At 50.9% G+C, this 121,896-nt stretch overlaps 2 protein-coding genes and 1 pseudogene across 2 annotated transcripts; all 3 read left to right on the top strand.

Moving 5' to 3' along the window:
• The first annotated feature begins 335 nt into the window (after positions 1-335).
• LOC134410256 (maestro heat-like repeat family member 5) lies at positions 336-60,947 on the top strand. The gene is made up of 30 exons (XM_063143427.1): positions 336-347; positions 469-586; positions 2,740-2,894; positions 6,504-6,632; positions 11,104-11,263; positions 11,679-11,734; positions 13,131-13,238; positions 17,424-17,540; positions 25,158-25,256; positions 26,074-26,199; positions 27,928-28,050; positions 29,307-29,386; positions 29,899-30,037; positions 30,635-30,730; positions 31,106-31,210; positions 32,911-33,046; positions 37,681-37,796; positions 39,005-39,154; positions 41,570-41,727; positions 41,871-42,006; positions 43,221-43,411; positions 46,250-46,387; positions 47,015-47,132; positions 47,312-47,455; positions 51,351-51,527; positions 53,565-53,720; positions 56,077-56,199; positions 58,091-58,193; positions 60,032-60,106; positions 60,850-60,947. The coding sequence occupies exons 1-30, from the start codon at positions 336-338 to the stop codon at positions 60,945-60,947; spliced, it is 3,642 nt and encodes a 1,213-aa protein (XP_062999497.1).
• Positions 60,948-61,022: 75 nt separating this feature from the next.
• On the top strand, positions 61,023-63,120 carry LOC134410255 (docking protein 1-like; annotated as a pseudogene).
• Positions 63,121-68,863: 5,743 nt separating this feature from the next.
• On the top strand, positions 68,864-77,437 carry LOC134410254 (spatacsin-like). Its single transcript, XM_063143426.1, has 8 exons — positions 68,864-69,035; positions 72,755-72,892; positions 73,456-73,586; positions 74,218-74,325; positions 74,830-74,998; positions 75,221-75,251; positions 76,578-76,800; positions 77,118-77,437. The coding sequence occupies exons 1-8, from the start codon at positions 68,864-68,866 to the stop codon at positions 77,271-77,273; spliced, it is 1,128 nt and encodes a 375-aa protein (XP_062999496.1). The 3' UTR covers positions 77,274-77,437.
• Positions 77,438-121,896: the final 44,459 nt, after the last annotated feature.

Below are 121,896 nucleotides of genomic sequence, written 5' to 3'. Positions count from 1 at the left end.
CTAGCGTCTGGACCAGTTGGGCCTCCCAGGGGAGAGCCTTCCATAACTGGGTTGCCACAACAGAGAAGGATTTGCAATAATGACAAGAACCACAAAAGTAAAATTGTACGTAGCGGGATAGTGCCCTCCAAACCTGGCTCCCTCATTACCGGGGAAGTTTATGCTGGTCAGCCCTTGCTAGGCCATCCCTAGCACAAACATGGCTTTAGCCTGATCTTACATCTATTGCACAACTGAACAACGAGGGCTCCATAAATTAGTATTGATACCTTACTGGGTTCGCCTGCCTGCCCTGCAGTCCCACCAGCCTATTTCGGTTTCTCTTGAAAGCTACGATGACCTTTACTGTCAGTTTACAACATGGAGGATTTTGGAAACCTCTAATTCATCTTTTAGAAATGTGATCCCTTGCCAAGAAAGGCCCATTTAATGTCTCAATTTTGTTTCAGGCTCCGCTCATTCTTCAAGAGAGTCAGGCATAGGAAGAACAGGATTTGTCACCATGAAGAGGAGTGCAGCAGAAGCACAGACAGCTCCCAGCAAAAAGAAAAGGCCAAGCCTCAGAAGGAGGAGCTGGATGAAAATGGTGAGACTCTTGTGGGGACTGAGAAGAGGTCAAGGAGGCTCCGTGCTTAAAGGATCGTGGGCACAGGGCTCCCACAGGAAGAGGAAGGGAGCACCCACGTGGTTAGGCAGTGGTTCAACAGGAAGGCGGCAGGCAGTTCCTGGCCTGCGGGAGGCCTCAGCTAGCCCAAGGGCCCGGGATCCCTCTGCGAGGCAACAAGCAGGAGTCATCATTTCCCCCATTATTTATGTATTGATCTCCTGTGTGCCAATCTAGAGGTTCTCAGAGCCACTTACAATAAGAATGTCAAAAATAACAAACTCAATGAGCAGTAACAACAAAAATTAGAAGACAGCAAGCAACGTAGCCTATGAAAGCAGAATTAAAATTGTCAGGGGGGAAATAAGGCTGATACCACAACTGCACCTGGGAATTGTCTAGGAGCCGTTGCGGCTGTTTCAAGACTGGCGTATATGTGTGTTTCATACCCAGTCCCTGTCAGTAATCCAGCTGCAGCATTTGCAACCAATTAGTTCCTGCACCAAAGCAAGATTGGACCTTTGGCTGGGACCCTGCACCGCTCTGTGCTGCTCAGTGGTGCAGGCTGTGCTTGGGAGCAGGCAAAGGAAGTAGAGAGTCTAGCAGAAACGCCCGTGTCTTTTCATTATTGCAGGGTTTCCCCTGGGTTTGGGTCAAATGGATAAAGATGAGAAGTCAATTAGACTGGAATTTTGGATGTCAAGAAGTTATCTCACCACAGCAAACATGCCTCATTTTTTAGCTATCCTACTGTCAACGTGGTCTGTAGCTACCAGAAACTGCCAACACACACACACACCCTTTGGTCAAGACTATCACCCCAGAATCAATTGGGCCAGAGGCATTTGGCTCTGTCTTAATAAACACTCTGCCCAAGGCTGGGGTTCAGCCCTTGTCTACTGTGATTTTGAGTTCCCATTTCAATCTCTGCACAGAAGGTCCAGTCTCACAGGTACTGATGATGATCACTTGGACGTGTTCTACTGCTTTCAATAGGTCTAAGTTGTAACTTTTTATTCATTCATTTATTCATTCATTCAAGGTGGCAACTATCAAACCTAAAGCCAATACAAACCTCCTAGATTTTTTTATTACTAAAGAAGAGTGGTAGAATAACGCCACATTTGCAGTCGTTCAAGAGGTCCCCAAAAAAGAACCATACAAAATCACAGACATGATGCTGTCTTTGTAGCCTGTGTCTCTATACTAGGCTAAGTAGACCTTCAGCTTGTTCTGATTCAGAAAGGCAAATCTTGTGATTATAGAACGTTTATTGATTCACTCATAAAAAAATTCCAAGGTGGCTCAAAGAAACGGCAAAATTGACTATCAGTTTGCAGTCGGGTATTTGCCTTAAGGACTGGTGTCTAGTTAAATATGAGGAAGCAGAGAATAGAAGAAATGCTCAGTTTTCACACTGTGTGTGTGTGTGTGTGTGTGTGTGTGTGTAAACAGTGGGGTCCCCCCTCCCCCAAGGATCTGTGTTGGGGCCTTTGCTTTTTAACTTGTTCACAAATTATCAGGGGTAAGGGGGTGAGCAAGGGCAGGGCCAAGTCTGCAGATGACACTAAAGGAGAAACTGACCAGGAAACTGACCAGGTCATGGTGGACAAGCTCAATCAAAATGCCAGCCTGATGTGTGCAGTAGCTGTGAAGAAAGGTGGACTCCATGCTAGGGATTATTAGGAGAGGAACTGAAAATAAAACTGGCATTATCATAATGGTGCGAACATGGTCACTATGTCCTGGTCACTGCACCCCAAGAAAAATATTGTAGAGCTGGAGAAAAGTTAAAATATTTGGGGCTGTTTCATTTAGGAAAATGCAATTGAGGGGGAACATGGTAGGGGGGTGTTTAAGTATGTGCAGTGTAGAAAAGTGGGTAAGTTTTACTAGAACCCAGCAGGGTCATCCAGTGAAGCCAGATGGTGGGAGATTCTGAACAGACCAAAGGAAGGCCTTCTTCAAACAGCACATGGTTAAACTATGAGATGTCGTGATAGCCACAAATTGGGATGGCTTTAAAAGGGGACTGGACAAATTCATGGAGGAAGAGCTAAGGCTATCTCTACTCATCTTGGTGGCTACAGTATGTACCATTTGCTGACCTAAGCTCTGTTCTTCCTCTTTGGCAGAATCACAGATCTGTTTTTTCAACTTGAGGAATCTCAGAGAAGGAAATGGCCCTTCCCTGGTGCAAGAGTCCACAGACAACCTGTGTGCCTTGGCTGAGACCAAGGTGGCCGGGGTCCTGCGGGCCATCTGCAAGTACCGCCAGAGCATCCACAAGGTAGGGGCCCCCTTTGGCGCTCTTTGGGCCTCTTTCAGCTGGTTCTTTGCCTGTTTGTTTTAATGCTGCTCAAAAGTGAATTGGGGATTAGAGGGCAGACGCATGACATCTCAAACCATCTCGCTGTCTATGTTTTTCGTTCTCATCCTGACTTTCTCTTGGGCCAATTCCTATCCCATATCTAGTGGGAAGGTCCCTCAAAAAAGAGGGATGGTCAGCTTCTTTTTTGGCAACTGGGGGGCTGTGTCCATAGGGCTGCTTGGGTGCATGGTGAGGTGCTTGGCGCCACATGATGTCGTGGCCAGCACGCACCCAACCAGCGGCGTCCACCTTGGAAAACCACAGTATCACGATCACAGAGTCATTTCACTGTGTTCCTTTTAGTTGAAGCAGCTTCCATGCGCTTGCTGTGCCATGTGCCCCCGCTCGCCTGCATTAAATCCTGGGTGTGCCTCTGTAACCTGACTGTGACATGTTCAAGGGATGCAGGTGCCCCTCCCCTTATCAGTCCTTTTCCTAGCCCATTCCATTGGGAGCCTTCATTAGGCACTTCCTTATGGCTGCCTTACTTCGCTTCTCTGATGTTGTGTTACTTCGTTTCGCTTCTCTGCTGTTTAGAGTAAATAAGGTAGAAAGTTATAACTCAGTGACAGTTTGCTAGCATGGGGCGAATTTGGGGTGGAGGGTGCACTCAAGGAGTGGGGCTGCCCCTTCACCCTCCTCAGTCCTTTTTCTAGCCCATTCCATTGTTATTTAGATTCTCTGATGCTGTCCTACTTTGCTTCTCTGATGCTGTGCATTTCTGGAGGGAGCTTATATTCTTTACTTTGCTGTTACCAGCTGCGCATCTCCGGTTTATAAAAATAGAGATCTGCCGCATTAGTTCATTCCCATTCCCATTCCTACAATGTAGCAGGGGGAGCCTGGAGAGGAGTGGGCAATAAGCCTTTCTCATGGATGACTTTGGTTCTACCCCACCCCTACCCAGAAGTATGTTTTTCCAGGCTCTGCAAAACCAGGTTTTAAGGACGACTGGCTCCACCATGTAACACTAATGAAGTAGAGCCGGTTTCATCATACTAGCACATGTCCTGGGCTCAGGGTCTCACTGGAATTCATCGGCCCATGGGAGAATCCCCCTGACACACACCAGTGCATAGAGATCTGCTTGGGATGGTGTCCCTGCTGATCAGAAGAATCAGTCCAACCCCGTTTCGAGGTGTGGGACCTACCCTTGTGCACTCTTGCCAGAAGGCGTTGGTGTGCCGGAGGTCTTGTGGGGGCAAATGAAAACTTCTCTTTCCGAGGGGCTGTGGCATCCACTGCTGGTCCAATGAGCTAGAGAGGGACACCTTGATCCACCCATGAAGGACCGGGGCAGCAGAAGCGCCGAATCAGCCCCTTCCCCTCCTCAGAGCGGGGCATGCCCAGAGTGCTGCCCCGCTGCACTGGGCAAGGGTGTGGGTGCAGCAGAAGCACAAGCCCTCCCGCCACCTGAAGTGAGGAGGCACCACTGGGCACCCCCAGCGGCTGCCCCTGTGGTCACAACCCCCCTGCAGCGGCTGTCCTCCCTCCCTTTGGCTCCATGTAACCCCTCTGAGCGAGCCAAAGCGCCTGCTTCCTGGAGAGCCACGGCAGTCACTCTTGCAGCCCAAGTGGCCCTCCAGAGAGCCCGCCTGCCTGCCTGCCTGCCTGCCCACCCACCTGCCCACTGGCTCTCTCCAAGTGGGCTCTTAAAAGGAGCCAGAGGGGGGCAGGTCCCCCAGAGCAGCCACCCACCTTCTGCCTCACTTGGAGGATGCCCTGAGAGAGAAAAGGAGGGTGGGCAGCTGCTGGAGGAGCCTCACCAGCCGCGGTATTGGCCACCATGGGTGAGCAGGGCTGGCGGGGGTCTCTGGACCACCTGCTAGTGCCACCACCTCGCTCCAGTGAAGAGCAGTGGGGACCCCTCCTGGTGGGGAGGGGGAGTGCACCATGTGCTGCTCCTCCCGCTCCGCCACGTAGGGGGTCACCCTGCCTCTTGAGAGGGCTGGCCCTGTTTGGGTGGGATGCGCGCATGAGAGCGCCTGCGCACTGGCTTAGCACCATCGATTGCAGCTGGGATGGCTCTGGGTCTGCTCCTCCTCCAGGCCAGCAGAGTAGCTAAACTCAGCGCGAGGAGTTTGCTTGCATGCGGCCAATACGTGCAGCTGTTTGGGGGCGGGGGGCGAATCCATCAAAGCATCAGCTGTTACTCAAGACCATAATAACCCAGCTCCATTCTTTAAGTTCAAACTTCCATATTAGAGTAAAACCTTTCAGACCAGTAAAGGGGTGGGACTCATCCATGGCTTGCTGTGCCCAGTCCTGCAAGCCCCGAACAAGAAAAGAACCGGATATTACAAGCTAGACATAAGGTGATGCCTTATAGGCCCCTTCCGACTCTACTGTTCCTTGATTCTGTGTGCATCATTAGATTTTGCTTGATTTAAAAAACACAAAACACACCCCAAATAAATAAAAGCTGTGGGAAGAAGGAGAGCCCAGTTGGAACCATGCTAGGTGGGGCCTTCACAGTTTGACTTCATCATAGTCCTGATCTGAATCAGAGGGACAGGAGCGCTATTTGCCCTGGGAGGAAACCATCCATAAAAGGAAGCAACAGTGGTGGTATCTCTTAAGTGTTCTTAAGAGTGGGGGCAACTCCAGGCGTAAGACAGGACACAGAGGGAGAAAGGGTAGGGTCTTTTGAGGCAGCAGCAGGAGACCTTTGGACAGCTGAGGGAGAGACCTTCACAGGCATGCCTGAAAGAGAGACAGTGGGAGAGATGGTGGGGTGGGGGTTAGGCCATGCATGGCCTTGGAGGTCAGGGCAAAGGGTTTGGGCTGGATCCGGCAGCAGACAGGGAGCCTGTGTAGCGATTTAAGGAGAGGCATGTTGGCAAGATCAGTGGCCAATGGACCATGCTGAGACCATGGGGGAAAGACCAGAGGGTTAGGAAACAAGTCCTAGGAGGCAAGGTGGAAAGAACTGGGTATGTTTAGCTTGCAGGGGGGGGGGGGGAGGGTGGCAGGATAGCACGGTCTTCAAAGACCTGAATGCAGCTGGGACTCTGTTCTCTGATGCTCCGGAGGACAGAACTCGATCTAACAGGTCTAAGTTACAGGAGGGTAGATTTCGGATGAAGATTGCCTGTGTTGAACAGGGGGTTGGACTAGATGGCCACCAAGGCCCCTTTCAACTGTTATGGTTCAGTTATCTGTGATACTATGAGGTTTATGCTCACATTGGGGCTCTTTGGTTTATCCTCTGTGTGCATTGATTTGGAAATTCTTCAAATGTTTGAAAGTTGTATCATGTTGCATTTTAAGGTTTTAATATTTGCATTTTATCATGTGAACCCCCAGAGAGCTTTAGTTATTGGACAGTATAGAAATGTAATAAAATAATAATAATAATAATAATTAATAATAATAATAATAATAATAATAATAATAATAATAATAATAATAAGGCTTGTGCTCAGACCGATGCTGTACCTTCTGTGTGTCTGTGTGTCTGTGTGTCCCCACCCACAGCACTTCACATAACCCTGTTGTTTCCCTTTTGTGTTCCCTTCCATTCTGTAGATTTCTCCAAAGCATCGCTTGTGCATTAATCAGATCCTGCAAGCTGTGATCAAGTCAGCCAGTAGCATAGACTACAAACTGGCTAACGTCCTCATCAAACTGGCCGCTGAAGATATGCTGAGGACCACGGTAAGAGCCAAGATGACAAAACAGATGCCAAAAGTGGCCCTTCCAAGAAATTCCTGACATGTATGGGTGATAGCTTTCTCCTACAGAAAGTGGAGGAAGGAACTAGAGGATCGGCAATCCTTGACTTGATATTGACCAATAGGGATGACTTAGTGGATAAAGTGGCAGTTACGGGAACTCTGGGGGAAAGTGACCGCGTCATACTTGAAATCTTGATTATGAAGGAGACAAAAGTTGAGTGTAGGCATACACGTACTCTGGATTTTAGGAAAGCTGATTTTAATAAACTCAGAACTATGATAACTAAGGTCCCGTGGCAAATGAGCCTAATGAGAAAGGGAGTGCAGGATGGGTGGGAGTATCTAAAAAATGAAATTTTAAAGGCACAGTTACAAACAATTCCAACAAGGGGAAAAGATAGAAGACAACAGAGGAAACCAATGTGGCTCCACAAAAAGCTTAGAGATGACCTAAAAACAAAAAAGGATACATATAGGAAGTGGAAGGAAGGCCAGGCTACAAAAGAAGAGTACAGACAAGTGGCGCAGAAGTGCCGAAATGACATCAGGAAGGCTAAAGCTCAGAATGAGCTGAGATTAGCGAGGGATGCTAAAAGCAATAAAAAGGCTTTCTTCAGATATGTGAGTAGTAAAAGACAGAGGAAAGAAATGGTGGTTCAACTGCTTAATGAGGATGGCAAATTGATAACAGACGACAAAGAAAAGGCTGAAGTGCTCAATTCCTACTTTGCCTCTGTCTTCTCCCAAAAGCGGGTCTATGACCCCCCTGGAGAAAGTGAGGCAGAAGTTGAGGGGGCAGGATTGCAATTTGAGATTGATAAACAAATGGTCAAAGAACACCTAATTTCCTTGAATGAGTTCAAATCTCCAGGGCCCGATGAACTGCATCCTAGAGTAATGAAGGAGCCAGCGGAAGAACTCTCAGAACCTTTGTCTATTATCTTTGCAAAATCATGGAAGATGGGTGAGGTGCCGGACGACTGGAGGAGGGCTAACGTTGTCCCTATCTTCAAAAAGGGCAAAAAGGAGGAACCTGGGAACTACAGACCAGCCAGTCTGACATCCATCCCTGGGAAAATTCTGGAGCAGTTTATAAAGAAAATCTGTAAACACCTTGAAATCAATGCGGTGATCACTAGAAGCCAATATGGATTTGTCAGGAACAAGTCCTGTCAGACTAATTTGATCTCTTTTTTTGATCGGGTAACCTCCCTTGTGGACTGTGGGAATGCTGTGGATGTCATATATCTTGACTTCAGCAAAGCTTTTGACAAAGTGCCCCATGATATTCTGATTAACAAACTAGCTAAAAGCGGGCTAGATGCAACAACTATTAGGTGGGTTCACAGTTGGCTACAGAATCGGACTCAAAGAGTACTTATCAATGGAACCTTCTCAAACTGGGGAGAGGCAACGAGTGGGGTACCGCAGGGCTCAGTCCTGGGCCCAGTGCTCTTCAAAAAAATTATTAATGATTTGGACAAGGAGGTGCAGGGAACGCTTATCAAATTTGCAGATGACACCAAATTGGGTGGGATAGCTAATACCCTGGAAGACAGAAACAAACTTCAACGTGATCTTGATAGGCTAGAGTGCTGGGCTGAAAACAACAGAATGAAATTTAATAGGAACAAATGCCAAGTTCTACATTTAGGAAATAGAAACCAAAGGCAGTTACAAGATGGGGGATACTTGGCTCAGCAATACTACAAACGAGAAAGATCTTGGAATTGTTGTAGATCACAAGCTGAATATGAGCCAACAGTGCAATATGGGTGCAAGAAAGGCAAATGCTATTTTGGGCTGCATTAATAGAAGTATAGCTTCCAAATCACATGAGGTACTGGTTACTCTCTATTGCGTCCAGTTCTGGGCTCCACACTTCAAGAAGGACGCAGACAAGCTGGAGTGTGTTCAGAGGAGGGCAACCAGGATGATCAGGGGTCTGGAAACAAAGCCCTATGAAGAGAGACTGAAGGAACTGGGCATGTTTAGCCTGGAGAAGAGAAGATGGAGGGGAGACATGAGAGCACTCTTCAAATACTTAAAAGGTTGTCACACAGAGGAGGGCCAGGATCTCTTCTCGATCCTCCCAGAGTGCAGGACACGGAATAACGGGCTCAAGATAAAGGAAGCCAGATTCCAGCTGGACATCAGGAAAAACCTCCTGACTGTTAGAGCAGTACGACAATGGAATCAGTTGCCTGGTGAGGTTGTGGGCTCTCCCACACTAGAGGCCTTCAAGAGGCAGCTGGACAACCATCTGTCAGGGATGCTTTAGGGTGGATTCCTGCATTAAGCAGGGGGTTGGACTCGATGGCCTTGTAGGCCCCTTCCAACTTTGCTATTCTATGATTCTATGAAATATAGAGTGAGGCTCTTCTTCCCGCTCCATCCAACTAGCTTGTTTCCCAAACTTGAGCAGGTATATCTGAGATTCACCAGGGGGCGATCGACACCCGCGATTGGGTGCGAAAGGAGAGCAGCTTGAGGCCCTTTGCCACATCGTGGCCAGTCCACAGCCATCCAGCCACTTCCCTCTTGAGAAGCTGCATTTTCTCTGAAAGTCCTTTTACTCCAATCTTTTTACTGCAATCAATATGCTTCTAGTAAGAAGCTCCTGTATTCTGAAATCAGCATGTATTTATACAATTTTTTTGTGTAGAAGTTACCTCATAACTAATGTTATCAACTGTCCCATAAATTAGGGCTTACATCTCATTGTTGTTAAACATTCCTTTAAAAATTGGAATGTTCATATAGGTGTTTCACGTACACCTTTCTGGCTTGATGACATCAATTTTTAATTATACCTTCCAGATAATTTCCTTTACTCAAAATTTGCTAATTAAACTTCAGTCTATATTTTTTTCTAGACAAGCTTTTTGATGTGTATTCCTTACACAATATTTTTTGCTCATTAATTGATAAGCAGAAATTTTAAGTACACTTTTGACCTGGAATAATAAGACAGCCTCATACCTGTTCATTACTCAAATATCTTTTTGGCCTGAGTGATTGGCCTTTATATCAGCATTCTCTCTTTGAATACTATCCAGGTCATTTTGACCATTATTTCATGCCAGTTCCTCTAATGATGTTCTTAAAAGCCATGCTGGATCAGACCAAAGGCCTGTCTAGTCCATCATTCGGTGTGCACAGTGGCCAGCCAGGTGCCCCAGTGCGAAGCTTGCTAGGAAGACACGGGTGAATAGCACCCTCCCACTTGCATTCCCCAGAAACCTGGATGGAGAGAAATCCTGCCTCCAGTACTGGAGGTAATGTGCAGCCATCCTGACTGCAAGCCATGGATAGCCGCCTCTGCCTCCTCCTCCTCCTCCTCTTCCTCCTCCTCCATGGATTTCAAGACATGCAAGTTGGCAGGCCATCACTACAACTTGTGATAGCAACGTCCACAATTGACTTTGTGTGCTGTATGAAGAAGTTCTTCTCCAGAGGCTCATGGAGGGCATTCCGTGCCTGTGAGCTGGTGCCTCCCCCAGGAATACCCAGTCAGGGCCGGTCGTTGCTTCCTGCCCTCCCTGCCCAGTGAGACGTACAGTCATGGGGAGACGGGACTGATGGGGCTCCCCAGAGCTCAGGGCCCCTCGCTTCGACTGACCCAGAGCACCTCTGTCTTGTCTGGATGGAGTTTCAGTCATTGCTCGAGCGGGGAATCAGGCCAAAGCCACCGTGCAGAAAGGGGCAGCACCTGCCGGCCAGCCTTTCTCCAGGGACCCTCCTCCTAAGCCTGAGGTGCCGCCTTTTCCAGCCAGAGTGGGCCGACCCTTCCAAAGCGCCGCTGGGTCGCAGGCCGGCTGATAGGCTCTGTTCACTCCCAAGCAAAGCAGCGGAGCTTCTGGGGCTTCCGGGCATCAGTGCCCCCCTTCCCCCCCCCGGGCAAGTGTCTATTTTCAGTGGTGACACCAAGTTAGGGAATCCCTTTCCCAAATTCCTGCCTGGCACCTATGTTGTGCTTTTGCCTCAAAACTTTTTAAGCTTCTAATGTTAAAAAAAACAAACACCACTTTTGGTTTTTTCAAAACTTTTCTGAAGTTTTGAAATTTCTGGTGAGTTTGCTATAGTGACTGGTTATAGGCTGTGTTAGATTTTATGGCTTTCTAGTCTTCTTGGTATATTTGATAGTTTCATCTTTTATTGTAAGCCAATAAAATATGTTTTGATAATTGGGTAGCCTAAGAATGTGGTTAGGAAAGGAATAGGCTAGTGTGACTCCGCCACTCCAGCAGGGCAAGAGTCCCGTCCACTCAGAGGAGCGGCGCTGTGGCTATTGCTGTGCCACGTTCCACCCGACTCCGTTGCTCAGGAGAAGCCATTGCTGGCAAGAGCAGACACGAGAGGCGGGTGCTGCCGGTGCCGGCAGTGCGTGCAACTCTCAGATTGCTCCCAGCGTGACGCTTCTGCCTCCCCCCACCCCCCGGTTGCTGCAGGATCTTCAGGACCTGTATCAGGACGCGGCTGGTGACATCCTGGTGGCCTTGTGGAGCCACTTCCCGGCAGACGTGTTGACCAAGCTCCTGGAGGGCTTCCGAGGCCGGCTGCTCCCGTACCGTAGCATCCTCTGTGTCTTGGGGAAACTGGCAAACAAAGGTACAAACCACCATTCTCCCAGAGACCCTTGCGCTGAGTCCGCTTGTCGTGGGAACAGGGTTGATCTAATTCAAAGGGCCTCCTCTGTTTGGGATCAGGGTTGCTCCGAGGAAGCTGGGGTGGCAGGCGGGGACGGGCTGTGAAATGCCTGTGCAGCCCAGTGGGCCTGGCACAGCAGCTCAGCCAAGGGTCCACCTGCTGTATCAGCAGGCATATTTATTTTGCACAGTCCAGCGGGCACGTTGGACGTTTGAGCTCTGACTTTGTAAATCCTTGAGCCATAAGCTTGTAGAGTGCCATCAGCATTGAGCCTATGCTGGAAAGGAAGGCCCCTTCTCCACAGAGCCATCTAAGGCCACCCATAATATCTGTTGCGCACCTTGGCCCTGAACGATTCCCTTCCTCACCTGCACAGCTTTCACCGAGAGTGACACCTTCAAGATCGACGTGTGGGAGCAGAAGCTGGTGGAGGTATGGTGAGGGCTCTTCTTCCTTGGCCAGGTTCCCACTGAATCTGGCCTGGGCTTTTTCCCACCTTGGAAAAGGGGCCAGGAGTTATTAGCGGGCACAGGCGGGAGGCGGGTGCATCGCTGAGTCCTCCTGCATTGCCATGGCCAGCGAGGGCTTGCAATGGTCTCCGTCCCTCACCACAGTTCTGAGCCCATTGGAGTTTCGTGCTATGTGACTTGGGGACACCACCACCACCCGCTAAGGCGAGCAGATTCCTTTGGGCACAACTGAATGGAGGTGGCATGAGGGTGGGTGGGTGGGTGGTAGGAATAAGGGAGGCCCAGAGGGGATGTTTGCTGGGGTGGCCCCTGCTTGAAGTGCCCCCCAGCATCCTCCGGCTGAGGAGCAGCTGATGCGGGGGGGGGGGGAGCCAAGGTCTCTTCCTGCTTCCCACTCCACGTGCGCCCCACAGCCAGCCAGCCACTCCATCGGAAGTCAGCGTAGACGGCCAACCACGGAGAGGCATTCCGCTGCGTTCATCGCTTGTCCCCCGAGGCTTCCCTCCTCCATAGCGCGTGTCCCCACCCCCCACCCCCACGGGCTAGTAGGAGAGGTGTTCTTTGCTGGCAGAGATGGATGCAAGACAGGACCAAGCCACAGGTGATCGGATTTGAAGAGATCAGGCCAGGGAAGGAGATGGAATGAAGGGAAACCACCCGCCCTCAGCTTGCTGCTGCTGCTGCTGCTGCTTTAGTGGCCATGTGATGGGGAGAAGCCTAGAATCATAGAATAGCAGAGTTGGAAGGGGCCTCCAAGGCCATCGAGTCCAACGCCCTGCTCAAGGCAGGAATCCACCCTAAAGCATCCCTGACAGGTGGTTGTCCAGCCTTGTGCTCTCCTTGTGAGCTGCAGCCTTTGAGGCGTCTGAGCTGATCACTGTGGGCCGCGGGGAGGGGGACTCACTTGAAGATAGTAGCGTACTTTATGCCGAAAAAGGTATCTTGACATCTTCCTTCCTTCCTTCCTTCCTTCCTTCCTTCCTTCCTTCCTTCCTTCCCTCGGGGCAGAAGAGGCTTAGCTGCAGCAGTTGCTTTAGTGCCTGTTTTCTTCTCCCACCATTTTTGGCTGGTGACCCTAGAAAACCACTGTAGCCATCATTGGACCCAGAGTGCACAAGACCTTTATCTGCCCCAGCGAGAGGAAGGAAAGATGCGTGTGGAAACGACGCCTTGGGCGTAGGAGATGTCTGCCATAAGAACATCCCCACCTGTGAGCCCCGTTTTGTGGCCTCGGCCCACGCTTGGGGCATTCGTCCCTTGCTGGGCGCCACCACCTCCGGAGGCCAACTGCTGAGCTGGACGAGCCTCAGCCGGACCCAGCAAGCGGTTGGCCTGATTTCCCCACTTCTTCCTGACAGTTTGTGGAGCGGCTCTTGATCGATGTCACGGATAAGGCTTGCTTTCAGGAACTCCATCAGGAGCTAGTGAAAGGGGACACAAAATGCGACAGCCAAAGCCCTGAAAAGGTGAGTAGCTGCATCTAGCGTTCTGCTCTCTGGGCCCCAGGAGGAGGGCCCGCCGGCTGCCAGCCACGATGTTTGTGGGAGATGTGGCTCTCTGCCTTCCGTGATGTCAGCAAGGTTTGGCGGGGGTAACCACGGTCAGTTCTGTGCTGGCTACCCTTAGAGAAGGTATCGCATGGAGGTTCTCAAGTCCACCACCACCACAAGTCCTAGCGTAGCCTCACTAGACAATGCCAGGACTGAGGCCCAGAATTTGGCCATTTGGTGGGTACCTCCAGGGCTCAACATGTTTCAACCCTGGACGCTGCTTTAGCATCAGTTTTCAGCCTGGGGATTGTATTATTATAATCAGAGTAATAACAGCAGTAGAAGGACTAAGATATTGTGTGTGAAGAATGCTGGTCCCTTGCTGACACTCTAAAGGATTCGTGGTGTGTGTGTTTTCCTCAGGAAAGTGAAACTGGAAGTATTGCCATGCTTTTTGTCAGTAGTAGTTAGGCCTTCCCTCTCAGTCAGTTGCATCAGCAGAAAATTGTGCTCTGTTTGTTCATCTCAATTTGGTATAAAATAAGAGAATAAAAAGAAAATCTCTAGTCCTTATTTGCAGAGAAGCTGTTCTGGTGGGATCTGGTCTGCAACACCCTTGATCACTGAGAAGCCCCAGCTAGTCCCCACACACCGGGGCGGGGAGGCGGGGAATTGTAGACAAGATTATCTGCTTCTAGTTTGAAAATATATTTTGGACTTGAGAAGAAAATAGTGAATAATCTCTCATAGAAACATAGAATAGTAGAGCCAGAAGGGGCCTATAAGGCCATCGAGTCCAACCCACTGCTCAGTGCAGGAATCCACACTAAAGCATCTCTGACAGACGGCTGTCCAGCTGCCTCTTGAATGCCTCTAGAGTGGGAGAGCCCACAACCTCCCTAGGTCACTGGTTCCATTGTGGTACTGCTCTAACAGTATGGAGGTTTTTCCTGGTGTTCAGCCAGAATCTGGCTTCCTGTAACTTCAGTCCATTATTCTGTGTCCTGCACTCTGGGAGGATCGAGAAGAGATCCTGCCCTTCCTCTGTGTGACAACCTTTCAAGTATTGGAAGAGTGCTCTCATGTCTCCCCTCAGTCTTCTCTCCTCCAGGCTAAACCTGCCCAGTTCTTTCAGTCTCTCCACATAGGGCTTTGTTTCCAGACCCCTGATCATTATCGTTGCCCTCCTCTGAACCCCCTCCAGCTTATCTGCATCCTTCTTGAAGTGTGGTGTCCAGAACTGGATGCAATACTCAAGATGAGGCCTAATCAGTGCTGAATAGAGGGGAACCAGTACCTCGCGCAATTTGGAAGCTATATGTCTATGAATGCAGCCCAAACTAGCATTTGCTTTTTTTGCAGCCACATCACACTGTTGGCTCATATTCAGTTTGTGATCTACAACAATTCCAAGGGTGTTAGCTATCCCATCCAATTTTATGTCATCTGCAGATTTGATAAACATTTCCTGCACCTCCTCGTCCAAGTCATTAATAACAATGTTGAAGAGCACTGATCACAGGACTGAGCCCTGTGGTACCCCGCTCATTACCTCCCCCCAGTTTGAAAAAGTGCCATTGATAAGCACTCTTTGTGTCCAATTCTGTAGCCAACTGTGGATCCACCTAATAGTTCTTCCATCTAGCCCACTTTTAGCTAGTTTGCTAATCAGAATGTCATGTGGTACTTTGTCAAAAGCTTTGCTGAAGTCAAGATATATTATGTCTACAGCATTCCCATAGTCCACAAGGATGTGATCAGATTGGTTTGGCAGGATTTGTTATTGGCAAGTCCATGGTGGCTTCTAGTAATCAATGCATTGTTTTATAAACTGCTCCAAAAATGTCCCAGGGATGGATGTCAGACTGACTGAGCTGCATTTGCCAGGTTCCTCCTTTTTGCCCTTTTTGAAGGTATGGACAACATTAACCCTCCTTCCATCATCCAGCACTTCACCCGTCTTCCATGATTTCACAAAGACAATAGTCAGTGGTTCTGAGGGTTCTTCTGCCAGTTCTTTTATTACTCTAGGATGCCATTCATTGGGACCTGGAGATCTGAACTCATTCAAAGAAATTAGGTGTTCCGTGACCATTTGTTTATCAGTCTCAAGCTTCAATCTTGCCCCTTCAGCTTGTACATTTTTGCCCGGGGGGCGGGGTCATAGATCTGCTTTTGGGAGAAAACTGAACCAAGGTAGGAATTGAGCACTTTGGATTTTTCTTTGTCATCTGTTATCAATTTGCCATCCTTGTTGAGTAGCTGAACCACCATGTCTTTCCTGTCTTTTACTATGCCCGTTCCTGAAGAAAGATTTTTTGTTGCTTTTAGCATCCCTCGCTAGCCTCGGCTGATTCGCAGCTTTAGCCTTCCTATTCCATTGCTTCCTTCCCTTGAACCCAAAAAGGAGACTAAGTTATAGACTTGAACTGTGGTGATACCTCTTACTCTAGCTCTGGGTGTCAAAGGTCCATGTTCTCCTCTGATTGTGTTAGTGACATCTTTTAAGGAATAAAGAGGCCGGGCTCCCTTAGTACCCCTGTGGGATGATGTGTGACATGATTGTGGACTGACGCTTTTGGAACAGCTAACAAGATCATTCTTAAAAGAGCCGGGCAATTGAAGAACAAAGCGCCCCTAAAGGCAGAGAGAGGGCCAGGAGCCCTTGGAGCCCTTGGAGACCAAAGCCTCCAGCTACAGTGACTTGAGAGTCCGTGTCCTTTTGCGCTGGGGCCCACTCATATCCATCCAGGAGGTGCCACTGCCCTTTAACTCTGAGGAGAGTCCCTCAGCCTCGTCTAGTGAATAGGGAGACCAGGGGAGCCATTCCCAACTGGCTCCTTGTGTCAAAGCGGAGGTGCTGCCCGTAGTGAGCTGGAGCATCCAGAAAGGCTTTCTTGGCATGTCGATTCATCCTGCCAGTTGCTCCCAGTCAGGGCTGCTGGGGTAGTTGGGTTTCCACTTTAGCTGCAGGACTGGAATCCACTGCCAGTCCCAGCTGGCACCAGTGGTGCTGCTCCTGATCCAGTTGCCTGCTCCATCTTGTGCCTCCAAGAGCCGACAGCAGGAGCAGCAGGACACCTTCATGCTCTCTGACCGGGTGTCTGGGCATTGCCCAGCTAAAGGTGCAAGGTGGCAGGTGGAGGTCCAAGATGAACATGCCCGGTTCTTTCAGTCTCTCTTCATAGGGCTTTGTTTCCAGACCCCTGATCATCCTAGTTGCCCTCCTCTGAACACGCTCCAGAAGGATGCAGACAAGCTGGAGCGTGTTCAGAGGAGGGCAACCAGGATGATCAGAGGTCTGGAAACAAAGCCCTATGAAGAGAGACTGAAAGAACTGGGCATGTTTAGCCTGGAGAAGAGAAGATGGAGGGGAGACATGAGAGCACTCTTCAAATACTTAAAAGGTGGTCACACAGAGGAGGGCCAGGATCTCTTCTCGATCCTCCCAGAGTGCAGGACACGGAATAACGGGCTCAAGATAAAGGAAGCCAGATTCCAGCTGGACATCAGGAAAAACCTCCTAACTGTTAGAGCAGTACGACAATGGAACCAGTTACCTAGGGTGGTGGTGGGCTCTCCCACACTAGAGGCCTTCAAGAGGCAGCTGGACAAGCATCTGTCAGGGATGCTTTAGGGTGGATTCCTGCATTGAGCAGGGGGTTGGACTCGATGGCCTTGTAGGCCCCTTCCAACTCTGCTATTTTATGATTCTATGAATACACAGAGAGAGAATAGTCTCAGAGGCTACAAATGAATTTATTGCTGAAAAGACCAATAATAATAATAATAATAATAATAATAATAATAATAATAATAATAATAATTCTTACCCACCTCTCTGTTTGGATTGAGGCAGGGAACAACAATAAGTATAAAATACATAAAACTGAATTAAAAACAAAGTATACATTACTAAAACAGTCTAAAAACATCCTAAAATTCCACTGGATAGGCTTGCCGGAATAGATCAGTCTTTATAGCTTTCTTAAATGCTAAAAGACTGTTAAGTTGATGAGTCTTCTCCGGCAGGCCATTCCACAGTCTGGGAGCAACAGAAGAGAAGGTCCTCCAGGTAAGGTCCTCTGATGTGTTTCAACCTCTAGTTTTTTTATATCCAGGTGCCTGATCTGGTCCTCCTCCTCCTTCTTCCTCCTACAGATCTTCCTCTACCAGTACTATGGAGCCATCCTGCGTACCTCAGATGACTCTCAGTTAGTCCAAGAGCAACTCTGCAGTATCCTGTCCCTGTCCCACCGAGGACCTTTGGAAGCAATGGTGAGATGGTGATGATGCCGGTGACAATGACACACCTGCTCTTCTCCTGGGAAAGAGAATGGGGCCCTATTGGTAGACAGAGCCTCACACCTCCAGCCTATTCCAGACCTGGAACAAGTGAGACAAAATAGCCCAGGGTGTTGCGAGGTGGAGTGTGGGAGAGAACCTTCAGGTGGGGCAAGCCCACAGGAGGGGACCTCCCACCATCAGGGTTCTCCTCCTGGGACAAAGGAGCCTCTTCTCAGCGTCGTTGTCCTACTTTGGCTGTAGCAAGCTCTAAATGCAGTGGCGTCAGCAAACAGGCCTACAGATGATCGGCTGAGGGGGTTCAGATTACAACAGCTGTGGTCTAAATCCAGGCAGCGGTCAGAACACAGGCAGGCAGTTAGACGAGAGGATCAGGCGACAACAGGAGTGGCCACCATAACAGGCAAGAGGTCAAACGCAGTGAATCAGTCTGGTACATTACACAGTCCAGAACCAGGGTCATTAGGCAGTCCAAAAGGTCCAGAAACTGAGCATCAATCACAGGCAAGGTTCAGGAGGCAAAGTACACAGTAGAGGCAGGATGGACCAGGTTGTTCCAACGTTGGCTGGGTTTTCAGTGAAGGCTCTCAAACCCCAGACCTGCTGGACTCCACCCAGAGCTCAGCTGTAGCAATCAGAGCTTCCTATCCAGAGGCCTACGAGCCTGTTGCTTGCGGGGACAACACTCCTGGGGGTCAGGGGTTTTCTCAGCCTCTGCCTCAAAGACAGGCTCCCTTTCTCCTGACAGGGATGTCTCTGCAACCACCTCTCCCAAAGGCTCAGGTTCCTCTGGGTCTGGTGGCAGTCCCTCGTCTGGGCGGGGGGGGGGGGGCGTAGCAGTTGTGTGCATTTCCACTTCATACAGAATATGAATAGGGGAAAGGCTTTTGCCAAGTAGTGCCAGAGAAAAGCTTGAATGCCCATGCACAAAGTAGGTTTCATTGCTGGGGTGGGGGGATAAATTCGCCCTTGCTTCTGCTTTGGAAATCCCATGACTCTCTTGCGTCATCCTTCCCCTGATTTATTTATTTATTGTTTACTTATTTAAAACAGTAAGATCCCACCCTATATCATTAAGATCTCAGAGCGGCGTACAGATAAAAGCATACAGTATAAAACTATAAATATGTACAGTTAAAAACAAATTAAACCATGAACCAAGTTAAAACAATATATAATTTAAAAGCAGTAAAAGCAGTTAAAACAGTTAAAACAATGTGCCATCTTTGTGAGTTTAACCATCAAAGGCTTTGTTAAAAAGCCATGTTTTCACTTGGCGCCGGAATAAAATCAGTGTTGGCGCCAGTCGGGCCTCCAAGGGGAGGGCATTCCACAGTGGGGGTGCCACCACAGAGAAAGCCCTCTCCCGTGTCCCATCATAGCATATATGTTGCATTGGTGGGATGCGGAGAAGGGCTTCTCCAACAGATCTCAGGTCAGGCAGGCATATATAAGGAGAGGTGCTCTCTCAAGTATCGAGTCCCAAGCCGTTTAGGGCTTTAAACGTCATTACCAACACCTTGAATTCCGACCAGAAGCGTATAGGCAGCCAGTGCAGTTCCTTTAAGACCAGTGTTATGTGGTCTCTGTAAGATGTACCCGCCAGCAGTCTAGCTGCTGCACTAGCTGCAACTTCCTCATCATCTTCAAGGGCAGCCCTATGTAGAGTGCATTGCAATAGTCTAATCGGGAAGTTACCAGTGCATGCAATACTGTGGCTAGGTTGTCCCTGTTTAGGAAAGGCCGTAGCTGGCGGATCAGCCGAAGCTGACCCCAAGTACTCCATGCCACAGAGTCCACCTGGGCCTCCAGTGACAATGATGGGTCTAGGAGTACTCCCAAGCTACGTACCTGCTCCTTCAGAAGGAGCGCCACCTCCTCCAGAACAGGTCACTTACCCAATTCCCAGACTCGGGAACCACCAATCCACAGAGCTTCCGTCTTATCAGGATTCAGCTTCAGTTTATTGGCCCTCATCCAGCCCATTACAGCCTCCAGGCACTGGTCCAGCACCTTCACAGCCCCAGCTGACTCCAACGACAAGGAGAAGTAGAGCTGAGCATCATCAGCATACTGATGGCACCCAACCCCCAAACCCCTAATGACCTCACCCAACGGCTTCATATAGAACAGCATGGGGGATAGAATAGAACCCTGTGGTACCCCACAGCTTAATTGCCATACGGTGGAACAGGAATCCCCCAATACCACTCTCTGGGATCGGTCCCACAAGTAGGAGCAGAACCACTGTAACACAGTGCCTCCTACTCCCATCTCGCAGAGCCGATCCAGTAAGATACCATGATCAATGGTATCAAAAGCCGCCGAGAGATCCAGGAAGATCAACAGGGTAGGACCCACCCTTTCATCTGGAGTAGGTTGTCAGTCAGAACCTCCAAGGCTGTTTCAGTGCCGTGCCCTGGCCTGAAACCAGACTGAGAAGGGTCCAGATAATCCGTTTCTTCCAAGAACGTCTGAAGTTGCCCGGCCGCCACCTGCTCAAGCACCTTGCCCAAAAAGGGGATATTAGCGATGGGGCGGTAGTTCTCACATACCTCTGGGAGGGCCTCTTCAGGAGATGGCGCACTGCAGCCTCTTTCAAGGCAGCAGGCACCACTCCCTGACAGAGGGAGGCATTTACCACCCCCTGGACCTACCCAACCAATCCACCTCTGCTAGATAGAATTAGCCAGGATGGGCAAGGGTCAAGCTTACATGGGGTGGGACGGACTGATTCAAGTGTCTTGTCAACAAATGGAACTGATCCAAAAAAACATGATTAAACGGGGCACTGTACACCTCCCCAGGCTCTGCGATAACTGTGGCATCAACTTCTGAGTGAGCACGAGCAATTTTCTCCTCGAAGTGCCTAGCAAATTTATTACAGCAGGTTCCCAAGGGTTCCCAATCCTGGTTTCCCAGAGCCCCAGCCTCCTCCCAACAGGCTCTTCACCACCTGGAATAATTCTGCTGGGTGGCATTTTGAGGATCAGATTGAGAAGGCAGAGTAAGATTCTTTTGCCCTCCTCACTGCCGCGTAATAGGCACAACAACGGAGAGTCTTTGCTGATCTTCTGTCGTACTCCCTCCGAGACCTACGCCACCTGCACTCTAGCTGTCGTCCAGCCTGTTCCATTGCCCGTAGATCTTCTGTAAACCCAGGGGAATTACGGGCTCCACAGCACAGGAGTGGGTGCTTGGGAGCGATTGCATCGTTGGCCTGTCCCATCTCACCATTCCATCGTGAGACCAAGGCCTCGGCCGAATTGCCAGCCCTATCAGCTGGAAAATCCCCCAGAGCATTCAGGAACCCTTCAGATTCCATCAGTCTCTGGGGGCAGACCGTCTTAATGGGTCCCCCGCCCCTGCAGGGAGGATCTGCTGCCGGCAAACCAAATTTCACAAGGGAATGATCTGTCCCATCTGTGTGCCCCCAAGGGCCGGGTCCCAGAGCGGACAGAAAGGGGCTGGAGGACAAGAGGCTTTTGGACACACGCCTACTCTCCAGACTCCTGACAAATTTATTTATCTTCCCCGCTCCCCAATCGCTTACCTCTCTCAGCTCACCAGGGGCAGGATTAAACCGTCCCCTCTGCATCAATGGTCTTGGATCAGAAAGCGTGGGAAGCCCCACCTTCCAAGTGTTTGGGGGCTGAGGGTGCCCTGGGAGGATCGAGCGACGGACTTCCAGGGAGTACCGGACAGTTCAGCCATTGCCTGGAAAGAAAACAGCCAGGCTGATCTCTTAGATACGAGAGGGGATTCCGCACTTAACCCCACCCCCTTCGTCCCTCCCCCCCCCCCCATGTGCACAAGTCAGTATTGCTCCTGGTAAAAACCAGCAGTAGCACTTTTCTCACTTGAGAATACACCGGATTGAATGGGAAGGGGGAGCAGGTGTTCATGTTTTGCCTGCATCATGAAGGGGCCGCTGCAGCCACCACCACTGCTCTCCCCCCCCGCCCCCGCAACCCTGGCCCCACTGCCCATCTGCTTAGGCATCCCTGAGACATGGAGCTGAGCACAGCTGGGCTCCACCATGTACTAGTGAAACACCAGTAGGATGCACCTCCCAAGAGCAAAAAGGAGACGGGGCAATAGGTCAAAGGAGGAAACACTCCCACCCGATCCTCGTCCCTAGCAATGTCAACACCGCACCGCTCAACACCCGCCTACACGAAGTGGGACGTAGCGCGATGGCAGGAATAACACAGGGAGGCGATGGCAGTTTCATTGCGTGACCACAAGAATACCGCATTTTCCTCATTCCCAAATAATACCAGGAAAAGGGGGAGGAGGAGTGAGACAGCAGCTGCATGGCAATGACAGCGTGTAAAGCATGCCGGAAAAGCCATGAACCACAATGGCCATGGGTGGGGTGAGGTGGGGGGAAACCGGTAAGAAGGAGCCTGAAGATATTCCACCATTTCCCAGTTTGCTCCAACTCCTTGGTGGGAGGAAGTGCAAGAGCTCCTGGCGAGTTTCTGACCAGGCCATTAGCAAGAACTGGCTTATTCCCCCTCATAGAATCATAGAATAGTAAGAGTTGGAAGGGGCCTACAAGGCCATCGAGTCCAATCCCCCACTCAGTGCAGGAATCCACCCTGAAGCACCCCTGACAGAGGGTTGTCCAGCTGCCTCTGGAAGGCCTCTAGTGTGGAAGAGCCCACCACCTCCCTAGGTCACTGGCTCCATTGTCGTACTGCTCTAACACTCAGGAAGTTTTTCCTGATCTCCAGCTGGAATCTGGCTTCCTGTAATTTGAGCCCGTGATTCCGTGCCCTGCACTCTGGGGGGATCGAGAAGAGATCCTGGCCCTCCTCTGTGTGACAACTGCTCAAGTATTTGAAGAGTTCTATCATGTCTCCCCTCAGTCTTCTCTTCTCCAGGCTAAACATTTTTGTGAACCGCCCAGAGAGCTCCAGCTATTGGGCGGTATAGAAATGTAATAAATAAATAAATAAACAGGCCCCGTTGTTTCAGTCTCTCTTCATAGGGCTTTGTTTCCAGACCCCTGATCATCCTGGTTGCCTTCCTCGCATCCTGGTAGCCCTTCCATGGCTGCAAGGAAAGGCTAAAGCCCCTCCACTCTTTTCTTGCCCTAGTTCTGAGTAGGTTAATAAAATACTGAGTCAAGGGACATAAATATAAAGAATTAAAATGGCATAATATTAAAAAGTGCAAATGTTAAAAACATTGTAACGGGGATATATTGTGACACAATATACAGATAAAATACTGTAGTAATTGTCATTTGTGTCTGACATTACTACAGTATTTAGCATTACAGCATATAGGTTTTATGTACTTAAGTTTTTATCTGTATATTAATAAAATAAATAGAACCATAATATAAAATCTCTAAAAACTACAAATAGGCCAAATGTGTGTCGACTCCCATCTTTGTCAGTGGCTTACAAGAAGTTCTGTGGCCTAAACTCTCATTGGAAAACCTTTCATTGGCAGGCCAAGTGAATCCATCCATGTGTCTTGAACATGGATATGGGCTCTCCCACACTGGAGGCCTTCAGGAGGCAGCTGGACCACCATCTGTCAGGGATGCTTTCGGGTGGATTCCTGCCTTGAGCAGGGGGTGGGACTCGATGGCCTTGTGGGGCCCTTCCGACTCTGCTATTCTATGATTCTATGAAATGTTCTTTATGGGTAAGCAGGTGCTTGATAATATAAGGCATCTCTAAAAGAGCGATTTTTAGCACGCTTGTGGCTGGCCATTTATTGATTGATTGCATTTCTATACCACCCAATAGCCGAAGCTTCCTGGTAGGTTCACACATATTAAAACCATTCAAAGTATAAAACAAACAGAATAAAAACATGATATAAAATACAATATAAAACCACAGCCAAGATAAAATCAGCAGCAGTGCAGAAATACAAATTTATCACACAAATTTAAAACAGCAAAATTAAAATTAAATTTATAGCCTGTTAAAATGCTGAGAGAATGAAAAGGTCTTCACCTGGTGTCCAAAAGAGTATAGTGTAGGTGCCAGGTGAACCTCCTTAGGGAGCTCATTCCATAGCCGGGGTGCCACAGCAGAGAAGGCCCTTCTCCTGGTATCCACTCCTGGTGTCTCACTTCCGTTGGCAGAGGCTCATGGAGAAGGACCCCTGAGGATGACCTTAGGGTACGGGCAAGTACATTCATGGGAGTTTGTGGGTCGATTACATAACATTAACACCAGCCAGGATGTCTCCCGCCATTTCACCCTTATCCCGTTTTCAAAAAGATCGGACATAAACTGGAATAAACACCTTAACGGTGTGAAATCGACAGTGTGTAAAGCCGGTGTTGTGCTATGAACTTGTCAAAGAAGGCCTTTCTATGTTTGCAATTGGAGGGAGAAGAGGGTAAAATGCCCCCCTGCAATAAAGGGAGGCAGCTCTGATCCCCCCACCCCACCAAGAGCACCCCTTTAAGTCCAGTGGGGTTTACTCCCAAGTAAGTCTGCCAAGGGTTGCAGATTAACAGCACTCTCATATCTACTCAGATGCAAGTCCTGGCTTTGCTGGGGTCTGTGAGGAAATGGCACGAGTTCAGTGATGAAAACAAGACACCCACACAACCCACACACACACATGCCAGGGAGGGAGGCGCTCCCTCGATTCAAACCACTGTCTGCCCTATAAAGGTCCCATCCTAATAGCACAAAGAACCCCAAACAAAAACCCACGGCAAGGATATGGGTTTCTGTGTTGGGGTGGGGGAGGTTGCTTAAGGTCGAGACACTCATAGGGATTTGAATAAGTTAGCAAACGCTGAACAGCCGAGAGGGCAAGTGAAAGCATTCCCTCCTCTTCCGCCACCCTGAAGCTGCTTAAAGCCCCCACCCCACCCCACCCCACCCCCGGCCATTGGAGCTCACAAGAGAAAGGGCTGTAGGGATGTGGGGCGGAAGGAGGGAAGAGGGGAGCGTGGGGCGTGCCTGGAGTTCAGGAAAAGTGTGTCTGAAGCGTCCTTAAGAAACAGCTTCCAGAGGGTCCCTTGGTTTGCTTACAGCAAAGTGCTGTGGTGCCTAAAAGGCCGCCCCGTGCCCTCATGCCAGAACCTTCTGTGGGCCAGAGCACCATGGTTCGATGTGCAGAGCGGTCAGCGCAGTGGCCAGGCCTACGTGCGCACGGATGGGGACAGGGAGGCCTCTGGCACTCAGGCCCTTTTGCCCACCAAGCACCTGGCTGAGACCAAGGCGGCCCTCTGGTCCAGGAATGCTGGCGCCAGGATACACATCTTAGTCTAGGAGGGGCTCCGAGGCTCTTTGTGGCCTTTAAGGGACTTGCCTGAGAATTATGTCCTCAAAGGACCATGGGTTTAACAGAGACTTTTGGTGCATCGGGGCAGCGGACAGCCCTTTGCTGCTCCAGAGTGCTGTGTTCACTGCAGTGCCTTGAGTGCTCCTGGCATATCCGTGAGAGACATGGTTCTGCCCAAGGAAGAGGCTCTGTGAACCCCAAGGGCAAGGATATCCCTGCCCAGGCACAGGGTGGGCCCACCGCAGCGACTCGGCCTCGTGGGCAGAGAGCTGGACGGCTGCTGCCATCGTGCCATTTCCACTTGCTGCTCCCTCCCAGGGCATCGCTTCCGCTGTGGGCTTGGCTGCATCCCGCCACCCCGATGAGGTTTTAAAGACACTGGAGAACTTCAACAAGAATGGGTCACAAGCCAGCCAGGTATCATTTCAGAAATGCAATTCATTATTTGTGTGTGTCAGCAGGTGTGGGGGCGATCCTGGGCTTGCCTTTCCCCCCTTTTTTAAAACGTTTCATCAGAACCAACATTTTGCTGAAGTTGAAAGTCCTTTCTTTCAGGAAGTTATTTTCTTCCCCCACACCATCATTGTTCAAAATGACCTCTCCTTATCTGATGTTTCATTTCCATAATTTCACTGTGGAGGAAAAGTGCAAAGGACTATTAATGTGTATATTGCGCCCATTAGTACCAAGTAATTTGTTCTCTAAGAGTAGTAATAATAATAATAATAATAATAATAATAATAATAATAATAATAACAACAACAACAACAACAACACCCCAGCAGTATGCTGCTGAAAAGGGCCTGAAGGGAACGGCAGAGAAGGAAAGCGGTGTGGGGCTGGGGCGTCCAAAGGCCCCCGCCTTGGGCAAAGTGAAGGAAGGCTCAGGCCTGCCGCACTGGGGGGTGGGGTGGGGCTCTGCTGCCCTCCCCTCCCCGATTCCGTGAGGATGGTGTGTGGACGCCTCATGAAGACTGAGGGAGCGGAGTGTGGGGATTCCACACTTGGTGGCCTGGGCCTTGCGCCGGCGTGTCTTTGGGGCAGGGGGGCGGAGGGGACACCCCTCTTCTGCCTGAGCCTGGCAGTCCTCTGGGGTGACTCCCAAAGGGCTTTTCAGGCTGCTTCGAATGCCTTTTACCCTGGCTTGCCCTCCTGCCCTCCACGCGCATGGGCCCTCCTGTGACTCTGGGCAGGCTCTGAGGAGGCGACGCTGTGCTCTGCCCTTCCCCTCCAGCACTGCAAGTCGACCACGCTGCTGCTGTGCTACGGACGTGTGGCCCTGGGCATGAAGGAGGAGCTGCTCCCTCGGGTCGAACTCCTCCTGACCAAAATGATGGAGCACTTCGCCATCGACCCCTTGGTACGGTGAAGACGTTTGCCTTTGCACGGGGTGGTCAGGCGGGGGCGGGGGCGGGTCTGCCTCGCGCACCAACTGTCTCTTGTCGCCCTCCTCCTTGGAGCTGAAATGGGCTGCTGGGGAAGTTTGTGGGGGTTTTGCTAGCCAGTTCAGTCTGGAGCAGGAGAGAAACGGCTCAGCGTGCAGCAGCTGCTGTGCCAGAGATGACTTCCACTGGCCCTCGGTTGCCTGGGCACCAGCGTGGGCTGGCAGCCTCCTTCCAGCTCCTTCCAGTCTGCAGGGATGCTCACCACCATGAGTCAATTAGGTGTCAGCCGCAATTGTGGCCCCTCACTGCTTGCTCCAGACTCCAAAGCATTTAAATGAACGTGGGTGTGGGTGTGGGTGTGTTGTGAGGGTGCTAAGCTGGCGTTTTCTGGTTCCCTCTTCCTTCTACGGGGCTTTTAGGGTTCTCAGCCAACAGTTTTTGTGTGGGTGTCATTAAATCAATGCTGAAGCAAGAGGCGAGAACTTGTGTGTGCCACCCCAGGCAGCACTTCATAAGAGGCGTCCTCTCCCCGGTGTGAGCAGCGGGGGCATCTCTCTCTCTCCCCCCCCTCTCTCTCTCTCTCTTTCTCTCTCTCTCTGGGGCCCTTGCCACCTCCATTTGAAAGAAGTGTCGGGGCGCACTGCTGAGAGCAAGCCCCGGGGGTCACAGGCCAATAGGGAGGTCCGCAGGCAGAAGCCGCCCCTTCTCCCAGTGATTTGCTGTCACTGCTTCTCCAGAGTTACTGTTCCAGTGGCAGAGAGGGCAAAGGGGAGCATTCGGGGGAGGGCACGTCAAAGCCCCCCTGTTTCCCAGAACCAGGATGCTGGCCCTGGAGCTATCCTTTCCCGCTCATTGGGAGAAACAAACCACATTGATGTATTATGTAACATGGCTTGAGAAGGCCATAAAAAGGGAGGGACAGAGGGAGAGGAGGGGCGGAACTGCACAGGGCTGCCCACCACCTGCCCCATTGGTGTCAGCCTGCAGGGGTTTTGGAGGGATCCATTCATGGCCCAGCTTTTCCTTCCACACCCCCATATTGTGTTTTTTTTGGGGGGGGGGTTAAAAAAGATCTGCTGCCCAGAAGTCACCTTTGTAGCTGATGAAAGGTCTGAATGGTCAATATAAATGCCGCAGCCCTAGAACTTCATATACAAGAAATCATCATAGAATCATAGAATAGTAGAGTTGGAAGGGGTCCTATAAGGCCATCGAGTTCAACCCCTGCTCAATGCAGGAATCCACCCTAAAGCATCCCTGACAGAGGGTTGTCCAGCTGCCTCCTGAAGGCCTCCAGTGTGGGAGAGCCCACAACTTCCCTAGGCCATTGGTTCCACTGTTGTACTACTCTTATGGTCAGGAAGTTTTTCCTGATGTCCAGCTGGAATCTGGCTTCCTGTAACTTGAGCCCGTTATTCCGTGTCCTACACTCTGGGATGATTGAGAAGAAATCCTGGCCCTCCTCTGTGTGACAACCTTTCAAGTATTTGAAGAGTGCTCTCATGTCTCGCCTCAACCTTCTCTTCTCCAGGCTAAACCTGCCCAGTTCTTTCAGTCTCTCCTCATAGGGCTTTGTTTCCAAACCCCTGATCATCCTCGACATTGCCCTCCCTTTGGGGTAGATTATGCCTATGAAGCCATATGAAAGGATGTGGCTTTGTTTGTTCATGGGGATCTGTTTTCTGCCCTCGGACTGCATTTAGGACATAAACCTGAAGAAAACCTTTTTGATTGCTGTGCTGATGTTCCTCGAGGCCGTTGCTGCAACAGGTAAAGCACAAGGCCTCCGTCTGCACAAGAAAACGGCACTGGTGGAATGCCTGATCGTAAGTATGCTCCGCTCACTTTCTGTGGAAGCACAATAGTTGCTAGTGAACCTGAGCCCCACCTCTGCTGGCCAGCTGCCCCCAAGGAGCCTCCTGCTGCACGAATAGAGAGGTTGGACCCAGCGGCTGGTGCCTCTTCTGGCCCCTAGAGCCATCCCTCCTCTCCATTTGGCCAGCAAGGGCTGTACCCGGTGCCTGGCCCTTTTGCCAGAGCCCTCAAGGCCTGCCGCTTGGGTTCACACGACATGGGAAGCCATGGCACGCCAGGGGCCCGCAGGCCCTGTGCAAAAAGGGTGCCCTCAGGTCCTGGGCATGTCGTGGACAGCTCCTGCAGGTCAATGAAGCCACCCTGAGCTGTCATGACCTGTGAACAGCACTGGGGAGGGGTTTGTAGGCCCACTCCTAGGCCCTCTGTCTATGGAATGCCCCCCGCCCTAGCGGGACCCCACGGTCACCTTCAATGTGTACATTTAGGTGCCAGGATAAGACCTTCCTCTTCCTATTTATAATTAATCTGTTGCTCTAATTCTTGGTTTTACTGTTGACTCCTCAACGTTCTTAAAAAATATTTTAATATTGTAGCATTTTGTTGCTTTTTTGTGGGTGTTGATTTAGTTGTTGTTGTTGTTGTTGTTGTTGTTTGGTTTTATGATTGTGAACTGTCCCAAGGACTTTGGCCAGTTGGAAATTATACAAATCTAATTAATGACTAAATTAATTTACAAATCACAAAAATGAAAGCCAAGATTTTCAGCTATAATTTGTTACTCTCATTTTAGATTGGAGTGTGTGTGTGTGCGTGTGTGTGTGTGTGTGTGTGTGTGTGTGTGTGTGTGTGTGTGAGAGAGAGAGAGAGAGAGAGAGAGAGAGAGAGAGAGAGAGAGAGCACTCCACCAGAAGCAAAGCATCTCTAAAAGCCAGGAGCAGCAGCCTCTTCAGTCGCGAACGCCGCAAAAGCAAGATCCCATGCGCCACCCAGTGGCTGCTGTCTTGGGTCTTGACCTGGCCCACAAGCGCATGCAGATAAATAGATGGGGGTGTTGGGAAGGAGCTTGGCCTCAGTAGGGAGGCCAGGGTCACATCAGAGGAATCTGGGCTGTTGGTGGAGAGATCGTCCATGTGGGAGGTTCTTCCGGTTGCAGCTCAGTTGTTGGTGAAAACACCTGCCTGTTCTCATCAGATCCCTAGATACCTCTAAAGGGGAGTTGGTGTCGCCTGTTCAACATTCATACTGTGTCTCTGTAATGACCTCCCAGGTGCTGATTGAAAGAGAACCTGTCCACACACTGGCCAGCACAGTGCGTCAGGATGCTATGTACATCGCGAAAGAACTCAGGTAGTGGACAGGAACAGCATTTCAAATGTCGGGCGGGAGGGGAGATTCGCAGCGAGGCTCGAGGGTCACCCTTAGTAGAAATATGTCAGAAGAGCAATGGCTCCCAGTCCTTTGGGGGCCCAGTTCAAGGTGGAAGGCATAGAAAGGCTCCAAGGGCCCTGGCGTGCTCCTGAGGCATGGCAGGTAAGCCCAATGACAGCTGGACGGCCCCCTGCTGCCCACCCCTGCCATAGGGTCTTGTGTGCTGGCTTGAGCGAGGTGACCTGGGACCTTCTTGTGCTCTGCCCCGGAGCGGGGGCAGCCTGGGGGGCGTTGCATTTCCTCCCCAGCCATCCTCCTTTACTTCCTTGGCAGTAGCGAATCTGGGCAAAGCAGCCCTTTTGCCTTCATGAGAGATTGTGCGACTGACAGCTCCTCTGAGCCGGAGGATGAGGCCAAAATCCCTTGGGCGCTGACAGGGTTCCATCCCTTCTTGCTGCAACTAAACTTCGTGTGTGTTCCTCTTCCATCAGCAAGCTGAAGCCTCTCCTGGAGGCAGAGAAGAAATCCCAGCTGCTCTGCGTCTCCTTCGTGAGCGTGTTTGGCCTTCCCCCCCTGGACAGCCTAGAAGGGCAAACGTACGGAAACGAGCCGGCAGTGGATGATGTCAAAGTGAGCCCTTGTCTGCTGCACACCTACCAACGCTCATAGAATCATAGAATAGTAGAGTTGGAAGGGGCCTCTAAGGCCATCGAGTCCAACCCCCTGCTCAGTGCAGGAGACTCACTGCTGTGGTGGTCCGTTCTGATGACAGTTTCAGGATGAAAATCAGTGCAGAAATTAAATTCCGCATTTGAAGGGCCTGCCTTGCTCTGGAGTGGCAGCGGAGGTGTGGCTGGGTGGTGCCTGGTGGAAGGTGACCTGTGGTTGGTCGCCTTCCACCAGGAAGAGGGCAGGGGCGGCTACAGTCCCCAGGCGGCCGCCCAGAACCCCATGCTCCCTCCTCAGCTTTGGGATTACCCGACGCCACGCCAGGGAAGGAAGGCGCAGGGTTTCAAAGAGGCGCAGCACCAACCCAGCGCTGTAAAGACACCCCCTTGGAGACCTCTTTGGGGGTTAGTCCAGGGCCAGAGACGACCCAGACCCATTCAGGGGATGGGCCGGGCTGTGGCAGCACCCGGTGCGTCTTGTCCACCTTGCCTGGCTCAGCCCTTCCCTCCTCCCAGCAGGACGTGTGGGGCTCACACCTGCTGCTTCCTTGTGCTTCAGGGCCTCTACCACCAGACCATGAGCAGCTTTGAGGAGATGCTGCAAGACCTGCTGCTGGAGAACCCACGCCCAAGTGAGCTGCAGCGCCTGATGGAGGTAGGCGGGGGGGCCAGGGCGCCCAGCATGGCCCTTTGCACCCTCCTCACGGGGGGGGGGATGCTGGTGCCAGAGCCTCCACTTTGGCCTTAGAGGGGCAAGGAGGCTGGGGAAATGCCGGACGGGCCCACTGGGCTGCCTTTGTTCGGCCACACTGGCTGGAAACCCTCTGGGACAGGAATTTCGCCACCCTGGCCTCACTGGTCCAAACCTGCTCTTCTGTTGATGCTGCTTCTGAGCCTGCCTACAAGTGAGACAATGGAGACTTCCAACTGTCAGTAGTCACGTGGGGGTCGTTTTTCAGCTCATCTTGATCTTCCTGTGGCCCAGACAAGGTTAGGAACACATTCTCTGTGTCTGCCCTTCGTTTGATAGCTCATGGAACCATGGATGACCTCAAAATCAGATCATGTGCGTGAGAGGGCGGTGGAGACAGCAATGAAGCTCTTGAAATTTGTAGCTGGGCGTTTCCACTTTGATGTGAGTAGCCGTTGCGCTCGGGAGGCCAGTGTACTCATGACCAGAGCGGGGGCTCTTTTCCTCAAGGCGGCGCCCGGGCTGCAACCACGGTCTGCCCAAAGGAACCCAGGAATTGCCCTGCTGGATCAGGCCCGGCATTCCGTGTCCAGCCAGGAGCCTCCGCGAGCTCCCAGGTAGGAGGGCACCTGGATATCGGAACAGCGTTATGTGTGAATACGGAGGCTCCCCGTCCGCCTCTCTCCAGACTGCTGGAATATGTGGCTTTCTGGCTCCTCTCCATAGAAGGCAAGCAGGGTGGGGGTGGGGGACACTGCCACGACACAGGCTCTGAACACCAAGCCTGGCCGCAGCTACTCCCTGCTCCAGCCAAGCCCCACTGCTTGATACGCCTGAGGCGAGGGATAAAAAACCCCTTCCTCCAAACTATGTGGAGAAAGGGGTTAAATGGAGAAGGATTTCAATATGTAAAATAAAAGACTGTGAGTTATATGTGCTGAGGTGAATTATTGTCAGAGTGGGTGCTAAATGTGTAAACTTCAGATGATAAATGCCAAACAGACACGTGGGATTTTTGTGGTAGTTAAAAACAAAACAATCAAAATTTATTTTCAAAAGTTCACAAGCTTTGTTTCAAATAAAACATTTAAACCCCTTTTTGAAACCTTTCATCCAATCCTTTCACTCATTCACATACACGCTTTCCTTTCTCTCACACAATCACTCTTGAGCTTTCTTTATTATCTGTATTGATTAATATACATCAACTATGTGCACACCACACTCCAGAGACACCACTCTCTACCCTGAACCTCCAATTTCCCAGAACTTAAGTACTCTAAACAAAGAGAGCACTAAAGACTCTAAGAGGACCTAAAAAGTCTCCCGCAATCCGCTCCGTCCTTCCCTTATATATCCCTCCTCCCCCTCCCCAGACATCCTAACTCCGCCCACTCAGGCCAACGTTCTAAACTCACCACAGACTTACAAACTGCAGACATACATTTGGCAACTGACTTGTGGGGTGTAACGCCACAGACACTTTCCCAGCCTAGGAGCTCTTAAGAAGCAGGAGACCCAAATGAGGTTGTGCATCTGTAACACCAGCATTGTGGCTCCTTTCTGTGTAACCTAAGGATAATGGCCCACATGCTGCCATGCTGAGGGTCTGGCACGGCTGCCTGACTGCCGGCTTTGGGCTGTGTGTCCAGTAGCCCAAAGAGCCCCAAAGAGCCAGGGTGGAGAAGCAGAGCACTTTCCTCATGACTGGGGCAATGAGTTGCCCTCTGGGGACGTGGGTGTTCCTGGCGAGACACCCCCACATACACTTGCCCAGTGCTTCAGCTGAATTCATGGAGGCTCCTTTGGACAGTGGTGGGGAAACGGTTCCTCCTCTAAGTTGGCACACCTGGGATGCTTTGGCAGGACACCTGCGGGCGCCTCCTGCTCCACCCAACAGCCTGGCAAGCTGGTCTGATCATCTCCAGAGTCGCCTGTGTTGGTGGCACCACAGCGTGTGACAGTCGCTCCCTGGGTGTCCCAATTGCCACAAAGGAGAGAGTTGGGGGCTCATCAGATGAGTGTTTTATTGCCTGCTCGCTGCTGCCCACTCATGGTTTTTCGTGTGTTCTTTAGGTGGGGGCTGGCTGGAACACCCACCCCCTGGTGGGGCTCAGCTAATGCTTTCCCTTTCTTTTCATCAGCTGTCTCGGGACTTCAGCAAGCTGGCCCACCTGACTGCTGTTCTGATAGCTCTGTGCAATGATCCGGTGCAGCGCATTAGTGCTTTTGCAGTGCAAGGAGTCAGCTGCCTCTATGAGATCTTGTTGCGCCGGAAGGGTAAGGCCCAGGAGGCGAGAATTCAGCAGCCTGTGCTCCTTTGTCAGGGGAGATCGCTCAGCACAGCGTGGGAAGGGGCGGGCAGGCAGGCACCCTGGTCTGCCCTGAGGTCGCTGACATCCTGCCCCTTGTCCCAGGGTTAATCCAGGCCACTTGTTATTATCATGAGGGACAATGAAAATGGCTAATAGGGAGGTCTTGGGGGATCAGAAACGTCCAGGCAAAATATATGAAAATGCTATGCAATGTGTCACGGCACAGCTAAGAGGGCTTGGTTGGGTAGAGCGTCTGTGGCAAATGCAGGTGCTGCTCTGTGGCCAAACTCACTCCCAGAGAACAGCTGGTAACTAGGAATTGCCCAGTACTTGATTGATTGATTGATTGATTGATTGATTGGGGCTGCCCTCCTATACAGCTTTACCTGGAAGTACATTCCGTGGAACTCAGTGGGACTTACTTCAGTGTAGACATTTACACAGGATTATTATTATTTATGTATTTATATAGCACCAACAATGTACTTGGTGCTGTACAAAATATACAAATAAAACAGCGATGCCTTGCCTAGAGGCTTACAACCTAAAATCACATTAAAACATATGAAGGGGAAAGGGTTTCACAAAACAGAAATAAGAGAATAATCATAGTAATAAGAACAGTAAATCAAGCTAAAATACCAAAAGCTATGGAAAACAAATGAGTTTTCAAACGCGTTTTAAAATCTACAATGGAACTCGTAGTACGTAGTTGCTCTGGAAGAGCATTCCAAGCAAACGGGGCGGCCAGAGAGAACGGGCGAAGCCGGGCAAGAGAGAGAGAGACCCTTGGGCGGGGGAGCAACGTAACATTTGAAGAACGGAGGGTACGAGGGGGATGGTAGAGTGAAATGAGAGAGGAAAGATAAGAAGGTGCAAGGCCAAGACACGCTTTGAATGTCAGCAAAAGAAGCTTGCACTGAATTCTATATGGGATCAGAAGCCAATGAAGAGATTTCAACAAAGGAGAAACATGGTCAAAACAACGAGCCAAGAAAATAATCTTGGCTGCAGAATGGCGAAGAGAGACCAAAGAGGAGAGATGAGCATAAGGAAGACCAGTCAAAAGAAGATGACAAAAGTCCAAAGGGGAGATAACCAAAGCATGGACAAGGGTCTTAGCAGAAGATTCAGATGAGACCGGACGGATCCTAGCAATGTTATATTGGAAAAAACAGCAGGACTTGGCTACAGCCTCGATATGTGAGGAGAAAGAAAGTGAAGAATCAAATATGAAGCCAAGACTACGAGCTTCTTCCACTGGATAAAGTGTGACATTATTAACAGTAACAAAGAATGAAGAGCGAGGGGACAGTTTGGGAGGGAAGACAAGCAAAACTGTTTTTGACGTGTTTAGTTTGTACATTTAAGGCATTTATATACCACCCTTCAAAATATGTATCCCAGGGCAGTTTACAATGCATTGGTCACATTCTGGCTAGACATCAAGAAAAACGTCCTGACTGTTAGAGCAGTACGGCAATGGAACCAATGACCTAGAGAGGTCATGTGCTCTCCCACACTAGAGGCAGTCAAGAGGCAGCTGGACAGCCATCAGTCAGGGATGCTTTAGGGTGGATTCCTGCACTGAGCGGGGGGTTGGATTTGATAGTCTTATAGGCCCCTTCCAACTCTACTATTCTATGTTTCTATGATTTATTTCCCTATACATAGCCCTTTGACTGATGCACAATCTGATGCACAGTGGCTATATACTAATGCCCAGAGTATGGAAAACAAACAGCACAAACTTGAACTTATACATGAAGGCAAATACATGAAGGCAAATACGACTTGATAGGTATAACTGAAACTTGGTGGGATGACACCCATGACTGGAATGTAGCAATTGAGGAATATAACTTGTTCAAAAAGAACAGAAAAAATAGAAAGGGAGGTGAGTTGCACTATATGTTGAAAAATACCTATCGCTGCACAGAAATACAGGCAGCTGAGCCTGGGAGCCCCATTGAGAGCATCTGGATTAAGATTAATGGGGCAAGGAATAAAAAGAACATGATGCAGTCTACCGCTGACCACCCAATCAAGGAGAACAGGAGGATGAAACTTTTGAGAAACAAATTGCCAGTGTTTCAAAGAAGTCTGATGTATAGTGATGGGGGACTTCAATTACCTTGATATCTGTTGGAAGACAAATTCTGCCAAAAGTGGCTCCTGCAAGAAATTCCTGATGTGCGTGGCTGATAATTTTCTCCAACAGAAAGTGGAGGAAGGAACTAGAGGATTGTCTATCTGACTTGATATTGACTAATAGGGAGGACTTAAGTGGATAGAGTGGCAGTTAGGGGAACTCTGGGGGAAAGTGACCACAGCATACTTAAGTTCTTGATTTTAAAGGAAACAAAAGCTTAGTGTAGCCATACACGTACTCTAGATTTTAGGAAATGTGATTTTAATAAACTCATAACTATTATAAGTGACCCTAATGAGAAAAGGAGTCCACGATGGGTGGGAGTTTTGGCTCCACAAAAAGCTTAGAGATGACATGAAAACAAAAAAGGACACATATAGGAAGTGGAAGGAAGGCCAGGCTACAAAAGAAGAGTACAGACAGGTAGCACAGAAGTGTTGGATTGGCATCAGGAAGGCTAAAGCTGAGAATGAGCTGAGATTAGCGAGGGATGCTAAAATCAACAAAAAAGCTTTCTTCAGATACATGCATAGTAAAAGACAGGAAAGAAATGTTGGTTCAGCTACTCAGTGAGGATGGCAAATTGAGTGCTCAATTCCTACTTTGGCTCAGTCTTTTCCCAAAAGGAGGTCTATGACCCTGGCCTGGAAAAAGTGAAGTACAAGCTGAAGGGGCAGGATTGCAGTTTGAGATTGATAAACAAATGGTCAAGGAACACCTAATCAGGGCCCAATGAACTACATCCTAGAGTAATGAAGGAGCTAGTGAAAGAACTCTCAGAACCACTGCCTATGATCTTTACGAAGTCATGGAAGATGGCTGATTTTTGTGAACCGCCCAGAGAGCTTCGGCTATTGGGCGGTATAAAAATGTAATAAATAAATAAATAAATAAATAAATAAATAAAAAGTGCCGGATGACTGGAGGAGGGATAACATTGTCCCTATCTTCAAAAAGGGCAAAAACGAGGAACCTGGGAACTGCAGACCAGGCAGTATGACCGTAATCTCCTAACTGCTTGGCTGGACCCAGGGCCCGCCTTAATGCCACACTCATTGACTGAGCAGGGCTGTCCATCATCCCACTGGCAGAGTGGCTACCCTGCCTGTTTGGTGTGGAGAAAGTTAACTACTATTAAAGCTCAAGCTTTGAACTTTTTCAAAGTATCAAAATTTTCTGCATGTCTACACTGCTCAAGCTTCAGTTTAAAACAAAAATGAGCAAGTTTTGTGTGGTAGAGCTCAAGTAAGAAGCCTTACACTACTGGATAGATAGATAGATAGATAGATAGATAGATAGATAGATAGATAGATAGATAGATATGCTCTGGGATAAGGTTTTCGGCTACTTGTCTGATGACCCACCTGGCCTCATTATGTAGCTACTTGTATTATGGGGCCCTCTTTAACACTGCTAAGTGAAAGTCGTAACTATAAATGGAACATCTGCACCTCTTGATCTGGATTCCTTTCTTATCAGTAAAGGGTGCTCATGATCAAACTCTGCTTAGGGGTCAGAAGGCCAAGCTGTGTTGCATGAGGCATTGGGATCTCATTTTTATTTCCGGAATACTCTTGGAAGCATTTGATTATAGAATTTCCTAATTGAGAAGCAGGGGTAAGATGGTGCAAATTTGAAAGGTCTGCCTAATCTGCTTCACCTGTAAATTTTATTTGAATGCCTATTAGAAATAGGTGTCCTTGAAACCAACTCAGCTCTCCGCTGCTGAGGATCCTGGCCCTGCCCTGCCCGGGTTGCCTCCCGCCCACCCAACCCACTTGTGTATTTCTGCAAAATCCTCCTTGCGGGCCTTCCTCGAGCCCTCCACCCTACTCCGCTCCAGCCGTGGCGTCTCGCTGAATCTGGTCCTCTCCTCCTGCCTCTCCAGAGGCCCCCGTCCTGCCCTGCTCTTGCTGGGATGAGGCCTCCGCTCTCCCCTCTGCCGCTTCCCACGCCCCCCTCCCTGCTGCCTCCTTTACAAGCCCTCCCTCTCCTTTGCCTCCTCCTGCTCCGCCCTTCCCGTCTCTTGCCTCCTCCTCCGGTCCTTCTGCTCCTGGCCCCTCGCCGGCCAGCCATCAGCGTCCCCTAAGAACATCAGAAGAGCCCTGAGGCTGGATCAGACCAAGGGTCCATCTCGTCCAGCGCTCTGGGCACACAGCAGCTGACCAGCTGGCGACCAGGAATCCGCAAGCAGCACACGGCGCAACAGACCCTCCCAACCATGTCCCCCAGCGACTGGTGTCCATAGGCTTCCCCTGACGGCCCACAGATCCCTCACCACCCCGCTTCAGGCCCGGCCGCCTCGTCACGGTCCTACAGAGGTCCTGGTGCTGTGCACAGCTCTCTGCTGCTGCTGCTGCTGTTACGGTGGTGGAACAAGGCCCCCTTCCTCCCCCACCCCCGTTATTGCCCACTGGGGTCTAGCAGCTGCTCTGTTTTTGCCTCAGGGCTGAAGAAGAGCAAGCAGAAGAGGAGGAAGTGGCCGATGCAGAGGAGCTTCAAGGCCCAGGAAGAGGAGTGGTGCTCCCTCTTGGTGCTGGACAGCAGCTGGCAGATGGCAATGGTACTGTGGCTGCCTTGCAGATAGGCAGAGTTGCAAAATGCTGAACCTCAGTGGGCTCAGCTCTGGCCTCACGGCCTCATTCCACCCCTGGCAGGATGGGGAGCACACTTGCGTGTTTGGGCTGGGGTGGGACAGTTCTGACATCATCATTATTATTTATTTATTTATTTATTTATTTATTTATTTATTTATATAGCACCAACAACGTACTTGGTGCTGTACAAAATATACAAATAAAACAGCAAATAAATCAGGGAACAAGTGCCTTCAGCATCCCGTTCCAGGGGTCCCCTCCCTCAGCAAGTCCCCCAGCTGTGAGTGGTAGCGTGGGGCAAGGACCTATGGGTCTCTGCAGGGGAGGGGGGACCTGCACGACACAGGGGGGATTGGACTCGCACGCACGCACACACACTTCCCTTCATCTGTGACATCAGGAGGGCACCATGGTGGCAGCAGAGAGGCAGCCCTACCATCAACCAACCGACAGGGAAGATGTTGGGCAGGACTCCAGAGCTGCTTCCTGAAGGTAGTGGAGAGGGCTGCGTGCCCTGCCTGCCTGCCACGCCAGCCAGCCCCTGCAAACCGGCCCACAGGCTGCCATGGTGGAGCGGAAGCTGCAGCAGTGGCGTCAAAGCCACGTGGGCAACACGTCGGGGGGCTTGCACCCAGAGCAACACAGGAGCATGTGGCCCAGCAGTGCTGGGAGAGAGGCAGATGAGCAAGCAGAATTCATTCCCCAGGGAATTTCCCAGCCTGGAGCGGCCAGTTCCGCCCAGGTGGCCTCAGGGCGGAGGAGCCCTGCAGCTGCGGGCCTCTGCCCCATGCGTTGCAGGCGTATCTCTGTAGAACGGCCCCTCTCCTAGCACTGGGGGAAGTTTGGAATGGCAGCGGCAGAGCCTGGCGAGGGGATCCCTGGGATGCCTGCCTCGGCCGTCGCGTGATGGCCGCGTTCCTGGAACGCCACAGCTCCTCCACAGGGCAGCTGAGGAGCAGCCTCTGTACTCGGGCAGACAGCGTGCCCACCTTGCCGGGTCTGGCCTGCTCTGCGGGGCAGCAGGGTCTCCCTGGGCTCTAGGGCAGAGAAGGGGCCTCCTCCTCAGCCACCCCCCAGATCCTCTTCCCTGGAGATGCTGCTGGGGACTGGCCGTCGGCCACTGAGCTACAGGCCAGCGGGGCCTGGCTTGGCCAAACCGCCTCTCTCTTTGCAGCATTGTGGCGACCAGGCCTTCTCCGCCCAGCTGACCAACCTGCTGCTCTCTGTTCTGGATAGCCTGAGGGACTCCGACGCAGAGCAGCTGAAGGCCGCCGAAGAGGTGCTCAACGCGATCCTGCAGAACCATGCCATGAAGGTAGAAAGGGTGAGAGGCCCCTTCAGCCGCTTTTTTCCTGCGTGTTAAAAGACCCCCACTCCGGATGTAGCTTCCTTTGCAAATGCCAGGTACAAATGCTTCAGACACCAGGCTCCGAATGTCCTGGTCAGTGATCACTTGCTGGAAAGATTCACAGGGAGGACAATGGCCTCCGCACCCCTGAGCAGGGGGCAAACGATGAGGCTTGGCCAGGGTAATCTCGGAATGAGTATCGTGGGCTATGCACATGCATAGACACAGAGAGACAAATGCCGGGTTTATATACGAGAGACCTCCACGGTTTGGCAAAGGTGTCGTCTCCCGGGCCACAAGTTTTCTCGCAGCTTCACGATGGGCCGGTCTTGTCGTGAAAGGTCTTCCATGGGAGCAAACTCCAGAATGACGCAAGGAAGGAGGCTGGGAAGCAGGCGCTGCCGCCGCCGCCACCGCTAGGTTTGTGGTGCCGCTGGTCTCCTTCCAGGCAGGCTCACGGCTGACCTCGTTGTGGCCTCCTGTGACTCCTGCTCAAGGAGCTGCATCGCAGATTCTTCTCTTGTTCCCCATCAACTGGATGGCCAAGGAGGTGTCGGGAGTAGAAAATGGATCAGTCGAGAGAGGGCGGATGTTTGGGACACAGCACGCCATCCCAATGCAGCAGGGGCAGCCAAGCCGCGGCCTGAGCCAGCGGCCTGATCAGGGAGCAGAGCAAGGGGAAGGCGACCTCTGCCCATGCCCTGGCTGCTCAAGAGTAGGACGCGCACCCACCCACTGCCGACGAAAGCCTGGGCCCACACAGATCGGGGCAGGCGGTTGCTTCCTCCGGCCTCTGCAGCCGTTTATTTATTTTATTCATTACATTTTTATACCGCCCAATAGCCAAAGCTCTCTGGGCGGTTCACAAGAATTAAAACCACAACAAAACAACCAACAGGTTAAAAGCACAATTACAAAATACAGTATAAAAAGCACAACCAGGATAAAACCACACAGCAAAATTGATATAAGATTAAAATACAGAGTTAAAACAGTAAGATTTAAATTTAGGTTAAAATTAAGTATTAAAATATTGAGAGAATAAAAAGGTCTTCAGCTGGCGACGAAAGCAGTACAGTGTAGGCGCCAGGCGGACCTCTCTGGGGAGCTCATTCCACAACCGGGGTGCCACAGCGGAGAAAGCCCTCTTTCTAGTAGCCACCTGCCTCACTTCCTTTGGCAGGGGCTCACGGAGAAGGGCCCCTGTAGATGATCTTAAGGTCCGGGCAGGTACATATGGGAGGAGGCGTTCCTTCAAATAACCAGGCCCCAAACCGTTTAGGGCTTTGAATGTCAATACCAGCACTTTAAATCGGGACTGGCAGCCAATGAAGCTGGAAAAGGACTGGCGTAATGTGATCTCACCGGCCAGTCCCTGTTAGTAAACGGGCTGCCCTGTTTTGTACCAGCTGAAGCTTCCGGACCATTTTCAAAGGCAGCCCCAGGTATAACACATTGCAGTAATCCAAGCTAGAGGTTATCAGCGCCTGGATCACTGTAGCTAGGCTATCTCTGTCCAGATAAGGGTGTAGTAGGTACATCAGCCTGAGCTGATAAAAGGTGCTCTTTGCCACTGAGTTCACCTGTGCCTTCTAAAGGATCCGCTGCCGGCCTGGCAGTTCCAGCTGCAAGGGATGTGCTGGGTGAAGGCCCGGCGTGGCCGTGGCTCCGGGCCTCCCCCGTGCCTGCCCCCCCCCCCCGTGGCCCATGGGGCTGATTTCCCAGTGCCCTGTTGGAGGCTGAGGCAGCACCGCACAGGGGGCTCGATCGCTCTTTGTTATGGGTGAAGAGGCCCCTTTTGGGCCAGGCTGGCCGGCAGGTGGAGCCACATCAGCCTCTGGAGCTCCGGCACAGGGGCCCTTTGGGGTGTGCCGTTCGCCAGCCTACGGTCTGTTACTCATCGTAGTTGCTTGATTCTACTTAATCGACAGAAGAGATCCGTGCCCCCTTTTTTGCTCTAAAAGCCCACCCACCCAGAGGCAGCTTACAACAATAACATATCGAGATCAGGAGAAAGAGCATTCAAAGCCAAAACGAAAGAGACAACGAAACAGTAGAAACGAACTACAGGCCAGATGTGCCAACTCCCCCCTTTCCCCAGAGGCACAGCAGTCCCAGGGCAGAAGCGCCTCACGGCCTGGAGGTGGAGGTGCTTCCGGGCCTGGAAGCCTGACCAGTTCCGCACCAGGCGGGTGGCCCAGCAGGAACAGACCGGCATTTCGCAGCCACCACCTCCTGCTCCCCTCACCGCCCTGGGAGAGCAGGCTGCGCTCAGCAGTCCCCACCAGACTGTGTGGGGAGGGGCCGGTGGGGCAGCCCCGGTAGCCCCGGCAGAGCTCAGGCTCAGCGACCCAGCGTCAAGGCAGCCTTCGGCTCTTTTCTTTTGTTCAGGTGCAAGACATCGTGGGAGCCATCTACATGTGCCTGCAGCTGCGCCAGGCCTCGTATTGGACTCGGAAAGTGGTGCTGAGGACATTAGCCTTCCTGATCCCGTATCACATGGAGGAAGTCCTGCGAAGCTGCCTCTCTTTTTCAATACCCGTGAACAGGTAGGGGCCTGGTGGGCTGCCCTGCGGAGCCACGCTCAGCCTCTCCTTGGAGGGGCCGCATCCTGCCGGACTGAAGGCCGAGGGAAGGCCACTGACGGATTTCTCTCCCCCCACCCCACCCACCGCCCTTGCTGGTTTCACAGGCACGCTAGTGAGCTCTGGGCAGCAATAGCCTCAACGCCCCCTGTGGCCGGGCAAATCCTGCAGCTGTTGCTGAAGAACCTCCAGGTCAAGGATCCTTCGGAGGGGGATGAAGCCAGCGCCACCATGTCTCTGGCTGTAAGTCACTGGGCACCGCTCATGGAGGCCTGCCTGCCTTTCCAGCTGCACTTTTTGCGGCTGGCAGGACACTGTGGTGCTCTGAGATAAGCTTGGGTGGGGATTTCATGGCTCCCCTGCCTGGGCTGCACTGGGCCCACCGTGCCGGTCCCCTCTGCCGCCCCTTCCCCTGCCCCACCCCCTCAAGGCCAGCCATGCAACCGTCCCACCTCATCCCAGCACACCTGGGGACCAGGAAAATCCCCTCCGCACAGAGGATGGGGCTTCAGAGAGTTGGCCGAGCCACATTGGATGTGCGTCTAACGGTTTAATTTAAAATTAGTTTCAGGCTGCCTTTAGGTGTGGAGCCCTCCTAAAGAGGGTTTTCAAAAATAGTACAAAAGCAGCCATGACTAATAAAACTGGCAGCCCAAAATGAAGGACAAGGAGAACAAGTGATCACGGGATGAAGGATAATGCTGAAGATGGAGAGGTGGTGGTGGTGGGGGGGGAGAGACAAGGGGTTTCAAAAAACAAACAGAGATTACGGCAATTGTAAACACGCAAACCTCCATTCTCACAGCACCCCGCGCCCCCAACCAGCAGCCCAAGGTGAGGCTCTGCTACATTACATGCTAGATTAGCCTCTTTGGGCTTCGAAAGATGGGCTTTTTAGTTTCTTGTGGTTTGGTTTTTTAAACTCCTGCCTCCGACGGCTGTGTTTAGCTTTGGAATCCTTGTCATTACTTTAGGTTTGCTGGACTTTTACGTGTGCTCTGCTATTTTTTTATCATCTTTATTCTATTTACCTTGTTTTAAATTGTTTTAAGAGGCATTTAAGAAATTCAGTAAAGAAATAGCCATACGTTACATACATGCTTGCTCCAGGGGAGGCACAATGCCAAGTGGAGGAACACCCCTCCAGGGCATTCAGGAGTGATTCTCAAGAAAGCGTCCTCAGAAAGAGGGTGTCCGTGGGCCCCAGCCACTCACGCCCAGGCCTCCTTCGGCCCAATGGCGTCCCCCCCCCACTCCTAAGGAAGGCCGAAAGAGCAGCTGTGTGCTGGGACCTCTTTCGAATACTGACTTTAAGTGTGGGTGACGGGCAGGCTGGGAGAGTGGAAGTGGGTGGGTGGGTGAGGGGGAGTGCACCTGTGTGGGCGGGAGGCGGTGGCCGAGTGAGGAGCTTCCCACTGAGACTGGCCTCTCGCGTGTCCCCTCCTCTTTCTTGCCAGGCAATGAACGTCATCTACGAGACCTTCTGCATTCCCGGGTACTGCGCAGCCCTGGCAGAGATGCACCTTCAGCTATTCATCCCTTTGCTCAAGCAGGTCCTTTACGTGATGCAGCTCAACTTGCCAGAGGCCTTAAAAGCCAGGCAGGAAGTCATCCTGAGAGAAAACCCTGAGGCACTCAGCTTCAAGAGGTACCTGGCAGGATGTATGTGAGCAGGCTGGCTGTCTCGACACAGGGATCCGCAGGCACAGCCTCCCTGACAGGCCTCTGGCGGAACCCCTCCCGCCAAACCCCCACCTGCCAAGGCAGCCTGTGCCCTGTCCGGCACCTCTTGTGGTCAGGACGCTTCTCGGAAGGGTTTGCCCAAATCTGCCTCCCTGCAGTTTCCACCCATCAGCTTGAGTCCTGCCCAGAGAGCAATTGTGCTCTCTGCTCCGCGTGACGTTCTCTTTCTCTCCCCTTTCTCTTCTCTTCTCTGGGCTAAACATACCCAGCTCTTCCAAATACTCCTCACAGGATCTGGGTTCCAGAGCACCACCAGCACCCATCCTGATTGCCCTCCTAGGAATGTGCATTTTTGCTGAGGGCCTTAAGATGTAGCACAAGGTTTGGGTTCTTTAGCTTAGAAAAAACGGCGAGGAACAGGGAGACATGGTCGAGCTACACAAAGCTATTCCTGGCAAGGAGGACATGTTTTTCTCCCTTTCTCCTGACACTAGAACCCAGCAGAGTCCCATGAAGAGGACTGGTAGGAAATTCGGATCAAAGGAAGGGCTTCTTCACAGAGTGCAGAGTTCCAGTGTGGTATTTGTTGCCCCAATATGCAGTGATGGCCACCAACGGGGGTGGCTTTAATAGGGGAACAGACCAACAAGGACAATGAGGCTGTCTGTGGCTAGTAGTCCTGATGGCTAAAGATTACCTCCTGCATTGAAGGTAGCACTCTTCACACAGAAGAGGATCAGGACTTGACCTCTGCTGCCCAGGAGAGCCATGACTAGGTCCCCTGGGGGCAAATTCCAGGCAGGTTGAGTTGGGATGAACAGCAGGAGAAAACGCCTTGGCAGGAAGTGCCCTTCAGCACTGGGGTCTGCTCCCTGGAGGGCCAGTGGTGGGACGGGGCTACAAGCCCCCCTCCCTCTCTGCCGTTGTTCTGCTGTCCCTTTTGACGCTCCCACCCTAAACATGTTTTATCCTTTGTAAGTCCCACTGATTGTAATTGTGTTAACCATCAAGGATGCATGCTTAGGGCTGCAGCCTTGTTTTAATCCATGATTCAATTACAATCCTATGTGAAAAGTTGCTTCATTTCAAGTCAACCACAGCAGTGCGTGGGGTGGGGGTGGGGGTGGGGGTGGGGGTGGAGAGCGGGGACAGCGAGCTCTATGACAGCAGAGGCCCTGGCTTGTCTTCTCTGTCACTTGCTTAAGTGCCCCCCTGCCAGCCCCACCCCCCGGAAAATACTCTTGATGAGAGAGGAGGACAGACTATTTTGTATCGATTCTATGGAGACTTGCAGAGCAAATCCTAGAACCGGATTACTTTCCAGGCATCATAAGAGGACCCAACGTCGGCACCAGTCCCAGCCCGCAACAGCATGAATGCACAGAGGTGTCTGTTTGGTCATATGCAGGACCGGCGCTGCCATAGAGGCAACTCAGGCGGCGGCCTAGAGCACCAAGCAAATGAGGGTGCCGAACGGGAGCTGCTCTCCTAGAGCAGCTTCCGGGCGCGTTGTTCCAAAGCCGCCGCCCCGGCCGCCCGCCAACCCCAGCGTCCTGGCTTCAAAGCCAGCGCCCGGCCGGAAGCCGCTCCTGGCTTCGAAGCCAGGATGCTGGGGTTGGGGGTGGAGGCTTCAGAACGGCGCACCAGGAAGCCACTTCCAGGTGCGCCGCTTCGAAGCCTCCGCCCCACCCCCCAACCCCAGCATCCTGGCTTCAAAGCTGGGAGCGGGCGCTGGACGGAGGCTTCAGAATGGCGCGCCAGGAAGCCACTTCCAGGTGCGCCGCTTCGAAGCCTCCGCTCCGCCCCCCAACCCCAGCGTCCTGGCTTCAAAGCGGGGAGCGGGCACGCACACGGGGGGGCGGGGCGGAGGCTTCAGAACGTGCCTGCCTCATTGAAATCGCATCTCCAACTGCAGAGAGGGTGGCCTAGGAATTAAATGAAGGCAGAGCTAAAGGAGCAGCAGCCTCGCCGCCGCTAACCCCTGTGCTCCTGGTCCAGCTGTGCCCACGCCACCTTCCTTCCCCTGCGCATCAGCCACATGCTCCTGGCGCTTCCAGGCCCCCAGCGCCACCTGCCTAGAGGGCCATCACTGCCGAGCGGGGCTGGGCTGCAAAGGCGCGCCGGCGCGCTGTGCAATTAAGCCAGATGTGCTCGCTTAAAAATCAGCAGGGGGCAGAAGTGAGTGCAGGCCAACCTCATGAAGGGGGAGGAGTCAGTCCAGGGGGCTGCCAGTCGGGGGGCTCTGAGCCTTGTGCCAGGGTTCAGCAGCGGTCGGGGGGGATGGGAAGACGGCACGTGGAAGACGGCGACTTCCGCGCACACGCGCACCCCACTGCCCCATCCTGACCAGAAGTGTGTGGGGTAGGGTGACTGCACACTGAAGGCAGCATGACAGCCCAAGGTACTTTGCTGCCTGAAAAGCAAAAAAAAAACCCCAGCACCCACCGTGGCTGGGGCCAAGTCTTCCTGCGCCTTTTGGGCCCCCACTTCCGGCTTCATCTCTCCCACCTCGCCCCCTCCCCACGTGGTCTCCTGCAGTCGCTTGTTTGCCATCAGCAGCAGCCCTGTCCAGGAGGCGGGGAAGGGCTCGTGCTCAGGATGGGTCACCAGCCTGCGCCTTCCCTGGGCGGAAGGGCGGCCGAGGCTTCACCCCCGCCCGCAGCCAGCCGCACGGTTGCTCCTGTGGCCACGCGCCACCTCCGCCCTCGTGTGGGCCCGCACCTCCCCTCGGAGGGGGCCCGGAGCCAGGGGCTGGGGCAGCGCGGGGAGAGCGCCGGGCCTGACGGCCGGTGTCACTTCCTAGCATGGCAGTCAAGATCATGAAAAACCTGTTCTCTGTCGCTTGGGACTGGCCGGTCTACGCCTGCATCGAGTTCCAGCAAGGATGGCTGGCGCTGAGCACCCCGCAGCAGTTCTTAGAAGGCACGCGTCTGCTGGCCAGGTAAGGGAGCCCCCAACGGAAAGCTCCCCGACCCGGGCCCTGCGGCTGCCCCTCCTCAGGCGATCCGCACCGCACCGCAGCCACCCTCCCTTCTCCCCGCCGTCCATATTGAGAGGGGCTTGACTGGACCCCTCCCCCACCCCACAACCATCCCGCTCCATTTCCTCCATCTACATCTGTTGTAGCTCTGAGTGCCCCTGGGGGACAAAAGGCCCTGTGGCAGGACCTCCTCCATGGCTGTTCCCCCTACCCTCTGTGGTAAGGATAGGATCTGCTATGGAGGAGAGGCAAATTCCTTAGTAAAAATGGTGCGGGAGGGGCGCATCATCCCTCCTCCCTCCCCATGTGCTGCTGGCTCTGGTCAGCATGGGGCCTTCCTCTCCCCTCCCCCCAGCACAGCTGCTGGGCAGACGAAGCACCCGGTGGGCGACCCAGTCCCAGCGTCACCCAGGGTGGCTGGATGCTGAGAGGGACAGCTTGGCTGGGAAAGGCTGCCCACCCCATGGGCTGCTCTGGGCCTCCCTTTCAGGACTGCCAGGGAGCTTCTTGGCCAGAAGAGTGGGTGGCGCCCTCCATCACCCCAGCCCCATCGTAAGCCCCACAGGGCTCTGTTCCTCCACCCCACAGGGCCATGACAGAGTGTGACAGTCCACACATCCCCGGCATCTTTGGGGAGGCCGCCCTCATCCTCAGCAGCGAGGAGGACGAGCTGAGCAAGATGACGGCTTTGGCGCTGGTCATTGAGGTGAGCCAGAGGTCCGGAGGCTGCCTTGGGCGACCCACCGGCTGTGTCTCTCCTGCTGCGGGGCGGGGGGCCCTGTCCGTCGGGGCTGGCGGGCGGACCTTGCCCCCAAGAGAGGACCGCTCGGGGGACCGCACGAGCGCTTCACCTGGCGGGGACCTGTTGCCCGTCACCCTCTCCAGTTCCTCAAGAGCCCCTCTGCCGCCAAGCTGATGAACAGGTTCAACCTCAAGGACCACCTCGAGGACGGCGCGGCATCCTCCAATCCGGTCATCCGAGACCTTTGTGTGAAAGGGCTGAGCAGCTTTGTGTTCCAGCCAGGGAAGGTGAGTGCCGGAGGGGTCCTGAGCAGCTCTGCGTGCCGAGGGCGGGGTTGAAGAAGAGCCTCCGGGAGGCGGAGGAGCAGGAGACGGCAGCAGCACTGGGGCTCAGGGCTGTGGCCACCAGAGAGGCCAGCCATGGAAAAGTGCCTCTCTAATGAGGCGGGGGGGGGGGGGCAGCCTGGCCTCTCTTGCCCACCAGAGGCAATGCCGCCTCAGGGGGCGTGTGTTGCCCTCTGGTGCCCCCCGCAGCTTCCTGGCAGCTGGGATAGGGGAGTGGAGAAGGGGGCGCCGCTTTTTGAGATGAGGAGCCCATGAAGGACAGGTGAGTTCCTAAAGATGCGAAAGGCAGGGCGGGGTGGGGGGTGGCAGAGAAAGGCAGCCGAAGGGGTCTTTGGTGCATCACCCTCAGTCGGCGGGAGCCCCCGGCTGCCTTTCAACGGCTCCAGCGGGAACCTCTCAGGGATGGGGCGGGGGGGCCTCTCATCTGTCCCATCCATCTTTGGCCGTCTCCTCTTCCATGAAGCCTTTGCTCAGAGGGCATGGATTGGCCTAGGTCCATTTAAGTGTATAGGTGCAAATTTAGAAATACTTCCCATAATTTAAATATTATTTATTTATTTATTTATTTATTTATTTTATTTAAAATATTTATATCCCGCCCTATATCAATAAGATCTCAGGGCGGCATACAGATAAAAGCATACAGTATAAAATCAGTAAATAGAAAAACAATACACTGTGGAAAATGCTCTAACTAGGCCACATTTTATTATTTTCTACATTTTTTTATACTTCCCAATAGCTGAACTTCTCTGGGCAGTTCACAATCCAAACCATAAAATGCAACATGAAAAGACACATAAAAAGTTTGAAAGTACCACGTAAAACCCAAGTAAAACCCAACAGCAGTTACAGCCCAAGGAAACCCCATGAGCACAGGTGTGTTTCCAGGAGGTGATATTGAAAGGTAAGAATCATAAAATCATAGAATAGCAGAGTTGGAAGGGGCCTACAAGGCCATCGAGTCCAACCCACTGCTCAATAATAATAATAATAATAATAATAATAATAATAATAATAATAATAATAATAATAATTTATTTCTTACCCGCCTCTCCATTCTGATCGAGGCTGAAAACAACAGTAAATATAAAATACATAAAAATGGCGCATTTACTGCCTCCTGAACTGCGCGAGGGTTAGGGCTTTGCAGAAGGTGGGTGCTGCTACTGAGAAGGCCAGACGTTGGGGTGTGGCAGGGTGAACTTCCATTAGTTCCGGAATGACCACCCAGGCCTCCTCTGCTGATCTTAAACGTCACCTGGGCATGTATGATGAGGGAAGGCGGCCTGCTAGGTATTCTGGCCCCAAGATGTTTTGGGGCTTTGCAGGACAATAACATAACCTTGTACGTCGCTCGGTAGCTAACTGGCATCCAGTGCGGTTCTTTTAAAGCAGGCGTCATGTGAGCATAGCTGGGTGTCCCAGTGAGCACCCTAGCTGAGGCCTTCTGCACTAGCTGCAGCTGCTGGACCGCAGACCAGGGTAGCCCCGCAGAGAGCACATTGCAGTAGTCTAATTGTGAGGTGACCAGTGGATGGATGACCGTGGCTAGGCTAGCCCTATACAGGAATGCGTGTAGTTTATTTATTTATTTATTTATTTATTTATTTTATATATTTATTACATGTTTATACTGCCCATCAGCTGAAGCTCTCTGGGCAGTGCACAAATAAATTTAAAATGTTAAAAGTTAAAAAGGCAATATAAAACCAGCTAAGTTTTCAGGAGGCGTTTAAAAGACGTTACGTTTTCCGCCACCCAAACCGCATGAGGGAGGGTTTTCCGGAGGGTGGGTGGGGGCCGCCACTGAGAAGGCTTCATGGCGGCCTCTTGTTTGTTTCGGAATGGCTGGCAGGGCCTCCTCTGAGGACCGTAGTTGTCATCCAGGTGCATACAAGGGAAGGCCGTCTGCTAGGTATGCTGGTCCCTTGTATGTGGCTCGGTAGCTAACAGGCAGCCAGTGTACCAACCATAGTTGGCCATGGATGCTCCGGGCCACCGAGGCCTCCAGTGACAAAGATGGATCCAGGAGCACCCCCGAACGATGTTCCTGCTCCTTCAGAGGGAGTGCAACCCTGTCCCAAACAGGCGGACAGCCCAATTCCTGGACCTGGGAACTGTCCTATTGGGATTCTGCTTCCGTTTACTGGCCACCGTCCAGGCTCCCCCCTCCCCCGCACTCCCCCTTCTTCTTATTTTCCCCATCAATGTTTTCAGGCCCCCTTACCTGCTGAACAGCCGTCGAGGTGGTATACAATTTTTAAGAATTCAACCTTAAAGCAATAAAAACAAGGACAGTAAATACATTAAAACCTTTAAAACTACATATTTAAAGAGGATCTGGGCTGGACAGCCCCTTATTATTATTATTATTTATTTATTTATATAGCACCATCAATGTACATGGTGCTGTACAGAGTAAAACAGTAAATAGCAAGACTCTGCCGCATAGGCTTACAATCTAATAAAATCATAGTAAAACAATAAGGAGGGGAAGAGAATGCAAACAGGCACAGGGTAGGGTAAGCAGGCACAGGGTAGGGTAAAACTAACAGTATAAAGTCTGCACAACATCAAGTTTTAAAAGCTTTAGGACCAAGTAGGGTACATGGGCCACCCTGTCCAACAGCAACAGGGAAGGGGTCACCCTCCCTCACCCAGTGTCAACTGGACCACCCTTCCCCTCCCTCCCTCCCGCTGCCTCTTCCTTACTGCCAGGCACTGGGCACCCTCCTCAGGGCGATTCCATTTCCTTTCGTTTTGTGCTTATAGTGTAAAGAGCGCTTTGTGTGCAGTGGCAACGTATAAATGCTTCTTTTCAAGAATAAGGCTGCAATCCTGTGTACACGTAAACCTATTGGACTCCTTTTGACTTACTTCTGAGTAGACATGTGTAGGATGGAACTGTAAAACAATGCTTTTGTGGTGGAGTGGGGTGGGCTTGAGCGTTCATGATGCGTGGTTTGAAAAGCCACATAAATGCTGATTTTATGAAGGAAACGTGACACCTGCTGTGGGGCAGGAAGGAGCAGCGGGCGGCTTCTAGCTGTTCTTCACAGGGGTGGGGTGGGATGGGGGGCATTGTACCTCCTTCTCCAATGACCAGCAGATGATGAGGCCTTTTGGAAGACGCCTCTGTCCTCCACTCCCCTTTCATAAGAACGTAAGAAGAGCCCTGATGCTGGATCAGACCAAGGGTCCATCTAGTCCAGCACTCTGTTCGCCTCGAATACTGGAGGTAGCACACAACCATCAGGGCTAGTAGCAATGGATAGCCTTTGTCTCCTGGAATTTATCCAACCCCCTTTTCAAGCCATCCAAATTGGTGGCCATCACTACATCTTGTGGTAGTGAGTTCCACAATTTGACGATGCGCTGTGTGAAGAAGTCCTTCCTTTTACTGGTCCTGGATCTCCCACCAATCGGTTTCATGGGATGACCCCTTTGGGTTCAAGTATTTTGAGAGAGGGAGAAAAAGGTCTCCCTGTCCACATTCTCCACACCATGCATAATTTTGTACACCTCTATCAGGTGTACACCTCTATTTTGTACACCTCAGCCTCCTTTTTCCCAAGCTAAACAATCCCAGCTGATGCAACTTCCCTCATAGGGAAGATGCTCCAGTCCCTTCATCATTTCAGTTGCCCTTTTCTGCCCTTTTTCCAGCTCTATAATACCCATTTTTAGGGGTGGTGACCAGAGCTGCACACGGTGTTCTAAGTGTGGTCACACCATAGATTTGAATAAGGGCAGTTCTGATACTGGCCATTGTCTTCTCCATTCCTTTCCTTATCATGCCTAACATGGAGTTTGCCTTTCCCTCATGCTTGCTCAGGTCAAGCTTCTCCGAGAAGAGCTCCCAACCCTGATCGCCTCCATGTTCAGCGGGCCTAAAGAGCACATCCTCGAGGGACTGGGAGCTATCATGACCACAGTCTATGAGATGGATGGCCAGGGGATTGGGCCTCTCTGCGTGGACCTGGCTCTGAATGTTCGCTCATTCTTTGAGGATGTGAGTTCCGGTTCTTCGGAATAAGGGCTCTCACGAGGGCATCAGAAGCCCCCGCTGGGTCATCCAGGGCCGCGGGCCACTTCTCACACCAGCCCCCTTACTGCCTCTGATACTGGAGGCAGCATAGCGTCCCCAGCACCAAGCCACGCTGTGGAGAGAGAGCTCTTCCCTTCTTAATCTCCATCTGACATCAAAAGCACACCAAAGTCAGGGTGCCACCAATGAAAAGCCCCTTTCTCTACTCACAGTGAGCACAGTGCTCAGACACGGACCAGTGGCCAGGGCAGTGGTCTACGTATTGGGCAAGACCTGTCCCCTTGCCTGGTCCCCGTCAGTAACAGACCCCCACTGCGTTTGGCCCCAAAGACAGCTTCCTGGCAAACAGCTTCCCAAGGCAGCCCCATGTACAATGCAATGCACTAAGTCACATGGGATGCTAGCAGGGCATTGACTCCACAGCGCACCCCCAGCTCTGAGATGGATTGGGGCCCTAGCATCAGACTGAAGGCCGCGTCCCGGGAGGAAAGCTTGCAGGCGCTTGGTATGTTTAGCCAGGAGAAGAGGCTCCAGGGTTTGCCGCCTGCAAATGTTTGAAAGGCTGTCATGTAGATGATGATGGAGCAAATTTGTTTTCTGTTGCTCCCCAAGGCAGGATCTGAATTACAAGAGAGGGCCTTTAGACCGGGGGTTAGAAATGGCCACCTGCTGAGGAATCAGAATTGTGGGGTTGGAAGGTCACCACAGGGATCATCTAGCCCAACCCTCTTCAATGTGCAGGAAAACCGTTTAAACCATCCCAGAGAGGCGGCTGTCCAGCCTCTTCTTAGAAACCTGCAGAGATGGAGAAGCCCCCACCTCCGTAGTTAGACTATTCCACTGTTGTACAGATCTTGCTGTCAGGAAGTTTCCCCTTATATTGAATCAAAATCTAGGCGGCTGTATCTTATACCCGTTATTTTGGGTCCTAATTTCTGTGGCCGTGGAAGGTAGTTCTTGACCATCTTCCCTGTGGCGCGCTTTGATGCGCCTGAACACTGCTCACACGTCTCCCCTCAGTCTCCTTTTGTCCAGACTGAACGTCCCCAGTTCTTTCAGCCTGTCCTGAAGTCCCTGCATCACCTTTGTTGCCCTCCTCTGAACCTGAACAAGCGGCATGCTGCAGCTACTGGTATTCAGCATCAACGGCAGGAGCTGGACTAGACGGTCCGTGGGATTCTCTGACATGCGCCATTTCAAACGCTGTTGGTGGGGGAAGTGGTGGTGGGGAGCTGCAGTTCATGCCTTTAGGTTTTAGGCAGAGGCTCCTGGATTGGCAGAGAATGAAAAAACAGAGTGTGCTCGGCTCCCCCTTACTCCAAGCCTGCCAGGGGCTTCACCTAGACTTTCAATATCATGGATGAGAGCAGAGAGCCCCCTGCCCCCCACCCCACGCACACACTTTCGTCCGTGTTCCTTCCAAAGCACAGAAGAGCCTTCCCCTCATTCTCTGGCCGTGTGCTATCACCAAAGTAACCAAGCTGAATTCCATGCACTGTGACCTATATTAGCCAAATGTCACATGCAGAGGTGAGGAGGGGTTGCTTCCCCTCCTACACCCAGAAGCCCCTGCTAAATTCAGTCAAAACTCCGGGCTATTAGGAAACACAGAGGGGTCCAGCAAGGCCACCGGAAGAATATTGTTCTGCAGCAAGAACGGCTGAAGACAGCTCTTGCCCTGGCTTCCGGAGGGAAGGGCCGATCCGGCACTGGGTCCGTGGCCCAGGCACACCTCGCTCCATGCAAGTGGTGTGGAACTCCTGCCTAGCACCGTCTTGTAGGGCAGGCAGGGTTTCCCTGACCGGAAATGGTGAGGTCGGCAGGCAGAGGGTACGTTTGGGCCAAGGCCTGGAAGCAGCCTTCCCGGCCAGCAAGCGTGAACCTGTCCCAGCGAAGGGCTCGTGGGAGGGCCTGCGCCAGGCCATCCCGCAGCGGTGCTCCTGTGCGCTTTACCTCACGTGGATTTCAGAGGTGCTTGTGGGGGGGGGGTGTCGTCCCCAGGAAAGCGCCGGCGTGCGTGCAATGGCCATCTCGTTGTTCGGGCAGCTGGTGATGAGAGCGAAAGAAGCTGACAAGACCCTCCTGGAGAAGGAAGTTGTGCACAGCCTGCTCCCTTTGCTGCTCCACCTGAAAGACCGGGACGGCACAGTTGCCATGGCAAGTCTAGAGGCCCACGCGGGACAGAGCCAAGCCCCTCCTCAGGCGCATTTCCCCAGCCCATGGCGGGGGTGTTCCGTAGCCCCCTTTTAGAGCACCTACTTTAGGGCCAGCACTTCCACGGCACAGGCTGAATCCCCTACTCAGGCGGTGGAGGGGGGGATTGGTGGATCACGCCCACCCACCCCGACATCACTGGGCCCCCTGCGGGCACTGCTGCTACACCTGCCTCCCCCCCACACACACATTCTGGCAAAGGCCCCTGAGGGAGTGCGGCCAGCGAGCCACGCTTCTTGGAGGGTGAGCCCCCCCTCACAACTCTCTCGCTCTGAGCCCTCCCCCGAAGTGAGTGCTCTGGAGAGGCCGTCTGCCTGATCTGTTCCTCAGGGGCTGTGGCGCATGTCCTCCCCCCCTCCGCATGGCGGTGGGACCGCTTGCGCTGCCCTGCTTTGCACAAGGAAAGGCCCGGGTTCAACTGCTGGAGGCCTCTCCGGTGACAGCTGGGGAAGGAAGACCGACTCACACACACACACACACACACACACAATCCCCAGAGAGCGGCCGGTGAGGGCACTGACTGATTTGATGGCATTTATAGCTTGCCTTTTCCCTCTCCCAAGGAATCCAAGCCAGCTCACACTTTAACATTTTATTTTTACATTTTTAGTGCAGTCGACATTTATTTCTAGTTCTGATAAAGGAAAAGGAAAGGAACCTCTCGTGCAAGCACTGAGTCATTGCTGACTCTTGGAGGGACGCCAGCTTTCGCTGACGTTTTCTTGGCAGGCCTTATAGTGGGGTGGTTTGCCGTTGCCTAAGGGATTTACACCAAAAGACATACACAATACAATAGAAAAGCAATATAAACATAATAAATGGTTCAAAACACCACAATAAAGAAACAATCAAGCAAAGCAGGAAAGCCCCGAGTCACCACGGAGGTTTCCACAACGTGCCACAGTGGTGCTGAGTCGGATGGCCCATGGCTGCCTCTTGGCAAAAGGCGGCTTCCGAGCCTCCCAGCATGGTGGTGATCCAGGCCACTGCTCCCCGTGGCTCGAACCTCGGGTGGCTTCTGCCTCCCACCTCCCAAACTGAGGACGTTCCCGGACTGGGGAGCCACCACTGAAAAGGCCACTAGCCTTAGTAGCTCCCCATCTCCCGCCATCTGGTGGAGGCTTCTGAGGAGGACCTTGGAGTCCCGGCAGGGGTATGGGAGAGGAGGAGGAAGAGGCGCCACAGTTGCCCTGGCCCTAAGCCCTCAGAGGGAGCCCTGCCGGGGAAGGCCTCTCCCTGCCTAGGCCAGCTGCAGCTCTTCTGCTGCCCCAAGCAGCTGCATTGCTCCAGCGGAAGAGGACCCCACCCCCACCCCGTTCTTTCACAGCAGCTGTCTCCATGCATGTCGCTCAGTTGGAGTCTTCAGCCTGTTCTTGTCCCGAACAAACACCTGGGTTGAGCAAGGAGTGGGATCCCCCCACCCCACCCTTGCTTGAATCCTGCACGAAACAAGCACAGATAGCAACCCTGGAATTTTTTAAAAATTATTATTATTATTATTATTATTATTATTATTATTATTATTATTATTATATACCGCCCCATAGCCGAAGCTCTCTGGGTGGTTTACAAAGATTAAAACACTGAACGTTAAAACCGATACACAAATTTTAGAACCATAAAAACAGATGACATACCAGGACAGACAGTATCTATTTAGAACAACTATTCTGGGGTCAGCTAAAAAAACTCAACATATGTCTGGGAGAAGAGAAAAGTCTTGCCAAAAAGCTAACAATGTTGATGCCAGGAGAGCCTCATCAGGGAGAATGTTCCATAATTGGGGGGGCCACCACTGAAAAGGCCCTCTCCCTTGTTGCCAGCCTCCAAGCTTCCCTCAGAGTAGGCACCTGGAGGAGGACCAGAGGAAGAGTCAATACAGGGCTCTTGTGGAGCACCTCAGGACTGAGTCAGGCTACTAGGCCCTAACACAGTGGTATCATAGAATCATATCATACTATAGTAGAGTTAGAAGAGGCCTATAAGGCCATCGAGTCCAACCGCCTGCTCAATGCAGGGATCCACCCTACAGCATACTTGACAGATGATGAAGAGCGCCCTGGTATTTAAGGGGAGCGAAGGAAAGGCTGGGAAGACACACACTGCCCCACAGGATGGCCCAGCCCCACTGCCGGAGAGGGACAGTCCAGCAAGGCTCCGACAACCCTTTTTAATACACAAACTCGGGAAGGTGGTGAGGTCCAAAGGGTCGCCGAGACGGGGCTGGGGGTTGCCCCCTTGACACAGCTGCCGTCCTTGTGTATCTCACGTGGTGACCCAGCTTCCCCTTTGCTTGCAGAGATGCAAACTGGCCCTTTTGCATTGTGGCGTCTTCCTTGGATGGGGTCACCTGAAGCTGATGTTTCGCAGCCTGGCCTGGGACGACCTCCGGAGCTGCTTGGTGAAAGTCTGGAAATACCTGGTCAGTGATTGCGTGGGCCGGCAGGCAGGGTTTTTAAAGATACCAAATTATCCATATAGATAAGGTCACGTGGCCACTTATTAATAGCCAGCAAACGGCACATTTATGAATATCAAAAATGTGAATCGGATTATAGAGCACTGCTCACTTGGCTCAGCACTGTCACAGTGTTTTTCATGAACCCACTGGAGGGGGATCAGACCAAAGGAAGGGGTCTGTCTAGTCCACTGGGGTGGCCCAATGGGAAGGGGAAAGGGCCCATCTTCCCTGCTCTGGTCCCGCCCGTACCCTTTGCATCCGGTAGCCGACTCCCTCTGGACCTGCAGGCCCCAATGAGCCATCGTGACTAATAGCTGCCAATGGGCCTGGCCCTCCTCCAATTTCTAGAACCTCCCCACACACACATACTTTAAAGTCATCCAACCTAAGAGCCACCAATGCCTCATTTGACAGTGGGTTCCATAAATTAATGGCACTCACGCCAATGATGGGCAAACCACGAGTAGCCCACAATGAGTGTCCTGAAGGAAGTCCGTGGCCCAAAGGGGGCTGCCTGGGGGTTTCTGTTGGCTCAATGGACCAGGTTGACAGCTATGGCCAGTAGTGCCACCAACCCTCAGTTTGGGGTGTGAGAGGAGGGAATCCAGTCCCATGGGCCCCCCTTCTTTTCCCTTGCCCATGAGGCTGGCATGAAAGGATGCAGTGCCCCCACGCAGCCCCAGCTCGTGAACAAGGACACAGGCGTGCCTTGCGCTCCACTGGATCGTGACTCAGACTAAGAGATGCTTGTTAGAAGGGGCGGCCTCTGTCCATCCCCTCTTTTAAATCCCCTGCCACAGGGGAGGGCAACCGCTGGACCTCAGCCTGCAATCAGGCCTCTGGCAGCAGCAGCCTGACCCTTCCCTGGCAGTCCACAGAAGGGAGGGGGAGAGGGAAGGTCAGAGAGGGGATGGGTTGATCCCCTCCCTTTCAGCTCTGGCCCTGAGCAGCAGCAGCAGCAACATGTCTGCCAGGGAACATGGCCCTCAACCTCAAAAGGGCTGCCTGCCCCACCCCTGCCCTTCAATGGAAGCAGCAGCAGCAGCAGCACACCAGAACCAAAGCAGGTTCAACCAATGCAGGCGTCCCCATCACTCACAGGCCTCCGGATGGATGGATGAACAGACCCTGGCTGTGAGTCCGTCATGGGCCCATTGAAGCGCTGTCGATCTGCTGGCATTGGGAATTCAAGTGTGACTATGCAGGGGGAAATAGCACCATGTAACAAAAGCACTGAAAAGAGGCAAGCTCTGGTGCTTCAGGAATCATATAAAAGTTGTTTTATTGGTTAATATCCAATGATGGCTTGATGGCATCTGATATTCTTGCATTGTGTCATGGGGAAAAACGTTTGAAGAACACTGGTATATGGTTTAGGACAATGGATGGTGGGGTAGTGTGTAAACTACCATAATGTAATTAAAATGTAGTATTTTGTTGAGTATTTGTTATTTCAATATGTGGCTTTAAACACTCTGGGATCCATTGTTGATTGAAGGATGGTTTCCAGAAATAGAAATATGTAAATAAATGTAAACAAATAGGCGTAGCCCCCCCCTTTACAAGTCTAGCCCCATGCGCCCCCCCCTTGAGAAATTGAGACGTCCACGTTCCTGAGCCCCCGTAACTCCCGGTGGAGTTCCTCGTTGCTGGGCGCCGCCAGGGCAGTTGCACACCGGTCTTGTGTCCGCAACCCCCTTTCGGCTTCCATTGGGGTGACTGGCTTGATGCTCAGGTCAGTCCAGCCATGCAGAAGAAGTTATCTCCCCATCTGTAAGAAGGAACTGTTCCCAAATGGCCAAGGCATCAAACGTCCATTGGAAACATACGCCTGCCTTTTCTTTCTCTGCAGATGAGGAACAGCCATGGCAACATCCACCTCTTCCTATCCCAGGCCTTGGGATACCTCCATCACCCCCAGGGAGAGATAAGGCACGCGGCTGCACAGTTCACAGGTAAGCCAAGGGAAATGCCCTCTGCCCCTTCTGCAGAACGGCCTCTGGGATGTCGCTTGTGTGTGGGAGGGGGGCCTCCTCGGGCCACAGAGGGGACACTAGGAAAGCCCCACCCCACCCTACAGCCTCCATTCAAATACTGAATATTCGCTACATATTTTTGGGATGCATGAATAGGCAGCAAACCTTTGCTATTCGACAGGACTTTGAAGCAGCTGTTGGCAGGTTTTCCCCCAGTATGATTTATTAAGTTTTGTATCACACTCAATGATTAATTTGATTAATCTGGAAACAGCCCCTCGAATAAGTGCTGGAAATCGAAAATATTTCTATTTTGATGTCAAATTTCAAAGTGGAGATGTTTCAGGTTGGAGTGAAATGTCAATGTCCGAATCTGAATTGTGGAGCTTGCCCATTTCCCCCTGGTGCTATCCCACCCCCCACCCACCCCGCTTCTGTTCAGCTGGAAAGCAGGATCACGTGGGCAGCCATGAAGAAGCAGAGTTGGTGAATTGGTGCTGCGTCAGTCATATGACGCAGCCGCCAGTTCTCAGCCACTGCGGGGCAAATAGACGCAAATGCTCAGTAGCAAAGTTAGGGACTCACCCCGGCTTTTTTCTTCAGAGCGAGGTCACCACGGCCCTTCCACTGTGTGACCTCGCTCCGGCAGGGACCCAGGAGCCGTCTGGGGTGACAGCTGATTGCTCGCTGGATTGCTCGTTACATACCACCACCCTGCAGCAGCGAAACCACAGGGTTGAGTGGCAGAGCAGGGCCAAAGCAGCACTGTGAAGACCCCCCACCCCACCCCCACATCAAGAGAGAGAACACAATGGCCTTAAAGGACAAGACCCTGCTCAGTGATAGATGTGTGAATCCAGCTGAGTGTTTTGGGCTTCCGGAATTAATTTATATGGGCGTTGTGGTCCCTGAAATGTCTCTCAAGCCAAGTAACACAAAGTGGTGCCACAAAATATGCATTTACCGCTCAAATGGTATCAAGGATCTTTGCGATGATGAAACAAGCAAACGACATTATTGCGTACAATGCAATGTGGACAATTAGAAACCTAATCGAAATCGTGGCTGGCACATTCTTTAGTAATATGAAAGTTCTGTTCCTCTCAGCCAACAAAGCGGTCCTCCTTGAGCTCTTACAGTTGCCCTCCTGGCAAGCGTGGGGCACAGAGCGTGGGTCATGGTGTCTGGTGGGCGTCTCGTTCTCCCTGGGTCTCTCTGGGGGGCCTTTGACCTTTATAACTTGCACAGGGTCAAGGACCTCACCCTTACTTTCAAGCTTGGTCCTACTATTCTCAGTGTGGTCTAGTATTGACAACAGTAAGACGTGGACGAAAGGCTCCCTGCCCAAGGGATCTCTGCTCCCACCACCCAACCTACCCACTGGTGGCAACCTCCTTACAATGCCAAGCCTGCATCCTGTTGCTCACAGTGCCCTCATAACATGTACACGCAACTAGTCACGGCTGTCACTGATCACGTAGTCAGCCTGTGCAGATCATGAGGAGCACCACTCCTACGAAATACAAGGGCGCGTTGCATTCATGCTGTGTGAGACACAGGTGTTCTGGCCCCGGCCCCGACTTGCTCCCCACTTGCCTCCCTCCCCCACCCCACCAGTGCCTTGTAAAGTGCATCATTCACATGTGCATCGTTGCAGTGTTTATTTGGTAAATGCATAAAAGGCACCTGTGCCCTTGAAACACTGCCTTAAGTTGTGTGTGTGTGTGTGTTGTGGGATGGGGGGTGGGTGGGGAATCTGTCTGTTTGCCAGATTATTTGAGTCTGTAATGCTACTCAAGCGGTTCATCCCTGTATAGGTGAGACGCTCAACCATTACAGCTCTGAGCTATCAGAACACCTTGAACAGGAGGACATTTTGTACCTGAAGAAAGGTAAGGGGTCAACCACCTTCCTTTGAACGGCGTGGCCAGCAGGGATGCCACGTTGCCTGCCTGCCTGCCTGCCTGCCTGCCTGAGGGGGCCCGCCACTTTTGCCCATTGAGGGCTGTGGGGTGAGAAAGGAGAAGCTCTCACAACGGCACCCCAGTAGGGCGCTGGCTCTGCCATGTGTGAACCTGAGAGAGTTGTTCGGGAGAGGTGGACGTAGACGTTTTGCTGCTGGAAGGAAAATGTCTAAACGAGGCACCAAAGGTCGCAGAGTATTTCAAGCTGCTGCAGCCTCTCATGGCCCCCTTGGATCGAGGGCCCTCCTTAATCAGGTGGGTCTCCTCTGAGGGAAGGAAGCTGAGCACTGGAGTTAGGCCAAGAAGGCCAAGATGTGGCCCCTGTCCCCCAAAGCCAGGATCATTTCCAAGCCTGCCTGCAAATGGTGGGTTGGGGGGGGGGCACAGGAGAGCCACAAGACCATCTGGCCTCACGAGCAGCCAGGATGGGCAGACACACCATTGGCCTAGATCCAGGGGGCTCTGCACGAAGGCCCCTGGGACAGAGGTGGACTCAGGCAACTGCAGGGGGTGGGGGGGCCGGCTCACAAGCCCCACAGCCGCTTCACGCAAGCCCGATGGACTGGTGTAGCTGTCCTGGGAAAGGGAAACAGCCGTGGGATTGGGCTGATCAGGGCTTCCAGGCTCCAAGAGAATCCTCCGGTGTGACCTGACCCACGGCTTTCCCCTAGTTTTCCAGAAGACGGAATCAGGCCCAGATCCCAGCATGGTCCACTTTGCCAAAACCTACTGCGTGGCTTTGCAGAAGCTGTCCGTGGAACGGAGGTGAGCACCGAAGCCGCACATTGCGGGGCCTGAGGGCCCAGGCAGTGCCTTAGTCGAGGCCAGAAAAGCTGGCGAGGAAATGCGGGGTACCCTCATGAACCCGCAGGGGTGTACGTGCGATGATGACCCAGGAGGCCTGAGCCTGGCCGAGCCTGGCCCCAAAGCTCCCCAAGCACACTTCGGGACAGGCAGCGGAGGGAGCTCCTGATCCAGGGAGATCTGGGAGTGGACGGGCAGCGGGGGGAGCGCTTGGGGCGGGACACTGGGCTGGGCCCCGGGTCCCCTCCTGCTCTGCCAGAGGCGAGAGGTGTACGTGCGTGCAATGGCGGGGAGGCGGGACAGCAGGCTCTGGGAGGCCCCTGCGCTGACTCTCCCCCTTGGCCACAGTGAGCAAGTTCTGGGTGACGGTGCAGAAGACAGAGGCAGCCAAGCGTTGCAAGCTGCAAGGGGTGTACGTGCTGAAGGCCTCTCGGGACAGCCTCATCCTTGGAGATCCCCACTCCAACCTGCCCCTCTTCACGTGGCCCTATCGCCTCGTCTGCAGATACGGCCGGAACAAGGTTGGTGCAGTGGGGCAAGAAGGGTGTGTGTGTGTGTGTGTGTGAGAGAGAGAGAGAGAGAGAGAGAGAAGTGGTGGGGTGGTAGGATGGCGTGAGAAGGACGTGGGTGGGGAGAGCCTCTCTGCCTGCCTGCCAAGACCCCCATCCTGGGAGCTACAAAGATGGGGCAGGGCCTGCTCGGGGAGGAAAGGGCCCCAGCCCCATGGTTCATGGGACACAGGGGAGGCTCACAGCCTGCGAGCGGTGGGGCATGTAGGGCGCAGCTGCCTTCGAGCACATCGGGCAGAAGGACTAAATAGCAAGCGGAGCAGTTCCCCTTCTGGTGCAAGGAGCAGCAAGAGCCCTGCTTTCCCTCAAACCCAGGGAAGGTCCAGGCAGACCCAAGCTGGGGGTGGGTCTGTTCCGCCCCCGCTGTTAGGGGTGGGTGGGTGGGTGGGGAGCAGCTCTTGCCTGCCATCTGGGCGGGAGCTCAGTGCGACTTCTGCCCTGCAGGTGATGTTCTCCTTTGAAGCCGGCCGGCGCTGTGAATCGGGCCCTGGGAACTTCACCTTTGAGACCAAGCAGGGGAATGAGATTTTCCACATCGTGGAGGCTGCAATCCAGGCTCAGAAGGCCCAGGTGGAAGAGAACCGGCAGAGCAGCTGCTCCTTGGACTCCGAGGCCTCCGGCGTGGCCCAGATCCAGAGCACCATCGCGAACTTGCTCAGCCTGGAGGGCGAGGGGCCTGCTCCCGAGAGGCGGGCACCCAGAGCCATGCTCGCTGCCAAGCTCAGCTTCGCTGCGGAGGAGAAGGAGGTGGCCGGCAGCCCTCCATCGAAGGGGCAGAGCCTGCATGAGCCTCTGGCACCGTGGCCCAGCACCCCACCGCGGTCTCCGCTCCCCGGATTGCCTGGCCACCCGCAGCCCTCCGAGGACACGGCCAACGTCTACTCGGAGCCCCTGGACGCAGTCAAGGGCTCCCGCCCCCAGCCAGACACCCTCTACGCCGACCCCGTGGACAGCAGGCATGACGGTGGGGCAGGCAAGGCAAACGCTTGGCCCCAGAGCGCCCGGCTGCTCTACGAGCAAGTGGGGCCCGGCGGCTGCCAGGGGCCACCACGCGGCACAGCCCATATCTACGACGAGCCGGAAGGCCGGGCCCCATGGCCGGCCCCGCCTCCCTCCGCCATCTACGACGAGGCGCGCCTCCCTTGCGAGGCCTGGCGGACGCAGGGCCGGGAGAGCCAAGCGGGCTACGAGGTGCCGTACCTGCCTGGTGCCGGAGATTACGCCGTGCCGGCCTTCCACCAGAAGGTAGGGCTCAAGGCTCCCAAGCCCTGCCTGGCCCCGAAGTCCCCCGGGCCCACAAGCGGTCCCCTCAGCTGGGCGGCACCAGCGTGCCCCGGACTCCTTCAGCGCCTGACGGGGACGGGCCGAAGGACGGCTCCCGAAAGAGCAGCAGCAACAACAACAACGACAAGAGCCGCGAGGCGGTGGGTCCCCGGGAGCCCATCTACAGCCGCGTCTTGAAGCTGCCCCCGGTCCCAGCCAGCCGTTCGGGCCACGAGCAGTCTGTGGATGAGAGCCGGACGGTCTCTGTGTATGAAGACCTGGGCGAAATATGAGGGCAGCCTGGAGCCAGAGCGTGCCGCCCCCCCCCCCCAGGCGAGGGGGGGATCTCGTGGTCTCTGGGGTCCTGAGGAACTGGAGGGGGGCGGCTTTGGGCCAGCGCACGGTGCTCAGGCTTGCACTGCCGCTCGAGCGCAACCGGGCTTCATGACACACACACATCGGCCCCCTGCAGATGGCAGGATGGCCTTTGGAAGGTATTTCTCTACAGAAGTTTATTTTGATATTAAAGCCTTGCTTTCTAGTGGAGCTGCATGTGATGCGGTGGGCGGGGGGGGGGGAGTCCTCCTGGCTCCTGTTTGCTCAGGGCTGTGCCGCCTGGGGCACGCAGGGAGGGCTGGCGCCACCGCCTTGTACAGCACTCTGCTGGCCTTTAGAGTCTGCGCTGGGAGGGCGTGATTCAAGAGTAGGACTGCCCTGCTTCCATGGCGTTTTCAAAGCACAGGGACCAAGGTCCGCTGCCTAAGGCTGCACCCGGCCCTGGGTACATTGAGCCCAGTATTCCCCACACTGACTGGCAGCAATGGCCTGTGCTCCAGGCCGGCCTTTCTCCAGCCCTGCTGCGCCTCCCCCCCAACCCCCCGGGCTGTTGTCCCTGGAGAATCCTGATGCAAGATCTCCTTCCTTCCTTCCTTCCTTCCTTCCTTCCTTCCTTCCTTCCTTCCGTGCTTTTTGAAGTCTCGTAAAACACCCCCCTTCCTGCCAGCTGAGTAAACGGTCCCTGGTTGCGCCCCACCTGTTTCTTTGGGGTCCCGAGTGTGGGAAAGCAACAGGCTTGTGGAGCAAAGCTCCTGTCGTCTGTGACAGGGGCGGCAGCTGAAGTGGGGCTGCCACAGCTCTTACCTGTGCTCAGCCCTGAGCCTCCTCAGCCTGGGTCTGAGCCATTTCCCCTTCCAAGCAGAGGGCAGCTTCTCTTGAGTGTCTGGCTGGCCACCCTCTCCCCTGGGCATGGAAGTGGCCCGAGGGAGAGGCAGCTGGGCCGAGCAGGGCCTGGCCAGGAAGGTGGTGGCGGAGAGAGAAGAGGAGGAGGAGGGTCTTCTAGCCAGCCTGTACTTCAAAGCACTCCTTAAAAGCCAAGCTCCGCGGCGGACAGGGCCGGTCTAGCCAGGGGAGGCCCCACCACCAGTGCTGGCAGCCAGGGCTCTGCCTGGCCTCAGGGGGAGCGAGCGAGGGGCTCCTGCCCACAGGGTTTCCTTCTGCTGGTCCCGAGCATGATGAGGCCCAGCCCCCGCTCCCCCCAGACTAAGTTGTGTTATCTATTACGCTATTGGGATCTCAGGGCAGCATGCAGATGAAATTGAGCTTGAGCTGGAGGTGCAGGCGAGGGCGTGCAGAACTACAGCCGTGCCCCCCCCCCCCCATTGATGTGCTACTTCCTCCTCTGTGGGCTGCTGCAAGAGGACGTGGGGGCTGGTCCAGAACTGCTTCCCCCTTCTACAGCATGGGGGAGGGGGGCTTGAGAGATGCAACAGTGGGGGGGTGGAGGGTGCAGAAGGGCCTGGAATGGGGAAGAGCAGAAGGAGGCCGGGTCTCAGTCGGGCTCAGAGCTGCCAAAAGAGGTTTATTGACGCAGGAGGTGGGGCGGGGCTGAACAGAGGCCGGAAGAGGCCAACGGCTGACAGGAGGAAGCCCAAAGTGTAGTGGAATTGCCACACCAGGTGGGGGGGGCATTGCTCTGAGTTGCCGAAAGGTGGAAGACGGCTGGTTCGATCAGAGGGAAAAGCTTTCGGCCACGGCTCCTTCTTCCTCTTGGAGCCCGATGCCAGCCTGGTCCTTGCCCCCGCGAGTGTTGGGGCTCCCTGCAGAAGGACAGAGGCATGTTTCTCTTGGAATGCAGCTGTGGGGCAGGGGAGGAAAGGGGCTGGGAACGGGTGGGGGGTGCTGGCTGGCATGAAGGGACCTCCTGGGAGAGGCAGTCCTCCACTGCTGGGGAGCTTTTGGGTGGGGGAGAGGGAGAGGAGGAGCTCTGTCCAAGGAATTGGGGGGGTTGCGCCTTTGAACAGGGCTGAGCCCCTCTGAGGCTGGGGAGTAGTGAGGAGGGCCTTCCTGTACCTCGAGCTCCTCTTGCCTCCAAGTAGGTGGGGGGCTTTGGCTTTGGGCCCAGCACTCGGTGCCCTTGGGGGGGGTGGGTTCAATGACTCATACGGACCCAGGGGGCTACTACGTGGATTCCAGGAACTCATCCTCCTCGCTGGAGAAAAGAGGGGCCCCGAGCCTAGCCGTGGGGAGAGCCATGCGGAGGGGGGCCACGGTGGCCCGGGCCTTGCTTGGGTGCGAACGGCTGCCTTGCTGTGGGCAGAAAAAGATGCCGTTACCCTGGGGGAAGCGTTGCAGGGGCCATTCACCCTGCCCCAGCCCGGAGGTCGCCATTCGCACTGGCAGCCGGTCCCACAGAGCTGCTTCCCCCCCCCCCGCTCTTCCCTCCCCAAAGCGGCCTCTGTCCCGTGGCTGCTGCTGGGCTGCTTCGAGGCTCCCGTACCTGGCGAGGCGAGGGCCGTTCTGCCGGCCGCTGAGGCCGGGAGGCAACTGGTCGGATCAGGCTGCTCCTCAGGGCTCGGTAGAGGTGAGTTGTGGCACTCAGGGGGTTGTAGGCCAGTTCCACATCCAAACTGTCAAGGATGCCCTAGAGAGCAAGCAAGGGGGGGTGATTTTTGTCCCACCCTGAGAGCTCTCCGTCTCCTCTCTGTAAGCACAAACTGCACCCCCACCCCCACCCTGGGCTTCAGAGGAGCGCTGCTTGCCGTGCAGGGGAGGGCGAGCGAGCGAGCCTCATCCTGCAACCTGGGCTGATTGCAGGAGACAGAGGGGAGTCCGGCAACGCACAGCACATCGTCCACCAAGGCGTGGGGGTGGGGGGAAGCCAAGTGCATGGAGGACGGGGGGGGACACGCAGGAGCCCTGTGCTCACGTCCTGCATGGAGAAGGGCTTCCGGCAGGGGCACCCGGCTGGACATGCTGGGGACACACCATTGGACTAAGCGGGTCTTGGAGCCCCAATCCAGCTCCAGGGCATTTATGGCCTTCAACGCGGCCTCACGTGACTCGAGGTTTAAACCCGCCCTCACGTTACACTGCTGCCCCTTGTGATGGGCACGTGCAGCCTTCCAGGCGTCTCAGCCAACCACTCCCATCATTCCTCACCGAGGCTGCTGGGGGTTGCAAGCCGAGACGTCTGGGGGCCTGGAGTTGCCCATCCATTCCAGGCCAAGGTGTCCTGGGAGAGGGAGGCTCCAGCAGGGGACTGGAGAGGAGCCCTGCAGGCCTGGCCCTGTTCTCTTGAGGCGTCTCCTTGTTGGAGAGAGCAGGCTGGCCTTTAAGCCACCGGGGCCCAATGGCCTGGCCTGGCCTGGGCCAGGGCGTGCAGCTGGCCTTTGGCTGTCTTCCACTTGCCTCCATTTCGCTGAGAGTGGCGGCTGCAGGGTCAGCAGGAGGCAGAGGGACGCTGCACGGCAGGAGGAGCTCTCGGGCTGCCACGGAGCGGAGCAGCAGCGAGCCGGAGCCCGAGGGCAGGAGGACCTGGTAGGTGGTGGCCCAGGAGCCCCAGCTGGGGCCACCTGCCCCCCCCCCCCTCCGTGGGGCTCATACTGGGTGAGAAGCAGCAACTCCCGTTTCTGAAAGAGGGAGACCGCGCTGGGTGACTTGGGCCTGTGGTGCCCCCTGCCGGAGCCGTCCTGGTGTGCTGAGGCCCTGCCTGGTTCCCCCAACCAGGCTGAGGGTGGGATTGTCCTGCCTGGAGCGGGCAGAGTGCTTTGGGAAGGCAGGGCCAGGGCGGCTCAGCACCAGCCTTCCTCACAGAGCTGGGGCCAGGGCGGCTCAGCCCATGAGGACGGGCATCCGCGGCAAGGGCCACCCCACCCCCCAGCCCCGAGGGAGCAGCCCGGTCTTGCGGATGGCTCGCTCTGTGCTGCAGGGCCCCAGTGCGATTGCTGTGGGGCTGCCCCCTTGCAGCGCCAGGTGCCCTAAAGCCGCTCTGCTCCGGTGGCCTGCTGCAGGCTCTCCTGCCCCCCCGACTCACCACCAGGCAGTGGCAGAGGGCTTGGAAACACTGCTGGTTGGCCTCCAGTTCATCCCAGTTCAGCTGCCAGCAGCTTGTGGGCCTGACGACCAGCGGGAGCCCGAAAAGCACCGACTCGCACAGCCCGCCTGCCTTCAGAGCCCTGCAACAGCAACTCCTGTCAGCTAGGGTGGGGGGACGGCTCCGTGCCATCCCACCCCCAGTGTACCGAGGGGGCTGCAACTCTGGTTTGCATGGGGCAGAGGGGGGACAGGCTGCTGCTGCTGCTGCTGCTAAAATAGGAGGGCGGCTGCCCCTGCTGCCCCCAGGATGACTATAGTATTCATGGGGCTGTAAGGAGGGGCCTTGGAGTGAACGCTTTCATACCCAAACCGGGAGAAATTAGAGGGGGGAGCAGGAAGATTTGGGGGGGGGGTGAATCAAATCTACGCCCTGCCCCCACACATGGCAGCCTGTAACTTGAGGATGAGAAACCGCTGATCCTGGCAGGCTAAAGGCAAGGCAGCGGGCGGCAGGATCACTGCCAGGGTGGCTACTTCTGCCACACACGTCCCCCTTCCTGGCCCCGGCTGGACGTCCCAAGGGGAAGCTGTGTTCTGTCTGTCAGCCACTCTGCAGAGACCTCCTGTGGGGCTGAGCTTGGGGGGAAGGGGTCACGGAGGAGGAGGCGACAACACTGCTCTCAGCTGCCTCTGCTCTCGGCAGCGCTGGGCTTCTGTCTGGATCCTTTGGAATTGTTGCCCTGCCTTCTCTGGGGTTGGCCTGGGGTCATCCGCAGCCCACCTGCAGCCTCGCCCCGGCCCTACATGGACGCCTGGAACAACACGGGGCCTGGAGCCGCCGTGCTCTGCAGCGTCCCACCCGAGGCCTCCCTCCAGGAGGCTGCAGAGCCATCAAGGAGCGCTCCGTGGGGACAAGCCGTGCCAGAGCCAGTAGTACTTGTTTTGAAGTCCAGTTTAACTTGGAACACGAGGCGCAAGTGTAAAGAGAAGCATACCTCTAGGCATGGGTGGAGTGCCTCTTCTCATAGCTTGGGTGCGTAACATGCCACGGCTGCAGGGGGAACTGAAGGAGTCGTCGTCGAGGGACACTGTTCAGGGGAAAGGTGGGCACCCCTGCAGTTAGTCTCAGATGATGCCAGCAACTCCTGGTTTATCTCCCACACTGGCCCGGCCAGGGGCAACTTTCCCTCCAACCTGCTTTCCTGTGTATATAAACGACAGAGCCCCCAATCCAGCCTTACCTGCTACACAAAAGGAAAGTCAGCCACCAGGATGCAAGCCTAAGAAAACAGAGAGAGGAGGCCAAGATTGTGACAGCAGACACACTGGGCTGGGACAGGGCAGGGGGCAAGGAACGAGAAAGCCCAGGAAAGGGCACAACCCCCGGCCTGGCCTGGCCGTGGCTCCCTTTCCGACTGCTGGCCATCAGCAAGGCCGCCCTGTGAGGCACAGCAGGGATTTCTCCATGGGAATGCACATGGGTACATGTACAGCACCATGTACATTGATGGTGCTATATAAATAAATAAATAAATAAATAAATAATAATAAAAAGGGATTTTGCCCAGCATGGGGCCTGGTCAGATTTGCAGAGGAAAGCCGCAGGCCTGACAGGTGGCTTGCCAGGGAGCGATCCGGCTTGCTTGCCTCCCCCACCCCGGTGCCATCAGCCACGAAGCTCCCTCCCTCCCTCCCTCCCTCTGTGCCCTTGGAAGTCGGGGAGGGAAGGGGTGTCATGGCCCATACAGTGGCCTCCCTCCACCTTGACCCTTTGGACCCGAGGCTGCACTGCGCCAGCGTGCAAGAGACGCGAGTCAGGGCTGAGCAGAGGGCTGCAGAGACCCACACCCACACCCCACAGCAGTCGTCACCCAGGAGGCTTCAACGTCCCAGTGGGGCCAGGCCGGGTCGGAGGCGAGGAGCACTCCTGGCTGCAGGGAAGGAAGGAGCTGGCGGGAGGTGAACAGGGGCAGGGCAACCCAGGTTCCTGCCACCATGAGAGAGCAGTGGGGTAGCCCAACCCACCTGCCTGGCTAACTAGGTGCAGAGAAGAAGAGGCCCAACGGCTGCCAACATCCGCTCAGTCATCACAGGGCCGGCCCCGCCCTCTCTAGTCTCTTAAGGCCGGCGACGGCGGGAAATGGCTGGCCAGGGAGCATCTGCGTGAATGAGAGGGCGAGCATTTCACTTGCCTGTATTTTGAAAAGGGAAGAGGTGAGCGATCAGCTGAGCCAGCCGGGGATAAAGAGACAGAGTCCTGGCACAGCGGCGGCCACCCCACCCCTGGGAGAGCGTGTTCCGGTCTGGAACTCTGCCCCTGATAGGAGCTCCAAAGCACGGAGGAGCAGCGCCTTTTGCATCTTGGCCCCCAGACTGCAGAACAGCCTCCCCACGGAAATCCGGTGTTGTTTTTCTACCACTGCTTTCTGAAAAGGTGCAAAACCACAAACTGTTTTAAAAGGCATTTAGCTAAAGAGGCCCTGTTTTGGCAGCTGAAGAAGATAGATTCTTTCTATAGCAGAGCTTCCAGGATGCTTCACAAAAACAAGGTAAAATACAAGTAAAACAAACAATTTATTAAAAACAACCAGTAATACATTATCAAGCCGGGGAAACAAAAATGTCTTTGCTTAGCGATGCACAAGAAGAGGACACATCTCAGGATGCTAGAAAAATTGCTTTCATTCTGGAGACTATTCAATGCATTTCAGCCCAGATTTTCTTTGGGGCTTTCTTTGGGGGATTCTAGAAGATAGGTCTCATACTTTATTTGCTGAATGTACAAGACATATCTTTCAGATTTTTCCAGAGTTCTCTGAAGACAATTTTAAAGAATTCTCTGAGAGAAGACACCCCACCCCACCCCACCCCACCCCACCCCCAAAAAAAAAAATCAAAAAAATCTGGGCCAAAATGTGTTGAACATTCTTAAAAAATAAAAGCAATTTTCTAGCATCTTGAGATGTGTTGGTAATTTAATTACCAAATTATACGGCATGACATTCATATGATGAAAGCAATTATACAGCATGTGGTAATTCAATAAACAGGAGTCCAGTACACATAACCTGTTTTGCCAGGAATGCTTCCTTAGGACACACTATATAGAACATAAACACATAGAATAACCATTACAAATGCTGTATAATTGTTTTCATTATATCAATGTACTTTATTTTGATTATTACTAATGTATATGGTACATGCCACCAATACATAGATATACTTTTGAAATATAGTAAGTGGCTATAAGTATTTTGTTTAAATTTGTGATATGACATGCATTTGTATACTGATGTGATTGGTTAGGATTTAAAAACAATATATTTACATAGTTTGAGGCAGGGTAACGTAACTTGCCAATAAGAATAAGAACAATAATATATACATCTATTTAAACAGATTTTTAAATAATTGTTTGGTTTATTCCTATTTTGGTTGGAGGATGTCTCACCCCAGCTTTTAACTCAGTGAGAGCCAGTGTGGTGTAGTGGCTAAAGTGTTGGACTGGGAGTTGGGAGATCCAGCGCTATGTAAGCACTATATATGTGGAAGCTCACAAGTATCCCCTGGAGAGCCAGAGGCATGGCGGGAGCAATCTCCGCCTCCCTCTCCTCCCGCTCTGCCCTTTCATGAGATCGGCTTGTTTGCCCGTCTAGCTGGGACGCTTTGGAGGGGGTGGGAAGTGTGATATGTGGATGTATATACCTTTAAGAGGCCTGTAGCTGCTAGTCTCCAGGTCCTCATCGAAGGCCTGGGCAGAGCCCCTGTTTCTGTCAGTTGGTGTTGTGGGCCTTGCTGAGGGAGTTTGGTGTCACTGTTCTAAGAAGTTTTAGTAATAAAAGAATCCAGCAATGAAAAGACTCTGATGTTATTGCCTGGTAGTCTAAAGGCAAGTGGCAGGCTGAGCAGGCAAGCTCACCCGTAGGGTCCCTATGCCTGAGGGATACTACATGGTGTCAGAAGTGGGATCTCCCCTTCAGAAATCCACTTGAAGAGGGGTTTTAGTGCCCGCCGCCATATTGGAATAAAACATGGAGCATTTTAAACCTCCTTCTGAGCTAAGCTTTATTGGGAACTTAGGAGAAAATTGGAGGAAATGGGAACAGAGACTACAACTATACCTTACAGTTACAAAAGCGGAGAAAGAGTCAGAAGACTACAAAATTGCTGTAATGCTGCACTGCATAGGAGAAAAGGCTTTAGAAATTTACAACACCATTCCTAATATCTATGCAGATCCTGAAAGTCAGACACTAGAAGAAGCCCTTGCTGCATTCAAAACTTATTGTGAGCCCAGGAGAAACCCTGTTTTTGAACGGTACCAGTTCTGGCAGCTTCCTTATAATGAGGACGCAGGCATAGACTGTTTTGTTACAGCCCTTAGAGAAAAATCTCAGCACTGTGAATTTGGGGCCTCCACAGACCTGATGCTTAGAGACAAAATTGTTTTCAGCATCTCAGACAGCAAGCTTAAAGAAAAGCTTCTAGAAGACCCTAAGTTGACTCTAGAGCAAGCTATTACCATCTGTAGAGCAAAGGCTCTTATCAGGGCTCAGGCAACAGCAATGACCTCAGAAACAAACATCTTAGCCATCCAACATAAAAGCGGAAGGACCATAAGCTACCAAGAAAGTAAAAGGGCCCCAAAGCAGACCTTTGCAACAGTTAAACCTACAGCGGCAAGGGGCAATTCCTGCAGTAGATGCGGTTATGTTCACAGGCCCAGGCAGTGTCCAGCTTTTGGAGAGACCTGCAATAGGTGTGCAGGAAGGAATCACTTTGCTAAAATGTGTAGGACACAATCTGAGCCTTCCAGTCTCACCAAAGATGTAAATGCCTTATTCATGGGAGTAATAACTACATGCCATCAAGCTAGGCTCATGGGAAGCCCAGAAGCCTGGTATAGCACAGTAGTTGTGGCAGGACTTCCAGTTGTTTTCAAGTTAGATTCTGGATCTGATGCTAACACAATTCCAAAAGATATCGCAGAGTGCTTGCAGGATAAAGTGCATACAGCAATGACAAATGTGACACTAATTGCCTTTGGTGGAGCAAAGGTCAAACCAAGAGGTACCATTATAGCTCCTTGCAAAAATGGTCTGAAGAATCGAAATCTAACCTTCTATGTCACAGAAACTGGAGATCCACCACTTCTGGGTCGGTCAGCCTGTGTAGCCCTTGACTTGATCAGACGTGTGCACGTATTAGCAGTACATTCTCCAACCAAGATGGAGGGTCTCCTCAAACACTATTCTGATGTTTTTGAAGGCCTGGGTCGTTTCCCAGGTGTGCATCATATTCATGTGGATCCCACTTCTGACACCATGTAGCATCCCTCAGGCATAGGGACCATACGGGTGAGCTTGCCTGCTCAGCCTGCCACTTGCCTTTAGACTACCAGGCAATAACATCAGAGTCTTTTCATTGCTGGATTCTTTTATTACTAAAACTTCTTAGAACAGTGACACCAAACTCCCTCAGCAAGGCCCACAACACCAACTGACAGAAAACAGAGGCTCCGCTCAGGCCTTCGATGAGGACCTGGAGACTAGCAGCTACAGGCCTCTTAAAGGTATATACATCCACATATCACAATGTCATTCTGGGCCTGCTGTCTGTACAGGGGAAAAGCAAGTCTTAAATCCAGCAGAGGAGAGCGAGGCGTTCCTGCAGTTGGCCAAACTGTGCCAGGACCCCACCCTGGTTGGCGTGAAGCTATTGGATAAAATTCCATCTGTCCCTCACGGGGAGCTTGCCTGCAGTAAGTGTTTATCTCTGGACGTCCAGTAATGTCACGCTTACGAGGACTTGGGTCTTGTGACTAAGACGGCTACCCCAAACATGCGCACTTGGCCACAGATCTCGTCGCAGTCCCTGGGACGTCATGTCCGAGTACACATAGATACGACTGTGCTGTAGGAGCGACCTCGTGTCCTGTCCTTTTGCTCTCTTGGCATGGTGGACATCTGGGAAATGCGATGCCAGGAGCTGCATTCGTGGAGGCCTCGGTTCACATGCTGCTGCAGTTCCCCATGCTGCACGTGTGTCTAGGGAGCAGTGCAGGTTTACCGCTTGAGCCCTTTGAGAATGTGCGAACATTCCCAGAAGGGGAAAGCGGTGGTCTCCATCTCTGACCTTCATGACTCAAGCCTGGGAACTGGGTCTCTGGGTCTCCCACAGCTGAGAGGTTGGCTGCTGGGGGTCCCATTCAGCAGACAGTAACAAGGCAGGGACTTAAATCCCGCTCTTTGGCTTTTGGGCCACATGAACTCTGTTTTAAGCAAAATGCTCACTGATGGGAGCCCCCATTCCTCCCTCCCTTAGCTACAGAGCTCCTGATCCTCGCCCATAATTGCTTCAGCCTCACGTGTCATCTGGAAGGGATTATTCGCGTTCTCCAAGCTGCCCGAACGCTCACGGACGAACACTTAGCACCCAGCGAAGAATACGGCCTTGTGGGAGGTAGAGACGGCGGCGGTGGCGGCAGCCCCAAAAGCACCCCGTGGAGGATGTTGAGTGGCTGCGGTGCCCCTTCCTCCCCCTGGTCTTTGGGGTTTTAGAGCGGCAGGCTGTTGTGGCTCCCACTGATTCCCGGAGCTCCGCTGTCTCCCTCACTGAGCAGGGAAGGCCGTGGCAAGGCAGACGCTCGCCTGCCCGCGCCTGTGCAGGGTGGCCTGTGCTCCGACACAGGTCTTGTTCTGTTGTGCTGCACGTTGACTTACGCCAGCAAGCGTCCTGCAGTGTCTCTCGGGAGAAGCAGTGCCAGGAGTCGGGCCTTGTGTGTGGAAGCGAGTGGCTCTCCACTGGTCTGGTGAGAGAGCAGCCATTGCTTCCTCCTGGCCTTGCGTTCGTTTCTTCCGTTGCTCAGTCTCTCAGCTGGGGAGTTCTTGCCTGCAGCTGGGAGGTGTCCATAGTGTCTGGAACCCCACTGAAATGGGGGAAGTGGCTGGTCAGTGGCATTCCACAGGCAGGGACTCTGTCCCAAGTGGAAGAGTGGGGCTGTCATGACACAGCACTGCTCCAACGGCAACGTGTGGGGTGACGTTTTGTGGGTTCTGAAGCTCAAGCTCTTTTCTCTCCCCAAAGGTTCGACTTCTCACTGGCATCGGCAGGTACAACGAGATGACCTACATCTTTGACTTGCTGCATGAGAAGCACCACTTTGAGGTGCTAATGAGAAAGAAGTTGCACCCGGTGGGTACAAACAACAGAATCCACCCTTCCCAGTCCAAGAGTTCCAAATTGTAGAACCCTCCAGTGCCTTTGTTCTGCTTGTTTCCCTCTTCCAAAATAACCGCCCCAGTCCCTGCATTCCCACGACATGTTGCCCTGTGCTACCGAACTCTCCGTCACTTGCCCATGCCCTCACCCTTGAAGGCAGGGGTGGGCAACCTCTGGCCCTCCAGGTGTATTTGGCCTACAGTTCCCCTCCCTCCGCCTTAGCCAGCAGAGCCAGTGATGAGGGACGGCAGGACTTGGAGACCTGGATATCTGCTGGAGGACCACAAGTTGCCCCACCCCCGTCTTAAGGGCAGGTTTTTCTTGCCACCTTTACGCTCCTTCACAAGCGACTGTGAGGCCTGGCGTTGCTGTTGGAGGGCTCTGCTCAGCGCCAGAGCTCACTTGCCCTGAGGATTGGCGCTGGCCAGGTCCCAAGCCACGCGCTGCCTTCACTCTCCGCCCCTCCCTCTTTGGCAGAGCGGGACCCTCAAGACAGCGCTGCTGGACTACATCAAGCACTGCCGCCCAGGAGACAGCGAGAAGCACAACATGATCGCCCTCTGCTTCAGCATGTGCCGGGAGATTGGGGAGAACCACGAGGCGGCAGCCAATGTCCAGCTGAAGCTCATTGAATCCCAGCCTTGGGGTAAATTGCCGCTCGTCCCGGGGAGCCCCGGGCGGGAGCCACCCGGACCTGGAAACGGTGGGATGTCTGAGGTGTTCGATCTCAGGTGGAGGAGGAGGACGTGCCGTGGGGGTGGGGGTGGGGGAGCGTGTGTCCCCTGACACAGAGTAGGTCCCCTGACACAGAGCAGGCGGCATCGCTGCCCACCGTGGTCATACAATCACCCTGCTCTCTCCTTTCCAGAGGAGTGCCTTCAGAACACAGCCCTTTTCACGTACCTGATGCAAGAACTATCACACCACAGAACACATGGAGCAAACACTTCACAGCTCCCCTTTAAATTGAAACCTGTTGGACTACCACTCCCAGCATCTATTACCATGCTGGCTGGGGCTGATGGGAGCTGAGGGCTACAGGCTCCCATCACTATTTTAAACCTTCATCCAGCCCCATTCAGTGTTCCATTTTACCTTGGAATAGCTCTCAGCAGCGTCGATAAAGAGGGTTAGGGCTTTCATCAAGAGCTTCTTCAGGTGTGGCACGTTCTGTTACGAAGGAGCTCCGCCTTGCTGCCACTTTAAGTATATGCTTAGCACTTAGACTCTAGAAAATCCAGTGTGCCTGAGTAGGTGCATCAAGCAAAGGCGTGGAGACCTGGAGCATAAACACTGACTCTTGTGGCTGCCTTTCTACCCACACAGGATGCGAAGAGGTGCGAGAACCTCTGGGCATACGCTCATGCTTTACGCTCTGCCTAGTCCTTTTGCACACAGCCACCCTGGGCTCACCCATTTGAATTGGCCCGTCGGAGCCAAGCAATGGTAGACCACTACGCCAGAGAACTATTCCTATCGGTAAAGCATTAGCATTAGTGAAGGTCAGTGACCCTCCATCCAGGATTTGCAGAAGAACTGCCATTGTGTCTGAAGGGGAGAACTAGCTCAGGCCCTCGTTGTTACTTTCGGCTTCGCATGCTGCACCTTTGGTGGTGGGGAAAAACCCTCCTATTTGCAGCTCCAAATCACAGTCTGCTCTGCCCATGCAAATCCAAACCTGGTGTCCGGTATGTATCCAGTTGCCCTGTTGCAGCCTTCCCAACCTGGTGCTGTCCAGATGGTTTGGACTACAGCTCCCACTGACCATTTCTGACCATTGCCCATGCTGGCTGGGGCTGGTGACAGTTAGTCCAAAGATCTGGAGCGCAACAGGTTGGGAATAATGATAATTTTATTTCTTACCTGCCTCTCCGTTTGGATCAAGGTGGGGAACAACAGTAAGTATAAAATACTGATTAAAAACATAGTATACACTGTTAAAACATCCTAAAAACATCCTAAGACTCCACTGGATATGCCTGAGATCCGTCTTTATAGCTTTCTTAAATGCTAAAAGACTGTTAAGTTGACGAATCTCCTCCGGCAGGCCATGCCACAGTCTGGGAGAAGCAGAAGAGGTCCTCTGGGTAATACATGTCAGCCTAATTTTGGCTCGCTGATGGAAATTCTTCCCAGAGAACCTGAGTGTGCGAGGTGGATTGTACAGGTGAAGGTGACCCCGCCGGTAGCCTGGACCCAAACCAAGGCTGTCCTGTTGCAGCTAGGTGCAGTGACTGCAGCTGCTTCCTCCTTGCTTACCTGACTCCTTTCTCTTCATCCTTCCTCTTTGAGGACTTCTGTGTGCGTCAGTCCTTGCGCTGCAAGAGGCTGACAAAGCTCATTACGCTGCAGCTCCACTTCCTGAACACCAACCCCAAAACCAAGCTGATCAACCTGAGCCAGAAGAGCCTGCTGGAATGTGCCATGTCCCTGCCCAGGTTCTACCCGGTGACGAAGAGGACAGGAGAGCTTTCACCATCGGGAACAGCTTACAGCTATTGTTGGATCTTGAGTATTTTTCCTTGCAAGAGCTTGATTGGAGCTCGGTCCTGTTGTGGGCCCAGACACTTCCCTTGTTCTTTCTGAGAGCCTGGCTACTTTTCATGCTGTGAATGTGACATGCAGTCAGGATCTCAGTACGATGGACAGAGAGCCTTAGGGGGCAGAGTCCTTTTGTTGGGAGGGGGCAGCGTGCAGCTCCTAGCATGCTCCTGCTCCTGCTCCAACTGGGATCTCTTCCCTCTCCACTCCCAATCTCTCGCTAGGCGGCAGTCGTGGCTGAGGCCTATGACTTCGTTCCGGACTGGGCTGAAGTCCTGTATCAGCAAGTGATTGTAAAGGAGGACTTCAGCTACCTGGAGGAGTGCAAGCAGCGTGGCCTGCTCAAGGCGAGCACCTTTGAGGAAATGGCCCAGGAGTAAGTCCTCTGCAACCAAGTGAACCATTTGAAGCCCAATTCTCCAGTGGGGAGACTTCTCCCAAATCAGGTTTTCTGTATCATTGGGATACTGGCTTCATGTCTTCAAGTCCTTCAGAGTACGTACTGAAAGGGGGTAGATCTCATTCTTTCGGCACTAGGTTGAACTAATGGAGAGGCTGGCCGTAGGATGGAAGCAGAGGGGGTGAGGACATCTGTTAACAGTATGACCATCTCTTTCAGGTTCAAGAGCAAGTAACACATTGGCCAAATGTCAACGCCAGATTAAGGTTGTCTCTGGCCAGCGCAATGTTGAAGTCCAGCGCGCATGCAACATTTACACATGCGCACACTTCAGCCCTTATTTGCCAACCGTGAAATTCCCCCAGCAATTCATCTCAGATACAAGGGAATTGAAATAACACTTTTTCCAAGGAGATACAACAGAAAGATATCATGTAATTTTGTTTTATTTAACGGCTGTAGCTCTCAAGCGTGTTAAATTAAATTGCTATAACAAAGTCAGAGGTGTGGCCTTTCTTGTTGCTGTTCTCGTTCTGCTTTTACATATCTGTGGTTGGCTTATCTCAGCACAGCTACAATCCACAGAAAATGTGTGTAAGTGGGAGCCCAGCTGCCCCTGGCATCGCTACATCGCCTCTGAGCTCCATCTTCCTCCCCTGCATAGTTCAGCTGTTTCATGCAAGGCTTTCACAGCAGATCACTCTAGGACCTGCCAAAAATGCCTCTCCAAGGCAGGCTTGCCTCTGGTGCGGATGTGATATTTACTCTGCACATGATCCCACCCCCATCCTGTCCTCTGAGTTTGAGCCAGAATCTGTTGGGAGCCGGAAGCCTCCTACCACTACTAGCACCACAACCAGCAAGAGCGTGGAGAGCGGCACTTCCAGGGATTGGCCCACAATGGTGGAGTTCCAGTCATGTCGTGAGTCGCCAAGGGCTGGGAATGAAGTCTTTGGAGACGTTTCTGAGCTGTCTGCTTGCTTCGGGGGGTGGAGTGGGGTGGGCCACGGAATGAGTCCACCTCTTCAGTTGGTGCTGGGACCTGTGCAGGTGTCATCCCGTGAGGGCTGCCTCCAGTGAGATGGCTCATAATTGGAATGGCAATATTCAAAGAACTGGGTATGTTGGCCTTGAGAAGAGAAAGATGAGGAGGGTTAGATAGCACTTTTCAAGTACCTAAAGCATTGTCACACAAAGGAGGCCGAAACATGTTCTCTGTCATCCAAGTGCGGATTCTATTTATTATTTATTTTATTTATTACATTTTTATACCGCCCAATAGCCGAAGCTCTCTGGGCGGTTCACAAAAATTAAAACCACAGTAAAACACCCAACAGGTTAAAACACAATTACGAAATACAGTATAAAAAGGATTCTGGCTGAATAACAGGGAAATTTCTCTACTGGTTAGAGCAGTCAGAGAAGGGAACCAACTGTCTTGGGAGGCAGTGGGCTCCCTATCACTGGAGTAGTCAACCAGAGACTGACCACCATCTGGCAGCGATGCTCTAAGAGGGATTCCTGCACTGGCGCTGAGGAGTGGGTCGAACGCCCGGGCCTAGAAAGCCCCTTCCAGTTCTATGATGCAGCCTGGGGAATGAACTAGGGCGTGGCAGTGTTGGGCCTCAGTGGAGGGCCCCCAGAGCCACCGCCCCCCCCCCCCGCCCTCCCTATGTATTCTATTTTTAATTTGACCAATAACAGATGTTCTTTGGGCAGATTACAAACAGAATAAAATATAATGCAGAAAACAAAGGGTGTAGGAATCAATCTTTTTAAAATATATAAAACTAAAATCTAGCCATAAAATCTAAAAACTAAACTCTAAAATGGCTGTGAGAAAAGAAATGTCTTTGCCTGGTGCCAAAAAGATAACAATGTAGGTCCCAGGCGAACCCATTCCCCAAATCGGAAGGCCTCTGCCTCACTTGTAGCCTCCCGTCCCGCCTCCTTTGTCAGGGGCATTTTTAGAAATGCCTCCGAAGAGGACTGAAGGGTCTGAGTAGGTACATACGGGAGAACACTTTGCTTTAGAAATGGGGGTGCAGGGGTGCAGCTGGTGTTCAAGCTATGCAATCTGTCTGCATTTAGTTCTGAGTATCAGCTGAATTTAATATTTTTTAAAAAATGGTGTATCAAGCATTTGTTTCTTTATCCTAGCAACCATCGAGAGAGTCCTAGATACAACCTGAAACCATCACAGTACTTGATAGAGGCTGATTTTGACTGGCTCCTCCACAGGACCATTTCTGCTCAGGAGAGGTGCTGCCTCTCCACAGGGCCGGTGCTACCATAGAGGCCACTCAGGTGGCCACCTAGAGCGCCAAGCTAAGAGGGGCGCCGGGCCCAGCGCAGCACTCACGCGTGTTGGCTGTGAGCCGGCCTGGCCTGAGGATTCAGTTGGGCCTGGGCGGGCGAGATGGCGCCCTGCGCCCGCCCAGCTGAAGCAAAGCCAGGGACACTGGGGTGGAGGTGGAGGTGGAGTGGCTCCACGTTCAGACTTCCAGAACGCGCCCGGAAGAGAGAGAGAGAGAGAGAGAATGTATGGGTGAATGGGGTGCATGGGGTCTTTGAGTGAATGTGTGTGTTCATGCGTGTGTTTGTTTGGAGTGAGTGATGCTGAGTGCGTGTGTGCGTGTGCGTGTGAGTTGGGGGGGATGATTTGGAGGTGATATTCCTATTAAATAATGCATTTTAGACCCATAGACGTTCCTTTCCAATTTGTTTGCTATAATTGGCATGACGTATTTCTTGCACTTTAAAATCAATGTAGCAGTTTCAAGTTTTGTGCTTCTTATTTTTTCCAGGAAACATATATTCTTAAAAATCAAAGTTGGCATTTTGTGTGTGTGTGTGTGTGTGTGTGTGTGTGTGTGAAAGTAGCTCACCTTGCCTAGGGCGCAAAATAGTCTGGCATCGGCCCTGCCTCTCCATGTAAAGAAAAGAAATGGAAAGACCCAGGATAAAACCAGCCAGTGTAGAGGCCCCTCCCTGAAAGAGGGAGCAGAAACAGCAGAACAGTTCTGGGAAGAAATGGTCATGTCGAGAAGCCCTAAAGAAGCCCTGAATTCCACACTAAGTTGTTACTGGAGTTCCTGAATCTTCACCTTTAGTGGGGAGGTGGGAATTCTCTCACAAATCACCTAATACGATGATTCGCATAATGAAACTTTTATGTTTGGTGCCACCACTCAGGCTTAAGATTGAAAACCACTGCGTCCAATTTCACTATGCAATACTCTGGATGTCCCCATGCAGTAGACTCACCACTTCCATCCTATCTAGTCCAGCTGTAATTGACAGGAGAGAGAACAGTGGTGCTTAAAGACATCCTAAAGACATCCTGACAACTGAAGGAATACGTCCATTGTGCTAAAAGCAGACTGGGAGGGCTCTTCCCCCAGCCGTTGCCTTCATCCTCCATTGTGAACCCTAAAAGTTCTGTTTGTTTTTCAAGTTAGCTAAGACAATAAAGGTGTGGCAAAGCCTGTCCTTGTCAGTATCTGCTCTTAACTCATAAACCATCGCCAGGGCTAGCCAATTTCCAGTGCACCCCCAGATTGCCTCCCACCTATACTAGTGGTGAGTCTGAATAGACACCCTTTCTGGAGGCCAAGAAGACCCTCCCACCCCACCCCACCTGTGCCAATCGGGACCTCTGAAAGGGCCTCTTAAGAGGCCATTTCATATGTCCCGATTGGCACGGGTGGGGGGAGCAGTCATCTTCGAATCCAGGACGCTGGGGTTGGGGGGCGGCTTCAGAACAGCGTGCCTGCCTAGGGCGCAAAATAGATTGGCCCTGGCCCTGGGTACATTAGTGTATGGGATGTAGCAAACTCTGGTACATTAGAGAAACATCCTTATTCTGTTATTGGTTTCTCTTTGGAAAGGGAGATAATGACCTAAATCCAATTGCTACTCCCAACTGGAGTTGACACAGTGAATCAATGGGAACTTGGCAAGTCCATACTTATCTTCGTTCCATTGCTTCACTGAGTCTGCTCATGTGAGGACTAGCAACTGGACTGGTGATCTGACCTATTTCTGTAATAGCCAGAAGTGCAGAATGCAATACTGCAGGACCTAGAGTTCAGCCAACTAGGAATCAGATCTTTTCTAGGAGTGAAAGACAGAGACGGTATTTTAAAAATTGTAAAAAAAAAACCATACACAATGTGTTTTACATTTTGAGATGGTGTCAAAAGGCGTGCCTCAGGTAGTACGAGGTTGAGAACTAGAGCTCCATATGGAACTGTTCAACATCTGCACACAACATAATTATCTCCAGTTAGAAAGATGAAAATGGAAACAGCCTTCACTAACGGAATCAAAGAAGAGCCACGCTGTTCTAGATTAAACCCAGAACGGGAGATGGTTTAAGACCACCATGAATCTCACCAGGTTTGCATATTCTCCCAATATCCATCACACAGAAAAAATAGAGACATAGCACTTACTTGGGCATGAAATCCTGGTTTGACCGGGCTTGCACAACTTCCTGTAGGCCATCTTTGTCGCGGGATTTAGAAGGGTGCATTCTTTGCAAAGGTTTTGGATGAAGTCTGACTGCAGGGCAAAGGGTCATCTTGTGGTGAGTGGCCATAGTCAATGCCTTCACGGCAGCTGAATTCGTTCTCTGAAAAAAGACACATGCGATGCAAACTTGAGGCGACTGCCCTGGCAGATTCAGGACTAGCCATTCATGCTTGCCCCATGTCCGAGATAAGCGTGTTCGGTGCCGGCTGAGCGCTTTCAAGGGGATTCCTTTTAGCTGGTAATCTTATAGTGTAGGAAGCCATCTTGGCCATGTGAGTGAACAAAGTGTGCTAACTGGTTGCTGTCCGGGAACAGATGAGGCTACTATTAACTTCTCAGGGATTATTCTCTTCCCAGCCTTCACGCTGCTCTATGGCCAATACAGTTGTCTTTCTAAATGACAGACATGCAGAGCTGCCGTGTCATTTTTACTTCACAAACATTCAGGAGCGTCTGTTCATTCTCCTGCTTCCGTCTGGGTACTACAGGGCAATGGCAAACCTGGTTTTCAAAACTGGCCCTGCAGTCTGCCAGCACTTCACACAGTGGGGATACGGAAGCAGAGAACTCACCAGCTGAAGCACACCCAAAGAGGCAAAGCCGGGGGGTGGGGTGTCACGACGCTAGGGGCACTGCTTGTAAGCCCAGAATTACTGTGGACATCAGCCCAAATCCACTAAAATGGCAACCAGCCTGTGGAAGCGATCCTCCCTCCACACTTTTGGAGTCTGCTTTAAAATCTTATAGGCCATAAGGAAAAGGAGTAGATGCTAGGGCTTCAGCATGGGAGCTCCTTTGATCTATTCACAAGCAACGGGGGTTACCTTGAATACCAACGAACCAGTTTCGGGCCGGTACTCCAGGAACTGGACACCACATTTCCGACAGTCGGCCTCTAAGGTATTTTCATATTTCAATTTTGCAAGCTGGCTTGGGCTCTTTATCAAGCCACCTGAGGCTTTGTCAGTGGGCCAGTATTCATCCAACGTAATTTCGGCTCGCCTGTTAAAAAAACAGAGGGTTGGAGACCTGGAACGCAAATACACCTGCAATTAAACTTCACGAACGGGAGCTCTGCATTACCGATTTAAACCTTGCCCGAAGGGTGGAGCCAATCTGGCATCTGGGTAGATGACAACGTATTTCCTGCAGATGCCCACAATCTCATCTAGGTTCAAGTTGGTCAGGTTGACTTCGCCTTCGAAGTAGATTGAGCCATAGCCTAGATAGAAGACGATGATTAGCACGGGGTCAGCCCAAACTGGATGGCTGCGACGATACACCAAAATCATCCTGCGCACACAGCTACATGTGTCTTAGAAATGTAGTGTAAGCATGTGCCAGAGGTCAGCCTTGGAGCAAGCAAAGTGATGAAAGAGGAGAGTGCTTCTGAGAACATGCAGAGGGCCTTTTACACCTCAATAAGCACTGGTGCAGCTAGGTAATTTTAGACATTAATTTTAAATTAATGAAGGTGAAGGTAAATTAAGGTGCTGTGGGGTAAATCTTTTGCAACCACTAGGCAAAACTAGAATCATAGAATAGTAGAGTGGAAGGGTCCTATAAAGCCATGGAGTGCAACCCCCTACTCAATGCAGGAGCCCACTTTAAAGCATACAGGAGAACATAAGAACGTAAGAATTGCCAGGCTGGATCAGACCCAGGGTCCATCCTCACCTTTCCGGCCAATGGTGAAATTGGTCACAATGCACTCTCCTTGGTCGCTTGTCATTTGGGCCAGCTCTTCCATGGATGGAATGGTATAGTATCCAATTCGTGTTAAAATGATTCCTGAAAGACCCAAAACCTGGTTGAAGGCCACTCTTTTCAGGAACTTCAAAAACACATGCAGTGATTCAGTGATAGCGCAAATTAACAAAACAGTCAACCACAGAGAACTTCAACATTTTCACACTAAAGAGCGTGAACATGGCTTGAGGAAGAGCTTATGAAGCAAGTGGGGGCACCTTAGGGCTTCTCCACACAGAGGCTTTTCATCCTGCGATTTCTACTGGGCCTTCTGCTTGCGGATTCTTTGCTGGATTGATTGGCCCATTACATGCATTTCCCTCTGCCCTTCCTTCCCCCTCTCCCCGTTAATCTGCGAGAGAAGAAATCTGCCCAGAACAACAAAGACCGAGAAAGCCTGATGCAGCAAAAAGCAGGTCCCCACTATACTCTACTGGCAAGCAGGATGGGATGATTCAGACAAGCACGTTCCATGATGGCCGTCAATCCAAGGGGCCCTTTTCCAGAGCCCTCTGGGCCTTTTGAAAAAGACCTGCAAAGCGCTGAGATCTACACTGTTTGGATCATGAGTCGCCACAACCCGGTTGAGTATTAAGAAAAGCAGGTCAAGGCTGTAAAATTCAGTGAAACCCTCATGAGGTTTATCTATTTAGGGAAAGGCCACTTGAATCAGGACTCTCCGTGTAAAAGGCAGCATGCAGAGAAAACAGCCCTCCCCGGCTCTCCACCATGGCCAGGTTTTCCAGTCTGGACACGAGAGAAAAGAGCTGGATCACCAGCAATAGGAACGCAACTTCACCTGCTGGATGCACATGATATACATCTTCTCCATCCTCCTCACTGTCATGCTGTAGGGACTCCTCATCACAGAAGGCCTCCTCACTGCCCCCAACTCTACAAGCTTCCGAAGCACAGCGCTCAGCACTCGGAGAATCTCTGCTTTCAAAAGAAAAAGTTTCTAGTCCTTAAGCTGGCTAAGGGTAGACTTGATAGTCTCTGGGCCGTGCCCGGCAAGATCTCAGAAGCCAGAGCAGGGCCTGTGTAGGATTTCTAGTGATAGTGGATTCTTTGCCCCTCTGCGTAACAAGAAGGCTTGCGGAATTCAAGTACAGTACTGCTATTTCAGGCATTCCAAATAGCGCAGTATCTTCTTTCCCCATCTGCACTCTAGAAAGGTTGCAGAATTCAAGTAACCACAGCTGACTTTTGGACTGTTTTCCCATGACTTATGCAAAACCCTGTAATTATGCTTGGTAACAGCTATCATTCCCTGAGAGGATTCAGCCCACTCACAATGGGGAATTTGGGGGGAGATTCTAGGGAATGGGTGTACTTGTGGTTGTACATATTCACTGGGCTCCCACGAAAGCACAGCCTCGGATCAATGTGCTGCTAAGGAGCTGGAACACTCCAAGGCACCCAACAGGCCTTGCCCTTCACATCTTACTCTGCAACGCTTTGAGGAGGCTCCCAAGCAGCAGCCCTCAGGATGGTATCAGTGACAGAAGGCAAGACAGACGGCTTTCCAGTGGAAGCGTTACCATTACGACACACGTGGCTCTCGTATTTCTTCCTGCAGCGCAAGCTCCACACACACAACATGGAATTTGGCACAGCATTGCTAGCACCACGGCTACAACAGAGGAGATTTGCAGATGCTTCAAGCTGAACCACTACAGCTGGAGCTGCATCTTTAAATGCCGTTTGTTTACTTCAGAAGCCAGCAGAGCAGAGACCATGCTTCTTCCATACCTCTGTAAATGGGTTTCTCCATTGTTTGGATCCCCAGATGTAGAGGCCACGTCACCAACTGTGCACGGATTAGGGCATGAAGTAGAGCACGGATTGTTGCTGTTCAAGTTCTTTGACACCAGCTTTTTAAATGTCTCCCTAAGAGAGAGAGAGAGAGAGACCAAGGTGACAAAGATCAGTTGAAAAGTCACACCACGATCCCACGGCTGTGGAGCGGACCAGGGTGGACCAGTCATCTTGCCTTGGCGGCTGTGACCCACAACTGGGTCATGCCCTAACTGTGGCAACTGTAAAAGGGCTTGATTTGTTTGCGATGCTGAATAACGGGGTAACTAAGGGTACAAATTAGGGATGTGCTCCGCTCCGATTAGGAGCGTAGAAGCAGTAGCGGATTGGCCTGCTCCGCCTTACCCAGAGGCGGAGTAGGAGCGGACCGCGGACCCCCTAGAAGCAAGGCGAAGAGAAGCGGCCATTTTTCGGAGCTCCGAGTTCAGGCGGAGCGCTCCGGTCGCCATCTTGAAAACATTTCGCCATAGGATTGCATTGCGGCAAATAATCGCGCATAACTACGTTGTTTTTGAAGCTATCATTCTGAAAATTCTTGTGCACAGAGAGTCGTGGATGGGGGTCATTTTGAGACCACTCTCACCTCTCTGCATCGTACGGGTCACGGGCTATATTTTTGTGAAAATCGGGTCAACCGCGCGGCTCAAACTGCGTTTCCGGCTTTTCGCCCATAGGATTGCATTGAGGGAAAGAATCGGGGATAACTGGGGGGGGGGGTTAAGCTATCATTCTGAAAATTCTTGTGCACAGAGAGTCGTGGATGGGGGTCATTTTGAGACCACTCTCACCTCTCTGCATCGTACGGGTCGCGGGCTATATTTTTGTGAAAATCGGGTCAACCGCGCGGCTCAAACTGCGTTTCCGGCTTTTCGCCCATAGGATTGCATTGAGGGAAAGAATCGGGGATAACTGGGGGGGGGGGTTAAGCTATCATTCTGAAAATTCTTGTGCACAGAGAGTCGTGGATGGGGGTCATTTTGAGACCACTCTCACCTCTCTGCATCGTACGGGTCGCGGGCTATATTTTTGTGAAAATCGGGTCAACCGCGCGGCTCAAACTGCGTTTCCGGCTTTTCGCCCATAGGATTGCATTGAGGGAAAGAATCGGGGATAACTGGGGGGGGGGTTAAGCTATCATTCTGAAAATTCTTGTGCACAGAGAGTCGTGGATGGGGGTCATTTTGAGACCACTCTCAACTTTCTGCATCGTACGGGTCGCGGGCTAGAAGTTTTTAAAAAATCGGCGGGAAAAATACCTTTTTCAAAGGGCTGAGGGGCAGAGTCAGCTCCCGGTCATGATGATCCCAAAGTTGGAGGAGGGCATAGGCAAAACAGGTAACTTGGGATTCTGGGAAACTTCTCTTTCTTCATCTGAACGGGCTTTTCCCCGTGTTTTTTAACACACCTCGCAGGGATGTTGTGTGTGGGGTGCCCGATTTTCAAAAATTCGCCAAAAATCAGGGGATGATGGGATTGCTTTGAAACTTGGCGTGCATCTGTATATCCCCATGAGGTGTCATGGTGCCAAACAAGAGGTTTCTAACTTGAACAGAAAAAAAGTTGTATAATTTTTTAGCTTTCAATGCAAGCCTATGGGGGGGGGAAACGGAGCTCCGGATCCGGATCCGGAGCTCCGGGCGGAGCGGAGCGGAAGTGGGCGGAGCGGGGGCAGGGCGGAGCGGCCCGATCCGAAAAATGGCGGATCTGCAAGTGAAGCGGAGCGGGGGGTCCGTGCACACCCCTAGTACAAATCAAACAAGGCTCCAGTGTATCAGGGGCTCTATGCTTGAAGGTTTTGAGTATAAATAAGGCCTGATGAAATAAGATTTACTAGGAGTTTCTGTATCAGATCTAACTGTCTTGCGACATGCCCCAACTTGTTCCAGCTTTCTTGTTCCATATAAAGAATGGACTGACTGGTAGAACGTTGTAATAAAGACAGGGTTATTCTTTATAAATATCCAACGGTTACAAAACAGAAAGATGAAGAAGAGCTGTTGGATGCACAGATAAAGAACCAATACTCTTTTTGTCATAAATAAAGAATGGTCAAAAAGAAGAGGCTTTCCAGAGGGGAAAGAAATGACATTTTCCAAGGAAAAGATAACCTGGAGAATGATATAGACCAATCGATGCCAGAGTTTCAAAGTAGGTCAGAGACAAAGATGGAGGCTGTCAACAAAATGGCGCTTAAGTGTAAGCACTCCAAAGAAAATCTCTCTTCTTTCCCTTCTATACCAACCAGGCCTGAACTGATCACTCAGTGTTAGTCTAACCCTAACTTCCAAGCTTGAGACCTCATCCTGTCTGAGAAGAGAATGTCGATAGGGGTGTGCAAGTTGGGTCTTCTCTGCCTTGAAATTTGAGCCAGAGCTCTGTTGAAGCAATTCTCTGCCCCGATTTCGGAACGACTCCCCTTACTCCGCCCCATGGGATTACCCGTCGGAGAACCGCCCGTTTTCAGAAAACCGCTCTAGTCAGTGGAAATTAATCAAATGCTTACAGCCCCTTCAGCTTTAAAGATAAAGGGATGTCCACCAGGGGAAGAGCCTTCAGAGCGGTGGCTCCCCTCCAGTGGAACTCCCTGCCTCTGGAGGTCAGGCAGGCACCAACTTTGTACTCCTTTTGGTGCCTCCTGAAAACATCATTCTTCCAGGAAGCCTTTCCTTAGTGTCCAGCCATGACACACTGTGTTTGCTTCTTTTAAAATCTGTTTTAAGTGTTTTATTCTGTTTTTATTTTCATTGGCTCTGAAATTTTCAATGGGGAGCCATATATAAATATTGTAAATAAATAATAATAATTAAATAATGGTGATAGCTCTTAAGTGGGGATTTAGACATGTCAAGTTTGCAGTAGATCCATTCATGCATTGATTTTTTAGGAATTTTTGTTCCCCCCCCAAAAAAAAAACCATTATTCCCCTTAAACACACAAATACACACACACATTAATCCAGCCCTGCAAATTATGGAGGGAGCTTCTATCCTTTACAGCATTGACACCTGAAAAACAGTCGGAGAATTTCAGAGGCATTAAAAAGTGTGCCAGAATGTGCCAGAATCCACACTCCCATGCAACCTATGTCCTTTGCCTCCTGTTTTCGCAACAAGTTTGTCCCTGACAGTTTTTAATGATCCTTCTGCACGCAAAGGTCCTTTTTTGTGGGATCAGGATTGGAATGACCGAGAATATTGCTTGTGCCACTTTGTGTTGGATGAAACTTAAAAGATGGAGTAATACTAAAAATGTCCCGGGAGTAGAGGGAGGGAATTATTTAAGCCTAAATAAGTTTAAAGCAAAAAGGTTTTAAAGGCTTCTCATAAATAATAATAAAAACAGGAGGGGGGTCATAACTTACCAGAACCAGGCCGGCCACGTCCATCGCTGATACTTGCTATTCTGAGCAATTTGCCAAATCCTACACAGGGACCTAAAAGACAGAGACAGGTAGAAAGAAAAGAAATGAAAATAATTCAGAACAAGTCCTTGTCAGCCATTGAAATAGCAGCATTGTCCAAGCAATTTGTTTTGTATAGTTAGCTAAGACAATAAAGGTGTGGCAAAGCCTGTCCTTGTCAGTATCTGCTCTTAACTCATGAACCATCGCCAGGGCGAGCCAATTTCCAGTGCACCCCCAGATTGCCTCCCACCTATACTAGTGGTGAGTCTGAATAGACACCCTTTATGGAGGCCAAGAAGACCCTCCCACCCCACCCCACCTGTGCCAATCGGGACCTCTGAAAGGGCCTCTTAAGAGGCCATTTCATATGTCCCGATTGGCACGGGTGGGGGGAGCAGTCGTCTTCCCTGCCGCTCTCCCAGAAGTCTCAAGTCTTGGGAGACTTCCGGGATGAGCTAGCTGAGTCCAGACTTTTGGAGGAGGTGGGGCGCGTGTACGCGTGCCAAGAGAACCCCGGTTCACTGGCCGGCCGGCCAGGTGGGCGGCCATGGCAGCAGTAGCAGCAGCCTTGTGGGATAAGGCAGTGGCAGTGGGAGTTGCAGCCGCAGCTGTGGCGGTGGCCACAGCTGCTGCAGAAGCAACGTGGGGCAAGGTGGCGGCGGCAACCGCATCAGCACGGATGAGTCTGCAGCGGTGGCGGCAGCAGTAGGAGCAGCAGCACAGGGCGAGATGGCAGCGGTCCTGGCGACTAGCGAGGCAAGTCGGCGTTGGCAGCGAGTGCGGGTGGCGCTCTTCAGTTTAGTAGAAAAAATCCTCCCTTGCGGTATGTTTAGTAACGTGGTTCTCCTTTAGCAAGCCATGGTTCTGCCACCTTTGGGCAGACTAGCAGGGAGAGAAGAGCGGCGTCTCTTGACTTCATGTTTTGTAGGCTACTTAATTTTGTCATTTGGAGGTTGGAGCCGAAGTGAGGTTCTTGCATCTCTACGGACTAGTGGGAGGGATTTTAAGTTCTAGTTAAACCTCATTATTATTATTATTATTATTATTATTATTATTATTATTATTATTATTCATTTAAAAGAACTCTGTCTGTGGGGTTTGGGCTGATTTTCTTTCTTTCTTTCTTTTAAAGGTTTGCTTTGGAAGTGGTGAATTCTCTTTCTAGGGAGCTAGGAAAGCAGTTGAGGATTCCAAAGTTATGTGCACTGGTGGAGCTTGGGGGCCTGAATAGCTGAGGGGATAGAGAGTCTGCACAAAGGGGAAATGAAGCATCTTCGTCCCTGGGTGAAGAACCTTTATCCAACGGAATGACCTCACAGGGGCCTCAGAAGAACAGAAGAGGCGTGTGCTTGGGGATACAGGGTTCTTGGGAGGGCGCTGAGGTCCAGATACCCAAAGGGCCAGGGGGTGGCAGGAAGGAGATGAGGGGCGACTTCACACAGCCCAGGGGCAGGAGAGGTGCACGGGGAGGAGGGCACTTGTGTCTGCACGTCAGGGACAGAGCGAACGGACACCTCACGCAGCGCCCGCTCAGGAAGAGGAGGCGGCCTGGCCTGTGTGGGGTCGGTCTCAAGGGATGAATCCTGCACGCTGATTCAGAGTAAGTGAACCACCAAATCCTTGGCTTCAGGCCTCTTGTAAATAGAATTTCGTTTTAACGACCATAAAAAAGCAAACCCCCAAATCCCACCTCCTGTGGAACACAAAACCACCGCGTTCTTTCCTTCTTTCCTTCTTTCCCCTCTAATAGAGCTGCAGACCTGCTCAGGGGCCTTGTGGCGAGTCAGCCCTGGGGCTGGGCTGATGAGTTCCTGGGCTCTCCTTTGAGCCTCACCCACAGATGTTCTTTCCCCCAAAAGAAAATGTTACCCCTTTCTCCACCTTTGGTCATAGACGGATATATTCTCCCTCTCTCTCCCTCTTTGTGGTCATCTTTCAAAAGTGGTAAAACTTTCATACAAAGGATTTTTTTGAAAAAACAAGGAGCTATTTCCAAAACAATTTCCCAATCAAAACACATTCCCTCAGGAAATCTAAGTTGTCGTGGGGCGACGGGGGACGTTTTGATGCACAGCCTCTGCCCCTGCCTCTCTTACAGCTACTCAGTGTTCCTACAGAGGTTTTCAGGCAAGGGAATGACTTTGGGTCATCTCACTCGCACGTGATACAGATGTCATATAAATGCCCTCGAGTCTTGAATCGAAGCTGCTTCTGGGGGGGAAAAACATGCTTCCAATCCCTATCCTCACGCTGCACTGTGTTGTGGCAGTCTTGTGGTTAGTGAGCTGGGATGCCAGCTGAGCCAGAAGCCTCTTCAATATAGCGGTTCTTCTGTTAGATAGAGCCTCGCGTGGCACAGAGTGGTAAAGCAGCAGTTTCTGCAGCTGAAACTCTCCCCGTGGCCTGAGTTCGATCCCAGCGGAAGCTGGTTTCAGGCAGCCGGCTCGGGTCGAATCAGCCTTCCATCCTCCCAAACGTGATCTTGAATGGAGTAGTGAGCACTAACGGAATCAAAGAAGAGCCACGCTGTTCTAGATTAAACCCAGAACGGGAGATGGTTTAAGACCACCATGAATCTCACCAGGTTTGCATATTCTCCCAATACCCATCACACAGAAAAAATAGAGACATAGCACTTACGTGGGCACGAAATCCTGGTTTGACCGGGCTTGCACATCATCCTGTAGGTCATCTTTGCCGTAGGATTTAGAAGGATGCCTTCTCTGCAAAGGTTTCGGACGAAGCTTAATTGCAGTACCAAGGGTCATCTTGTTGTTACTAGCCATAGTCAATGCCTTATTCAATGCCTTCACGGCGGCTGAATTCGATCTCTGAAAAAAGACACATGCTGTGCAAACTTGAGGCGACTGCCCTGGCAGATTCAGGACTAGCCATTAATGCTTGCCCCACGTCCGAGATAAGCGTGTTCGGTGCCGGCTGAGCGCTTTCAAGGTGATCCCTTTTAGCTGGTACTCTTATAGCGCAGGAAGCCATCTTGGCCATGTGAGTGAACAAAGTGTGCTAACTGGTTGCTGTCCGGGAACAGATGAGGCTACTATCCAGTTCTCAAGGATTATTCTCTTCCCAGCCTTTGCGCTGCTCCATGGCAAATAGGTTTGTCTTTCTAAATGACAGACATGCAGAGCGGCCGTATCGCCTTTACTTCACGAATGGTAAAAACAGGCTACAGCCTGTGAAAGGGGAAAGGAGCTACTGCGCTATTGTGAATGCTTGAAACAGTAAATGCTAGTAAATGGGGAAAGGAGCTATTACACTATTGTGAACGCCTGAAATATAGGAAAAGAGGTACAATGCTATTGTGAATGCCTGAAACAGCATTACTGCACTACTGTGAATGCTTGAAACGGCACCACTGTGATACTGTGAATGGAAAAATGAGGCTAGGTATTGTGAACGGAAAAGCAGTCTTATCGCAACAGGGGGGGAAAAGGAAAAGGGGGAAGGAAGGGAGTAGCCCCACCCCTTGACCAGGTCCCAGCCAGGTCAGAGAAATAGGCATGCCCAAGATGTAATGCCCGGGGGCTGGGGCACACTGTAATGGAACTGCAGGGTAGTAGCCTTTAAGGGGAAAAAGATGCACTAAAAGGACTTTCCAAAACTGCGCGGTCACTGTGGATTGGCGACAGTGTCATCAGTCACAAACAAACCTGGTGTGCCGCCCCTCTGCACTAAATCAGTTGTGTGGGTGGGGCCCTAAAATATTGTCACTAACGATATTTTGCTTGTGACAAGCAATCATTTTGCACTGTTTTACGTTACCGTGTTTTGTGATAAGAGCTTAAGAGCAGCTCCGCTGGATCAGAGCAACGGTCCACCCACCCAGCATCCTACCTTCCGCTGTGATCACACCAGATGCTTCAATGATGCCTACAAGCAGGGCCTGGTGGCAAGAGCAATACCCTCCCCCTAGTCTTGCTACCCAGCAGCTGGTATTTAGCAGTATACTGCCTCTGAATGTGGAGGTTCCATATTCAGCTTCCAGGATTAAGAACCACTGATAGACCCCTTCCTCCATTCATGGGTCTAATCTCCTGTTGAAGCCATCTAGGCTTGTGCTTCTCACCCCATTCTTTGGCACCCAACTCCATCTGTGAGTTATGCCTTGTGTGAAGAAACACTTCCCCGTCTCTGTTCCGGATCTCTTGGCAATCCACTTCATTGGGTGATCCCCACCTACCTCCTGCTCCTTTGGGTCAGGCTTTGGGCTTCTGAAGAGGGGACGATCCCCAAGGGGCGAGTCAATCGAGGTGTTGTGGAGCTGCTGAAGAACTGCTTGCGGGTCTCCTGAAGCATTTGGACGGAAATGAAGGACAAAAGTCAGTCCAATAACCCACAGGGAAATCCAGAGGCGGCCAACTTGTGGCCCTCCAGATATTTTGGCCTACAACTCCCATGATCCCTCACCATCGGCTATGCTGGCTTGGGCTGATGGGAGTTGTTGGCCCAAGTTTCTGGAGGGCTACGCGGTATCCAGCCCTGCACAGAATGATTCAAGAAGCTGCTGAAAGAAGAACTGGGGTCTGTTGTCCTGCAGGTAAGCCCAGGGGGCAACAGCTTCCCTTGCCCAAGTGCTGTGCCCCTTCCCCGTTAGCTGTGCAGGGGCTGGAAGGTGCTTCCAGGCTGCTTCCGTGGGGCCCGGTGGGCAAATCTGTGTGGGTGGCTCTCCCACTCAGATAGGCTTCCCAAGCCCGTGCCATTCCAACTGAGCTCTCTGAATCGCTCCACAAGACGAAGCACACACACTCCAGCGGCACACCAACAGTGTCAGCAACCCAAAGTATTTGAAGTAGCTGCAGAGTCAATGTGACAGAGGGGCCGTTTGCCCGATTGCCAGGTGGTTCACAAGCCACGGAGCACATGCCAGTCACAGGTGGCCTAAAGCACGTTCCGTGATGGCCGCCAGTCCAATGTGACCTCTTGCAGAGCCCACTTGGCCTTTTGAAAGAGACCTGTGAATGTGCCGAGACCTGCGCAGCTTGGCTCATGAGTCAATACAACCTGGTTGAGTCTTAAAAAGACCATCTCCGAGTTGGAAAATTCACTGGAACCCTCATGAGGCTGCTCTCTTTAGGGAGAGGCCACTGGAATCAGGACTGTCAGTGTAAAGGGCAGCATGCATGGAAAACAGCCCTCCCCTGCTCTCCACCATGGCTAGCTTTTCCCGGCTGGACCCGAGAGAAAAGAGCTGGACCACCGGGAATAGGAACACCACCTGCTGCATGTCCATGATGTTTGTCCTCTGTCGTCTCATCACGCTCCCCCATAATGGTGCTTTCCACAATGTTGTGGTTGTTGCTGTTCGTGTTCCATTGCGTCTGGGGAGGGCGGTCGGCAATGCGGTCGGCGCAGAGCTGTAACACTTTGCAAAGGGGGCTCTCTTCCTCCTCCTTCTCTCCATCCTGCCTGGGGCGCTTGCCAAGTGCCATGGCGTGCAAGTTGACGCTGACAAAGGAAGACACACTATTTGCGTGGTGCCATTCATGGAAGAGCAGTCACCTGAACCAGGACAATGGATTTCCATAGCCTGTGGCTTCTGGATCATCATTATCATTATTATTTATTTATTTATTTATTTATTTATTTATTTATTTTATTTCCCACCTTTTTTCCTCCAAGGAACCCAAGGTGGCATACATAATCCTCCTCCTCTCCATTTCTATCCTCACAACAACAACCCTGTGAGGTAGATTGGGCTGAGAGTCTGTGACTGGCCCAAAGTCACCCAGTGGGTTTCCATGGCCGAGTGGGGACTAGAACTCGGATCTCCCGACTCCCAGTCCACCACCTTAGCCACTACACCACACTGGCTCTCATACCTCTAAGTACCTCTGTGAAACAGAAAGGCCTTGCCCAACTTGGTGCCCTCCAGATGTTTTGGACTTCAGCTGCCATCAGCTGTAGCCCACATAGCCAATGGTCAGGAATGCTGAGGGTGTGGTCCAAAACATCTGGAGGGCACCAAGTTGGGCAAGGCCGATATGGGGAATTTTGGAACAAGCTATTTACAGTGGCATGGCCAAGAAGAGGCACTCAAGAAGCCATCCTTCCGGGATGCATGGCAATGCCTGCAAGAAGCCCAGTCAAAAATGTTCAGAAACGACACAAGGAACAACACAGCTACAACAGAGAGCCTACAGAGAAGAGAGCCAAGGGTAATTCTACTACTGGTTACCCGAGCCTTTAATGAATTTATACACATGGGTTGCTGTACGGATTAGGCATTGGTCAACTACATTGAATAGGAAAACAAAGCAAACAACCAAATCAGATGTTAGAAAGGTGAGGCAGAATCGGAGCCTGGAGTAGGCAGAAGGGTCAGAGCCTGAAAACATTTGGCCTTTACCTGTTTAGGAAAGAGATCCAGGCCAAATCCATTCCAGCATTCTAATGCTGTCTTCTTAGCACTGACCCGTGGGTCAGGTCATGTGTAGAAGCCTCAAGTCACTGCTGAATTTAAACATGCACACTGTGGGGAGGCCAACTGAAGGACCTAAGGTGAACTGCATTCCCTAAAAACACGACAGCTCCAATACAAAAATGAAATTTTGTGGGGGCCCGTCTGTCCTCCAAGGGGATGTTCCATTTCCATTCTTCTAAGACAAAACTCATGAAAATAAAAGCTTTTAGAATGGTTTAGCAAGTAGTCTATTTCCCTGGGAGCACCAGGGAAACTGGAGAGTTTCTCGCAGACTATTTTAAATAACAGGACAGTGCTGACTCTACCATGAAGGTAGGCAGGTAGTTTTTACTTCCTCGTCCTCATTTTGTATCGGAGAGTTGGGAGAAATTTGAGCACACCCAACCCTATTTGTCCCCACCTCTACACACTCCAGAAGTACAGCGCTCAGCATTCTGAGAACCTCATTTTCAAAAGAAAGTTTCTAGTCCTTAAGCTGGCTAAGGGTAGACTTGGAAGTCTCTGGGCTGTGCCTGGCAAGATCTCAGAAGCCAGAGCAGGGCCTGTGCAGGATTTTCAGTGATAGTGGGTTCTTTGCCCCTCTCCATAACAAGAAGGCTTGCGGAATTCAAGTACAGTACTGCTATTTCAGGCATTCCAAATAGCGCAGCATCTTCTTTCCCCATCCAGTCTAGAAAGGTTGCAGAACTCAGGTAACGACAGCTGTTTTTTGGACTGTTTTCCCGTTAAGTATGGAAAACCCTGTAATTGTGCTTGGTAACAGCTTTCATTTACTGAGAGGATTCAGCCCACTGACGATGGGGAATTTTCGGGGATGTTCTAGGGAATGAGTGTACATATGGATGTACATATTCACTGGGCTCCCACTAAAGCACAGCCTCGGATCAACGTGCTGCTAAGGAGCTGGAACACTCCAAGGCACCCAACAGGCCTTGCCCTTCACATCTCACTCTGCAACGCTTTGAGGAGGCTCCCAAGCAGCAGCCCTCAGGATGGTATCAGTGACATGAAGGCGAGACAGACGGCTTTCCAGCGTAAGCGTTACCATTACGACACATGTGGCTCTCGTATTTCTTCCTGCAGCGCAAGCTCCACACACACAACATGGAACTTGGCACAGCATTGCTAGCATCACGGCTACAACAGAGGAGATTTGCAGATGCTTCAAGCTGAACCACTACAGCGGGAGCTGCATCTTTAAATGTCGTTGGTTTACTTCAGAAGCCAGCAGAGCAGAGATCAAGCTTCTTTCATACCTCCGTAAACGTCGTTTTCTATTGTTTGGATCCCCAGAGGTAGAGGCGACATCCCCAACTGTACAAGTAGCACGAGAGCATAGGCTTTTCCTTCTGAGGGACACCAGCTTCTTGAAGCTCTCCCTAAAAGAGAGAGAGAGAGAGACCAAGGTGACAAAGATCAGTTGAAAAGTCACACCACGATCCCTCGGCTGTGGAGTGGACCAGGGTGGACCAGTCATCTTGCCTTGGCGGCTGTGACCCACCACTGCGTTGTGGCCTAACTCAGAGCAGGGGGGAATCACACCAATGACACCACTGCTATTTATTTATTTTTATAAAAAGTGAATAAGCAGTTTTAAAATCTCTGCACCGGCTGCCAATTAGTTTCCGGGCAAAGTAGAAAGTGTTGGTTATCACCTTCAAAGCCCTACATGGTTTGGGTCCAGGTGACCTGCGGGATCTCTTTCTCCCGTACAATCTGCCCCACACACTCAGGTCCTCTGGGAAGAATTTACTCCAGCCAACAAAAACAAGGCTGACAACTACTACCCAGAGGACTTTTTCCTCTGCCGCTCCCACATTATGGAATGACCTGCCAGGAGAGACTCGTCAACTTAACAGTCTTCCAGGGCCAGATCTACACGTCGTTGCGAAGGGGCTTCCGTGCGCCTTTTTTAAAGACGTGCCTAAAAGAAGCGCCTCTTTCTTTCCTGTGTGTACTGTGAGCTAGGCAGCGCCGCCTGCGGAAGAATCTCGACCCCATTCAAAGACGCTGCTCTGCTCTGGCCACTTCCCCCTCGCATGTTCTTCCATTCGAATAATCCCCCCTCCCACCCGGCGGCTCTTCTGGCGTGTCCCACCGGCGGCGTCTCCTCCTGCAAAACACTTTTCTCTCTCGGTCTGCAGATTTTAAAAAAGCTATAAAGACTGATCTCTTCCGGCAGGCCTACCCAGTTGAATTTTAAGATGCCTTTTAATAATATGCTGCTTTTAATAATGTATTAGTTTTAAATGTTTTAATTATATGTATTTTATGGCATTTGCATATTATTATTATTATTATTATTATTATTATTATTATTATTATTATTATTATTGCATTAGTCCAAAGGTTACACAAGTGACCAATTAAAATTTGTCAGTAAAATTGTTAAGGTTAAAAAGTATTCCTAAAATAACTAGCTTTACTTATACAATACATGACACTATAAACCCGCATCAGAACGCATTTCTCATTATTCAGCATCTCCCAGGCAATTCATAGCAATGGAAACTACATACTTCTCCCTGTATTGAGCAGCCTTTACTGCAAAAGGTGCAACCCTCCAAACCAGATATTGCTTAGTTCCTTGTAGCAAAAATCCCAGTTTCCTCTTTACACCCCAAATTTCATTAAAAAAAGGGGGGGCAATCTAACTAATGGCCTTTCCTGTCAATGTATAATTGACATTTGAGAGTATAACCTGCCAAATCCTCCAAAGCCGCTTCCTCACAAACACACAATCTCTCTTGGACAGATACACCATGAAACCTAGTGGAATTCATCATACAGTCCATTTGTTCGAAGCGCAATCCATTGAAAGCCCTTCAGTATTCCACCGTCATGGAGATTAAGAGGTACCTTTGCGTTGATGCTGATGTCTGGTACCTGCCACCACCTAGCTATTCTAGAGGATGTACGGAAAGCGATATCAGACTGGGTGTCAACATCCAAGACTTATTGTTTAAAGCAATTTCTAGTAACATTTCCCCATGGGTTTAAAGCCTGTAAGGAGCAACCAAAATTTAGTAATTTGAGAATTTCTGCAGCCATGAAGTACCTAGATTGCTTATTCTCTGTTTTTCTAGACCTGTAATCAGTCTCATCCCCATTTCAGTTTTGAAACCCCTGGGGCCATTTTGAACTTGTTCACTCTTGGTGAGATTTGCATATCCCCACGTTTCTGCACTGAATGTTAGCACTGGGATCACCTTTGCTTTTAAAATATCCAAAGTCGCATGCATTGACCCAGGGTATCTGAGACTCAGCAAACGGATTAGGGATTGCGCATGGGCAACTGATGTCAGTGATCCTCAGGGTGATGTGACACTTGTGCTCGTCATATGTGTCTTCTCAAATGCCTTCTCAGTGTTCTGCATTTTTTATCAAACCATAAAGTCTTCATAGGCTTTGTATCATTTGAACTGACAGTATAGCAGTCGTTAAGAAAGGTTTCAGAGTATCACACACGGCCTGATGCGCATGTAGAACTCAGTCAGGATCAGAATCACAAGACACAGTGATATTGAGCAAAGATCTAGCCATATTCAAATTCTGAAATGCTTCCAGCTTGATCGTATTTATTTTTTTGCTATTTTCATCTCTTTTCCTGATAAATTTCCTGGTTCTAGGAAAACCAGTGGTCTGAAAAAGTTTCAAGTCTTAAGTCGGATTCAGCAACCAGCATTACCACTACGAGTTGGGGATCCCTGTCTTCCCTAGGGGGAACCGTTACACTGGAGAATAGGGGTGTGCACGGACCCCCCGCTCCGCTTCACTTGCAGATCCGCCATTTTTCGGATCGGGCCGCTCCGCCCCGCCCCCGCTCCGCCCACTTCCGCTCCGCTCCGCCCGGAGCTCCGGATCCGGATCCGGAGCTCCGTTTCCCCCCCCCATAGGCTTGCATTGAAAGCTAAAAAATTATACAACTTTTTTTCTGTTCAAGTTAGAAACCTCATGTTTGGCACCATGACACCTCATGGGGATATACACATGCACGCCAAGTTTCAAAGCAATCCCATCATCCCCTGATTTTTGGCGAATTTTTGAAAATCGGGCACCCCACACACAACATCCCTGCGAGGTGTGTTAAAAAACACGGGGAAAAGCCCGTTCAGATGAAGAAAGAGAAGTTTCCCAGAATCCCAAGTTACCTGTTTTGCCTATGCCCTCCTCCAACTTTGGGATCATCATGACCGGGAGCTGACTCTGCCCCTCAGCCCTTTGAAAAAGGTATTTTTCCCGCCGATTTTTTAAAAACTTCTAGCCCGCGACCCGTACGATGCAGAAAGTTGAGAGTGGTCTCAAAATGACCCCCATCCACGACTCTCTGTGCACAAGAATTTTCAGAATGATAGCTTAACCCCCCCCCCAGTTATCCCCGATTCTTTCCCTCAATGCAATCCTATGGGCGAAAAGCCGGAAACGCAGTTTGAGCCGCGCGGTTGACCCGATTTTCACAAAAATATAGCCCGCGACCCGTACGATGCAGAAAGTTGAGAGTGGTCTCAAAATGACCCCCATCCACGACTCTCTGTGCACAAGAATTTTCAGAATGATAGCTTAAACCCCCCCCCCCAGTTATCCCCGATTCTTTCCCTCAATGCAATCCTATGGGCGAAAAGCCGGAAACGCAGTTTGAGCCGCGCGGTTGACCCGATTTTCACAAAAATATAGCCCGCGACCCGTACGATGCAGAGAGGTGAGAGTGGTCTCAAAATGACCCCCATCCACGACTCTCTGTGCACAAGAATTTTCAGAATGATAGCTTAAAACCCCCCCAGTTATCCCCGATTCTTTCCCTCAATGCAATCCTATGGGCGAAAAGCCGGAAACGCAGTTTGAGCCGCGCGGTTGACCCGATTTTCACAAAAATATAGCCCGTGACCCGTACGATGCAGAGAGGTGAGAGTGGTCTCAAAATGACCGCCATCCACGACTCTCTGTGCACAAGAATTTTCAGAATGATAGCTTCAAAAACAACGTAGTTATGCGCGATTATTTGCCGCAATGCAATCCTATGGCGAAATGTTTTCAAGATGGCGACCGGAGCGCTCCGCCTGAACTCGGAGCTCCGAAAAATGGCCGCTTCTCTTCGCCTTGCTTCTAGGGGGTCCGCGGTCCGCTCCTACTCCGCCTCTGGGTAAGGCGGAGCAGGCCAATCCGCTACTGCTTCTACGCTCCTAATCGGAGCGGAGCACATCCCTACTGGAGAATAGATGTGCTTTTTCTTTGGAAACACAAATGTAATCGAGAACAGTGCTGGAATAAGCCAAGAAATGAGTAAAAGGATATGTAGTGCTGGGACCATTGCCGCCTACAACATGCAATCCAAACATCTATGTTAGCCTAAATAAATTTAAAGCAGCACAATTTATCTTCACAACTCTGAATTTCCAGTAATTTAGTTCTACAGGGACATCTTGCGATATACCACCGTGTTCTGCAACTAATGGTAGTGATGAGTCCAGTCTGTCATTAACATCCTCTCATAGGATAAGCAAAGCCTTTGGGAACTCCATATTCAGCTCCGTCAGTACTCGCTCCAAGTGCTCTTCTTTAACCAGGATGGCTAAACCCCTTACAGGTCTGGCCCTGTGATTTCTTTTGTCGGTTTAACTACACTGTAAAATGTGGAATCAGTAACTCATCTGTTGCAGTGAGCCATGTTTCTTGCAGTGATATCAGTGCGTCTATAGATAAATATGTCATCAACTCACAATCCTGAGCTCTGGCCTTCCTCTCTCCCCCCCCCCCCCCAGCTGTATTCCATGACATAAGAGCAGAAGACATCCTTTTTTGGCCTCAAGCGAACCCTCCTTTGATTTCCTCCTGCTGATGTTTCTGGGCTGGGGGTCTTTCAGATTATGATCCTGCTGTTTGCGTTGTCAATTTATATAGCCCAGGTTTGTCATCTGCACCTCAGATAGCTCTTCCTCCTCCTTGATTCCATAGAAACATAGAATAGTAGAGTTGGATGGGGCCTATAAGGCCATCAAGTCCAACCCCCTGCTCAATGCAGGAATCCACCTTAAAGCATCCCTGACAGACGGTTGTCCAGCTGCTGCTTGAATGCCTAGTGTGGGAGAGCCCACGACCTCCCTAGGTCATTGGTTCCATTGTCCTACTGCTCTAACAGTCAGGACATTTTTCCTGATGTCCAGCTGGAATCTGGCTTCCTTTAACTTGAGCCCGTTATTCCGTGTCCTGCACTCTGGGAGGATTGAGAAGAGATCCTGGCCCTCCTCTGTGTGACAACCTTTCAAGTATTTGAAGAGTGCTATCATGTCCCCCCTCAATCTTCTCTTCTCCAGGCTAAACATACCCAGTTCTTTCAGTCTCTCTTCATAGGGCTTTGTTTCCAGACCCCTGATCATCCTGGTTGCCCTCCTCTGAACACGCTGCAGCTTGTCTACATCCTTCTTGAATTGTGGAGCCTAGAACTGGATGCAATACTCTAGATGAGGCCTAACCAGGGCCGAATAGGCAGGAACCAGTACCTCACGCGATTTGGAAGCTATACTTCTATTAATGCAGCCCAAAATAGCATTTGCTTTTTTTACAGCCACATCACACCATTGGTTCATATTCAGCTTGTGTTCTATAACAATTCCAAGATCCTTCTCGCTTGTAGTAGGATTTAGTTTAAAGCCCTCCTGATCAAGTTCTTCATGCTGTGACCAAACACATTCTTCCCAGCCCTTAGGAGGTGCAACCCATCCCTTGCCAGCAGTCCATCTTCCAAGTAGCGTAGCCAGTGGTCCCAGAATACAGATCTCTCACGTCGGCACCACCTGTTAGCATAGGTGCCTCCATTTTCTTAAGGAAACTGTGAAGCAGCCATTATGTAGTAAGCAAAACGCCACGTCTCCAAGGGTGTCTCCTTGTATCTGTCTTATCTAATGAAAACAGTAGCCTCGGCTCCAGGCAAAAGTTAGCTTACTGTAACTTACTGTGAGCAAAGGGATTGTTTAGCAAAGATTAGCTATGCTCCAGTGTTACGTTCTGATTGGTTAATGCCGCTACTGGGCACTGCCCCTTTCAAGCTTCAAAAGCTGTGCTGAATCCCCTGTTTCGGTTGTCTGACTGCTCGCCTTCAGAGACCAGACCTTGATTACTAAACAATAAAGTGCTTTTGAACCCTCTGTCGCTGGAAGTGTGGAGTCGTGCGTAGGGGCTGATTGGATCTCGTCCCTAAGGGCAAAGAACTTGTACAACACACCTTCGTAGCCAGTCATTCACCCAGAGTATTCTTCTTTCCCTTTCTTATCCTCTTCCAAGAACCGGGAGGATGGATGGGAAAACTATCTGGGCCCCAAAGTGCTTGAGTTTCCTTCCCAGAGCTTCAAAATCTGATGGGATTTCTTTGTAGCTCCGCTTGGCAATACCATTTGTTCCCACATGGATGAGAAGAAAAGGGTATGTGTCAGTGGGCAACATTATGGGACTCAACCAACTAACGTTTGAAAGTGCTGGACACATGTCTTTTCTTGGATAAGGGATATTGGATGTTGCCTTTTGTTTGGCTAGTCTCTGCGGGGAGCCAAATGCCTCATCTTCCAGGTATCTCATACCTGCCCAGGCAGAAGGTCTTCTTAAGTCCGTAAATTTTACAGTGGGCATACTACTTCCCTCGTATGGCATCTCTGTTCTATCTTACTTAGTGGGTTAGTCTCTACTGCCTTGAGGCAAGATGATGCGCCCTTCCCAGGCCTAAGAGGTTCCTGTTCATCTCCATCCCTTCCTTTATGACTATGGTCTGGCTGGGCTGAACAATAGCCCTCCATTAGCCAGTATGCCCCTTCTTCAGAGTCTGTGCATCTCCCATTTCCTGCCTGGAGATTTCTCATCTTTTCTTTCAGGCACTCAAATCTCATTGCAATTGCATTCTGTGCCTCTACTGGCAAAGCACAAAAAGAACGTAACAAGGCTTTCTCCTCGGTGTTGAAAAGAAAACACTTTTCTCTTAGGAGATATTTTCCAATGTTCTTGCATTCTGGCAGGTTCTGTCTCTTTCTGCGCTTGAATTTCTAAATTTAGAAAAGTGGGGTGATTTTCTGGGGTAGTATCGACTTTGCTGCCGAAATGAAAACATAAAAAAGAGAACATTTACTTTGAGGTTTTCATTTTCTGCCAAAAAGGCCCTCTTTGGCAGAAAAGCAGAGTTGAAATATGAAGGAATGAATTAACGAATTAATAATAAATTTATTTATTTATTCGTTAATTCATTCATTCGTATTTTAAAGCTGCTTTCCTATCGAAGGGAGCCTTGCTTGGCAGGAAATGAAAACATCAAAGAAAATGTTTCTCCCCCTCTTTATTTAAGTATTTCGAGAGAAGGATAAAAGAAGAAAGATTGTGAAAGGGCTTTTTCTAGAACACAGGTTTGAACTGATTCTCCGCAAGGAACCCCAGGAATTGTAGTTCTGTGAGAAGAGGGAGTTCAAAGGCATGTCTCAGGTATGATGCGCTGGAGAACTGGAGCTCCAGTCTATGGTACTGTTCAACATCTGTACACTACATCATTATCTTTGGTTAGATACATGAAGAAGGAAACAGTCTTTACGAAGTTTGAGGGAACCCTTTAGAACAAGGAGTCACAAAGCTGACTCAAGTATGCGGGCACCAAACATGATCTTGAACGGAGTAGTGAGCACTAATCACATCCAACAAGAGTTTTCATCTGGTTTTAAGCGAATGCTCTAGATTAAAACCAGAACGGGACACAGTTTAAGACCACCAGGACTCTCACCAGGTTTGCATATTCTCCCAATACTCATCGCACACACAAGAAAGAGATAAAGCACTAACTTGAGCACAAAATCATATTTCGGCTGGCGCAGCTCTTCGTCCTCTGGGTCGTCTTTGACGTGGGATTTAGAAGGGCGCATTCTCTGCAAAGCTGTCGGACGAAGCCTGCTTGCACGGCGAAGAGTAAGCTTGTGGGGAGTGGGCGGCAACAATACCAGCAGGTGCAATAAATTCCCTCTCTGAAAAAAGAGACATGCGATGCAAACTTGAGGCGACTGCCCTGGCAGATTCAGGACTAGCCATTAATTCTCGCCCCATGTTCGAGATAAGCGTGTTCAGTGCCGGCTGAGCGCTTTCAAGGTGATCCCTTTTAGCTGGTAATCTTATAGCGCAGGAAGCCATCTGGGCCATGTGAGCGAACAAAGTGTGCTAACTGGTTGCTGTCCGGGAACAGACGAGGCTACTATCCAGTTCTCATGGATTATTCTCACCCCAGCCTTCGCGCTGCTCCATGGCAAATAGGTTTGTCTTTCTAAATGACAGACATGCAGGGCTGCCATGTCATCTTTACTTCACGAATGGAAAAAACAGGCTACAGCCTGTGAAAGGGGAAAGGAGCTACTGCGCTATTGTGAATGCTTGAAACAGTAAATGCTAGTAAATGGGGAAAGGAGCTATTACACTATTGTGAATGCCTGAAAGACAGGAAAAGAGGTACAATGCTATTGTGAATGCCTGAAACAGCACTACTGCACTACTGTGAATGCTTGAAACGGCACCACTGTGATACTGTGAATGGAAAAATGAGGCTAGGTATTGTGAATGGAAAAGCAGTCCTATTTCAATTGGGGATAAAGAGGGAAATGGGGGAGGAAGGGGTGGCCCCACCGCTTGACCAGTTCACAGCCAGGTCAGAGAAATAGGCATGCCCAGGATTTAATGCCGGGGGCTGGGGCACACTGTAGTGGAACTGCAGGGTAGCAGCCTTTAAGGGGGAAAAGATGCACTAAAAGGACTTTCCAAAACTGCGGGGTCACTGTGGATTGGCGACAGTGTCATCAGTCACAAACAAACCTGGTGTGCTGCCCCTCTGCACTAAATCAGTCGTGTGGGTGGGGCCCTAAAATATTGTCATTAACAATATTTTGCTTGTGACAAGCAATCATTTTGCACTGTTTTACGTTACCGTGTTTTGTGATAAGAGCTTAAGAGCAGCTCCGCTGGATCAGAGTAAAGGTCCATCCACCCAGCATCCTACCTTCTGCTATGATCGCACCAGATGCTTCAATGATGCCTACAAGCAGGGCCTGGTGGCAAGAGCAATACCCTCCCCCTAGTCTTGCTACCCAGCAGCTGGAATTTAGCAGTATACTGCCTCTGAATGTGGAGGTTCCATATTCAGCTTCCAGGATTAAGAACCACTGATAGACCCCCTCCATCCTATCATGGGTCTAATCTCCTGTTGAAGCCATCTAGGCTTGTGCTTCTCACCCCATTCTTTGGCACCCAACTCCATCCGTGAGTTATGCCTTGTGTGAAGAAACACTTCCCCGCCTCTGTTCCAGACCTCTTGGCAATCCACTTCATTGGGTGACCCCACCTACCTCACGCTTCTTTTGGTCAGGCAATGGGTTTCTGAAGAGCGGATGATCCCCAAGGGGCGAGTCGTGGAGCAGCTGATGAACTGTTTGCTGGTATCCTGAAGCATCTGGATGGAAATGAAGGACAAAAGTCAGTCCGATATCCCACAAGAAAATCCAGAGGCGGCCAACTTGTGGCCCTCCAGATATTTTGGCCTCCAACTCCCATGATCCTCACCATCGGCTATGCTGGCTTGGGCTGATGGGAGTTGTTGGCCCAAGTTTCTGGAGGTCTACACGGTGTCCACCCCTGCACAGAACGATTCAAGAAGCTGCTGAAAGAAGAACTGGGGTCTGTTGTCCTGCAGGTAAGCCCAGGGGGCAACAGCTTCCCTTGCCCAAGCGCTGTGCCCCTTCCCTGTTAGCTGTGCAGGAGCTGGAAGGTGCACCTCAGCTGCTTCCGTGGGGCCCTACAGAAGAACTGGGGTCTGTCGTCCTGCAGGTAAGCCCAGGGGGCAACAGCTTCCGTTGCCCAAGCGCTGGGCCCCTTCCCTGTTAGCTGTGCAGGGGCTGGAAGGTGCACCTCAGCTGCTTCCGTGGGGCCCTACAGAAGAACTGGGGTCTGTCGTCCTGCAGGTAAGCCCAGGGGGCAACAGCTTCCCTTGCCCAAGCGCTGGGCCCCTTCCCCGTTAGCTGAACGTTAGCTGTACAGGCTCTCAAAGAAAGCTCACAATGGCCAATGAATGCACCTGAATATGATGACTTGGTGGACAAAAGAGACAAATTGATGGAAGGTTTGGACAAGGATTTTCCGGCTAAGGCACACTGGTCAAAGATTTATTTGGTTAAGTGGAAATTGCAAATGCCAAAGAGACTGCAACTTCAGCAATGGTGGATCTCTCTGTAAAGGGGCTGCCAGGACCTGTGCAGCAGAAATATACACATGTAATTTTAGGGTGGGGGAGAAGACTGTGAAGGAGCCAGTGAATGCAGTATAACAATGTCTGGGTGCTCAAGAAAGGAAGAGAGAAGACCTAAATGGTTCCATCATGGTTATGCAGGCGACTCCCTTGAAAACACAGGCAGGCAGGGGTGGAGGGAATAGCGGAAGAGGGGGTCGGGGAGGTTTTAGTGGCAGAGGAAAGTGAGGAAGAGGTCAAGGACGGCAAGGGGGACAGCTGCAGGGAACCCCAGTTGGAGGACTGAGAGCTGAGGTGCTGCCTTTCAGCCCAGGCTCAGGAGAGTGTTTTCATTGTGGTCAGACAGGGCACTGGAAAAGAGAATGTCCTTACGTTGAAAAGAAAGTGCCATAGGAAAGCGCAGCTACAGAGGCATGCGGAAGAAGGGGGGAAGTGACTCAGACTCAGAAAATGATGGGTTTACATAAATGTGTAGAGAAAGGTTGTGGTCTGGAAGTGATAGAAATTCGGTCTGGATTGGAGCAGACTATGATTGGGATTTGGAAGATGCTATGCATTTTGCCTGTGTTCAAGTCACTCCCCACCCGGGAGTGGATACTCAAGTCTCTTTGAAAGTACCTGGGTGCGAAGTAGAACTTTTGGTGGATACAGGGGCTACAGATTCCACTCTTAACCCACAAAAGTGCGCCTTGCCTCTAGGGCAAAAGAATGTGAACGCGATTGGATTCAGTGGGTGTCTGAAACCCGGCCAATGTCAGAGGACGTGTCAGTGGAAGTGCCAGGGAGGCAAGAGATTTTGGAACATGAGATTTTGGAGCACTCCAGTCAATGTACTAGGTATAGACTTGTTGTGTAAGATTGACTGTGCAGTGGGTGCAGCGGAAAGTAGTGTACTTGGGACAAAGTTGTTTTTGTGGGTGTCTCTGCCAAAAGGGGGGCAGAAGGATGGCCATTGGCAGGATATGCTGTGGCAGGAAGCGCAGGAGTGGAATTCGAAGCTGCAGCCCTGCCAGGGAGTTTGTCAGCTCAGGGAGCGGAATGGTTTGCGCTCCCTCGAACTTGTTTGATGCATGAAGGCCGGAAGGTCACAGTACATACAGACGCTAGATATGCATTTGGGACAGTCCACAAGTTCAGAATTCTGTGGGGAAATAGAGGGTTCCCAACAGCAACAGGGACACCGATAAAGAACGCAAAGAGTATAGAGGGACAACTGAATGCCTTGCAGAAACCCCTTGCAGGTGCAGTGGTTAAACGGGCAGGACACCAGACAGGAGAAGATCCAATAAAATGGGGAAACGACTGGGCAGATCAGGCCGCAGGAAAGGCCACAAGAGCCTTCGTAGGGATAGTCCAGGATGCCACCCACACTTTGCCCAGTGCCCTTGGACATTTGGCAGCAACACAACGTGCAGCCGGCCTTGGTGAACAACAAGAATGGCTCAAATGGGGCTGCAAGACAGATCCTGATGGGATCGTACGTGAACCCCCCACCCACAAGCCAATAACAAACCAAACCATGGTAACAAACCAAACCAAACAACGTATGTCATGTCAAAAGCATAATGTGGGGAACGCAGCCAAGGTCCCGCAGGTGAAATTGCAGATTGATTTCATCCAAATGGCCAAATGTCAAAGATTTCAATATGAGTTAGTCATAATCGACATGTTCTCCCAACGGATTGAGGCCTATCTGACCTTGAGGGCGGATGCCATGCCAAGAAACTGCTCTGGGAACTCATCCTGAGAGTTGGATTGCCAGCTACTCTACAGAGTGACTGGGGGACTCGTTTTACCAGCAAGGTGATCTCAGTCCTAGAAAAGGCTTTGGGCGTAGACCGACGCCGACGCGGTCCTTATCACCCGAACTCCACAGGGCTCGTGGAGAGGCATAATGGGATTCCAAAGAACAAAATTGCCAAAATCTGTGAAGGGATGGGACTCAAATGGCCAGAGGCGTTGCCTCTAGCCTTGTATGCAATGAGGGTCACTCCAGGTCCCCTTGGTCGGTCACCACATGAGATTGTGATGGGCAGGCCAATGCGTGTACCAGCTTCACCACCACCATGCAGTGAACTGCAGCGGGTCGATGAGCGGATTAGAGACCATTGGTCCAGCTAACCAACTCTATGCAAGGACGCTTTCCACAGGTCAAAGTTGCTTTACCTGCTCCCAACCAGCACAAAAGGGGCCATAAGTTGAAAGCAGGAGATTGGGTGTGCATGAAGTCATTCCAGTGAAACAAGCCAAGGAAGTCTGCGGGTTAAAATAGGCCAAACTTGCCAAACTTTTGAAACATTCTACACAGTACGTGATCTAAGGAATGTGGCAGAGGGTGCGCGGTGTACAGAGTTCTCTAATGCTACTGTCTGGGAATGTGTCTGGGCCTCAAAGGGAGAATGCTACCTAAATGGTACCAAAGTAAGTGCCCCCACCGCCAAAGATAGAGGCAGTGTTATACCATTTGGAGGCCACTATGCATACTTCACACTTGGCTCTGATAGAAACGCCATTGCACTCGAAGGTCATTATTTTGTACGTGGTATTAAGGCTTACAAGATCTTGCGTGGCAATTGGTACGGCATATGGGAGACATTGCAATAGATGCACCGTTGAGGATTCCAAGGCAATGTTAGAGAACGGTTATAAGAATCCCCTCACTCAAGGGAAGTTGGTTGGGTGCTCCACAGTAGGGATTCTCCCAGTGGTGGGAACAGCCTGCCTGAGACAATATGTCATAAGACCTCAAGCGGTTGTTCGAAATCACGGCAGATGAATTCAAGCAGTCTGTTGGAGAGTTGGGCAAGGCAGAACAGATCAGACAAATGGGAATACCGAATCGGATGGCCCTAGATTTCAGACTCAAAGAGGAAGGCAGAGCCTGTGCAGTTCTTTCATGGGAAGGCTGCGTGTATGTAAATAGCCCTTTTCAAGGGGTTGAAGCCCATATGAATGATGCTATTGTCCGTGCTAATAAAGCTAGCCAAATAGCAGATGTTCCCAGAGGCAGCTCTATGGACTGGCTGAGTGGATGCTTGCCCAGTCTCACAGGATGGGTGAGGGCCGTGCTGAAATATGTACTTATGGGATTATTTCTTCTCATGTGATTGTATGTGATAGTGCAGTTAGTAATCTATGCTTTAAAATCCTGCATTAAGAAAACATCTGATTCTGTCCAGGCCATCTCAGCCACCAAAATGAAAATGACGGTATACAAAAATGTACACCTTTCAAAAATGCAGACAAACATTAACATATTTGCAAAAATGCACAAAAAAGACTTTATTCAATGTGGGTGGGGGAATGTGTACATTGGCAAAATTGTGCACAAAATTGTGTTCATTTGGGGGAATGCTTAAAAAAATTGAAAGCGTGCATATGCAGACTCAAAAACATTGCAATCCAATGCGGAATTAGGAGAAAAAAAGCATATATATATATATATATATATATATATATATATATATATATTGAGGAAACCTGAGTGAAAAATGGGAACCAGAGTGAAATTGAGCATGACAGATTCACCCATCCCTATTGAATACAACAGCCTACAGATTTAAATATCTTTAAACTAATAAATAAGCCAAAGGGAAGCATTTGACTAAATGGTTAGTGTGGTCTTCATGTTTTGGACTTTATAACAACAAATGAAGACCATACGGCACACTTATTAATTCATTTATTTGTTTATTTTGTTATTCCTTTTCCCTTCCATTTTTTTGCTTTTCTTTCCTTCTTTGTATTATTCTCCCCCCCCAAAAAAAATTGTATTACGTAATTAATTCTATATAACAGCTGTTTACGCATCAGTTGTTAGGGGACTGATCATTTGTTGGTTACATTAAAATAAATTTGAAAATTTGAAAAGAAAGGAAAAAAAGATTTGCCTAAATCGTTACCCGAAAGTCCCCTTGTAGTTGTGCCAGATGAGGATGCGCTGGTGGCCGCAGGTCTCTTCCTAAATCGGGGCTGAAAAGAAAACCCTTAAAATCCACAGAATCACACACTTAAATACCCGCACGCGCACATCCACACGTCACAACCAACCATTGGTGCATATTTTCAGTCAGCTGCCAACAAAGGTCTGGGGAGACGGATGCCTTGCTGCCACCCGTATAAAGCACGTTAGCCCTCCACCTGCTTTCCAAATGATGGCTTCCTGATCCCTGGCCGTGTCGGGCATAATACTGAGCTATGGGCGTGGGGAGAGAAGAGTCTTGTGCTTCCCACTCACCCCCCAGCATCTCCTGGATACACGAGTGCCAGGACAGGACAGACCATGGTGGGGGGTTACGATGGTCTTGTCCTAGCCAGGTGTCTTCCCTTGTTGAGGGAGAGAACTGCTGCGGCAGACGGTCTTCTTCACCATCTAGGGTCACAGGGAGGAACAGACCTTCTTGGAGATTAAGGCCCCTGCCGGGAGAAGGAACAGCTGCCAACTGCCAGCCACAAACCCCACCAATGGGAGAAGGCAGCCAGAAACACTCCTGGGTTAGTCTTTGCCCAATGCAAAGGTCACCAAGGGACTTTCTCCCTGGAGCCCAAAGTACCGGTGGCCAGGGGGCCTCTCTCAGTGTGACGTCTACCCACAGGGCTTAGGGTGGGAACTGTGCAGTTTGGGCTCATTCTTGCACTACGGAAGAACACAGCCGGGATCACTTAACATGCTGCATGGCGCACTTTGTTGGGGTTGGTGCAGACTGCAGACTTGGCCATTGTGTCGGTGCCTGCAGGAGAAATGTTATCGGCCATCTCGGCTCCCGTAGGCTTGATTTCCGCTTCCCTGGTGCCAGACATCCCGTCAGCAGTCAGTCATCCTATGGGTGGAGCAGCAAGACTCCTGGGAGCACCCAACTGGTCAATTTAGTGGGCTAACAAACACGTCACAGTGGCCTTGGATGCAGGGAATTCAGGTTCAGACTCTTGCCCGCCATGAAGCACGGCTACTTGCCTTTGGGGAGAAGGATCGGGTACCGAGAGAAACAAAGAGCCAGGCTTTGCTTACCATGGCATACGGGGCATGTGAACGTATCCACTCCCTGCCATTATACGGCATCCTGGCGCTTGGCTCCCTCTGTCTGCTCCTGTGAATGCCCTGGAAGGAAGCCCTCCCAGCCTTGGACAGTGCCTCCCACTGCTCCTTCTCCTAGTCCAGGCGCAGGAAAGTTCCCCAACCTCTCTGCTGCTCGTGGCAGAAGAAAGGCGCAAGGCAACTCTCTCTTTCTTCAAATCTCAACAATCCCTAGTCCACCACCAACTGCCACAGAACTCCCAAGAGCAGCTGAATTCCACCCTCCCTTTAAAGGGGCCTCTGTGCTACAAGGATTCCGCTGAAGCAGCACCCCTGGTGTTTCACCCTGAGAACATGGATGCGGCTTCGTACCGAGTCAGTCCATGCTCCTTAGTCTAGTTGGCGTTGACTGGCAGCCACTCGCTGGGGCTTCAGGCAGGAGCCTTTCCCCTCGACCTGGAGAGGCCACCCATCGAGTGTGGGGTCTTCTGCATGCAAAGCATGTGTTCCACCACTGAGCCTTTCCGCAAAACTTCACACCAAAGTTCAACCACCGTTGGCTGGTTATTGCCATGCTATTCACAGCCGAATCTTCCGTGCCCCACATGGTTTGCATAATGCATATGTGAAGGACAATGGGTCTGAAATGGGTCTGCTTTGATCTAATGTTGCTTTTTGTGTCTACCAAGAACGAGCAAAGTGCATTTCGTGGTGTTTCAAGTTTCGCTGTCCCAGGCTCGGGTGGGAGGGAGAGAGCTGGGAGCGCCTGCCAAGGTCGTCTTGGCCTGGCGCTTCCGACTCTCGCTCTAGCACCTGGGAGTTCTCAGAGGCTGCCTAGATGTTAACCCATTTCAGCTGTGGGAAAGAATGTTGCTAAGATGTGGGTCTCGCTCCTGTTGGGAGGGGTTGCCGGAAGCCCGGGAAGGGCATCGGTTGGTTGGCGTCGGTCATGGGGCCAGGTGGTCGAAGAAGGGATAAAAAGTCCAGTGTCAAGGAGTCGTCATCTTCCTGACTGGACGACACGTGTGTCGAACAGAAGATCAGGTCCGGGCAGTCAAAGGGGGCTGCTCGGAGTTAGTTAGGCTTTTCTTAGGTTTTAATGTGTTGGGGTATTGTGGACAAGGTCAGCCGCTGCCGCTGCGGCTGGGTGGTGGAATGACTGATGGTTTTATTGGGGTAATGGCTAGCCTTTTCTCCCTCAATTTCCTTTCTCACTCCTTTCTCCCTCACCCCCTTCCCCCAACCTTCCCTTGTCCCCTCCGCTTAGCTTTTACCGACCAAGGCCTTACATGTTAGTCTTAGTGGTGTTAATAAACCTCCTTTGGTCCCTAATGTGTGCTTGTGCTTTCTTCTTGGAACATCTGGCTCTTCCCGGTTGTGGACAGGGCTAGGGAGATGGGTTGCCTGGGAGCTTGGGACGTTTGGTCCAGGAGCTTACCTGGCAGGGACGTCAGGTAGACCCTGACATCCGTTACAATGTATACACAGACATCCAGTGGGCTGACTTCACAGGGGAGTTCCTACTGGCTGGAGGCGTTATGAGATCCTTTGCGGCACGTGACGTCGTGGCCAGGATGCTCAAAAACAGTCCTTTCGGCCAGCTGAGGAGGTTTCAGGTGCTCGATCTGCAATGTGCCCCAGGCCGCCTCATTCAACGCTGGGCCTGCCTGTGATGTGGGCTGGCCCTCGGCCATCCCCTCCTTGAGCGTTCTCATTGAGAGACGTCTATGCACTTCCTGCATTGTTATTGTTGTTTTTCTCTTTTCTTTCTTTATATAACAGAGAATAGAACAGTCCCCTAAGAATTGGGGTTTAATCAGCTGTTACAGAAAACTTGGTTAATACAATTTTAGGGTTAGGGTTAGGGGAATCATTTGTATTGTAGCAATTTGCCAAGGTTCCATTTATTCCATTTCTTCAAGTCTGTAATCACAGTTTTAATAATTTCATTTATTTTAAACAATTTGTTAATTTATCTAAAGGAAGTTCTACAAATTAGTGTTCCCATGGTATGGCTAATAAGGTATTGATGGTTGGGGTGAATGTTGTATGACATGATAGTAGATTTTTCATAATTAACTTCTCAACCTGCCACTTGTCTGAAATTTTCAAGTTCTTCCTTTAGGTTAGAAACTGATTGATGTGGGTCCCCCAGCAGAATTATCATGTCATCCGCATACAGGTTCATCACATGTTCTTCACACCCTCCTCTGTGTCCGAGAATACCTGGGGGTTGGTGTATAATGTTAGGGTGAAGAGCAGAGGCCTTGTTTCATTCCCCGTGCCAAGCTGATAGGCGGAGAATCTATATTGTTAGTACGCACCATTGCAGTACTAGCAGCGTATAATTTGGAAATTGCGGTCACAAATGAGGTTCCTGGCTGATAATAGTTTAGGACTCTTCACAAGTATTGCCATTCAAGACAGTCAAAGGCCTTGAATATGTCGAGTGAAATTAGTGACAATGAGTGACCTGTTCTGCTTGCATCATAGATAATATTTAAGACCGGTTGTATCGGTCCAGATATATGTCTTTGGGGAATAAGTCCAGTCTGGTCTACCTGAAGACCTACCACCTCTTTAATCGTTGAACTAAAAGTTATGAAAAAATTTTTTGATCCTGATTGAGTAATGTGATTGGGTGATAGGATCCCACCTTTGCGTTGTCTTTCCCAGTTTTTGGTATTACTATTATCCTGGACTTCTTCCAGGTGTTGGGGTTTGTTAGGATTTTAGGAACAAATCTGGAAAGGGGGATTATGAAATTTGAAGAAAAATCCATTTTTCCCCATCCTCCCCACCCCAAGGGTCGCTCTACTTTAATTGGAATTAACAGAAATGCTTACAGCACTGCCATTTTTAAGGATAAAGAGTTGAAACTTGGCACAGTGGTAGCTCCTAGGTAGAGCTTTATCCATGCCAAATTTGAAGCATATCCATTCATTTGTTGATTTTTAGGAATTTTCAAATTTTGAGGCTTTAATTTTTAAAAAACAACAACACACCATCATTTTTAAAGGTAAAGAAATGAAACTTTGTACCACAATAGCTCTTAAGTAGGGCTTTAGCCATGCCAAGTTCAAAGCAGATCTGTACATCTGTTGATTCTTAGGAATTTTTTTAAATATTGAGGTTTTAAAATTATTATTTCTAAAAGCCACGGGAGCCATACCCTTCAAACTCAGGTTATCCAGCCTCCTCTTTGGGGTCTTTCACCTTGAGCATGTTCAGCCCTTGGCATCAAGGGGATCTCCAGTTTTTAGCTAAGAAGTGCTGGGTTAGGAGGGCAGCTTTCCTGTTGCAGGTTTGGTGGGCAGTCGGGCACCTGGAGCTCAGCAGAGGTGAGGCAACCACAGATCAAAATGTAGGAAAGGAGAGGTCAGTCAAAGCAGCCCAGAGGTCAGGCAAAACAGAATGGGCCAGAGGCCTTTTTCTCAGAGTTCCACATCATGGGCGATGAAGGGTCATCCTTAGATGAAAACACTCATGACCAACAGTGACCCACAAAAAAGAACCTTTGCCTGCAGAAGGATCATTAAAACCTGTCGGGGACAAGCTTGTTGCGAAAACAGGAGGCAAAGGTCATAGGTTGCATGGGAGTGTGGATTCTGGCACACTTTTTTAATGTCTCTGAAATTCTCCAACTGTTTTTCAGGTGTCAATGCTCTGTGTGTGTGTGTGTGTGTGTGTGTGTGTGTGAATTGAATAACTCCATATTTGGAAGGTGATGTGTGGGGTGAGGGCTAGCTTTGATATTGACATCTACGGCTAACCAATTAGGAATTGCCACAGCGCTGTCTGTGACCGTCTCCTCCTCCAATTGCAGTGTTTGGGGGAGTGGGAAACACTAACTGGCTGCTGATCCTACCAATGGGGTGAGGGAGAGGGAGGGCGCTTCTGCTCAGGCTAATAGAAGTCAATCATCCACATTCCACAGTGTAAAAGTGCTGTTGGGCTGGCTGGCATCGAGAGTTAGAATGCTCCTACACCTGAGTCAGGCACAGGCTGGCTCTCTGTTTCAATTAAACTATTATTCCTATAATAGTTTTATAAACTATAAAAACAGAATAAAACACTTAAAACAGATTTTAAAAGAAGCAAACACAGTGTGTCATGGCTGGACATTAACTTTGTACCACAATAGCTCTTAAGTAGGGCTTTAGCCATGCCAAGTTCAAAGCATCTGTTGATTTTTAGGATTTTTTTTAATATTGAGGTTTTAAAATTATTATTTCCCAAAAGCACTGGAGCCATACCCTTCAAACTCAGGTTATCAAGCCTCCTCTTTGGGGTCTTTCACCTTGAGCATGTTCAGCCCTTGGCATCAAAGGGATCTCCAGTTTTTAGCTAAGAAGTGCTGGGTTAGGAGGGCACCTTTCCTGTTGCAGGTTTGGTGGGCAGTCGGGCACCTGGAGCTCAGCAGAGGTGAGGCAACCACAGATCAAAATGGAGGAAAGGAGAGGTCAGTCAAAGCAGCCCAGAGGGCAAAACAGAATGGGCCAGAGGCCTTTTTCTCAGAGTTCCATATCATGGGCGATGAATCATAGAATCATAGAATCATAGAATAGCAGAGTTGGAAGGGGCCTACAAGGCCATCGAGTCCAACCCCCTGCTCAATGCAGGAATCCACCCTAAAGCATCCCCGACAGATGCTTGTTCAGCTGCCTCTTGAAGGCCTCTAGTGTGGGAGAGCCCACAACTTCCCTAGGTAACTGATTCCATTGTCGCACTGCTCTAACAGTAAGGAAGTTTTTCCTGGTGTCCAGCTGGAATCTGGCTTCCTTTAACTTGAGCCCGTTATTCCGTGTCCTGCACTCTGGAAGGATCGAGAAGAGATCCTGGCCCTCCTCTGTGTGACAACCTTTTAAGTATTTGAAGAGTGCTATCATGTCTCCCCTCCATCTTCTCTTCTCCAGGCTAAACATGCCCAGTTCTTTCAGTTTCTCTTCATAGGGCTTTGTATCCAGACCTCTGATCATCCTGGTTGCCCTCCTCTGAACATGCTCCAGCTTGAATTGTGGAGCCCAGAACTGGACACAATACTCTAGATGAGGCCTAACCAGGGCCGAATAGAGAGGAATCAGTACCTCACGTGACTTGGAAGCTATACTTCTATTAATGCAGCCCAAAATAGCATTGGCCTTTCTTGCAGCCATATCGCACTGTTGGCTCATATTCAGCTTGCGATCTACAACAATTCCAAGATCCTTCTCGTTTGTAGTATTGCTGAGCCAAGTATCCCCCATCTTGTAACTGTGCCTTTGGTTTCTATTTCCTAAATGTAGAACTTGGCATTTATCCCTATTAAATTTCATCCTATTGTTTTCAGCCCAGCACTCCAGCCTATCAAGATCACTTTGAAGTTTGTTTCTGTCTTCCAGGGTATTAGCTATACCACCCAATTTTGTGTCATCTGCAAATTTGATCAGCGTTCCCTGCACCTCCTCGTCCAAATTATTAATAAAAATGTTGAAAAGCACTGGGCCCAGGACTGAGCCCTGCGGTACCCCACTCGTTGCCTCTCCCCAGTTTGAGAAGGTTCCATTGATAAGTACTCTTTGAGTCCGATTCTGTAGCCAACTGTGAATCCACCTAATAGTTGTTCCATCTAGCCCACTTTTAGCTAGTTTGTTAATCAGAATGTCATGTGGTACTTTGTCAAAAGCTTTGCTGAAGTCAAGATATATGACGTCCACAGCGTTCCCACGGTCCACAAGGGAGGTTACTGTGGCGTTACACCCCACAAGTCAATTTCCAAAGGTATGTCTGCTGTTTGTAAGTCTGTGGTTTGTAGAATGTTGGCCTGAGTGGGCAGAGTTAGAATGTCTTGGGAGGGGGAGGAGTGATATATAAGGGAAGGACTGAGGGGATTGAGAGTTCTTTCCAGGGAGACTTGTTAGGGACTCTTAGAGTCTGTAGTGCTCTCTGTATTTATGGTACTTAAGTTTTGGGAAATTTGAGAGTATATCATTATCTTTAACTTTATTTAAAATAATATTTTAATCGAATAAAATAGCTATGACTTTCTATTGCCAAACTTAAACATTAGCAATTGTTAAATACTCTTACGTACTACTTCTTTGTCTACTTTTCAGACATGCAGCCAGCTCACAGCCAGCAGCAAGGGGAAGATCCACCACTGTCACCAGCAGTTGCTGAGGCAGCATCACCAGCAGTTGCGGAGGACCCAGGTCTATCCCTGATTCCAAGAAACGGTAGAATAATTTAAGACATGAAGGTAATGAGTGATGATCCCTTTTTTTCATAACTAAAAGTACATGCTTCCCCTTTCAGGGACATCCACCCTCGATCCTCCTGCAGCTGAGCAGTCAGGGCCAACATCCAGCAGTGACCCAGTGCTGCAAGCTGTCCTCCGGCTGGAGGGTTCATTTAAAAGAACAAGTAAATATGTTTTTTTAAAAAAATTAAAGTGTGAATTGTGAATAACCTCTTTCTTGCATGGAATATTAACGGTTATACTTACTCTATTCATAGTGTGTCGCTTGCAAAGGAGAGTCTCCTTATTAGAGGAGGACAATCAGCAGCTGAAACGCACCGTCCAGGTGCTCCAAGAGGGTCCACCAGCACAAGCCCCTCCAAAATGATCAGTGATCAAAAACTATTTTGTAAATATATTTTTTTATTTTAAAACATAACTTTATTATGTTGTATTAAAGAAATGAAAGAACTGTACATTATAAAAAAGTATATTACCATGCACTTACAAAAAAAGTTGTTGCAAAGAAAACATAAAAGTCTTATCTCCTTTATTGTAGTTATAATATTTATAATGCAGTAAAGCCGAAGTTTTAAAGAGTAACACTTAACACTTTTGTCTTGTACGCCTTAAAGCCCTAACATAATTTCTTTTAAACAAAATTAGAACTATTACAGTAGAACCACAGTTTAAACGAAGCATTTACCAACTCCAAAAACATTTAACACGTTAAAAGTGGTTACATGAGTAATATTATAGTGATGGTGAAAACACAATAGGAGGTTTTATAAGCCCTCTGGGACTTACAGCATCTGCTAAAGTACCATTAAACTACTAAAGGTAAACGTGCTAAATACAAAAAAAAAAAAAAAAACATTACAAGTACAGCAACCCTTTAACAACATCATAAACCAGATACATTAACATTTAACAAGTTTTAGGTTACTTCCACACTACTTTGACAGTTATGGAGAAAACACTAAGGGACGTTTAATCAGCCGTCTTGGACGCTCAGGATTTTCTACACCTCTTTTGGGAGTAGATGTAGCAGATGAGGAATTATTAGACATAATTTCCTCATTTTCAAGAATCTCAGCATTTACTTGCTGAGCGGCACTTTGAATCTCTGCTATTTCTGCAGCCTGGATATTCCTGTGTCGCACCATGCTGTTGGCATCTGGAATTTTATCAACCAGGCGTTCCAAAATAGATGAGTGATGTGCAATAGAGTTTATCAGGATCTTCCTGTCGCGTTTGTATTCCTCATCTGATTCCAAGGACTTGCGTAAGAAATCATTAAAAAAAATTGAATCTTCCTGCATCATTGCTCTTGTTTTAGCACTTTCTGACGAAGAGTGCTGCATTAACCGGTCAGCAATATCATTTGCTGTACGTCGGGTTTTTCGATTTCTAATCATCGCAAGCCTTGTGGCAGGCGACAAAGTGGCCTGTGTATTTGGAATCCCTGTGTCTGATAAGAAAAAAAAGGAATTGAAGTTAGAGGTAGTGGTTGTTGGCATTATCATGACTGAGAATATTAATTTCTAGAACATAAAATATGATGGATGGTCTCATGGAAGATTTACCAGTTCCAGGGTGCTGGGATGCTTGCTGTTGTGCATCAGCTGCAGTGCTGCTGGTTGAGGCTGTTTCTGTGAATATCAGTTGAAAAAGATGAACTCAGTTTCTCTTTCCATCGTTGACATGTTCACACTGGTTCTTGTTATAAAATTGAGGAATATCAATAGTTACAATGTTAATATTCTACATTAGAATGCTTTTTAAAAACACAGGAATAAAAAGTAACAGCATTATTAAATGTGATTATCGCATTGGAAAACATATGATTACTCGTAGCCAATGCTACCCCGGGGAAAACAGGTTCAAACCCCAAAACATTGTCAGCCCATCTTTAACAGATCCAAACCTTGCTCCACAGTAATCGGCGCTTGCTCTTGATCTGTCACTGTGCAGCTCATATTTGGATCCGAATCCATGCTGACCTGTTCATCTGTGAGAAGTTAAAAAAAGCAATACTTAATACACACTTCTCCTGTAGGTAAGGGAGAAATATAATATTAACGGAAAAAATACTCACCATTGTAAAGGTCTTCAGTATTCACCGTTTCCAGAGGCACATTTTCTTCTTCCTGTGAGGACCCATAACTGATGTTCGATGAACTTCCGGATGAGCTGCTGCTGCTGCCTGATGACGGCATGGTCCTTCTAATTTCTAAACTTGATACTACACGCTTAGGTCTCATTGTAGCCTCACCCCTGAGAATGCTGTGTAGCTGTGAGAAGTAGGGACATGTGGTTGCATTGTTCCCTGACTTTGCATTGTGCATGATGACTCTGCGGTACTCAAGTCTCATAGCTTTGCTTTTCCTCCTGCACTCTACAGCTGTTCGGTTGTGCCCCCTCTTTTGTAGTTCCTGTGCTATGACTTCAAATGAATCAATGTTCCGATGGGTTGCCCTCAGTTGCGCCTGAAGTTTTTCTTCCCCCCATACGACAAGCAAATCGAGAATTTCTGGGTGACGCCATGAGGTGCCTCGGCCCTTACTGCCACTTGCCATTCTCAGATCTAAGGATTATGAAGAATAAAAATATTTATAATATTATGAATTAAGAAAGATAACTCTTGCTTAAACTCGTTAACTCCTTGATTTGGTTTTAATGTTAGGTCAATGATCACTTAGCAGAATTGCTAACAGAATGTAGGTTTTTAATATGTGACCAAACATAAAGCAACTTTTAAAAGTATTGCACTTGGAATAACTCTCCTCATAAAACCATTACCTGAAATATGAAGAACTATACAAAAGTAGGTAAAGTTCCTGAACTGAAATATCAGTTCTAAGAGATACATGTAAACTTCAGCAGCAGAAAAGGAACACTGTTATTTTATGAAAAAGGCATGCAAAAGCTTGCAATAATCTATGTAGGGGCGGGGTGGGTTTGTGTGTGGAGGGGAGAAACTTAATATTAATTACATTTCAAGATCTAGACATTTAAACAGCATCATTTTCTTCTAAAGAAACTAGTAACATTACAAATGAGAAAGCCAAAAGAGTGAACGACTGAGGATAATGTATACCTGCACCCACCCCCCTCCCTCGCTGGAAAAATGCGAAGAGGAAAAATGGAGGCTGCTTCTCGCGCCAGATTTGGGGCTTGCCTATACTAGCCGGCGCTCTGTAAAGGGGGAAAAGGGGGAATATAAATAAATTAAAAAAGAATTACAACTGGGAATGGCGACTGAGGGTAATGGATACCTGCCGCCTCCCCCTCCCTCGCGCGAAAGGTGAATAGGAAAAATGGCTGCTTTTCGCGCCAGAATTGACCCTTGCCCATAGAGTTCAAAGCACACTTGCGTGTGCTGTGCACCTATACACGATACACAGAGTCTGCTGCGCTCTGTATGGAGAATATTAAACATATATGCACTTATGCGCATAACTCAGAACCCTAGAAAAAAATTAAAACTGGGAATGGCGAAAGAGGGAAGGCTTAGGAGAATGGATACCTGCCCCCTCCCTCGCGCGAAAGGTGCAGAGGAAAAATGGAGGCTGCTTTTCGCGCCGGATTTGGGGCTTTGCCTATACTAACCAGCGCTCTGTAAAGAGCCTTTTAAACGAATATGCATTGATGCGCATAGATCAGAACAAATTAAAAAAAAATAGAAATGAGAAAGCCAAAAGCGGAAACGACTGAGGTAAATGGAACCGACCTCACCTGTCCTCGCACGCGGAAAAGTTGATGATTACAGATTAAAGATGGATGGTGTTGTTCGGACAAGAAATATTATCGGAAGAGGAGAGGAAGTCAAAAGGCAACAAAGTAAGTCTGGTGGGTGGGGCGGGGCAGGGAGGAAAGAGCGACTAATTGATTCACACCTTGGAAGAAGGGACGCCTTAAACTGACCTAAGACGGACTAAATAACAGCGCCCAAAAGCCGGGAAAAGGCGCTTTGAAAGGACGCCTGTGTGCACCGATGAGCTTCGGGGCGCACTCCAGACGCAAGCAAGCGATTTCGGAACGACGTGTGGATCCGCCCCAGGATACTCCAGTTCCTGGAGGGGACCTCATGTGTTCCACGGGCACCACGCAGACGCCTGCTTCGGCTTTTGGGAGAAGCAGTCTGCTGTGGGGTGCCTGCAGAACACACGAGAACTC

This window comes from Elgaria multicarinata, chromosome 17 (assembly GCF_023053635.1).
Source record: "Elgaria multicarinata webbii isolate HBS135686 ecotype San Diego chromosome 17, rElgMul1.1.pri, whole genome shotgun sequence".
Classification (NCBI taxonomy): Eukaryota; Metazoa; Chordata; class Lepidosauria; order Squamata; family Anguidae; genus Elgaria; species Elgaria multicarinata.
The sequence above is the reverse complement of the archived record's forward strand: the minus strand, read 5'-3'. Positions and strand labels throughout refer to the sequence as shown.

Coding starts and splice junctions, on each gene's coding strand:
- LOC134410254 (XM_063143426.1), top strand. CDS start 68,864: ATGGCCCATACAGTGGCCTCCCTCCACCTTGACCCTTTGGACCCGAGG. Junction 74,999..75,220: donor CATTGAATCCCAGCCTTGGG/GTAAATTGCCGC, acceptor TCTCCTTTCCAG/AGGAGTGCCTTCAGAACACA. Junction 76,801..77,117: donor CCCTGCCCAGGTTCTACCCG/GTGACGAAGAGG, acceptor ATCTCTCGCTAG/GCGGCAGTCGTGGCTGAGGC.
- LOC134410256 (XM_063143427.1), top strand. Junction 30,038..30,634: donor CGGCAGTGGATGATGTCAAA/GTGAGCCCTTGT, acceptor CTTGTGCTTCAG/GGCCTCTACCACCAGACCAT. Junction 41,728..41,870: donor TTTTCAATACCCGTGAACAG/GTAGGGGCCTGG, acceptor CTGGTTTCACAG/GCACGCTAGTGAGCTCTGGG.